The sequence below is a fragment of the Eutrema salsugineum genome, unplaced genomic scaffold (assembly GCF_000478725.1).
Source record: "Eutrema salsugineum unplaced genomic scaffold, Eutsalg1_0 scaffold_2, whole genome shotgun sequence".
Taxonomy (NCBI): Eukaryota; Viridiplantae; Streptophyta; class Magnoliopsida; order Brassicales; family Brassicaceae; genus Eutrema; species Eutrema salsugineum.
The window spans coordinates 2695752-2823476 of NW_006256829.1; the positions used below are offsets into that span (position 1 = coordinate 2695752).

A 127725-nucleotide genomic window follows, 5' to 3' on the forward strand; every position below is an offset into this window, starting at 1 on the left:
AAATAAATTGTTTTGCAAAAACCTTTTCCACACAGGGGAAAATTACCGTTTTGGATATAAAGCTTCGGGTGATGCCTCGGAGCTAGTGAGGCTGTGCGAGGAGTATGGTATCGGTGCATACATCATAAGCTCTGTGATGGACAAGAAGCAAGACTCAGGAAAGATAGACTCAGGGGACTCAAAAGACAGAGGGCAAGTCTCATCTACACGTGTACGCCAAGCTCTTGCGGCGGGAGATATGAGCTATGTAGCAGAGCTCCTTGGCAGGGCACATCGTCTTATCTTGCGAGTCAGAACTCAAGATATGCTGAATGAAAGGAGGATCTCAGTCCCGAGATCATCAATGCTTAATTTACCGCCTGGGAACGGAATTTACAAGGCATGTTTGCTTCTAGTTGGAGATGAACCTTCAATTCCTTGTAGCGTAGTTGTTGATGCATCAAATATCCATGTAGAAATCGAGGAGCTACGACTCTGTAATTCAGATTGGTCTCAAGAGTCGAAACTCTTGAGTGTTGAGTTCGGTTAATTTAATCTTGGTTCCTGCGAATATAACTCAAGACTGCTCACCTCTCTTGTTATTTACTCAGGGAAACATTGAGCTTAAGAATCTTAGAGTCTTGTAAGGACTTGTGAATATACTCAATTAGCCTTTAAGTAAGCAATGATTCTTGTGTACTCTGTTCTTCATTGGAAGTTTCTGGGCACATTGCTCTATAGTCTGTACATTTTTTTAAAGCACAAGGAAATGGTTTCTTGTGCAGAGCCCTGTAGAGTTTCCATTTGAGTTAATTGAGATTTGCAAAGATATATGATTCGCTTAACATATTGATCTGATCTTGTCTACAATGTAAAAGAAACAAAGAAGTACGTATGTACAGTATTGTCTATCTTCTAAACTCCAAAGCTACTCAGAAAGCGTGGCTTTATTGCTCTTCACTGTGTTCAAAGCTCAGAGAAAGAGCCTTCTCAAGGCAATTGAAAGCTTTCTGGTAGCTTAAGAAACCCATGAACCAGAAGTCGAAACCATCAACCGTGACTACTTCCACGTACTTCTGTGACGGTTTCTTGGTGTTCTGGCTTGGGTTCACTCTCTCGATCTTGCACAAAGGAATTGACACTTTGTAGTGAACTCTGATCATGTCTCCTTGAGGGGAAGCCACCTTTATGGATCTCTCGCTGCAGAAGGCCATTTTCTTGGAAGAAACGAAGAGAAGCCCTGCGATGGGACCCGCCGTAGTGGACAAGTAACAGTGGTAAGTTTTGAGTAGTTTCTCATCTTCACTGACTCTGAAGAGCCGCTTATAGATCTTCTCTAAACCTCCGACCTGAAGAATCCTAGCGCCTAAAGATAGCTTTCTCTTCACTGTTTCGGTTAGCTTTGGTCTTACCTTGGTCTGGTCTCTAGCTCCACTGGTGAAACCATTAGTTTTCTTCCTTTTAAAAATCGATTTTATTCCGTTGCCTATAACAAAAAAGAAACAAAAGAAAACAGTCCTTGTTAGTCTTAATTCATTTTTTGCAGGGGGAAAAAGGAAGAATCATAGGAAGAGAGTAATTATAAAGAAGGTACTAACTTTGTTCAGATTTCTTGGAAGAAGTCGAAACCAAGAACTTGTTAATCGAAGCCGGATCAGGTAAGTAACCCATCGGAGTAGTCTTTCCCGCCGGAAAACAAATGACTTGTTGCTCAAACCTGCTGCTCATGTTCATCTTCAGGGGATTGCGTAATTGATCTTGATGTTGTGTGATTTGTAAAATGAAGCTTATTGTTGAAAATGGTTTGGTGCAGGCCTAAGGTATTTAAAGGGCAATGAAGAAAAAGAAGATAAGGAATCTTTTTTGAAACCTTGTTGTAGGATGAGTCATGAATGGGTCATCAACAATTCAGCAAGAATGAAAGAAAGCTAATTTTTTTTGTTAAAAAATATATTTCCATTTGAAACTTTATTGGGGATTAGGGGTAAAGCAATGCGTTTGGCTGCTTTGAGAAATATAAAGAAGATCGAAGGAAAAAAAAAAAGTGAGACATGATCACACGCCCCTCACGTTAGACTCCGACATGCTTTTTAACCTACAAGTTGGCAAGACGGCATGACTTTTTTTTTTTTTTTCAGATTTGTATTTGTATATATTGCCTGGTTTCTTACACATGAACATGACAAATGTAAATTGTAAATACCTGTTTTTTTTTTTACGACAAAAAACGTATTTCTTGTGTGTGTTTTTTATATTCTCATTTCTTAAGCATAAAAATTCCTAATAATTTTGGTTAGATCACGGGGATAAAAACGATATTCTTTAACAGAGTTTCAATTGCTTAAATATCTTTACTAATTTCAATTACATTTTTGTTTTTTTTTTAACATAAAGATTTACGGATAATTTTTTTTTCGCCAACCGTTTTTGTAATTATTTGGAAAAATATAAACAAAAGAAATAAAAGAAATAAAGTAGACGCTGACTTACGGAGAAGGGATGTCGTGGCTTTGGAGCTTTCTGAGTTGGCATCGTGACTTTCTGATCCCATAACCTTCTTTTTCTTGCTAAGATACTAAATGTTGAATCCTCTGAATAATCCATTAATAAATAAAACATAAAGAAAAATATGGTTTTAATTGGATCCCACCTGCATAGAATATACCTGCCGTTCTATCTATTCGTCACCCATGTGAAAATGTGATCTACACAACATGAAAATGCATGTGTATTTTATACATATTAATCGACGCTGTGCTTGATATAGACATAGTACATACTATAGTGCATGCTTTACACTTTTTCTGTGTATTATTTGTATTTTAAAACGAAGAGGAGTGATGAATGTCAACTGTTGTTACTTATTTTGGCCTATAAAAGGTAATGTTACTAAACATATAGTAAAAAATGAAAAATCTTTTTTTTTGGCCAAAAATGAAAAATCTAATTTTATCTAAAAAATAAAGTTAATAAAAGAAAGATTTTTTTTTTTAAGTTTTCACATGTAGATTAATAAGATTAAAGAATGAATTGCTAATTTTACAAAAAAAAACCTATTTTCATTTCTATATAAACAATTTGATAATTTGATATTCATTATTTCACAAATGATCTAATATGATTTTTTAGTTTTTGTTTATATAGTTTTATTACGGGTTATAAAACAATGAACTATAAAATCACATATACATAAGGATTCTTATCTAGTATATAATATTTGAGATTCAGGTAAGAATCAATAATCATATAGCATATAGGTCGCTCTTATTTTGATTGAAGCAAATGGTGAAATGAAAGTTACATAGATGAGTTTACAAAATGAAGAAAGTTTTTACTTTTGAGATTGACAATATAAAATTTAGACTTGGGCCTAAGATGAGTTTACTAAATAAAGCAAAACCAAACCGAGAACCCCAAAAAAACTAACACAGCCTGCTGATCGGTTTATGAAGTTTGGACTTGGGCCTAACTTACTCCATAGTTTCTTTGTTATGAGACAACAATTAAACTAATCTTATATATAAATGAATTGCCACGAAACTTTGGAAAAAAGAAAATCCTAATTTCTCAGATCTAAAACATGAGCGACAAAAGAATTGCTTACCTTGAATTCTGCAGTTTGGAGGGTTCATGTTTATGTCTAATACGTTGGAGGGAGTTGGTTTATTCACGAGCGTATTTGGACCTAGAAAATACGAGGAAGCCACAGAAAGTTCGAGGAAAAAATGGATTTCGAAAATTCACAGTCATGCCTACCGCATGTTCCACGAAAAAATTGTGATGGGCTATAATGTCAAATCCGACGCTGCAAGATTGATGGAATATTTTTCACAATTCTCCCTCACAACTTTTGAAGAGTTATTAACTTCATCCAATGAACATCATAGTTGATCTACTACAAAAATTTATTAAGGTCATTTATTAATGAATTTTCTTAAATAACTAAACTAAAAACTGGGTAAATCAAACCAATATTCATACATTAAATTATTTTGCGTGTTGATTTGGATACAAACCCATTTAACATATGTTTGATTATCTAAGTTCATAATATTTTGAAAAACCAATATTTGACATACTTATTGTTTTATATAGTTTAGTAAAATTGGATAAATGATCAATCTCATGACCAAATCTTGGACAATAATTTTGTTTTGTTTCTAGTCTCATTACCTATGCTTAAGGTCTTTATTATTCTAGGCACGACTCTGGATATGCTAGATAACAGGTTACTATCTAGCATACGTAAGTTCTTACATTGTTATTAGAAAGAAGAATTTAGAAGACTGAATTGTGAAGCTGTTTTATCTTCATATTCAATTCAAAGTCTCACAAGTCTCTTAAATAAACTTGTTTGTTTTCAACAGATCAGTTCCTAAAGAATCTCAACTACTGAGTCAGCTTTGATTTATTCAACTAGATTAATTCAAATAACTTGACTTATTGGTTCCGAAATTTTCTGTTTGTTTGTTGCTTGTTTGCAGGAGCGAGACAAAGTGGATAAGTATGCGCATGATGATCTTTACCATTCTATGATATTGTTTCTCATGGATTTAAATTCAAAAGTAACTGCACTAAAGAGATAATAAATCAAACAACGCGTATTAGTGAATCCGTTTGATTTTCGTTTTAGCTTACATTTCTCTCTATGCAGTGAGAGAGAGGAGTCAAAGATCTGGACTGGTAAGCATAATAATCAGAAAATCACTCAAATAATTATTTAAGCTTAGTCAGATTAATTTGGTGTTTGTTTGTTTTGTAGGCCAAAGATAAAGAAGAAGAAAAACGTGGTCGGAGAGAAAGCAACCGGATTAAGCAAAAATTAAATGTGAGAGAGGAATCAAAGACCACTGTTGGACTGGTAAGCATAATAATCAGAAAATCACTCAAATAGTTTATTTAAGCTTAGTCAGATTAAAATAGCTTATCCTCTAATCGTAGAAAATAGCTTATCCTCTAATCGTAGAAAATATTCTGAATTTCTGATGTGTGATTCCACAGAAGATATTGTTCAATTTTCTTCGTAAAGTTGATTGTAATTAACGTAGCCACCTACTCTTAAACATACACGTAACAGTTCGAATTTCAGAGAATGTCTAAAACTTTATTTAACATCATCTGAGAATGGAGATGGCGAACAATAAACGATTGTCTTAAACTACAACCATAAAACTGATTATGTGAGGATGACCTTTACTTTGTATGTGTTAAGAATCTTAAGATGGTCTGTGTAATTTAAACTCTTTGATTAGTTTATATTTATTTTTCTGGGGAGTTAAAATCGTTGTAATACCGTTTTTTTTTTTCTCTTCCTCGTGTATACACTCCACTATATGGTATTTGACAATCTAATCTTAGATTTAGAGATTTGGTTTATGAGGTTTTATTTTGAAGATTACTAACGATTTACTAATACTGTTTGATGAAATTAAATAGAAAAAAAAGTTTATAACCTGCAACTCTAGAAGATTTGAAGATGTTGAATATCAAACAAAAACAGAGAAAGAACCTGTAGAAATGTCAAATAACAGATTAACTAAAAATAATATTTATATACAAAACTAGATAAACATGAGAAAAGCTCTTCTTATCTTGAACCAGAGCTAGATCTCACAACATTTATAAGAATATGTGAATATTTTGATTTAGAAAAAAAAGAAAATTAAATATTAGATTGGAGTTAAGAAGAGAAATCGTTGTTTGTGTATTTGTAGAAATTTTTTATTTATGTGTGTGCTATAAAAGAAAATAAAGAAGTGATGAAGATATATCGTTAACAGTAGATTAGTGAACATTCTAAAATGCTGTTTACCTGGTTATAAAAGAAAAAAAGAAATATGGGCCCTTAAATTTTTTAAAATTATTTGGGCCTAATGGCACCAGTTCAGAACCGCCTTCGTGACAAAAAAAACTAGGGGAGAAGGTTAATTAAAAAATGAAGTATATTTACTAAGTCTTCCTTCATATTTTGGCAAGTGTTATATCTGTCACCTTATTTAATCCATTCGTATTTAACTGAACTAATCTCTGCTGGTACTTATATGTTTTTTGAAGAAAAAATAAATAAATATCTTTTTCACTTTTCTTCCCCTTAATTTTCATATTTCTTTTTCTTTTTCCTTCGCTGAAATTTCACATTTCTTTTACTCTATATATAGTCCCCCTCCATGAGTGAGACATAACTTTTATATTGTGGTTGTGATGAACAATATATTTATGTAATAAAATAGCATAAAAAAGAGAACCCTAGCCAAATTTAGGGAAAAAAAATGAGTGAGAAAGGCAAATCTAAGTTCGAGAGCTTTCTTGAACATATTGCGCCACATGTCTCCGTTAATTTGCATACCCAGGTAATTTTATTTATGCCATATTTTTCTAATCATTTTACAAATGAATTCAAACTCATCTTCTAGTATATTTATATACGGGGGATACACAAATATTTTAAATATCGAATATATGCATAATAAAAAATTACACCACACTTTCAAATAGTTTAAGAGAGGTCTTAGATGAATTTTAAGAAAAAATCTTATATTACAAACTTAAGCATCTAATCGCCTTCTACAATATACTTTTTTTTTCTTTAAGGCTAATGTGGGCATGGAGATTCTTAGAAAAATAACAATTTCAATAAGTAGAATCAAGTTTTAAGTAGAATCAAGTTTTAGGTAGTATCATCAGATTATTTAGAAGAAACAATGCAATTAAAGTCATTTAAAAATCAGAAGTCTTCAAAAGTAATTTATATTAAAATCAAAAGTCTTCAAGATAATTTATTCAAAATAGTGATATAGATTAATGATAAACGTGTTGATTATTAATGTTAAATCTTGTTGAATTGTGTAAGAAAAAAATTAAGGAGGCAATTTATTAAAACGGACAGTAAAAATTTGATTTTGACAAAATGTAGTAGATTTAATTATTGATAGATACGTTGAATACATATAGTCAAATCCTGTGATTTAAAAGAAACAGTATAAGTAACACCATTTAAAAATCAAAAGTCTTCAAAAGTAACTTTTTTCAAAAAAGATAACAAAATAGTGTTATAGTCAGTGATAAACGTGTTGAATATTAATGTTACACTTTTTAAGTAATTGATAAAAAGACAATATATTATACACTGTTTAAGATTCAAGAATGCAATTTATTAAGAAAGACAGTATAAAGTGATTTGGACAATAAGTAATAGATTTGTTGATAAATATGTTGAATCCATATTGCTAATTCTTTTGATTTAAAAAAAAAACAATGTTATTAAAGTCATTTAAAAATCAAAAGTTTTCAAAAATAGATATTTTTTTAAAATAACAAAATAATGATATAGATTAGTGATAAACGCATTGAATATTAATTTAAGATTTTTTGAGTTATTTAGCAAATATGATATATTATAAGTTGTTTTAAAAAATTGAAGGAGACAACTTACTAAAATGGAGGGCAAAAAATTATTTTAACAAAAAATAAAAATTTAATTATTGATAAATACGTTAAATACATATCATTAATTTCTTTGATTTTTTTTTAAAAAATGTAAATAAAGCTATTTAAAAATTAGAAATCTTCAAAAATATATTTTTTTCAAAAATATAACAAAATAATGATATAAATTATTGATAAATGTGTTGAATATTGATGTTAAATATTTTTGAGTTATTTAGAAAAGAAAATTTTATTAGAAATTGTTTAAAAAATATTTAAATAAAGCATTTTATTAAAACAGACATAGAAGTGATTTTGACAGAAAAAATAATTATTGATAAATACGTTGAATACGTATCGTTAATTACTTAATTTCTTTTGAGTTTATTAAATAATATTTTTTGTTTTATAAATAATAATTTTTTAGAGATTTTATTTTTTTATCAAATTAATTGATATTCTCATTACATTGTGCAAAATTTGTTTTTTCTTTATATGTTTTTTGATTGTATTATGTTATTTATATTAGTATTGGTTTAGTTATGTTTATGTAGATAATAAGTGATGTTATAATGTATTTAAAAACCTTAAACAACAACAAAAATTATGTTATAAGTCGTTTTAGAACATAAAAAAAGTTGATGAAGACATAATTTATTGGAAATGGAGAGATAAATAACGAGTTTAATTAGTGATAAAACGTGGTAAATAGGAATAATAATTACTTTTGTTTTGAAAGATGTTTATAGAGTTTTTAAAAATCATGGAAATGTATAAAAATAAAGAAGTATGAAAAATGTAAAAATTAAATTTGGAGAGTAAATAAAAACTACTCAATTACATGTTAACATTCTGGATTAATGCGTAGAGTAGATTGTTTATCCACACGAGCTAAATGTGTTACAGTTACCCAAAAGAACTCGGATCCAGATCCACGGACCCGGATAATATAATTGGGTGGTGATTTTTGAAATGTTGTTGAAATCCGAATAAAATTCGATCCCTAATTTCAGAAAAATTTCCATGCAGAGTTGTCTCGGTTCGTCTTCTTCAAGAGACAAAGCAGAAGAAGTGAAAAAGCCTCACATTGGCCTCAAAGACATTTGGTCTGCTTACGAAGAATGGAGCAATTACGCCGTAGGAGTTCCTCTTTCGCTGAAGCACACAAGATCGAATGTCACTCAGTACTATGTTCCTACACTCTCCGCGATCCAAATCTTCACGAACAAAAGCGGATCTTCTTCAAGGTCACAGTCTTGATTTTCGGTCATTTTTATTGCCTCCTTGTGTTCTGATGATTCATTGGTAATGTCTGTGTTTCTCCCGTTTATCAAATTTAGGAGCTTTGGTACGGACTGTCATCTTTATTTCCAATACAATGAGACAATGAGGTTTGATGATAGGCCTCCTCTTATTCTAAAGGTTTGTTATGCTCTTTCTGTGTGTTTCCCTTAGATGCTTACATTTGTCTTTAGAGCATTATTGTTTCTCCTCTGTAGTGGTATGTTAAATGGAGCTGCTTTTTTTTTCTTTTTCCATTTGAAGGTTGATGAGCTAGCTAAGAAGCACCGTGGATTGAATAGTCTTACAAGCTCTGATCTTTCTCATCGCAGCTGGTTTTCTGTTGCTTGGTATGATCTTCTCAGATTTTAGCCTTTCTTTAAGCTACATTCTGTTTTTGGAGTTCGAGTTAATGACACTTACTTTACATGATTATAGGTCTCCGCTATATCAAATTCCAGAAGTGCGGACCGTCAAGGCATTATCTGTCTCTTTCCTGACATATCATTCATTGACACCTTTCTTTCCAGGTATTTTCCTTCTTTCAAACTTTAAGGAGACAAAAAAAAACAGTTTACTATAGCTCTTTTTGATGTCTTGAACTTGTTTTCATTGTGATTCTTAGAAATATTTCCTCAAGATGCAAAAGTTGTGCTCCCTGCTTTCGGAGTAGTGACTTCCAAGCACCCCGGAAAAGTTTGGATCATGCCAGGGACCTCAGATCAAGAGAACCTAAACATCCATGAAGAATCTGCTGCCTCCTGGCTCGGAGAGGTCATGTTTAGGCACAATGATTTCGAATTGTTTATGGCTGAGAAAGCTAATGACCTGCCACTTCCAAGTGGGTGGTAACTCTCTCTGCGTTTACCTATTCCGACCACTGTCAGTGATGTGATGTCGCCGGCAGATGAAATAAACCTGGTCGTGGTATCTTTTTAACTTGGAATACATAGATGAAAACTTTGCGAACATCTGGATTTTCTTTGTTTTACTTATAAAGTGACATATGAGGAAGTTGTCAAAACTCAGCTTTTTCTTATTATAATGTTATTTGGATTGAGTATTTTTGATGATACATAGATTGACTAGGAGTTGATTTGGTACAGTCTTCCAGTATTTTGCTACGGATCAGTTTCACTTGATTGAGATGTAGCTTTAGAAGAACAGCATCTTATGCTCTGCGTCTGGTAAGAGTATACATTTTGCAGGCATGGGGCTCCACTAGGGCAGATAGTTGTCTTTTAACACCCGAGTGTGTCGAATGCTGCATTCATCATAGTCATGGTTCATGATAAGGTTTCAGGTATGAATTAGGGAAGCAGAATTCTAAAGCATACTGCATGCTTGGTTTATCATAATTTACCGCCCATAAGTCACGAGCATTGACAATAGCTGATGATTCAAGGCCAATCTCTGCCCATCGAACTGTGATGTTTGCAGCTAATAATCCTCTGTTCCATAGGATAACTGCTACTCGTTTCTTGCTTAGCGGACCTGCCCATACCTGCATTGCAGCATATATGCTATGTTTCTGTGTTCATGTTGTTCTTGATTTGTATGTGCATACATATACATATATATGAGGAACATTATACCTCAAGATCACCGTCTTTCTTGATTTTCTTTCCCTGGATCCCAAGTTTGTCTGAACATAAACAGCTCAAGCTCTTACCACTTTTTGGATTTCATATAAGCAGATTCTTAAGTAGTTAGTTTTTTTTATTTGGATTATTTACCTTGATTAACAGCAACCACCTCTTTGTTGCTAAGTAACTCAAAGGTGACTTTGTCCATCGATCTAAGATCGCAGCCTATCAGCAGAGGAGCCTCCAAGAGAGAAGAAAATCCAACATTTGTTAGAGTAGGGAAACACTCATATGCTCTGTTTAGGGGTTTCAGGTAGACTTTATTCATACTTTTGCCAATGCCCAGATGCTGAAATGCGATCGGTATTCTTCTCTAGTCATACCTCCATTCCCACTTCGAAGCATGTCTGGATCTGTTTCAGGTTTTACCCGATCTTACTTTCTCGGGTCTTAATAAAATTCACTCACATCCGTTAGTTACACAAAACTATTTACCGTTCCATGATCCTGGTCTTGCGTAAGATGCCCATCGATCGTTCTGATCTGCTATCGTTGTCATGCTAATACGCAAAAAAAGTAGAAGAGATAATCATAAATCAAGTTCTTGTTTCATTAAAATTGCCCAAAAAAAGCCAGTTAAAGAACAGAAACCTCTTCCAGTTATCTTGGATATCTCCTGTTGTTCTCCAACTGTTACCAATATCTCCTGCCCAAGTTGCTGGATCCTCTTGTCCCCTGCAATTACACCTCAGATTCACCATCAGAGCAAATTTATCTGAAGAAACCATAGCTTATCTTTTTCTTCTTACCATTCACATAGAGAGAAGAATATGGATCTTCCTGAATTTATCAGAGCTTTGCTCATCTTTGGGTATCTTTCTTTTGGACTTGTCCCTGTGTTCTCGCAGTTATCATACTTCAAGTAATCAATGCCCTGTTGAATTATTCACCATAACAAAAACATCTCCAAGGTTTAGGATTTGAGCTCAGACATAACACGCACACACCACATGCATACATACCCATGAGGCAAATGTTTTAGCATCTTGTTCTTCATGCCCGAGTGAGCCCGGCATGGTTTGGCTGCAGGTAAGAGTCCTAAACAAACCCAAAAAACGACGATCAACTAAAAGGTTATTAACCAAGATTTGGGTTTTATAACAAAAGCCTCTTGTGAGTATATGTATACCCAGCATCAGAGTAGATCCCAAGCTTAAGCCCTTTGCTATGAACATAATCTGATAAAGCTTTGATCCCTGAAGGAAACGTTGATGCTTTCGCAACCAAATTTCCCTGTAAAATACATCAAAAACACATCTCAGTTTCGTTCTTGGATTGGCAAACACACTAAATAAAAACAAAAATCTCTCTTCTTTTGGTGTTTCTTTAACCTGAGAATCTCTCTTGAGTTCACCCCAACAATCATCTATAAACACAGAGAAAAACAGTAGACAATGATAAGAAAACAGAGAGATGAGAAAACAGAGTAACCAAAACCAAAAATGTCTTTCTTTGTTTTACCTATGTTGATATACTTGTAACCTATCGCAGACAGACCACTTGAAACCATTGCATCAGCTGCATAGAGACTCAAGACTATTAGTATTATGACCAATCAATCTTGCATCAAATTTATTTTACTGTATAATCGAATAAGTAATCACCGGTTTGTTTAATGAGAGTTTCATTGATGTTACACTGAAAATGATTCCAGCTGTTCCATCTGATAAGAAAGTAAATCATAAGAGGTGAAATAACTTGTGAGTCAAGGAAATGAAAACAAATGAAGAGGATCGAACCCCATTTGAGGAGACAGAGCAAGTCCATTGTTCATCAACATTCGACTCTGAAACCCATCAACGAGCTGAGTCAGAGACAGAGTGAAAGTGATGATTCTTAAGAAGAAACCAAGAAGAACCATTGCTTGATCAAGCTTTTTCCGCTTATTTCCTTCAATGGCAATAAATGAGTAGACAGAACGTGAGAAAGAGAGAGATTCAAGAAAAATCAAAAATTGGGTTCTCTAATAAATGTTGATGGTTAGTTTAAGTGGGAACACTGTGGGATCATGCCGATCTCTGTATATATATACACATACTGTGAGTGTCCTAGTTGTCTCAATAGCAAGTGGGTCATCTTTCGTTTTCCAATTTCATTTTCAATTTAATTTTAGGTTTATTATTGGTAATTCAGATATGGAATACAGATTTTCTTTATTTTATTATTTTGGGTAGTGACGCAAAAAGTGCAAAAAGATTGAGGAAAAGATGTTGCTGTCGTGTAGGACGCGTATTCATCACAATTAAAAACGGTAGTATAAGACCAAGATTGAGAAAAACATTTTCTTAAGGCTCAAGAACTTGTAGTATATGTTTGTTTCCACAGTGAACTTGCTATTTTTGCAGGCAAATGCCCAAGACGAATTAACAAGATTTTTTTGGAGTGACCCACTTTTAGTTATAGATAAACGTTTCAGTTCTGATAGTGCCGTTTAGATCCAAAATGTAAAACAGAATTCTTCACGCGTTTCAATAAATGGTTACGTTTCCATTGTCATGATCGCATTGGACTCTAGTGGATACAATCGAATATTGTATGAAATACATTTTTATGTTTATATAGTTACATATTATGCATGCGTAAATTATCAAAGTAGACCACAAGAAGGACTTTTTTTTTTCTCTCCATTTTTGTTAAAACACCACTAGAAGGACTTCTGATGTTGCTCAATGCTCTAATGAGCCCAACCTATAGTTCCACACAGATATCGGATAAAAAAAAAAACCTTTATTAAAATCTAAAAATGAGATAAAATAGTTAAATAAAGAGATATACACAAAAATTTAGTGTGGTAGTTGATAGAGAAAATCAGAAAACTATGATCTGTTTAGATTTATACAAAAAATATTAAAAATATCTGAAAATCTGTTTCTTGCTGGGTCAAAATTTATCTCTATCTTTCACCTATGAATCGATATCACTATCACATAATGTAATTTATAAAAAGAAAATCAGAATCAACAATTATTCATAACGCCGTACAGGTAGAAAGAGTATGCTTTAAGGCAAAGTCTTAAGTTATTGAAATGATGAGAGATTTGCCTCCTCACAACTGGACCAACATACAAGTAATTTGACGTGTGTCGTACGCAACAACACAAGCACAGATTTCATCATTATCTCATCTTTCGTTTCAAACTCCTTCGCTACTAATTTTCGGATTAAGAATCTTTCGCGTTTTGGGCAAATGTAGAATACTTTATTGGAGAATAACTGGAGACCCAATTTGAGACGAACCCTTATTGTTTTTACAGAATAATTGGAGAAATACTACAACGTAGCTCTTCCTCTCTCTCTACATAATATATATTTCAGGCAACAGGTTTGAGAACATACAACTTACACGCATGAGAATCCACTGTCGCCGTCAAGTTTCCTACAAACTTTTGATTCAATGTCTTGTGCTGTTCTCATATCACAACAAAACACACATTAATTCATCAGAAAGACAAAATATGTTGTTACTTTTTCGGTGGTCTTTGGTTTATGTATCAATGTATGTGTACCTCCCATAGATCTCTGGCTTCAACGATGCTATTTGCAGGTATCTCAATATCATCCCAAAGAGCAGTAATCGAAGATCTTGTTGGTTCCACGGTTCACAGAAGCAAGCTACTCTGTAACCTGACATGGTCCTGCCCAAACCTGATTCCATTTCCCATATTTATACACCAAACAATTCTTTTCGATTAGGATTGAAAGACCATACATGTTCTTATTAACCAAGATAGAAAATTCGTTGTTTCTTAAGAATAATGTAAATTCTGAACTGGATTATCACTTCATTCTAACTTTTTGGCCTGAACACCGTGTGGATCTACAAGAAACGTTTATATGTTTAAGATATATATATACTCAAGCATGGTATTTGAGGAGTCTTTATGATGGCTATTAAGTACCTTGATTAATAGCAATGACCTCCTTGTTTGCGACGATCTCCATTGTTTCTTTGGTCATGTTTCTTATGTCACAACCAAGTAGAAGAGGAGCCTGTGATATATATAATATACAGCATTGGTTTCAGGCTTGATAGATTTTGATTAAAAGATAGATGGTTTCCCTGTTTTAGGTATTTACTTACCTTTGAGATTGCCCATATGCTGAAATGGACTATGTACTCGTCTTTCGTCATCCCTCCATTTCCTACTTCAAGCATATCCGGGTCTGCAACCAACCAAAAACGTCACCCACTCGTCATAAATTTTCTCATAAAAACCTTGACAAAACCTGCAAAACACAAAAGCTGGTACCGTTCCAGCCACCAGGCCTTGCATGCTCAGCGTAGATTTCGTTCATGTCTGCAATCGAGATCATACTGTACAAGAAGAAAACATTGTGGAGATGAGGAATTTTCAGCGTTTTACAAGAACCATCTCACCATGTTTGTCTTTAATTCTTACCTAAGCCAACTATCATTGATGTCATTAGTGGTTCTCCAACTGTTACCTACTGGAGATCCCCAGAGAGCTGGATGCATATCTCCCCTGGTAAGGAAATAAAACATGATTCTTCCACATACGAATCAAATTTGGCACAATGAAAGGGAACATGATTTTATACCATTCACACAAGGAGTGAAAGATGGGGCGGCCAGATTTCATCAGAGCTCGGGTCATAACTGGATACCTGCATTAATGTATCATCATCCATTATTGGTGGTGAATGTGAATCCCATAATTTTTCTCACTTTATTGGCATCATCAAGTTATACCTGACAGTTGGTTTCGAGCCGTCGTTGTTGCAGTTGTCATACTTCAAGTAATCAATTCCCTGAGATTTGAGACAACCATTAATTGTTGTCTGAAAATCAGGTCAGGGACTACTTTATGAGAATGAAGAGAAAAATGTCAGGAAACAAGAATGTCTACCCATTCTGCAAATGTCTTGGCATCATGCTCCTCGTGGCCTAGAGAGCCCGGCATGGTTTTGCTGCAGGTTAAGTACCTGTAAACCAAACAATTGTAAAACCATTCCTCTTAACAGCTGAAATGATAATGATCTAGAAGCAAAAAAAAAAAAAAAAAAAAAGCAATGAGAGTTTTACCCGGCATCTGAGTAAATCCCGAGCTTAAGGCCCTTGCTGTGAACATAATCCGCAAGTGCTTTAATACCAGAAGGGAAAGTTGACTTCTTTGGCACCAGATTCCCCTGCAAAAAAACAGATTTGAACAAGATCAATGCAAGCAAAGTGCAGATACAAGAAATGAAAACCAGCAAAACAAAGAAGTGATAATACCTTGTCGTCACGAGCAATTTCAGCCCAGCAATCATCTGAGAAACAAAACCAAGATTTCAATCATGTTTTCACAATATCTCCAGAGAAGATTTTACCCTCAAGCAATCACACTGAATGGTATAAACTGCATTAGAGCCATTACCGATGTTAACATAGTTGTAACCGAGCTTAGAGAGGCCAGTGGTAACCAAAGCAGCAGCTGTTACAAGCATCAGAATTGAAAATCAGTTAAGAAGACAGAAGACAACAGAAGCGAGATTAATCAATGATTGTAAAAAACATTGATTCACCAGTTTCTTTGATAACTGTCTCATTTATGTTGCAGCTGAAATGATTCCAGCTATTCCACCTGCAAACCATTTACATCGAACTTCATTCAGACATCATCAAGAACACAAAAGAGAGACAACAACTCCACAACAATGTGATATAAAAAATAGCATAATTACATAATTTCAGAACATGGAAATCAAATTCAAGCTTATATCTTCTCTAATCTTTTGCGAATTTGGTCAAAATTCACAAGCCCTCACACACCAAAACCGAACCAGAAACCCATCTCTCAAATTTCAAAAACCCCAAATTTAGGAATCAATAGTATAATTCACCGACCATTAAAAGTTTAAAACATGCTCAAACCAACCAAAAATGAAACTTTCAATCAGTAGCCAGAAAAACAGAGAACAAGAGAGATATAGAGTTGTACGGACCCCATGGGAGGAGTGACGCCAAGGCCATTAGCGAGCAAATATCTTCTAAAGATCTCAGAGTCGTCGCGGTCAACGTCACCGGCTCTTTGTACTGGTCTCGAAGACTCGACCATCGTCATCACCATTGATGACATCATCATTACAAGTATTGGCAGCTTCACCATCTCACTTTTCTCTATTCTCGCCATCTCATCAAAATCTCTCTAGTCGACGAGAACAGAGTGCGAAGATCGTTGACGAACACTGCTTTATAGTAGAAGCTTGAGAGTGTTCGATAAATTCCGTTTATTCCTATTTTGCCCCTCGAACTCTTATCTACTACATTATTACATCCTTTTTTTTTTTTGGGTCGAACATTACATCCTTTTCAACTTTTTCAAATAAGGCTAACGTCCACAAATGTCAAGCAATTCTCATTTTAATTTTCTTGCAGAATTTGATGATTGGATCCTTTTTAAATGATGGAAAAAAAAAGATTAAGAATATTAAACATAAGACGTTAATATGATTTAACGTATAAGAGTTTTGTTTGATTGTTGAATTTACGGGAAATCTGAAGATCAGAAGAATCATCAGATCAAAGTTTAACGTTGCAAATTTTAAGAAAGAGTTTTAATTTCGAAAAACAAAAAACAAGAAAGAGAGAGAGAAGCTCACGTTTCTTGGAACTCAGCTCTGAGATAAAAAAAAAAACTAATACTTTTAGTGGAAGCAAAATCGAAACTAAACACTTGGGTCTGCTTTGTCTTTCTTTCCTAATTGGTTGTATTCTCAAACTAGTCAAAAATCGAAATCTGTTATAAACAAATGGACTTCTAGTAACCGGCCTATTAACCATCAGGTTAATGTCTCATAGCTCATTAGGGTTTCTAATACATTAGTTATGTAATGTATATATACACTGCTTATGGAAATAATAAGATTAGAGTTTTTCCCTTAATACGTTATCAGCACAAAGCTCAACTTCAAACGATCATATCTCTCAAAATACAAGGAGTTAGAAGGCGATCTACATATCATTTTGAAGCCCTGGAAGAGAAGAATCTAGTGGTGAAAACCGCTCCTCAATCCGACACCAGACGCGTCCTCAAGACTCAAAACAATCGGCGATGTCCCACCTTAGCGGGTGATTCTTTCCAAACGGTGGTTCCTCCATTGTAGCAGCTATTCGTCCTCCCTTCTGGCCATCATTCTCAGGAGTTTCCAGTAGATATCTGTGGTCTTTAGCTCCTAGATCATAAGCCGGTCAGAAATCCATTTGGCGAAAAAATATGCAAGACAATATGGATATCATTGTGGATAGTGGATCGAGCCACACCATTCTAAAAGACAAGAATTACTTCATAAATTTAGTAATCAAAACCGCAAACATTAGCACTATAGCGGGTAGTTCGAGCCTAATAGAGGGCCATGGCCAAGCTAATGTGCTGATATCAAATGACACATATCTAGACATCTCTGATGCCTTATACTCACCCAGTTCTAAGAGAAACCTATTGAGTTTCAAAGACATAAGATTGAATGGTTTCCATATCGAAACTCAGGATGAAGGGAACAAAGAGTTTTTAATTATCACTAAAATGATAAATAGCCATAAACAAGTTTTTGATAATTATCACTATACCCGCCGTATCTACTGGCATTTACCATGCTAAAGTCAGTATGATTGAGGCTAATGCTGCTATCAAAGCATGGTTTTTAGATTACACTATTTGGCATGATCGCCTGGGTCATCCCGGTGCGAACATGATGCGTAAATTAGTCCAGAATTCTAAAGGGCACAGCCTTAAACCAAATGGTATTTTCCTTCAGCACCTCAAGTGCACAGCTTGCTCACAAGGGAAACTGATTACCCGACCTTCACCACTCAAAGTGTCTAAAGAGACCTTGAACTTTCTGGAAAGAATCCAAGGAGACATATGTGGACCAATTCACCCACCTTGTGGGACATTCAGATATTTCATGGTCCTCATTGACGCATCGACCCGCTGGTCGCATGTCTGTCTGCTCTCTTCTAGGAACCAGACTTTTGCTAGATTATTGGCCCAAATCATCAGATTACGAGCCCATTTTCCAGACTTCCCATTAAAGACTATACGTCTTGATAATGCTGGTGAATTCACTTCCCAAGCGTTTAATGAATATTGTATGTCCATGGGGGTAAGTGTTGAACATCCCGTTCCACATGTCCATACACAAAGTGGATTAGCTGAATCCTTCATTAAATGAATTCAATGGGTTGCTAGACCATTACTCATGAGGTCACAACTCCCGGTCACAGCTTGGGGACACGCAGTCTTACATGCCGCTGAACTAATACGCATACGACCATCTAGTGAGCACAAATATTTACCATCCCAATTGCTAACGGGTCATGAGCCAGACGTCTCCCATATTAAAACATTTGGGTGTTCAGTCTATGTACCCATTGCACCACCACAGAGGACTAAAATGGGACCTCAAAGGAGGATGGGAATATATGTTGGTTTTGATTCTCCCACCATCATAAAATATCTCGAGCCAACTACAGGAGATCTGTTCAAAGCCAGATATGCAGATTGCCGATTTGATGAATCGGTATATCCTAGATTAGGTGGTGAGACAGACAAGCTGGTAAAAGAACTTTCATGGAATCAAACATCCACACAATGGCAAGATCCTCGGACTCTAGAATGTGATTCAGAGGTCCAAAGAATTATACATTTACAAAAGCTAGCTAATCAATTGCCAGATTCCTTTGCTGACCCGAACAAAGTTACCAAATCGTACATACCAGCTTGTAATGCACCAGTACGAATAGATGTCCCCTCAGGGAAAAGTCAAGTTGCTACAGAGTCTGACGCACGTAAGAAACGTGGCAGACCACCAGGTTCCAAAGATAAGAATCCCCGGAAATCAAAGAAAGGTGCAATGATTGAAACCGGGATTCAAGAGAACACGGATACAACCTCAGCTGATACTTACCCTATCGAACCATCTCAAGAGGTTTGGGACGCCAAAACTCAAGGTTCTGAAGGGATTGATAATAATGAGATCTCAATCAATTATATCATATTCGGTTCTCTATGGAACAGAAAAGATGTCGACATCAATGAAACTTTTGCATACAAGGTAGCACTTGAGATTGAGCACACGCATGACGATCTAGAACCCACGTCTATAATTGAGTGCACTCGTAGATCAGATTGGCTGAAATGGAAAGAAGCCATAAACGTGGAGTTGAATAGTTTAAAGAAACGGAATGTGTTTGGTCCGATCTTAAGGACACCATTCGATGTTAAACCAGTGGGAAACAAATGGGTCTTTGTGCGTAAAAGAAACGAACTCGGCGAAGTCGTTAGATACAAGGCACGCCTTGTAGCACAAGGATTCTCACAGAGACCCAGAATCGATTATGAGGAGACTTATTCTCCAGTGGTGGATGCAACTACATTTCGATTCCTCATAAGTCTGGCCATAAGTGAAAACTTAGATTTGCGGTTAATGGATGTTGTAACCGCATATCTTTATGGACCACTGGACAGTAAAATCTATATGAGATTACCAGATGGTATTAGCTCAAAGATAAGCATGCATCTCGTGATAAACACTGCATTAGGCTGAACAAATCCTTATATGGACTGAAACAAAGCGGACGTATGTGGTATAACCGGTTAAGCGAATATCTCATCAGAGAAGGCTACGAAAACGATCCGATCAGTCCATGCATCTTCATCAGAAAATATCAAAACAAAGGATTTGTAATCATAGCAGTATACGTGGATGACTTGAACATCCTCGGAACATCTGGTGAAATCGCCCAAACAGTTGAATGCTTAAAAGCAGAGTTTGAAATGAAAGACCTAGGCAAAACTAAATTCTGTTTGGGATTACAACTTGAGTACGTCAATGACGGAATCCTTGTGCATCAATTGGCATACACTGAAAAGGTACTCAAGAGATTCAATATGGACCAGGCCCACCCATTGACCAGCCCAATGGTTGTGAGGAGCCTTGGATTGGATTGTGATCCATTCGGTGCAAAGAAGGACGATGAAGAAATCCTCGGTCCTGAAATGCCATACCTAAGTGCCATAGAAGCATTAATGTACTTGGCTAGTCACACTAGACCAGACATCTGCTTTGCCGTGAGCCTCTTAGCTCGCTTTAGTTCGTGTCCAACTCAAAGGCACTGGAACGGTATTAAGCACATCCTTAGATACCTTCAAGGTACTAAGGACTTGGGATTATTTTATTCTAACCATAACAAGGATGGTCTAGTTGGTTTTGCTGATGCAGGATATTTGTCAGATCCGCACTGTGCCCGGTCTCAAACCGGTTATGTTTTCACGCATGGAGGAACAGCCATATCTTGGAGATCCATGAAGCAGACTATTGCCGCTACCTCATCCAACCATGCGGAAATCTTGGCCATTCACGAAGCTAGTAGAGAGTGTGTTTGGTTGCGGTCCATGACTCAGCATATCCGATCAGATTGTGGTATGGACGAAGATAAGGAGCCTACGGTGATGTATGAAGACAATGCAGCTTGTATCGCTCAACTCAAGGACGGCTACATCAAAGGTGACCGGACGAAGCATATTCTGCCCAAATTTTTCTTCACTCATGAGCTACAGAAGGATGGTTAGGTCAAGGTTCAGCAAGTCCGATCAAGCGAAAATTCAGCCGATCTATTCACTAAATCATTACCGACTTCTACACTCCGGAAGCTCATTCATCAGATAGGAATGCGTAGACTTAGAGATCTACAGTGATGCCTAAACCAGGGGGAGTAATGCGTGTTGTACTCTTTTTCCTTCACCATGGTTTTTCCCATTGGGTTTTCCTGGTAAGGTTTTAATGAGGCAACGTTCCCCAGCGCATTATAGAGATCCCGGTTTTGTGACAGGCACGGTTACCTTGTCCAAGGGGGAATGTTATAAACAAATGGACTTCTAGTAACCAGCCCATTAACCATCAGGTTAATGTCTCATAACCCATTAAGATTTAGGATTTCTAATACATTAGTTATGTAATGTATATATACACTGCTTATAGAAATAATAAGATTAGAGTTTTCTTTTAATAAAATCAAATTTTGGTCGGCATATATCATTTTCTTTTCACTAAAAAGGTTATTCAGAAGACAGAAAAAGGATTTTCAAACGTATTAATTAATCAGTCCATGTCTGATAAAAAAACAAATACAATCAGTTTGTCTTGTTCTTATATTCCCATTCTATATTATCTTCTTTGTTGTTATTGTTTTTACGTAAGCGTTGGGTATTAAAAAAAAAAATCAATTTACGGCCAATTCAAACTAAAATATCCTAAAAAACGAGTACTGTGGCTACCGTGTGATAATCCAAATTCAAACAGAAAAATGGGTGCTTGTAAGTTACAGATGAAAAAATCTTGAATAAAATAACTAAGTTAATTTGTGAAGGTTTATAATCTATGTCACGAGAAAATGGAAATATTCACTCGATCGTATCCGAACATAAAAAAAAATGAACGATAATACCGATATTCCATATCCACAAACTATATATCCATCAGTACTCAAATCGAACCTAAAACATCGAATATTGATTGTACTCTTAAATTTCAAACCAATAAAAAAAATTCAAGTGCATTATTTCAGATACTTTGTACATCAACTCTAGCTAACGTATTTTCACTTTTCACCTTGATTAGGTGCTTAAATTGGTCAGAGAACATTACAATTCCCCAAAAAAAAACCAAAACCTAATACACAAGAAACCCCAAAAAAGAAGAGAATCCACTGTGACTTCACGAATCAACTCTCCGACCCACCTTCTTCACATTCCTTACACCTCTCTCTCCCAGCTCCTTTGCTATAAAATCCCTATGTCTCTCTCTCGTTTCTCGACGATTGTATTCGTTTAAGCATAGCATTATCATCAACCAAGAATTAATCAACAGAGAGAAAGAGAGAAAAAATGTCGGATTGGGGACCGGTGCTAGTGACGGTGATACTATTCGTGATGCTCACGCCAGGACTTCTGTTTCAGTTGCCTGGACGACAAAGATACGTTGAGTTCGGTAATTTTCAGACAAGTGCTGTCTCCGTTATCGTCCATTCTCTTCTCTACTTCTCCCTTGTCTGCGTCTTCCTCCTCGCTCTCAAGATTCACATCTACATCGGCTAATTTCATATATCCCCTTAATTATTCGGTGCATGTTTTCCAAGTTTTCCTTTAAATTTATATAACCTCATCAAATCATTTAATTACAATGTACTTTCATGGTCCGATCCTTTACATCGGACCCTTTTGCTTTATGTGTCTTTACCTTTTTGCTTCTTGTAAACGCAAAGATTTGTATTTTTCCTTAACATAATTATGTCATTGGACATTTATTACCTTTATAATCAATGTATGCGCATTTAATCCCACAAGATTGGGAAGTTTGCCAATAAACTTGGGACATTCTATTATTCGATTGCATTCATTTCAGTTATTCATTTTTTAGAAAAAAATGCTATCGGTTATTTCTATTTTGAGGGATTATAGACAATCGAATAGTTATTTTTGGTTCGGATTGGGGAAAAGTTCAAGATGGATTATTGTTCAGGGTTCTAAAAAATAAAATAAATACTAATTCAATGCTGTCTAATATATAAAAGAATAACTGTTTGGCATAAGTAACCTTAACAACAATGAGCTTGTTTGAATAATTAGTAACAATGATTTTGGTTTGGCTTCCGTTCGCTTCATATGCTTATCCCCCGAAACATCACTAATGTTTTGGTTGGATTATATTGTATATGCACGATAATGCGATGCAAAGTATTGAAATGCTCCAAACCATGAACTAGAAGTAGTCTACATGTGTTAAAGTAGTACGCATCTTCTATGAGCAATTCCAACGAATCAATCTTCCAAACATGTTAACTTGGTTATTCTGAATGTAAGAAAACCTGATTCTTTGCTTGCTAAAGAGCAAAGACAAAAAAAAAACTTCACCTATCAAATGCACACAAGCCAGAAAGAGATTGGGATAGGTAATAAGACAAACAAAAATCTGAAGCCAATACTTTTCATTTGAACAGTGAATCTAAGAAAAAACTTAAGCTAAAATATTTATTAATAAAACTGAACGATCCATTAGCCAAAAACCAATTAACTAACCCAACCTTCATATCTAATTTCACCAAAATTAGAGTAGAACCTAGGAAGATCATAATGTCTCTAACAGTCATCTAAAATCTTTTCTTCTTCTTCTTCTTCCTTTTTTTTTGGTTGTGGCTAAAGGGTTTGTAAAATCTCTTCATCCTCTTCTTTACCTTTACCTTTTTAGCTATCGTTCTCTTGATTGTCTTCACTTTCTGGATCATTGTTTTTCAGTGACTTCATCAGATATTCTGCCTAGAGTTGAGCAGCCTTATCCAAATAAAGCTTCTTAGCCTCACATAAATGAAACGTAAACTCGGTTTCAAATTGTGGCGCTAAAATGTCGTGTACCTTCTTTTCGGTTTCTGAATTTAATTGCTGACGTGGGGGGGTTATACACCGTTCATTTTGAGTCCGATTGTTAGGAGATTGTACCGGAGCAAAATTGTAAATGTCCCAAATTTTAATTAAAAATCCTGAACCGATTATGAGACCAAATTAAACCGTTTTCGCTCTCTCTAAACGACAATCACCTATATTAATTGCACTAAAGCACCGACAAGAATTTCAAATCTAATTAACTAATTATATAAGTTTCTTAAAATAAAGTATCAACCGAATCAAATATGACAAACACAAATATTAAAATTTATTAAAATTCCCACACAACTATAATGCTCAGTATCAGACAAAAATATCAATTTTGAGATACAGTTACGGTGGATGCAAAAAAATACAGTAACATTTCAAAAGCAAAATTACCATATTTTAGTGATATTTTATCATACTTTATCATTGTTCCTCTTTGATAAAGGATCAAAAACTTAAAATTTATTTTGTAAAACAAAAGTTCCAGGGATGTTCAATCCTCATTTAACTTACGATAATAGTAACCTGAAGACTGATATAATTCAGATTGGTATGTCTTAATTAGATTAAATTTTAAATTTAGAATTTAATCATTGATAGTTCTAATAGTTGCCAGAAATTAAGCTTGTCTCGGCATGCCAGATTACTTTATGACACTATACTTAGAAACTTTCGCCTAATGTGATATTGCTTAGTGAATTTATTTGTAAGATTGAGAAATGGTTCGCTGTGAAAAAATTGAAAAATCTGAAAAAATGAATTTGGAAATTTGAATAGAGAAGAAGAGGTAAGTAAAATAATAAAGTAGCTTCCTTTCTCTCTGCTTCTTCATAGTGTCTGTGTGTCATTCACAGGTCACAGCTCTCTCTCTTCTTCTTCTCTTTCACTTCGCCATTAGAGAAAGAAAAACACTTTGAGATATCTATGACCCATCCAACAACTCCCCTTTTAGCCAGATTTTTTATCGTCTTCGTAAAGGAAACACCGGCGTTTATTGCAAGATACTGTTCTTAAAGCTGCATTCTTTTCCAATCAATCTCAACTCCCCAAAATTTGGTTTCGGAGTTGAGATTGGAGCTGAAGCGTAGAGTTTTCTGTATGCTTTCTTTTCTTAATAACTACAGATAGTTTCCTCAATTTGTGTTTTTTGATACTGATCTATTCGAGATTTCAGATTTCGATTACGGTGGGTCAGCCGTTGAGAAGCGGAGATCTTTAGGTGCTTTAAAGTTCCGAGATTTTTGGGATTTTGCCTGTTCGAGAGTGGAATTTTGAATGCTCGCCGATGTAAGGTTTTCGTTTCCGACATGACCACCAAGCGCGCCTACAAGCTACGTATCCTTCTTTTTGTTTATACCAATTTTCTCTCATTTCATGTTTCTTAAGGATTCTCGTTAGATTCATTGATTAACTCCAGTGCCGTGCTTGATCTGCTGCTTTTAGCTCTGGTTCACGAGATCTGTATGCACTTGTCAGCTTTGTGCTTTTGCGTTTTTTCTGTCAAGTATAATAATGACTTTTGGGTGCCTCTAAACATAAAGACTGTTGCTAGTCAATTTCTTCTTTTGAGTACGAGTCTCATCTGAGGGTATTGCTTAGCCTTGACTTGAGTGATACATTTGGAATTCAAAAGAGGAATTTGTGGCACATTCTGCTGCTGTAAATTGTCTTAAGATCGGGAGGAAGTCCTCGAGGAAACTCTTAACAGGCGGGGAAGATCACACGGTCAACCTATGGGCTATTGGTAAGCCCAATGCCATTTTGGTCAGTTCTCACTTCTCCCTCCACACTGCTTTTATCGAGGAATGCCTCTCGGTAGATTTTGTGTTAAGTTTTAGGGGAACTGCGACACACTTAAGGATAGTGTAGTAGAGCGATTTGGAAGATTTCCTAGCTGAGTGTATAGTTGTGGGTGTTTGTGGTCAGAGCTTGCATGGGCACACGAGCGGGATTGATTCAGTAACGTTTGATGCTACGGAAGGTTTAGTAGCAGCAGGAGCTGCTAGTGGGACGATCAAACTTTGGGATCTGGAGGAGGCAAAGAGTTAGTCTAAAATACTCTTCTCATTTTCTGTTAGCCAGCCACACTCCGGCTCTTATATTTACTGAATAGTGTTATTTTGGTTGCACCTATGAGTAGTTGTGAGGACTCTCACTGGTCACAGGTCGAATTGCATATCAGTGAATTTTCACCCGTTTGGTGAGTTTTTTGCTTCTGGTTCTCTCGACACAAATCTTAAGATATGGGACATAAGAAAGAAGGGCTGCATCCATACTTACAAGGGTCACACTCGAGGTGTCAATGTACTCAGATTCACCCCAGATGGTCGTTGGGTTGTATCTGGAGGAGAAGACAACGTTGTCAAGGTTTGTAACTGCCTTCCTTCCATGTATTGTCTGTCTTTTCTTAGTATGTATTGGGGAGAACATCAGCTGCGGAGTCATTCTGATAGATTTCAGAAAAGAAACACCACATATTGCTAAAATAGGCATAAACTGGTGCTGAGAGATGCTAGTCTTTTATGAAAGGAACATATATTTGTTTTAATCTGCTTTGCTTCTTGTATTATCAGAGTAGGCTCTTTATGTTTGGATGAGAACATTTGATTAATGATTATATAAGGTTGCCTCTCTGCGGCTGACCTTCTTACCGTAGGGGAAAACATTTGCTTAGTGCTAAAATATGCACATACTATCTGATCAACTTTGATACTTAGATCATCTGGCTTTCCTATCTCTCAAGATTATCGCATTGTTTCATCTCACAGTTTATACTGCTTACTGTACTTGTTATCTTGAATAGAAAGTTAACGTTGGATCTGATATGTGGGTTGCCTTCAACAGGTGTGGGATTTGACAGCTGGAAAATTGTTGCATGAGTTTAAGAGTCATGAAGGGCAAATTCAGAGTTTAGATTTTCATCCCCATGAATTTCTGCTGGCAACAGGTCTGTATCACTCTTTCTAAGGAAACTTTGTAATATTGAAGCTCTCAGATTTCTGAGTGACATAGATTTATCACAATGATATGAACGCGAATGGTTTTCTAAGCTAAGTGTGATCTTAGCACAAATTACATGGTGTGACCTACCCCGACATCATTAGATCACTGTTTGTTTGTATTTCCCCTGGCCCTTTTTCTTTTGGAGAAAGGGACTTCAGTAGTGGCTATCTCTTTTTACGGTATCATTTTTCTTAATATTCATATGAATTCTCTTTTTATATTGCATGTGGTAATAGGTTCAGCTGATAAGACAGTAAAATTCTGGGACCTTGAAACATTCGAGCTTATTGGTTCTGGTGGAACTGAGGTATCATATGTTACCTGTAACACTTCTAGTTATGCAATAATTCAACTTTCTAATATTCTCATTTCTTAGACTACTGGGGTTCGTTGCCTGACCTTCAATCCAGACGGAAAGAGTGTGCTTTGTGGATTGCATGAAAGTCTCAAAGTAAGTTCTTCTGGATGTATCAACTAGAAATATATTAGCGTAGCAAATCCCTCTTTTGAGGATTAAACAACTTATATATTATTCCTTTGGATTCTTAATATACATACACGTTTACTGTTCTTTCTTTCACTAACTTCCATGCAATTTGTAGATTTTCTCTTGGGAGCCAATAAGATGTCATGATGGATTGGATGTTGGATGGTCAAACTTGTCGGATATGAATGTTCACGAGGGAAAGCTTCTCGGTTGCTCATACAATCAAAATTGTGTAGGCGTGTGGGTTGTGGACCTCTCGGTACATCTCTCTTTCTCCCTACATGCTTTGTTATAGTTTGGCCTGTTCCGTAGTTGTTATCTCTTAGTCCTCTGTTCATTTTTCTAATGACATTCTCAGCGCACTGAGCCTAAGAGTGGAGGAGCCACTCGGTCAAAGTTTCATTCAGAAAAAAATTCGGGCTCAAACAGGGATCCAGCAGTTCTAAATGATAACAGCTCAAAGGTTATTCTCGGAAAGTTGCCTGGTTCCCAGAAGGTGGATCCTTTATTGAAGGAAACAAAGTCTCTTGGAAGATTATCAGTTTCTCAAAACTCGGATCCTCTGCCAAAGGAAACAAAGTCTACTGGAAGGTCATCAGTATCTCAAAGTTCAGATGCTTTGGTAAAGGAACCAAAGCCTCTCGGAAGGTTGTCAGTTACTCATAGCTCAGATACACCTAAAGAGTCAAGAACCTTATCATGTATGTTTTACTCTGTTCCTTCTATTTTTCTCTATCTCTTTTTCAATTTTTGCTAGAGTGTCTTATTAAATGATATCGCATTTCTTGGTTTGCCTGCTGTTTGCTGAAGCCACAGGAAGTATATCAGACTCTCCTCATAGGGTCACTTTAACCAGTGCTCCAAAAGTTGCTTCCGCTGTTACGGTTGTTCCCACTTCTACAGCCTCAAAGAGGAATCTTACAAAAGCTAACTCAAAGTCTAATCCTCAAGTAGTCAATAAAGGGGATATTTTTCCAGTAATAGTCCCCAGAACGGACCCAATAATTGAGCAGGTAGCTGAATCCAGAGCAGAACTTGACATTATTGGAAGAACTATGCCATATTCACTGCAGTCAAAAGCGGCTGATTCTCGAAGGCTGTCGAGCAGCAGAAATGAGCCAGATGTACCAACTGGTTCGATTCTTGAAAGGTCTCAGTCTCAGCCTACAGAACCAAGCAATTTACTGGATGGAGATACATTTCCTAGTGACGAAGGTGGCACATGGGATACAGCTGAGAGAAAAAATAGAGAAAGCAGATACAGGGGATTTGGAAGGTTTAATTCAAGATCTCTGGTGAGATCGCCTCCAAGAAATCACGACGAAAACTGTAAGTGTAAGCGCATTTCTAGTCTTCGTTTGTTTTATAGCAAATATGGATTGCATTTGATATTGTTTAGCTATCTTGGCATCTTAAATGTGGAGAACAGTTTTCTGAATTTCTGAAGGACTTGGGTATATATTTACGGTGAGATTCTAGGAATCAATCTTTAGGTACATATGTTGTTTTTCTAGGACAACATGTTTTGGTAACACAACTTTTTGTTTAGTTGGTCTTTCTAAATTATAGGTAGCTGGGTTGAGTTTTCTGGATGCTGTTCTCAGTTCTAATCTGACTAACTCTTTATTCCAGCTGACTTTAATAATTGTAATGCAAATAGAGATTCAAGTCCTACTGAAAGTCGAAGAGGAGGTAACTCTTTCCTGAAACCCTGTTTTTTTTTTTTCCCTTTTGATGCGCGTATGAATAGATTTTTGTTATCTGCCCTGACATATTAGGAAGACTGCATTCCCTCGTTTTAAATAGAGAAAGAAGAGGAAGATTATCCAGCTCTGAGAGTCCTGTTTCAAGTTTTTCTGGTGGAAATATGACTGCACCAAACATTCGCCCTTCCATTACGGTAATGGTCTCAAATTTTTGTTGTCAAATTGGGATCTCGGTGCAATAAAACACAGAAACTGTCAGATATCTTTTTTTTTTCTTTCTAGAAAACTCATTTTCAACTGCTCCTGCATCTTCAGCGTGCTACTAGTTTCCAACATCTCATCTAGTGATACTTGCGCTTGTGTTCCTAGAGAGATAATAATGACTTACTATTTCCTTTCATACAGCTCAAGCAGAGAGGAAGCCATGTGCCAGTTGATCAAGGAATCACCTCTGCCAGTGAAGAAGAGATAGTTGCAGACATAATGGGACAGCACGATCAATTTGCCAGTTCTATGCATTCTCGCTTGGCTAAGTTACAGGTAACACGAAGAAATCAAAAATTCTGATCATGCTTTTTGTTTTGTCCTTTAGAATACTAGCTGTAATAATACTTTACAGTTTTCCATTAACATTGTTAATGTTCTAAATGGTTTCACTGAATTCGCAGGTAGTCCGAAGATATTGGGAAAGAAACGATATTAAAAACACGATAAGTTCAATAGAGAAGATGGCTGATAATGCTGTAAGCAACTTGTGGTGGTTTCGAATCTAATTAATGCATATAAACAGTAGGTCAATTATATCGTAAAGATTTTCCACTTACGCAAACTCATTATTTCATTTGCTACAGGTCGTTGCGGATGTAGTGGTTATAGTAACCGAGAGAAGTGAGATATTAACACTGGATACTTGTAACTCTCTTCTTCCACTGTTGACAGCTCTACTAGGTAGCGACATTGATAGGTAAGCAATTCATCTTAAAACAAAATCATGACATGGTCACCTTTTTAAACTATGAGTCCGTATAGATTTGTTTTCTCTAAACGACGTTTCTTGTCTTTAGACATTTGAGTGTCTGTCTGGATCTGCTGCTTAAGCTGGTAAGAATGTATGGATCACAAATTTACTCATCACTGTCTGCTCCATCATCTGTTGGTGTAGATATTGAGGCTGAGCAAAGGTTGGTTCCGGTTTCAATCTTATCTGCATACTTAAACCCATATACGCAATATAATTTAAGATTGAAATTTGCTCTCTTTTGAAACCCAATATATGTTTATTGCTAATCAGGATGGAGCGGTACAGTCGTTGCTTTGTTGAACTTGAGAAAATCAAGGCTTGCCTTCCCTCTCTAGCACGGTGAGTTTATTTTTCTTCATGTCTCTCTTCTCTCTTTAAGTCTATCATCTTATGTCTTACATGTCTTTATGGCTATGTAGACGAGGAGGATTAGTGGCGAAGACTATTCATGAGCTCAACTTAACATTCCAAGAAGTTTCATCGTGATGACTCCGTACGTTTTGAATGTGGATTGGGTCCCAATTTGGAGTTTAACAAGACAAAAGCTAATTCTACCAAGCTAACCAAAAGAGTCTACAGAGGACTAACTAACCCTCGAGCATTGCGTCTAGCCACTGCTCGGGCCGCGAACCGTTTGCTTGCGGAAGCAAATATCTGCGGTACTGTCTCGGGTTCAAGCTAACTCGGAGTGTAAATCGCCATTTCGGCTGTTGTATTGATTTAGTTTTTTTTTGTTCTCCTTAAAACTGTTTAGCTACATGATCTTTGTGGACAAAAGAGAAGCCTATTTATAACAAAACTGTTTTCAGAAGATTCAGATCTTGAAGTACTTATAACCGAAATCAGGATTTGTCATTCCCTCTTCCCAATCACCCATTCGTTTACCACCAAATACTACTTGTTGAATCCCCAAGTACCTGAAATTTCATATTAACAAAAGTTAAAAAAATTCTGCAACATAAAAGGAATCAATCAAAGAGGACAAAAGGAAACACTAATTCTTGTGCTACTCACTCTGAACTCATAACTGTCAAACAGTTGAGAAGCACATCAATGGCGAAGATATCAGAAGTACCAAGATCAACCCTGCAAAAGTAAATTCATACTAATTACACAGTTTTAATTAGGGGATGGTTTGGACGAGAAGGGTACGTTGGAACAGATTTTTACCACACACGGCCCCAGTTGTCCTGAAATTCGACGTCGCTGATATCATGGAAAGATGAAGGCATCACTTTGAAGCCCTTCTCTGCGTCGTAGAGAGGATCATATTCCATAGATGAGTTTGCTAGCTGCAATAATAGTTTAGATTATATCATTAAGACTACAATAAAGATGACCATGGAAAGGGGGGGAAAAACATGGCTAGCGACTGAAGATGTATGGTGTGATAAGGAGAAAAAAACAGAGCGGATGATGAACAAACCTGTAAGTTAGATGTATTGAAAGCGCCCAGTCGCCCCATAACATACCATGCCTGTATCACCTGTTAACGAACCCGAGTTTTTATTATGGCCAAAAGAAAGAAATGAAAGAAGCATTGAGTCATCACAGTAAGACTCGACGTTTTGCAGTAAGCAAGAAGAAGATCGATTTTCTTACACTTCCAATAAGATCAACATCACGATCTGAAGGCGATCCATAGAGCTCAAACCATATGAAGGAGTCAACAGGATTGAAACTGCATATATCAATTATAAGTATGTTGGTCACGTATTCTGAACTAGTCTTATGTTATGTTGCGGAAAGCAGACGCTAAAGTGAAGCAATGAAGCAACGGCAAAAAAGAAGAAGAAAAAACAGGTTTCTCACTCTCTAAAGTTAACTTTGAAAGAAAGCACAGAACCAGTCTTCTGCTTCTGGAAATCTTTTCCCTTCTTCCTTACCCTTTCTTCAACCTAAATAAATAGTAAACGAACATGTCCTCACAACCGCTTGAACATAAGTATCTGAACATATGCCAAAATCAACATTAACAAAGAAACTATAACAGATATCTAACGAAGAGACTCGCCAGTTACCTTCTTTCTCATGAGCTCAGGGTTTCCTATGCTATCACCAAGAACAGCTCGAAGCTCTTCATCATCTTTACACGCACTCTCCAGTACCCTGAAAAATAAGATTTTCACCGGTTACTGTTTCAGAAAAGGATAAAAGTATCCTAGGGACATAGGCAAAAACACAAACACTTGGAGGGCAAAAGAGAGAGGGAGTACTTGGCCCAAGATGGATAATCGTGAAGACGATCGTATTCGCGTTTTCTCTTCTCTTCTCTAACCTTAAGTAATCTCCTTCCTCTCGCCGTCGTCCCCGACCCTTTCTTTCCGCCGTCGTTTTCTCCGGCGTGGTTGTCGGAATTAGCAGAAACAGCGACCAGAGAGGGAAGATGACGTTTGTGGGGAGAAAATGGTTGTCTCTGAGAGACAAGGAAGGGCGAGAAAGCAAAATTGAGATTGTAGGTGCATGAAGAGAGCGATAACTGATGATTTTTGTACATTTTCGTTTCCTTCTTTGATCTATTCGAGTTTCTGTAGTGTCACTGCCTTGAGAAAAGTTTTGCTCTTTCACTTTCTACTATATGGTCACTGAACTCATAATATATCACGACAACATTATAAAACCGGTTAGTCTTCAATCCGGTTAAAGGGAACTTATCCAATCCAAATCTAACGTAAGAACAATCCGGAAACCGAGACCGGAGAGAGAAATAAAACCCAAATTAAATTAAACTTGAAATTCCGTAGAAATTGGAAATCAAAACTGTATCGAACAACTTGTTTATGCAAATCGAAAACCGAAAAGAACCGCACTAAAGATTTGTTTTTGATTTACGATTTGTTTTTTTAACAGAATAGAGAAGTTTGTTTTTTTCTTCGCTCCAAATTCTTGGTGTAGCCTCATGATGACTTAAATCAAAACTGTTGAAAGAATTGCCTAAGTGTCATGAAGACTCTAACTCAAGCAGAAGGTCTCAGCTTATAGAAGAAACAAAAGGCACGAGGAGCTCACGTGCAGACTTATACAACTCACCAAGGGCAAGAGGAGTAATTAACCTCGTGCAAAAGGTATAGACATTTTGTCTCCTTCCTCTGTAATTTAAAACAGAGTACGGAAAAGAGGAAGAGGCGTGTGGCGGTGATTCTGAGGAGTATAAAAGGTGTCTAAAGCTGAGACATTAGGGTTAAGAGAGTTAAGAGCATTGAGAGAGGCAGCTGTGAGCTTATAGCTTGTTCTCTAAGGATTTGTGTAACCAAAGGATTGTGTAACCGAGCTTTCTAGTGGATTTCCGAGCAAGTCTCGGCCAGACGTAGCGTTTCCGATTTGGAACGTGAACTGGATAAATCTTGTGTGTCATTTACTTTATGCTCTTAAACACACGAGTGTCGATCAAACGAGAGTGATAGTGAGAGATTCCGCAAAGTAAAACAGAGAAGTTCTTATCATTTCTCAACAAATTGGTATCAGAGCCAGGTTGAAAGAGTTGCTGAAGTTTGAAGATAAAGAAAAGTTCAGATCTTTGTAAAGCTTAAAACTTTAGCAACAAAGATCCAAACTTTCTTTCGGTGGTTGAAAAGAAAGTTGGAGAAAGGTCGGAGCTTCAAAGGGTTTTTTGAAACTTGGTGCATAAAGTTTCAAACTTTCTCGCTAATCATGACTTCTGGACGCACAGAAGTGGAAAAGTTTGACGGAGAAGGGGATTATATCCTCTGGAAAGAGAAACTTTTAGCTCACCTTGAGCTTCTGGGTTTGTTGGAAGGGCTAGATAATGAGGAAGTCACTGAAAGTGATGAATCAGTTGCAGAAGGAGATACACCACCTACAGCCCCAACACCAGCGAAGCCAGAAGATAAGGGACTGAAGGAGAAGAGGGGAAAAGCCAGATCTACAGTTATACTGAGCCTAGGAGACCACGTTCTAAGGAAAGTCATAAAGGAGAAAACGGCTGCAGGTATGATCAAGATGTTAGATCAGATGTTCATGGCAAAGTCTCTACCAAACCGTATCTATTTAAAGCAAAGGCTCTATGGATACAAGATGAGTGAATCTATGACCATCGAAGATAACGTAAACGATTTCTTCAAGCTAATATCTGATCTGGAGAACGTGAAAGTTACAGTTCCAGACGAAGACCAAGCAATAGTCTTGCTCATGTCATTGCCAAGACAGTTTGATCAGCTCAAAGAGACTTTGAAATACTGCAAAACGACTCTTGCTCTAGATGAAATAACAGGTGCAATCAGGTCTAAGATACTTGAGCTTGGAGCAAATGGAAAGACGCTCAAGAACAGCTCAGAAGCTCTATTTGCACAAGACAGAGGTAGATCTGAAAAGAGAGACAAGAGCGCTGACAGAAAAAACAGTAGATCAAAGTCTAGAGATAAAAAGGTGTGCTGGATCTGTGGCAAGGAAGGACACTACAAGAAACAGTGTTATGTCTGGAAGGAAAGGAACAAGAAAGGAAATAACTCGGAAAAGGGAGAGTCTTCAAATGTCGAAGGACTCATCACAGATGCAGCAGCTCTAACGATCACTGAGGAGCTCAATGCAGTAGGTGGAGACATTGAAGATGAATGGATAATGGACACTGGGTGCTCATTTCACATGACACCAAGGAGGGACTGGTTCGTCGAGTTTGATGAAACGAAGACTGGAAGAGTGAAGATGGCAAATATGACATACTCTGAAGTAAAAGGCATTGGAAGCATAAGAATCAGAAATGATGATCTCACAACTGTTTTACTTACAAACGTGAGATATGTTCCTGAAATGTCTAAAAACCTGATCTCGATGGGAACGTTAGAAGATCAAGGCTGCTGGTTTCAATCGAAGAATGGGGTATTGAAGGTTACCAAGGGCTGTTTAACAGTGTTAAAGGGAAAGAAGACAGGTACCTTATACATCATGCAGGGAACAGTTGTAACTGGAGCTGCAAATTCAGTTACAAACTCCAAGGATGAAGCCAAGATGTGGCACAGTAGACTATGTCATATGAGTCATAAAAATACAGAGATTCTGGTCAAGAAGGGTTGTCTTCAAGCCGACAAAGTTAAAGGCTTCGATTTCTGCGAAGATTGTGTCTATGGGAAGTCTCACAGAGTTAGTTTCGGGTCAGCAAAACATGTCACAAGGGAGAAGCTAGAATACATTCATTCGGATCTTTGGGGGGCACCATCAGTGCCAAACTCCTTGGGAAATTGTCAGTACTTTATCACATTCATAGATGATTACACAAGAAAGGTGTGGATCTATTTCCTCAAGAGGAAAGATGAAGCTTTTAGAGCATTCGTTGAATGGAAGACAATGGTGGAAAATCAGTCAAGCAAGAAAGTGAAGAGACTAAGAACTGACAATGGGTTAGAGTTCTGCAACCAAGAGTTTGATAATTTCTGCAAACAAGAAGGTATTGTAAGACATAGAACATGTACTTACACACCGCAACAAAATGGGGTTGCAGAACGGATGAACAGAACGATTATGGACAAGGTAAGAAGCATGTTAAGTGAATCAGGACTGGGAAAGATGTTTTGGGCAGAAGCAGCTGCCACAGCGGTCTATGTCATAAACCGATCTCCAACCTCTGCAATAGAGTACGAGATACCCGAAAAAGCATGGACAGGAGCTTTACCAGACTTGAGTACTTTGAGGAGCTTCGGGTGCATTGCGTATGTTCACACAGACCAGGGAAAATTAAATCCAAGAGCTAAGAAGGGAGTGTTTCTAGGGTACCCATCAGGAGTAAAAGGATACAGGGTGTGGCTAATTGACGACAGGAAGGTTGTGATCAGTAAAGACATTGTTTTCAATGAGGAGATAATGTTCAAAGATTCTGGACCAAGAGACAAAGAAGAAGAGGAATCACAACAAGAGAGAGTTGTGTCCATCATAGATTCGCCTGTTGGAACAGAAGTAAATGAAGAGATCGAAACAGCTCAAGGTGGAGCTACTGATCAAAGTGACAAGGAACCAGACTTGACATCGCCATATCAAGGCTATGACCAAGAAATGGAAACAGACTCAGAAGAAGAGGACTATATGCCTCCAAGTCTTGCAGATTATCAGTTGGCAAGAGACAGGAAAAGGAGACCATCAAGGCCACCTAAAAGATATGACGAACTTGGAGATTCAGGATTCGCATATAATCTAACAGAGGATGGGGGACTGCTAGAGCCAACAAGTTACAGAGAAGCAATGCAGGATGCAGATAGCGAGTATTGGAAAGCTGCAGCAGATGAGGAAATACTCTCACTTGACAAGAACCATACATGGGATCTTGTGGAAAGACCAGAAAAACAAAGAATCATTGGCTGCAAGTGGGTATTTAAAAGAAAACTGGGCATTCCAGGTGTGGAGAAACCAAGATTCAAAGCAAGGCTTGTTGCAAAGGGTTACTCTCAAAGAGAAGGAATTGATTTTCAAGAGATTTTCTCACCGGTTGTTAAACATGTCTCGATAAGGTTAATGCTATCTGCAGTTGCTCATTTTGATCTAGAACTGGAACAGCTTGACGTAAAGACTGCATTTCTACATGGGAGTTTAGATGAAGTCATTTACATGAGCCAGCCAGAGGGTTATGAAGACAAGGGATCACCTGAGAAAGTGTGTTTGCTGAAAAAGTCATTATACGGGCTGAAACAATCTCCAAGACTGTGGAATCAAAGGTTCGACTCATTTATGAAGTCCACAGGGTATTCAAGGAGTCTAAGAGATTGCTGCGTGTACTTCAAGAAGACTAATGAGGAAGAGAGAACTTTCTTGCTGTTATATGTCGATGATATGTTAATCATATCAAAGAACAAGGAGACAATAAGAAAGTTGAAGGAAAGTCTGAGTTCAGAGTTTGAGATGAAGGATTTAGGACCAGCAAAGAGGATTCTGGGTATGGAAATTACAAGAAACAGGTCCGAAGGTGTTCTAGAGTTGTCACAAGAAAGCTATCTGCAGAAAGTTCTGAAAACGTTTAGGATGGAAGAGTGTAAGTCTGTTAAAACACCATTGGGAACACATATGAGGCTTAAAGCCGCAACAGATGATGAAGTGGATGAGCAAGCCGATCAGATGAGATCCATACCTTACGCAAATGCTGTGGGAAGCATAATGTATTCAATGATTGGATCAAGACCAGACTTGGCTTATCCGGTTGGTGTTATTAGCAGATTTATGAGTAAACCTTTGATAAGTCATTGGCAAGCCGTCAAATGGGTCCTCAGATACATAAAGGGGTCAATAGACACCAAACTGCAGTATAGAAAAGAAGGGGAATTTGTAGTAACAGGTTACTGCGATTCTGATTATGCCGCTGACCTTGATAGAAGGAGGTCCATCACAGGGTACACATTCACTGTGGGAGGAAACATCGTAAGCTGGAAATCAGGCCTACAACCAGTGGTGGCCCTCTCAACGACAGAGGCAGAGTATATGGCCTTAACTGAGGCTGCAAAAGAGGCTGTTTGGCTTAAAGAGTTGACGAATGAGTTGGGATTCTCACAAGGACCGGTTGATATCCATTGTGATTCTCAAAGTGCTATAGCTCTAGCAAAGAATGCTGTTCATCACGAAAGAACTAAGCACATTCAGACAAGGTTTCATTACATTCGTGATGCGATAAGTGATGGTGAAGTTAAGGTGTTGAAGATATCCACAATTTACAATCCAGCGGATCTTCTCACCAAAGTGCTACCAGTTAGCAAGTTCCTGAGCGCACTGAAGAAGCTCAGGATAACCAGCAACTGATCCAAGATCAGGATCCGAGATGGAAATCAAGATACACTAGAAAGAAAGCAGGAAATCATAAGGTCTGACACTACGGCAAGGTGGAGTTTTGTTGAAAGAATTGCCTAAGTGTCATGAAGACTCTAACTCAAGCAGAAGGTCTCAGCTTATAGAAGAAACAAAAGGCACGAGGAGCTCACGTGCAGACTTATACAACTCACCAAGGGCAAGAGGAGTAATTAACCTCGTGCAAAAGGCATAGACATTTTGTCTCCTTCCTCTGTAATTTAAAACAGAGTACGGAAAAGAGGAAGAGGCGTGTGGCGGTGATTCTGAGGAGTATAAAAGGTGTCTAAAGCTGAGACATTAGGGTTAAGAGAGTTAAGAGCATTGAGAGAGGCAGCTGTGAGCTTATAGCTTGTTCTCTAAGGGTTTGTGTAACCAAAGGGTTGTGTAACCGAGCTTTCTAGTGGATTTCCGAGCAAGTCTCGGCCAGACGTAGCGTTTCCGATTTGGAACGTGAACTGGATAAATCTTGTGTGTCATTTACTTTATGCTCTTAAACACACGAGTGTCGATCAAACGAGAGTGATAGTGAGAGATTTCGCAAAGTAAAACAGAGAAGTTCTTATCATTTCTCAACAAAAACCGTATTAAACAATTTGGCTACACCAAAGATTTGGACTTTGTAGCAAAATAACCATCCAACACTCACAGAGTAAGCATCACAAGGACTTAAAGGTCACCAATTTCTCTCCTACAAAAAAATTTAAACAGAGAGCAATTGACCAAGGCACCAAGAACATATGATTTCATTACTCTTAGACCTTAGTTCAGCTTTTGTAGTCCTAAACTCCAACAAAGAGATTTGCAGCATAAGAATTAAGATTCATTTGAACAAACCTTAAACGCTCACAGAGTTACAGGAACCAATTCGTTTAACACTCTCACGCCCACTACAATCCACTATCTAGTATATGCTACAATATACTTCACAATCCAAACAATAGATGATATATTTTGAGGACAAGATAATATTGATTTGAAGTGAATCCATCAGATGAGATGCAATAAATCAATTTAGTAGACTTTCAAGCTTGAATTACCCATTTGATTCATGATCAAGGCAGCTTTTAATTTCTCCAACAAAAACGAAACTATACTAGAAAAAGCAATGAAGGAGTCAAGCACCGGTGAAAATGTATGTATATAATATGCTAAATGTATACACAAGTAATACAAACCATTCACAACGCTAAACGCAGATTTTCTCAGTGAAGAGGAGAAAAAGATTGCCTTTTTTTTGTATCAAAAATCACGGATCAAGAAACTCAAACTCGTCTTCCTTGAGATGCGTGAAGAATTTGACAGGACCACGACCTTCGATCTCTTTCACGAACTGTACCTTATACGGCAGATTAGCTGAGATTCGCTTCCCTTTCCAGAGGACGACGTAGTCTTTGATAAAACCTTCCATTCCCATCAATTCAACCTCCGGCACGCGAACTACATGGTAAACCTTCAACGGCACCGTAACCCTAACCCTAGCCCCAATTTTCGCCTTCGCCTTCTCATCCTCCTCCGTCTCCGATGAAGCCGGCGTCGAAAGATCAGCGTCCACAGAAGCCGCCGATTTCACAGTAATATCGCGGCGAATCGTCGATCGTGGATTCTTTCGCGAGATGGAGATGGCGCATTTGCTTCGACCATAAGAAGTAGATAATGAGATAGTTGCGACGATTGAAGAACAAGAAGAAGCGTAGATCGCTTTGGGTCCATTAACAGAGACAGCAGAGAAACAGTCTTGTGATGCCGGAGGACGAACGGCGGCAACAATCGCCGGTGACACCGCGAATCCGCTAGTCATCTGCTCAGGTCCGAGGCCGGAGGGAAAAAAAAAAGTATCTGAAGACGGAAAGTGAGAGTAGACAAGCAACAAAAAAAAAAAATCTTAAGCTCCCCTGAATTTATACAAGATGATTAAGTTAATTAGGTGATTAGCAATTTTGTTAATTATTTGGGCTAAAATTAAAGCCAGGATATAGAAATGCGACGCGTGTCACCCGTTGAGACTTAAAAGACAGTGGAAGTCTTGAAAGGATGAGGAACTTGTGGCTTCAGATCGAGAATGCTACACAGTAAAATATCTTGAGACGAATCTCCAGATATTATTGACACGATTTATAAAACATAACAACAAAAAAATGTATATATATCCACAGTGGTTATTGGATAGATTACCAAAATGAATGAAGTCAACTAGAAGACAGGAAAAGAGAATTATAGAGAAAGGCTTTGTGTTGAGTCTCTCAGCTTTCATTCTTAGGTATTATAATAGCCAAGTGTTGCTATTTAGACAGAGATTTAGCGTAGCTTTCTTTCACCATTGTCTTAACAAAAAGTTCTCCTGCTCTGTATGAAGATCTCACCTGCAACAAAAAAATATATATCCAAATCAAACAAGCACATTTCTGGTTATTCAATGTTAAGAGGTCTCAGATATTTTGACATGAAGAGATTGAAACTAAGAGCTAGTTCGTGTGACTTTACCAATGGACCACTTGCAACATAGCGAAATCCAATGGATTCTCCATAGGTTTTCCAGAAATCAAATTTCTCAGGTGTGACATACTCTTTCACAGTCAAATGCAATGGAGTTGGCTGCATTGTGGAACAAGAGAAAAAGAGTTCTAAAATCGTCCATGCTGAATTTGGAATCTTTCTGCGTTGGAAATATGAATCTTGCAAATGATGTCTGAAACAAGTATTTCTACCTGTAAATACTGGCCAAGTGTTAGAATGTCAACATCGATAGCTCTTAAATCAGCCATTGCTTCCTTCAACTCTTCGTCTGTTTCTCCAAGACCAAGCATTATGGAAGTCTTTGTGATCATTCCAGGTTTGCTGATCTTTGCGTGTTTCAAAACCGACATGCTCTGCTCATATCTGCATTCTCCAAATTATAAGGACATTTAACTGACTGAGGACGTAACGGACAATGTAATTAGAGACAAGTTGACTTCCCTTAACAGAGGATGATTTCATGCCATAACCAATTTCACAATCCATAAATATAAAGAACAAGAAAAGAACGCTTACCCAGCCCTAGGATCCCTCACAAGTCGCTGGAGCCTTTTCACAGTCTCGATATTGTGAGCAAAAACATCCAACCCCGAGTGTACCAGAGAGTCAACAGCTTCCAAGTCACCACGGAAATCAGAAGTTAAGCACTCTATCATTATATCCGGCTTAAGTCTCTACAAAGATGAGAACAAAATTTCACTTTGTTGCACTCAATCTTTTCATATCATAAACACTCTTGAAACCAGAACTCGAGAAATGGAGAAAACAGTATTCTTAAGAGATCACAGGCACAGCGTGAATGAAAAATAATTTTCTTAAAAGGCATAAACAATAAGACTGACCTTCATAGCTTTAACAGTCTGCGCAAAGTGTCCACTTCCACCATCAGGTAGATCGTCGCGGTCAACGCTGGTAATAACTATGTAATCTACACTGCAACAAAGGAAAAGCCAAGAGACCATATCATATTAGACCGACCACAAATTCACAAAGACATAAGGTTTCAATAACCTAAGTTTCTCGTCATTAAATGTATATGTATAAATGACTATTGAAACTGCAATGACCCCATTTTCTAGATTTTCAACCCATCTTCATTAGTTGGGAATCAAATAAAAGACACTCACCCCCAACTGGTTATGGCCTTAGCAGTGTTCTCTGGTTCCATTGGATCAGGAGGAGCAGGGTTTCTACTGGTTTTAACTGCACAAAATCTACAGCCACGAGTACAAGTATCACCAAGAACCATGATGGTTGCAGTTGCTATACCATCACCACCTCCATTCCAACACTGCATATCAAAAGCTAATTTCATTATCTTAAATAAAAAGCTTTAAAAAGTATTGCTTTCATTTCTTTTGAACACCAATACCCACAAAATCTAGAGCAAAAATTATAGAATTAGCAGCTGGTTTACTCATCAATCGACTCAAAATCCATGGAGGTTGATGAATTTCACTAATATTCAAGATCAGAGGATTCATAAACGCTGAATCGAAAATGCTAACCTCGCCGATATTAGGACACTGAGCTTCTTCACAAACAGTATTGAGATTGAGACGAGATAGCGACTCCTTCACCTCCTGAAACTTGTCTCCCTGCGGTGCCTTTTGTCTCAACCAAGAAGGTTTCTTAACATTCGGATCTCTCCCTGTGAAAGGACCCATCTTGGGCATTCCTCCAGGGTAAGGCTCGCTCTTTTTCCCTTCTGACTCCATCAGATTCTTCTTCAAGAACGAATCATCCATCTCCGACGACAATGACAACGCATTGGACCGCATCGACGACGACGAGACATCACCGGATTCGCATCGGATTCTGAAACCCAAATTCAAGAAGCTAGCTGAATGATGATGCTTGTGGGTCGATATCGAAACCGAGAAAGTGGGTTTTGTGATGGAGCAATGATGAATCATTTTGTTTGAGAGATTTTGTGTGTGCAAAATGGGGAAGAAGAAGGTTTTAGGCGATTTGAACAGAGTGTAAAGACTCTAGTTCGGTTAGCAACTTCGGGATGTCCGCCAACTACCCATTACTAATTTACTAGCCAGCGCCAAAAGATCCAACCATTTCATTTTTGGTTCAGTCACTCCGGTTTATGATTTGGACCGGTTTGTTTATCTGTTTTTGTTTTTCCTTTAACTTTCATAATATTTCTTCTCCTCTTATTTTTCGTCCGACTTAAAGTGGCGGTAAACCCTAATATAAGCAAAAAGCATCGCCGCCGTCTCTAGGGTATTAACTGATGTCGTCAATGGCGGAGATGGAGGAGCTTCAGCATGATGAGCAGAAACTGGAAAACAAGGTGAGGAAAAAAGGTAAACACAACAAGCCGAAGCCATGGGACGATGACCCAAACATCGACCGTTGGACAATCGAGAAGTTCGATCCGGCATGGAATCCGACCGGTATGCTCGAAGTGAGCTCATTCTCCACACTATTTCCTCGATACAGAGAGCAGTATCTTCAGGATTCTTGGCCCAGAGTCGAATCCGCTCTCAAAGAATACGGCGTCGCCTGCAAACTCAACCTGGTGCGTTCGCCGCTTAAAATAAATTAGGATTTGTTTCGTTGATTTGGCCTTTTTTGGGGTTTTTCATTTGATCTGTTTGGACTTTGGTTATTGCATATGGTAGGTTGAAGGTTCTATGACTGTTTCGACGACGAGAAAGACAAGAGATCCGTATATCATTGTCAAAGCTAGGGATTTGATCCAGCTTCTATCGAGAAGTGTCCCTGCTCCTCAGGTATATTCTGTGCCACACATCAGAAGCTCAGCTTGAATCGTAATCCTGTCTTCTATTTAGTTTGAAGTCTTAATTTTTCTGATATATTGGGTGTATGCTGCTTAATGGATTTTCATCACTTACATTACAGGCGATTAAGATTCTGGAAGATGAAATGCAATGTGATATCATCAAGATCGGAAACTTGGTTCGGAATAAGGTACAAAGGCAATCTTAGTTTCAGTATTAGGCCTAAGCTAAGTGAATACATTTTGGTATATCAAAAGACCACCTTTTTAACTCTGGCCACAAATTCTAGTATAAACATGGAATACTTGATGACTTCCTGTTAAATTGCTTCAGCATGCATTTGGCGAATATGTTTAATTTTCATATGCATCTGGCATGCATTGTCACGGGGTCCTAATACAGACTATCTTTTCAGGAAAGATTTGTTAAAAGAAGGCAGCGGCTTGTGGGTCCTAATTCTTCTACCTTGAAGGTGTGTAAACTATCTGGTACTTTGTCCTATGATTAATGGACATATTTAGAGATAGTCTTAGTGATGCTAGTAGTGTAATGCTTAAGAGGTTGTGTGAAACTATTGTATTCTTATGCACGATCCCGAATACTTTTTGTTTGCGTTTTTCTTTGAGGCTTAATGATTTTGGCTGCTTGCAGGCGCTGGAAATATTAACCAACTGTTACATTTTAGTTCAGGTAATTGTGTTTCTTTTGCAAATGTTTTACTACTGTGGTACGTTAATTTTCTCTTTGGGTTTTTGATATTTTCTTTGTTCCTTGGGGTTTATCTGCATCTAATAGGGAAGTACGGTAGCCGCAATGGGTTCTTTTAAAGGTCTCAAACAAGTCAGAAAGATTGTGGAAGAGTGCGTACAGAATATAATGCATCCTGTATATCATATAAAGGTGTGTATCAAAAAAAATTCTGTCACTTGTACTTTCGTGGGAAGGTGTTTTGGATTTGTCTTTAGACTGTGTCAAATTGGTTCATATGTTTCCGCACTTGGTTCTGCAGAATCTCATGATGAGAAAGGAACTGGAAAAGGATCCAGCGCTTGCAACCGAAAGCTGGGATAGGTTTCTTCCTAAATTCAAGAAGTACGGGCCGTCTTTTTATTCTTGATGAGTTAATCGAGTGATCTCTCTTGATATTTCAGTAACTCACGAGCGCATCTATCTGTTTCAAAATTGATTTTTCAGGAAGAATGTTCAGCAAAAGAAGCCTAAAAGCAAGAAGGAGAAGTCATACACACCATTCCCTCCTCCTCAAATGCCTAGAAAGGCAAGAAAACTTGCTTCTTACGCAAATTATTCTTCTAGTTTCAGCTTTTGATGATAATGTTAATCGTCTTTGGGTTTCCTTTTCCTCTAAATCCTTCCATGTTAATGCATGGTTTTGACCTTGTTGTGTGATTGTTTTCCAGATTGATTATCAACTGGAGTCTGGAGAGCACTGGTTGAGTGACAAAAAGAAGTCAGAGAAAAAGTGGCAGGAGAAGCAAGAGAAACAGACAGAGAAGAGTACAGAGAAGAAAAGACAGAGAGATGCCTCATTCCTCCCACCTGAGGTCTCTCTTCTGCCTTGGTTGTCACAAATATCTAAATCGCGTCTCTCCTTTGTTCTAAAAGTTTCTAAGACTACTCCTTGGACTGGTTCTTGCAGGAACCTATGCAGAACAGCAACAACTCAAACAAATCTGAGGAGGGCAAGAAAGATATAACCGAGTTAACAAAATCCTTGAAGGTAATGATATCTGTATGTCTTCTTGCTGTTCAGTGGTTCAAATCGAGGGGAACTGGCACTGAGCTGGTTTTTGTTCTTGACGATTTGTGGTTTTGCAGAGCAAGACAAAAGAGTTGAAGAAGCAGAAGAAGACACACGCGAGTGTGAATGCAGAGGAGTATATTGCTGTTGCATCTGGTGATAAATCTTCCAAGAAGAAATCCAAAGTTATTAAAGATTAATAAATCTTAAAGGCTCTTTTTGTTTTGTGATTTTATGTGTTCAAAACTATTATAAACATGTTCATTCTTATTTTAATGGATTCAACAGTAAGCTTGGAGATGATATAAGCTTGAAAAGTATCCAAGACCTTCTTCAAGCCTCTTTTAAATTTTAAACTCCAAAATGGAGTAATCATATTTTGCAATCCTACTAAAACTGATTCTTTTAAGTGTTTTAAAAATCCATTTTTCAACATATATTAAAAACAAAATAAAAACTGAATTACCATGCAATGCAATGGTTTGAATTCCCGAAGCTGATTCCGATTCGGATTTTGTTTTCTTTTAAAATTTGGATGGGTTTGTTTTTATGTAACTTTGATAATTTTCTTCTTCTCTTATATTTTTATCCGATTAATTTTAGTTGGCTCGAAGGACTTAATTGGAGGCGATAAGCCCTAATATAGAGAAAGCTTGGGACTTAAGGAGGCGATAAGCCTACTCGGAACCCTAAGCCATGGAACGATGACTCAAAATGCATCGACTGATGGAAAATAGAGAAGTTTGATCCGGCATGGAACCTGAGTGGTATGCTCGAAGTCAGCTCATCAATATCCGAAAGTCAAACAGCTCACAAATCAATAATAATACATCACATTAATTAACATCAAATTGCTCGATTCCAGCTTATTCTGTTTCGTCGAAAATAAATGCAAAGTTTTTGTACCAACACCTTCACATTCTCATCAAGATATTCGCATGGTAACCCTCGGATTCTCTGCTTTCAGTATTTGAAACTTTACGATACAGTTTTCAATGCAAGTTCTACGTACAGCTCCCTAATGTCGGTGCGACCATATAGAACAGTTTTTATTTTGGTAAACATGTGAGGAATAGTTTTTCTAGAAACATTTGATGTTTTTTTGGGCAGAAACTAGTTCCCCAGTTCCTGAAGGCTTGCGGGAATTGATGTTCATATCTACCGACTGCAACAGTCAAATGATATTCACTGTCCATTTTGCAGCTTTCCCTGTCTGAATAATTTATCTAGTTGACAAAATGTAATCTCCTGATTCAGTTTTCCAAATATATATAAATTTAGTGTTTGTTTGCTAATGTAACTATTCTTTTTTTTTTTTAGTTAAATAATGGAACAATGCATTGAAGTTAGATTTTAACTTCATTTTGAATTAAAAAAATGGCGTAGCACATGGAGATGCTCTATATATTTTAGCTTGCTTTCTGATATATTAATATTAGTGGGGGAAAAAAGTAGAAAGGAAAAGTATCACTAGCTTTTTCATAATTTTCATTTGTTCTCCAATATTATTCGTGTTTATCGTTTAATTTCATTCTAGAATTTATTCATCTACCATTCATGTCCATATTATTTTCTAAATTGATAATTAAGTATACTGTATATGCAGAGATCTCTTTACTTAATTTAATATCATATACTAAACTATTTTTTTAATAGACCTATAAATCCAGATGTAGATATCAATCTCTATACTATTATTTAAATGACATTTTAAAAATAAATTTAAATGTGTAAGTTATTACATGAAATGCTATTATAAATAAAAAAATATAGTTGAAATAAGAAATGATATAATTATTTTTTAAAATTATGTAAGAAAATTTGGAAAGTATATATTTTTCATTAAAGAGACTATTTCTTATTTAGGTTTTTAATTATTATTTATATATATATATATATAAAATAATAGCAATTCATATATATTCAAAATTTTATTTTACTTTTCATTATAATTTTTTTATATTTTACTTGAATATATATAAAAATAAAAGTTGAAAAGTATATTTCTAATTTATAAATAGTTAGACACAAAAAAATTAACTTTTGTAAGAGATTTTGGACTGACCACAAAAATTAGAATCATTAAATAGTGCAAAGTTATGTATTCAGGATTATATATGTTTTTGGATTAGCCAAAACAAAATTTTTAAAAAATTTTAAATAGATTAAATAAACAGATTAGTTTAATTTGACATCTTTATATATATAATTAAAAGTTAAATATATTATAAAATTAAGATAAAAAAAATTCTTAAATCTCAAAACAATTTTATTTAAAAAAAAGTTTCGCGCCAACTATATAACGCGGGTTAAATTTAATTCTACAATGTTTTTACATTTTCAAATCTCCTGAATATATATAGTTTAGTAAATGAATATACACAATTTGTTGCTTATATGGTTTGTCATAAAAAAATAATTACGTAGATTTTGCTGATGTAAATTGTTTAGATATTGCTGATGTTTGTAACTTTTTTTTTTCTTTTTCTTTCTTTTTGGTAGCTCCATTTACGAATATAAAAACTTGACTTAACTAATAAACAGAAACCGGAAAAGGGGAATGATGTGGTGATTCTATATGAAAGGTCCCCGGAGAATCTGAGCTCTCTCCGATCTTTTTCTCCGCCGGGTTTTTGTGCTTTCCCTCATTTTCTTCTCAAGCGAGTAATTTAGGCGATTCGTCGGTGGGTTCCTTCCACATCGTAGATTAGTCAAAGTTGCAGTTTTTACTCTCTATCTCTTTCCATTTGGGATTTCTTACACTTGTCAAATACTCAAATGGAAATTTCTTCGACGCGACGAGTTTTGTTTGCCTTCTGGAAGTGAGAATCAGGAATAATATGTGCTTCGCCTTCCGTTGTAGGGTTTAGAGTTTTCTTGAGCTTGATTCGGCACTGGTTCTAGTCGAATAGGTTATATTGTATTTTTAGAGGCTTAAAGAGAGAACCTTTTTTTTTGGGGTTGAAGCGGGTGTAATGGGGGATATAACCTGGGTTGAGGAGGGTAATGTCTATTCGACTGGTTCGAGGAAAAGGAAAGCGAGACCCAAACGATTCCAATTTGTAGGATGGGGCTCGAGACAACTCATTGAGTTTCTCCAATCCCTTGGTAAAGATACAACACACAAGATCTCCAGATTTGAGGTTAGTGATACTATTGCAAGGTATATCTCAGAGAATGGCCTCTTAGATCCATCAAATAAGAAGAGAGTTGCATGCGACCATAAGTTGATCTCGCTTTTTGGGACTAAGACGATATTGAGAATCAAAGTCTATGACCTGCTGGAAAAGCATTATCAAGAGAACCAGGATGATTCAGAATTTGATTTCCTCTTCGAGGATGAACCGCAGATCATTTCTCCCTCTGACAAGATAGCTAACCGGACAAGAAAGGTTGTTCAGAAACCTAATGGCACTTTTGCTGCAATTGTGACTGATAATATCAAGCTTCTCTACTTGAGAAAGAGTTTAGTCCAGGAACTGGTGAAGTCTCCTGATACCTTTGAGAGTAAAATGCTGGCAAGTTTTGTGAGGATCAAGTCTGACCCCAATGATTATCTTCAGAAGAACCCTTATCAGCTTGTTCAGGTGACAGGTAATTTTCTGCAAGTCTATATTGATGTTGTGATTGTGTCGGCGTCGTCCGTGATTTCTATGGACAAGATAATCACACCTCTACGATTATGCCTGTTTGCTTAAGAACCTCTGTTCTGTTGTCGAAAGTTGAGCTCTTTTTGTACTTTTGTTGTTGTCTGTTATCTAGGCGTGAAGAAGGAACCCGGGACTGACGATTTTCTTCTTCAGGTTACAAATTATATAACAGACGTTTCTATCTCTGTGCTATCTGATGATAATTTCTCCCAGGTAATTTACTTAGAAATAATGTTCATTCCTCAAATTTTCATCCGGCTATTGGGTTTCTTTTCTCTAGTTATCTAGATGTACTATCTTTCATTATTAATTTTTTTGACCAACGTCCATTCTAGCCTTTATAGTCTATGATTTATATATCATAGCTTTTGTGTAAAACAAATTGCAGGAGGAATGTGAAGATTTGCATCAGAGAATAAAGAACGGTTCTCTTAAGAGGCCCACAATTGTAAGTTTATTTTTCTGTTAAGAAGGAGAAGATACCTATTTAGGCATTATTTGCAACGCTCTATTAAAGATTTGCACTTATCTGACATCTGTCCCAACAACTTGCTCACATTTCTGTCTATAGCGTTTTAGATTGTGTTTTTGTAGCTGTTTGATCAAGATTCATTTGAACCTTTGGCTAGGTGGAGATGGAAGAAAAGGCTCGAAGTTTACATGAAGATCTGACAAAACACGTATGCTTGCTAACTTCATCTCTTGCTTCATTTCTGTATCTCTTATTTATCTCGCTTTTGAGCATGACTACCATGGTCACATTAAGATGATCAACTTTTAACTGTGTTTTAAGCTGAAAAAGCGACTCGTGATCCTGTATCTCTTGACTGACTGTCAACTTTTGGTGACTGAACTTTTTAGTGGCTCGGAAGAGAACTTGTATTGTTAGAGAGGCTTATTCGTCGGGCCAATGAGAAGGGATGGCGAAGAGAATATCCTTTTTTATGAATATATATATATTACTTTTAAATGAATACATAGCATTCGGAGAAAGTGATAGTGAGATTTGGAACAAAAAAACGTCTTTGTTAATTGTTATTCTTGATTTCATGAGTTGTTACGCTGTCTGAGTATCTGGAAAAAAGGGAGCTTCTTGAAAATCCAGAAGAACAGTCCCGGCTATTGTACCAAGTTCCGGAAGTTATTGGAGAGGAACTTGTACCAGACCCTGAAGCGTCCCCCGAGGCTGACAGTGAACAACAATTGAGTGAATCTCCAATCTCGAGCATCCAAGAAACTCCAGAAGTCCGAAACCTCTTTGGTGGAGAAGATCAACAGTTTAGTGGTTTTCTGATATCTAACCCCAGCACAACTCCGGGAATTGCGTCTTATGATATGGACTTAAACGGGAGATTGCCAACATGGACTGCTTCTGCAGGTGCGTCATAACATACTATATATAGGGTTACTTGTTTCACTGCGTTGCATCTTACCATCATGGTTCATTGTTGCCATCTTCTACGCTACTGTTCTCTTTCCTTTATTTTTTTTTTCTTGCTTTGGCAGAATCTGAAAAAAAAAAAGCGAGCAAATTATGCTCCTTTGTGGCTATGCTGGTTTTGATAGAGAAACTGACGTAGGGATCTTTTACAGATTCGAGATTGATTTGCATCAACTGGTTGTTCTGCTAATGGTTTGCTGTATTTTATAGCATCCGTTAAAGAGAATGCGATGTTTTGGCATTGATCCCAATCTGGATTCTTCTCAATTACAGGTGATGAATATCTCCATGGAGATGTAGAGCAACCGGAAAATGGCACCATTGGAGAAGAGATGCCGACTAAAGAGTCTAATGTTCCTCAGCTTCAGACAAGTGTAACTGTAAGTAATCATAACAACGGAACTCAAGCTCGACCAAACCCATCAGAGATAATAGAACTGAGCGATGATGATGAAGAGGACAACAATGATGGAGAGACTGTAGACCCTAGAGTTGAAGATGTTCAGGTTCTGTCTTATGATAAAGAGAAGTTAAACTGGTTATACAAAGATCCTCAGGGTCATATACAGGGACCTTTCTCTCTAGCGCTACTCAAAGCTTGGAACGACGCAGAGTACTTCTCCAAAAACTTCAAGGTTTGGATGGTAGGACAGAGCCTGGAATCTGCAGTTTTACTAACCGATGTTCTTAGTCGAGTTTAGCCAATGCAGTAGTGGAAGACGAGATAAGTAGATCCAGTGAAAAAGTGGTTTCAAAATCATCTTTTATTGTCTGTATTTGTCTTTAAATTGCAGTAGGTTTTACTCCTTCATTTAAGTAAACAAGGTGTGAAGCTAATAAGCTATTAGGTTTAGCAGTAATACTATCTTAAGTTAAGACTCCTTTCTTTTGTGTGATCATAACTTAGTCAAAATTTGGTTACACAATCAGCAAATAAAACATAGACTCTAGACTGTCTTCTGTTTCTTGTGTTTGGTGGAGCCGTCGTTAGATCCTTTACCATCCTTCTTCTGGCCAATGCCGCCACCATGTCCTCTCTTATTAGATCCCTGGTTGATTGAAGAAATCAAACAGCAGAGAAAAAAGTTAGCTCGGATACACAAAAGCATAGAAAAAGAGAGAGAGAGAGAGAGAGAGAGTCAGCTTATGTTTTTACATTGACGTTGAAGGTTTTGAGTGGGTCTCCGAATTTTCTTGATCGTTTCTTGTTTGTGTTGTTGCGAGCACCGGATCTCCTACTGTTATTGCCCATCGCGGCTCTGGCTAGCTTCACCATCTTGCTTGCTTCTTGAGTCTTTGGGTCCAATAAATACTCGGGGATGTCCCTTAGATGTGGTGCAGGCGCAGTCTTACTCAGAAGCTTATCATCGTTTCAGTAGATCTAAGTCTCTTGGATTAGCTTCGAAATGAGACTTTAATCTGTAAAAGAAATAGAGAGATGTTAAGAAGAAGACGAAAAGAGAAAAAAATCAGAGACTTAAACAACACAACAGTTATCTGAAATTCTTGCTTTACTTTTCGGAGTTGATTATCTCATTTCTTAAATCCTGAGCTCGAGATTCTCGAGAGGCATATCATAGTTTATGACCTGTGCATAAAAAGAGTTGCAAGGAAATGTTAAGAAGAATCTAAAACACTGGAAAAAAAGGAAACGCTATTAAGAACCAAAAACACCAGATGATTGCAAGAAAAGAAGAGAAAATCCTTGTGGGGAAAGTCAAGTAGCCTACCGTGTGAACTTTTTTGAAATCAATTCCCCTAACTACACCAAACTCAGCGTCCAGCTTTGGCTTGCCGCGCCTTTTGTTCTTTTTATTCTCCTTGTTGTCTTCACCTTTAGCCTCTTCCTTTTCTTTGGTTTGGTTATTATCATCCGTCGCAATTAAATAATCAAAAAGACCTGCATTGAATTGCTGTACAAACATACATTGATTTAAATATGAAATGCAGCTACTTCCAGAGAAATTGTATACAAGTGTGTGACTTGTTGATGTACCTCAAGGATATGAAGCCGAGAATTCTGAGGTAATTCCCCGTTTAAAATAGCAGACTTTATTCCAAACTGGCAGAAACAAAAACCAAAATTAATTCAGTATTATTATTACTACAGGATGGTACCGTAGATTCCATCAAATCACACACAGAGATGAAGAAATGAGTACAGTATTATAAATCGGAATGCTCATACAGGTGACCAAAACTGACCTTTTCCACGAATAGTTTCAGCTTGAAACCCATGTCAATCGTATTGATGAATATCAGAATTTTCTTTTGAACCACCTCTAGCTTCAGGAGAGCAAGAATGTGGAGCAGTTTATCCTGAGCACTGCAAGAAATCTAAGACAAGAAACCACACGAATCACCATTATCAATCAGACCCACATCTGTGACCTTAAAAACCAAACATCATCCGCAAAATTGATTTACACAAATCTAAGCGACCAAACCATACCCAAAACTGCTGAACATTGCTTGGGACGGGCTCTTCCTTGTCAGCACCTTCTTGCAAGGTCAAAACGACCGGGTTGTGCAGACTCAAAAATTTCTTCAAATTTTCAACATCAGAACTGACATTTTCCAAAAAAAACGATTCAACCATTTAAGACAAGCTCAGAGGAAAATGTGAGCTTAACTTAACAAGAATTATTATTAGCCAGAAAGATGTGTTACCTCGTGGTAGCAGACATAAGAAGGCGCCGGCAACGTGTTGGGACTATTGAAGTTATCGACCTTAGATTATCTTCATATCCATATGACAACAAAAGATCTGCCTGATAAAAAAGATATATCAACATCTCTTCAATGAGAGGAATAAAAAGAACACACGATCTATCTCTTAACAAAATAATTGAACTCTCGAAACGTTGAAATAGCCTCTAACTCTCATCACCACTGTAAATAATTGAAGCTCAAAAATTCAAAGGAAAACATCTATCAAACCTCATCAAGAACCAAAATTTCAAGAGAGTCACTGATAGCTGCGGGATCTAAAACTCCTTCGGCAAAACATTTTGGAATACAAGCAGGTGTGGTGACAAGAATCTCCGGCAGTCCGGCCAATGCGTTACGCTGCAATTGGGAAAAAAATTCAAAGAAAACATTTTTTTTTAAGCAAAGATAACAAAAATCGGTTGTTACTACGATATGAAGATTTATTTGTCATGGTGAAAAATGTAACACTAACCATATCAGATGCAGGCATGCTACTAGTCAACTGCACTGCTTTCAGCTGAACACGACACAACTCGATAAGCGAAGCAACCTCTGTGTAGACCTTTATTTTCCAATCCAAACAAAATCAAAAACTTCCCAATGGATTATCGAAATCTATGCAAAATACGAAAACAATCGTCGAGAGCATACCTGCTGGCATAATTCTCGAGAGGGAACGAGAACAAATGCAGAAGGAGCAAGCTTCTTCTTGCTCCCAGAAACTGAAAATAGGTAATGGAGCAATGGCAGAAGGTATGCTAAGGTCTTACCTGAGCCCGTCTTAGCCCTAGCAACTACATCTTTTCCTTTCTATAAGAACACATACAGTAAAAATCAACTCCAATTCAATGAGCAACGACATAAAAAGAGACTCTAGAAAGCCACGACCTTTTTTAACAGGAAAGTAGAGATTTTTATCATTACCAGAATATAAGGAATGGCTGTTTGCTGAATAAGAGTGGGTTTCTCTATACCCTTTTTACTTAGGGCACGAATGAGACGAGAATCAAGCCCGAGCTCCTCGAAACTCTTATGTGGCTCTTCTTCTTCTACTACTTTTTCTTCTTCTCTGACACCTCTCTGCTCTTCGAATTCCTCTACTTTCTCAACTTCTTCCATGGAATCAGAGGTTTGAGATCGACAAAAACCTCGGAAAAACCTTGAATTTGAATAGCGGCGTAAGGTTGAAGAAGAAGAAGAAGAAGGGTGGGAAAAAACAAACACTTTTGTTGTCCAATGAATTTGGGCTTTATATTCAGTGGGCTTTTTATATAAAAGAGATTTTTTTTGTCGCTAAAAGAGATATGATTTAATTTAAGTAAACAACAAATAAAGAAAAAGGTGTAAAGCTATTCGGTTTAGCAGTAATACGATCTTAATTAAGCTAAGACTCCTTGAGATGAACAGTTTTTATTTATTTATTTTATCACTCACTGGTCACTGCTTCTGCAGAATCTTGTGTATATATTATAATAAATCTTGTTGGCAAAATCATGGAACAGAGAAGGAGATATTGTTTATGAAATTAAACCAATGCTTGTGAGATGTGTAACATATGATTTTATTGTTTTCCTTTTTGCTTGGATTTACAGAAGTATTTGTTTTCTCTATTTTACATGTAAAATGATCGTGTTTATTTTCAAATAAAAAGCAAAATCTAATATTTATATATCTGAATTTTGCCTAATAATTAATACAGCGAAGGTACCTGGTTGTTCCCCTTTTTGTTAAAAGTTAGTTGTTTCCTTTTCAAATAAGCTTGTGTGTAATATTTGTTTTTGTAACAAAGGTACACATGTATACAAAAGAAAATTAGAAAGAGATATTATTGTATTGTACTGTATATTTTTATAATATTACGAGAGAAGAATCCGAACTGTGGTTAGTTACTGTGTGATTGCAGAAATACTAATAACAAACTAAATGGTGTAGCAATCATATTAAGTTATTTAAGACAATGAGTGCTGAATATTATATCTCTAATAAACACTGTCAAAGAGAAAAAAAAAACAACTTTAATAATTAGAATTGGAACGAACAAAAAAAAAAAAAACGAGAAACCCATTTCTGAGGTCACAACTCCAGAAGAAAAACTGAGAGAGTTTGCTCGAAGAAGAAGAAGGAAAGAGCTTCTATTATCGCTGTTTATATTTTCTCGTATGATTCGAAACTCATCCTCATCATTCGTTCCCAATCATAATATCATACCATTCTTTCTTAATCTCCAAGCTCGTTTTCAATTTCTTTTCTTTTTCGAATTTGTTTCTTCTTCTCAGTACTGTTGAAATCTCGAAGGTGTCTCTTCGGGTAATACCTAAATGGTGATTGGTTACCAGAAAACCTAGATGAGATTTTGAGAGTAGGCGGAAATTAGAGCCGTTTTCTGTTCAGTTTCTCGAGGGTTCCATTTTCGGATTTCGTGAGCTTCGGGGATTGAAAAATGGACAACGGCCATGGGGAAAGACTTGCCGAGAGGTTTTCAGGACTGGAACTGAGAGAATCCCATGAAAACGATCTTAAAAACGATAGCTTGTTTCAGGTCATTAAAGCTGTTGAAGCCGCAGAAGCCACAATCAAGCAGCAGGTCTGTCTTCATATTTAGCTTCTCCCTCTCTGTATTTCTGAAATTGTTTTGAAATGAGAGAACTTTTACTACTTTCTCAGTCACTTCATTTCATCACTTTTAGTTCTCGTCTAAGGTTTTGTGTAAGTTTAGATAAGGCTGCAAAAGATGCAGGTCGAGTTCCTCTAACCAATGCTAGGGAATGGAAATGAATATATCGGGGTTTACATTTATTGCTGCACAATGGGTGGTTTGATCTAAATCAGTTTTAATTACACTGAGGAATGATTTGGACACAGTGTGATTTGCGTCCACCAGAATGGATTTTCTTGGTCATCTTGAGCGTCTCTTATTGTTTTATATATTTCTCTGACCAGGTGGAGGAGAATAACCTCTTAAAGTCTGAACTTCAGAGAAGATATCTGGAGCTTGCCAAATATGTAAGTAGCTATTGTTTTTGCATTTTCTGGTAAAAGGATAAAAAATTCATTGCTTCTGGTCCTTAGTGATTCTCAAGGATCTTCCCTACGTAAATCTGTGGTTTACATACTAGTTTGCCTTTGTTCTCTACCTTTCTTAGAAATCAGGTGAATCCTTGCCTCAAACATCTGATCTAGGAGATCACTCGAATGCTACTACTAGCGGGTCTTCCCCGATTCACCAGTCGGCCGCTGGTGTTAGTCCAGTTGATCGGAAGAAGGGCATGATCAATGCTTCGGGTGCTGATTCATCAGGTATGCTAGTTGTTCACCAGCATAGGCATCCAAATGGAGAGGCACCTACTGTGAGTAATCGTTCTGAAGACCATTCTGATGGAATCATGACTAACGGAAATGTAAGAGGAGGTGTAGGTGGTGGGGAAGCCTCTCATGTGTCTTCTTCGCCATCTACAATATCGCTCTCTCCTATGAGGTACTTGACCTCTAACTAATACTTGCCTGTTGCTGCAGTTTTATGTTAATCTCATCGTTTAGCCATAGTTGCATCACCACAGTGTATTCTCGTCATTCATTATCTGATTTTCCTTTGTTTAGACCACTATTGGAAGGAGATCGTGACTCACAAATCAACTCGTCTACTCATGAGTTGATGCCCGTAGGTGATGTAAATAATACGGGGAATGCATGGAAGCAGGTTTCAGTCACTCTTACAAAGTCTTGTTTTCCGTCTCTAGTGAAAGTGAGAAAATGTTTCCCTGATTATGTATGTATCAGGAGCTCATTCACAAGGTCCAAGAACAGGAACAAGAGATTGTGCGGTTACGAAAATATCTTGCTGATTATTCTGTCAAGGTGAATCTCTAGCTTTTTATGTATGTTTGGTTGACTTTACACTACATTGTCTGACTAACCTTTTGACCTGTTTTTAGGAAGCCCAAATACGCAATGAAAAATATGTTTTGGAGAAGCGTATCGCGCACATGCGTTTGGTGAGCTTTTTTTTTCTATTTATTTGGACATCTGTCTACCTTTCTTGTATCAACTTTTGTTTTCTTGTTCTCGTAACCATATAGAGGCTCATTTATCCTTCTTCTTGCGACAGGCATTTGATCAACAACAGCAAGACCTTGTTGATGCTGCATCAAAGGCTCTCTCATACAGACAAGAGATCATTGAGGAAAATATACGCCTAACATATGCCTTACAGGTATTATCATCTTGTATCTTTGGATATGCGACAATAATTGTCTGTTTTTTAGCATATGTATTGTTGATCATCGTTTCTACTTTTATCTGGTTGTTATTTTTGACTCTAGAACCATGGTATTCTAATCCATTAGTTATCCTCAGTTTCCATCAGTTTTTACCAATCATTTTTATGGTTTAATTGTCAAAATCGGATGTGTCTTTGGCACCTCAGTTTTATTTATACATCTAATGAAAAAGTCCTTTTCTCTCTACCAGGCTGCAGAGCAGGAGAGATCGACATTTGTATCGTACTTGTTGCCTCTTCTATCGGAATATTCGCTGCATCCACAGCTCTCTGATTCTCAGTCTATTGTTAGCAATGTGAAGGTTAGATCCAAAATCTCAAGTTGTTATCTTTTATTAATAGTTTTGTTTGTACTTTAGATCGTCTATCTTAGAAAACTATATACTGTTAGATAGTAGTTTTGGTGGTTGCTCTTTATTTTGGCTGGAAAAGTTTCAGCTTCACCGCGCTTGAAATTCATAAAGCTAAAATATAATACTAAAAAGTGATGTAAAAAAGTCTCCGGAGTAACTATTGAGCACATTCGACAGAGAACTGAAGCCACTCCTTGGTTCCTTGTTATTGGAGTGAACTTTTTATTGTATCTATTTCCCGACAAAACTTGTGATTGATGTTTACATCTATGTTTCATTCGTATTCAGGTTTTGTTTAGGCATCTGCAGGAGAAGCTCCATCTAACTGAGGTATGATATGCGGGTATGGGGTTTGCTAGCATCAAATTTCAGCGTTTATTTAATTTATAATTACTGTTGCTCCTACTATTGATGCTGGAGATATTGCCTACTAATTTGTTATAAAGTGATTCGTTCTGATCCTTTCCTTGTCTGTTACTAGACAAAGCTAAAGGAGACAGAGTACCAATTAGCACCTTGGCAGTCAGATGTAAACCACTCAAATGCGTCGCCTCTGTCACCATATCACCCTGTTGGTGTGGGTTCGAGATACTCAGTAAGTTCATAATCCTTTGTGTAATATCAATGTGCTTAAGTGACTTGAATCCATTATTCCTTCTTTTATTTCTATTAGACAGATCCAGAACACCAACATCAAGATGGGCGTGGTGCCTCAGCTGTGAGTAATTACCATCTTGATGGTCCTGAGAGGTATTAATGCACTAACTTTACTGCTAATAATGAATGGCGAAAAGAAGGAATATATATATATATATATAAGTATAATGCAGAAAACAAAGAATAGTGTGATTTTTGGGTAATGGGCTGGCCTAAGCTGTATGCAGATACCAGGCATTTTCATATTGTTAAGCTTTCCTGTCAATTATACATTTATTGACTCATAGCTACTCTCGGACATTCCTCGTGTTACTGATCTATATGGCCATTAAATAGTTCACTTTGTAGCATAGTAATATTTTCTCAGTCCTCACCTGAGCTTTATGCAATGCAGTTAATGAAGAATGAGTGCTTTTGGTTGTAGTGTTGAAATTATTAGATGTTCAAATGTGTCTTTTGTTCCAGCAGGTCACGAGCCTTTCAGACGCCAGTGCAACCAGCTCTTAATCAAGGTGAATCTCATGGACCAAATAACCGTGTTCAGTTTCGTGAGCCTCTCAGCAATACTTTTATGGATGATGCATATGCAGAAGTACAAGCAGATACAAATAAAACGTTGGAAAATGCGAATTATGTATCTGGGTTTGATGATCCAAGCCCCTCAAATTACCCCATTTTGGCCCCAGTTCTTGAAGAACCATCTTCTTCATTTTCCGAGGGTAATGGTTTCTAATATTAGTGGCATATTTCCAATTTCATCAGTCTTTCACTTTATCTTAAAAGATTTTGAATTACTCCTTGCAGCTGCAGATGATGATCCGTTGCCAGCTATAGCAGACCTACAGATATCTGGAGAACCTTTTCCTGGACGGGAGCTTCAGGCTTCTGGTCACTCCATCAATGGAACGACAAAATGTAATTTTGAGGTGCATGCTAAATTGAAGGCTGTATTATTTACTCGGTTTATGTCATATTTCACATTTTCATGTTTGATATATATCTTCCCTTCTTGAAAATTTCAGTGGGTGCGGCATCTGGAAGACGGATCAGTGAATTACATTGAGGGTACACATTTTCCCCCTACTACCGTTTTGATTTATACTCAAAGACTATCTTTCGTTTTTTTTTTTGTCCCCTTATAATTATATATGGCGATAAGAGCTCAATTGTTGACAATATCCAAACGTAGGAGCAAAGAAGCCAAATTATCTTGTCACTGCCGATGATGTTGATTTATACCTTGCTATTGAAGTTCACCCCTTGGACGACAAGAACCGCAAGGTTTAATTTCTTAAATCTTTTCTGCTGAATGAGGATTTACTTTGAGAAGCTTTCAATTCGCTTTTCTGTGGAAAACATGGATTTGGACTCAGGTGTTTTGTAGAAGTTTGATCATCCATTAGTTTAAATATTTTTGTGAATTTTATAATTCTGCTAAATGTGAGAACCATTTGGTTACCCGACTGGTTTTCAGTTTTACATGTGATTAGTATTATTCATCTTTTTCTTTTTGTGATTCTAGGGGGAGCTTGTGAGGGTCTTTGCCAATGAGAATTGCAAGATTACTTGTCGTAAGTTTATGCTTCAACTTATAAAAGAATTGGTCGCTCGTGATCTTAACAAAACTAAATCCATTTCTTGTTCGATCCATTATCCAGAAGCACTACTGAGAGACCTGTTTTTGTTTTTAGCCGGAAGAGTTAAAGAAATCGAAATTACATAACTTGTCAGTTTATGATTCAGTATTGGTTTCTTCTGGCTGTTTTTCAGTTTGTTGGATAACTCAATCCTAGCTCCTTTTGACATAAGCTTTACTGTAAAATTATAAGACAATTTCTCGTTAATCTTACGTTGCAGTTATTGTTCTTAGATACTGTCGGGATTATTGCACCATTATTCTGGAGTTATCTGGTAATTGTATTCCTCTTTTATTTACACAGACCCAGAGATGCAGAGCCATATAGAGAAGAGCCTTTATAACAGTCATGCTTTATTCAAGGTCTCCTATTCGGTATGACAATTCTCATCGTCTACAATACTTAAATGTGCACTTCGACTTTCTTAAAATGCTCCCTCACATACCTCTACGTTCTTCTCTCACTTGGGGGTGTGATTTTTTTTACTATGTGATCTCTCTTCTAAAACAGATTGGTTATATGGATATATGGGAAGCAGCTACTTTGTCTATTAAGAAAGAAGGCTACAGCATCAAACCTAGTAATGATCCTGTAATTACAGAAAAGTTCTCCTCTTCCACCGCTGTAAGAGTCTTGCCTTATTTGTTCCTTTTTCTTATAAATTCAATGCGGGCTGCATTATATAAACATACTGAAGGTAACTAGCTTTGAAAAATGGACTAATACTATTATCTTTCTATTTTTGTTTTAGGTTATGATTCCCTTTGATCAGCCTGCGGATTTCGTGATTATTGGTCCTGATGGCGTGGAGCATCTCTTTCGGGTGGATAACGATGCACCAGATCTTAGCTGGTAAGTAGGACTTATCTTTCTTTGTATGACAGTATGATGTAGAGTAGATCAAAACTCCTACGTCGTGTGAATGCAGAAATTTGTCTATGAAAACGATGAAAATGTATGAAAGTGAATCGAGACCCTTTTTCTCTAAATTCAGTAAGAATCATCAATGAGTCTAAACTGAGTCTGAAGAAATTGCATATTTTGCTTGTGTTTACTTTCTAGATGGAGTTGTTTAATGTGTTCCAAGTCTTCATTGAAGTTTTCGTTTTCTTGTATTAAGCAGCAAATCTTCTGTTTTTGTGTTGAATTTGGCAGCTCAAGAGATACAATTGTGCTCACCCTCAGATTATTTATTAAGAAGGTAACGTTTGTGGGAGTTAAATCAGTTATCTTCTTTGATTATATATTCGCTGATTCGTTTCTTTTCTAACGAAGTATATCATTAGGGCAACTAATCATACAAAGATTAGCTTTTTGAGAAGTATTGATTGATGGATTTGTTTTGCTAATTTCGTTGCAGGCTGTGCAGAGAAAGAAGGGCAAGAAAAAAGGGTTTTTGTTTAACAAATAAGTTTTTGGTAAATAATTTTGTTGGCTCTTCTTTTTTCCCCTGGCCTTTCCAGCTCCACAATTTTAGAGATAGTCTTTGAACGATTGAGAGTTATCATGTAAGTCTGCTGTAGCTGATTAAAATATATGTATTCAATCAATTTCAGTATAGGAAAAAAAGAGCAAAAAATAATAATGGCCCTCTGTTCTTTTTTTGTTATAAAACATTGTGGAAAATCCATTCATGTAGAGAAAAACCAATCTTTTTACTTATCAAAATAAAGTCTATTGAGATCCATTTTACTCTATTGCATTATAAATGTCGTTTTAAAAACAATTACATCTTTAGTACATCGTTTAACTTTCTAGGAAAGAAGTTAAATTATTTTAAACAAAACTAAAATTTGGTTTCATTAGGGGAACATATCTTATTACATCCATAGAGAATTTATGTTCCAACTCAACTATAGCGACCACAACAAAAACTCATTAGAACATTCATGTAACTACCAAAATGCCCTCCAATAAATTGATCTAACTAAGTAACACAATGATTCCACTTAGGTAACTGATTACCATTCTTCCCACTTGTTCATGAAGTCATCCCACATACTAAATGCAATGGAGTCTCGTAGAGAATCAGCAACAAGCTCCATAGGCGTAGAATCCAAGTGCAGCAACTCTATTTCTTCATCTTCTTGTCCATGCGGTTCCTCCACTGGAGCAGCATCTTCACCATCGGCAGCAAAGAGCCAGTCATGAATCCCGTTTTCCCTTTTAATGAAGTTATGCAGAGCACAAGTCACAATCACCAGATCCCTCTGGACATGAAACGTGTAAGGAGGCGCGGATTTCAAGATAGGAAACCGAGTTTTCAGAATGCTGAATGATCTTTGGATGATGTTACTTAGACACATGTGCCGATGATTGAAAAGATCATGCGCGTTCTGTGGCATTTGGCTTGCGCCACGAAACTCGTGGAGACGGTACCTAGTTCCAGGGTACGGAGCGATGAATCCTTCTGTGTTTGTGTAGTCACTGTCGACAAGATAGTATTTTCCTGGGAAAAAGGGTATGTCATTCTACTGAAATGGAACTTGTACAAAATCTCAAGGGATATTCTGTATGTAGAAGAAAGTTAAAACCTTTGGGAGGTTGTGGGAAATTCTGGCTTGGATCATCTAGAACAGCTCTTAAGATGCGTGAATCTTCAACAGAGCCTTCCCATCCCGGGTATACAAATACAAACTGCAAATCAAAAGTGCAAGCTGCAAGCACATTCTGAGTAAGTATGCCTTTCTTGTTCTGAAACCGTGACTGGTCTTTTACAGGAAGGTTAGCAAGAATTTGCAAGCCATCTATAACTCCGATACAATCCTGAGGGAGAGGGTATATAAACAAAGCAAGATGAAGAACATTATTGCATCACATACTTAAACCTAGAGTTTTTGATGATGATATATTCTTTCATTACCTTGAAATATGGATAAAGCCTTTTGCTCTTGACTATCTCTATAGGCGTTTCCACAGGTGGTGGCTCGAAAAACCCGCGTGACAACGACTTAATTGCCTTTAGCACATTGTTAAAATGGCGGCTAATGGTTTCACAAGAAAGCTGAAACCTCTCTTGTATTACTCTGATTCGCTGATTATGACCAATGATGCTTAAGAATATAGCAACCTGGTCTTCTATCAAAACAGTGGGAGTATCTCGCAGCAGGCCTTTCGACCGAAGAGTTTCAGATAGTTTATGAAACAGATGTTTATCCATCCGAAGCACTTCCCTGCAATTCTCAGCGGTTCCTTCTAGCAAGTCTTTCAAGTATGTACAGATTGTAGGAGACGAATTACTCTGAGGTTGATTTACTCGACTGTGGTAGTACAAGTAACCAGCAGCTGCAGCAACTAATTCCATCTCATCCAATTCTATGTCAAAATCGATGCTACTAGTGGACGAATCTGAAAGTATAGCCAAAGATGACAAAGTAATTCCACAATGTCACTATGATCAAAGTTTCTAACAGTGATCATACATGAGTAACTGACGCATCTCGCTAAATCAACGATACCATTTCAAAAAGATCAAATTTTTATGAACTATATAACATACAGAAGAGAAACAGAAACAGAAAAAAAACTAGCTATTCTTTAGCTCTACATTTTCCCTGTAGCCACTTCAATCGTTTCTCATATTTCAAAGAGATGAAAATTTCCCGGGAACTCGGGTTCTCAAACAAATCCAGCGCAAGAAAATAGGTAGGTTGATCAACACCTTGTAAGTCGTCCAGAGCTTTGATGCATTTGCTGATAGAGAATCTGTCACCGTTCTTAGTCAAAGCTGCTGCTCTCATTTTGGAAGCTGCTGCGATTTCTAGCATGGCTTCAACTATGGCATCACCACAAGCCTTGCGACCTCTCTTGCGGGCTGGTCCAGAAGCAGAAGGTGTTGGAGGCATGCGCTTGTTGTGTCCATCAATGACGTTTACTTCATCTCCAGAAGCAGAGGAAGGTTCATCATCACCAAGATCAGCAGACATTCTTCAATAGGAAAACACATACACACACCACACAAAAAAAACAGCTTGTTCAACCCAAACGCAACGCAAGAGAATCAGAGAATGAGCGAACCTCTAAGCTCAGTACAAGACCTAGCTCAGAATCTAATTTTGAACAAGAAAGTCTCCGTTCTGAGAAAACTGAGCGATTATTGCTCATGAGTCATGGCCTTGAAATTAGGGCTCCTACCCAAATGCAACGATTCGATTCCTAATCTAAAAAAAAGATGGGAGCAACAAGTGTTTAACTTGATTCCGATCAATTTTGTGAAAAAACACAAACTTTCGAAAAAAAATAAGAGAAAAACTTACATTCAGAAACGAAAACAAGACGAGGAAGATCGAAGAAGCTAACTTGCTTGCTTAGAAGAATTTGTGAGAGAGAGAAGAATTTAATCGTCACTCAGTCTTTCAGCATTTTTTTTTTTGTTTGCGTCAATTTAATCAGGAGTCAGAATCATACTTTTATCAGAAATTTTCTGACTCCAAATTTTTTACCTTTAATTGTTTTTTTTATGAAGACCGTAATTAAAAAGAACAATTAATTAGATAAAATGGAAACCAAGAAGAAGAAAAAGAACAAGGGGGATTATCTATATTGCTCTTATCATACTTTTTTTTTGAACGACTATATTGCTCTTATCATACTAAATCAACAATCAAACCATTTAACTTGAATACATTAAATATATTTTACAGAAGAAAAACAAGAAAAAGAAGAACACAAGACAAGACAAGCCAAAGAAACTGTATCTCTTTAGTAATAAATAAAAATAAAATAAAGAGAGACAAATTAACGTTTTCATAAGTAAGAGGGGAAAAAAAGAGTAAACGATGAATTGTTTCTAGTTGGGAGACAAGAAATGGACACGAGCAAGTGTGTACTCTTTTCCAGCAATCCAAACACCAGTCTGAGACCACTGTACATCTTCCCAATCAAGATTCTCCGCCAACACCTGTTCTCAATTCCAAAAAACCCATAAACATTCATCAATTGTTTACTAATCAAAATCCAATAGATTTTAGGTCCAAACAAGAGTAGAATCGGAAAAAAAATGGTAACCTCGATATGATCTGGTGGGAGTGGAAACCCGATAGACCGCATAAGCTTCTGCGGGAGAGGTTTCTTACAGCGCGACCAACGGAATACATCGATTAAACTGTTGTCTGAATCTGTTTTGTCACCGTTTGTTAGATGAGGAAGATGGTTCTGTGACTTGTTATTGTTGTCGATCTCCATAGCTTCTTGGGATGAGTGTTGTTGTGAGGCTTGGATTGCTTTGATAGTCTTCTCACCCGCAAAACAGAGCTCATACCTATTTGCATACAAAGATTAGACTCAGCTTCTACGATCTCGCTAATCTCGGTTAAAAAAAAAAAAGAACAGGTGTTTTTTATATGATTTTCGAATACCTGCACGAATGTGTTTCTAGGTACAAAACTTCTCCTTTCTTCAAGCGTGCAGAGGTGAAAAGAGGCTTCTTGAGACCCTTATCTGCGACAATGCTTATGCTATATTTGATCCTGCAAAAGAGTAAATCGTTGCGTGAGTAAAACCTGATTCCTTCTGGATGATAAAGATTAGGAAACTCAGTGAACATTTCTTTAAACATTTGGCGAAAATCTCCAGAGAGTTACCAAGGTTCATTGCAGAGGTTGTATTGTATTGTTACTTCTCGAACAAACCTTTGTTGCCGCAGAGCATTCTACAAAACGATAAACAAGTCATCAGTGCTTGAAAGTCAAATATGGCCACACTATGTGAGCCAATATGCCATCTGTTAATATTACTCTGATCAAATTCTAAAATCCAAGTGACATGAGATTCAGAAATTTCGAAACTGGAAGTCAAGTACCGAAGCTGCAGCTCTGGTGGTCATAGATCTCTCAACCGCCATTGGTGCAAGTGTTGGCTCAACAGTTGAGGAATGTGTAAGAGAGGGTTCGAGTTCAATAGTACCACCTCCTTTCTGGAATCATAACATCAGAAATTTCATAAGTAATTGAACACTAATTTACTTTCTAAACTGGATATTAGGCACATACTGAGCAAAGATTGTCAAGAAAACAAAATGGTCAATTAACGAACAGATGTCAAATTACCTTGAGTATATAGCACCGCTCAACTCTGTAACTGCATCCGATTCCAGCTCCCCATGCTCGAGAGCGGACATTGTTCCTCAGCTTGGAGGTATAGTCTGACAAATATATCGATTAAATAAGTTTGGATAAAAGTTCTCTCTTAATATAACACAGAGAGGAGCTCAATATAGTATGAAGTTTTGCACATAAATATGGAAAACTAAATTATAAAAGGGGAATAAAAGCAGATAGAGAAAAGCTAACTTACAATCTTGTGACGGTAAGACTCTGATGGTTGTGCGCAACTCTTGCATAGTCGGTGGAGGAGGTGAAGCTGTGGGACGACAGTAACCTGTATGCATGAGAACTAGAAGACAAATAGACGAGAATCAGTGTGATGTTAGGACCGAACCAAGGCATCAATTGCAAAGAATCTTTACGATACGTACCAGCAACAAGATCGGAATCATCTGTGTATATATCTGTTCCCCATAGCTGGCCACCTCTTACCTGCATAAACAGAAGCCAAATGTCTCAGGAGCCAACAGATAAGGGATGCTCTAAAGAGCTGCGTTACCCGAGGCATTGTATATCAATTGAGCTTAAACAGAGATACAGATTGGAACCATAGCTATATCAGAAACCACACCACACAAGGAAAAACAATAATAGAGATTATGAAAAAGCTTTTGATGTATCTTCGTCTTACTTGGCGATTAGTAGCAGTTACATGCTCAGCTGGAATCCGAACTTCAAGAGTGGGGCCATTACTTGCAAAATCGCCACTTTTGTCAGGCTGAGAAGCTTCATATTCCTTCCACAACTTTATCAGTTCTTGCATACATTCCCCAACTTTGTAAACAACAATCGACACCTCTGACTTGCCTGAATCTTCAGTAGAATAAATTCAACAGGCTGTTAACTAAATTATAAACTGCAAATTTCTTTCGCATAACAGCAGAAGTATAAAATTGTAGAAGATTAAAAGTAGCAAACACTTGATAATGTTTAGTTGACCTAAACCTTAGACCAATCCTGAAAAACACGGAGATATAAGCAATAAGCAGCCCAAATCTGATGTAGCATTGAGGATGAAACCGACTTTTTGGTCCAATCTTTTTGTATTTGACATTCTACTGTGAGAGTAACGAACTACGACCTAAAGTCAAATCTACGAAGGGTGATATAAATTGGTTATCAAGTAGATGTGTTTCGTAGATAACCATTATCAATGCACATGTAAAAACGAATGCAATTTAACCGATTTTTTTACTATTGTTTTCCAAGCAGTGCAACTCTATCCTTTCTCGAGGATATCGAAACGAGTGATTACCTTGTACCCTGCAAAATAAACACAATCAAACATGGATGATATGTTAAAAGGCAAGCAGTGATTGAATAAAGTTAAGGACTTGGCCAATAACTAACTTACATGATAAAAAGAAATACAGGAGAAGATAATCTTAATACAGAGAGAAAAGGAGGCGGTAGGGAAGAATATCCAGAGGAACTACAAATTTGGGTCTAAAGAGATAAAGTGACACTACAAAATACAATTATGGGTGCATAATTTCCTAAAAGGCTTTTTTATCTCTTGCGTGAAAAAAACAATAATGGTACTGTAATAAGATATTTCAACAATTATCGCCCGTAAAATGTCTTATCACCCGCAGATTATACTAAATGTAGGTTCAAATTTTAACCAATCCTGGCATGTCTTTCTAAATGGTAAAAAATATTAATGATTTTGCTAAGATATGAGAGGCTAATACTTAGACGGAGTCTAAGATTAATGTGTAAGACAGAGAGACTCACCCTTCGTTCTCCTGACTCCGTGAACGGACACGGTCGCGGTTTGTGGTTTGTGGACTGCCTCTAGGTCTCAGCATCCTCTTCCGTTGCTGAACTCCATAATTAAAGGCGTCTTTTTCCCTCTCCGCAGCTCCTTCACCCTCCAAACACCCATCTTCAGATTCTTTTTCACTGATTCTGCTGCGCTTTTCAGCTCTTTCTGTTTCGGAATCACCATCCCTCTCTCTCCTTTTATCCTTTGATTCTCTTTCATCTTTTTCCCAACCCTCCGGTTCATTCAGCTTCTTCTGCTCTGGTGCCACATATTCCTGTTCTGCAGGTTTGGTAGGTCCTTCTCCCAACTCTTTCTCGTTCTGCAATACCTCTTTCTCAGTACGTGGCTCTCTCTTTACATGATCTTTCTCTTTCTCCTTATTCCTCTCTCGATCTTTCTGCTCCATCCTCTCTCGTTCCCACCTATCGGTTTCTCTTTCTTCTCTTCCAATCTCTTTGGGTTCGCTCACGACACTGCCAACAAGCAGGGATCCTCTGCGGTCATTCCTATCCTTGTCTCGGTCTCCCCATTCTCGATGCTTCAAGTCTTTTCTTTTCTTGTCTTTGTCCTTAAATCTATCTTCGCTTTTCGGATCAACCTTGTTTTCTCCAACGGTCTCACGCCCATCTAAATGTGCTCCCTCCACAGGCGTCGAGAAATCTTTTACTCCGGCCTCAGTTGAGCCTTGAGAATTACCACGGGATGCAACCCACGGATCCACATTTGCGCTCGAACCTTCAGCTCTCTTCCCTCTATGGTAATCCTTCTGGTCTTTCCAAGCCGAGTGAGCATGCCCGTCCTTTTCCATCTTAATCTCAGCATTTTTTTCATTGTAAATCTGACTCTCCCTATCAAACTTTGTATCCCTAGTATAGCTTCCAGTACTACTCTTTCCACTAAAATCATCGCCTAGACGCTCAGGCTTAGCGTCCCTATCACTCTTAGGAACTTGAATCTCCCTTTTCCCCTCACCATATGTCTCTCTCCCATCATTCCTAGCATAGCTTCCGGTATTACCTTTTCCACTAAAATCATCGCCTAGTCTCTCAAACTTGGCATCCCTATCACTCTTAGGACCCTGAATCTCTCTCCCATCACTCCTGTTTTCTCTATTCTCAACCCTAGTTTCCCTGACATCCTTAGTACCATCTCTCTGGTCCAAGAGCACAGGAGTGTGTGCCAAATGGGGATCACTAGAAGAAACCGTCGCTGGCAGCGATGGAGACCGATACACGAGTTGCAGCGGAGAGCGTCTCTCTCCATCTCTAGGCTCACTTCTCGGACCCTTAACCGATCCGACCTCATACGCAGAAGCAGAAGCAGCAGCAAGTGGTGGATGAGAATGGGAATGAGGAAGCGTGAGAAGGTGAGATTGAGATTGAGACTGGAGATGCTGATGAGGTTGTTGATGGTGGTGGTGTTGCTGATGAATCTGAGCCGGTGGTGGAGTTACAGGCGCATGCGTGGATTTAGGGTAAGATCCTGAATCCTCGTGAGGGTATTTTGCTGATGAAGATGATGGATGAGTAACACCCTCTTCGTGAGATCTCTTCGGAACACCACTCATCACTCCAAAATTCACTAACCTCCTCAAAATTCACTTGCTCCGGATTGCACCTGATACTTGGGAATCTTACACAATGAACCTATAGAGAAAACCGAGAATTTGTATCACCAGAACTACAATGGAGCCCTAAAATGAACACGCAAATGGAAAGGACAGATTTTTTACCAATTGAAGCTGATTCAGAGCAAAGATTTTTTACCAATTGAAGCTGATTCAGAGCAAACCCTTGATGGAAATTTATCTGCCGGAAAGTAAATATGGCAGACTGGTCTTAGACTTTTGCACCGTTTATCTTGCGCCTCTTTGAGTAACTTTTTTATTTTTTTCCTTTCTCATTCGTTGCTTGCTTGCTGGTTTGATTTGGGACAAATGTTCAAATCTCGTTCTCCTCACAGGCCGTGCACTTACACTGCAATTTTTAGGTTTTGTGTATTGTGATTTTTACCCTCATATTAATTGAATCTCTCGTGTCGTTCACTATCTTTAAATTTCATTATTTAAGGCCATTTTCTCTAAAGCAAATAAGTAAAATTAGAACAAGCTCATATGGGCCTAACCCGCCAAACCATGCCGACTCGGTCGGTCCAGTAAGTGATAAATTAAATAATAACACGATTAACAAAAAGATTGAGGCATATGACCACAGAACCTAAAATCGGAAGAATGAAGACAATAAATTCAGATCAGATCAGCCAATCGCATGTCCGTGTCAATTTTACGTTTCCGTGTGTAAAATTATTTTTTTCTCGTGCTGAATATTTTCTACATTGACTCATGTTTCTTATCTATTACTCTAGCCTCTAGGTTGTACTATACTTTCCGGATTTCTATCAATTTTAGAAAATAAATACCTAGAATTATAAACAATTTGAAATATATGTTAGATAATAGATCTTCTGGTACGTTGTTGATCTTCAAAGAGGGAAACCCCATAAATTTGCGAATTGGTTTGGAGAAGGTATTTCTGCTTCGATCGAGAGAAGCATATCTAGAATATTTCAGTTTAATTAACCATAACCAAAGAGAATGTTATTAAGACTTAAACACTATAAATTAATGAGAAAATAAAAGCAATATAGTTTCTAGGGCGTCTCCAGGTTGAGATATGAGAGAAAGCCAATAAGGTTTTCATTATGTGACTGACGTCGAGCTCAACGTGTCGACTATATACTGCTTGTCTTGGCTGCCTTTTCTTTTTATTGTAATAAAGTCAACAGACAACAGTGCTCATTAAATTCACTGATACCACCAAATTCATTATCATATTATATATATATATATATGTATATATATATATATATATATCAAGCGAGCATGCATGCACTAGTCTCATGAGAGTGTTACATTTCCTTGAACACAAAAATTTTAGATTTGAAAAAGACTTGATGATGTCTTTCACAATACAATCATTAATACCTGTTCCATGGTTCGTTGTAGTAGTGGTACTCGCCGTCGTAGTGATAGCATCCGGAGATGATTCGCCGGAGCCGGCAATGTTTCCGGCTATGTTTGTGTTCGGAGACTCATTGGTGGACAATGGAAACAATAACCGCTTGAATTCGCTAGCTAGGTCCAACTATCTCCCTTATGGCATCGATTTTGACGGTGGTCAACCCACCGGTCGCTTCTCTAACGGCAAAACCATCGTCGATTTCATTGGTACATTCGTCTTATACATATACATATATGTATATATCTATAGATATATCTGCGTGCCTATATATATACTATTGTTATTAAGATTTGCTTGAATATAATGAAGCAGATCGATAGTTGTGTACCTTACTACCTTTAACCATTCTAGTAAAATTAATTAAGGTGATATTTTCATAAATACTAGTATAAACAAAAATACTAATGCATATGTGGTTTCTCTCTACATGCATGTGGATATTGGGAGTCAATCAATGATGTAAAATTTTAAGAAACAATAATTACCCTTTTTGTGTTAAAATGAACAATTTGGAATACCTAATCAATCATTCTTTTATATAAAATGAGAAAATATTAAATAACTAATGGGGGTGGATGAGTGCATGCAGGAGAGTTGATAGGGCTGCCGGATATACCGGCGTATATTGAAACAGTAGACGGAGGAGTTGACATTCTCCGGGGAGTGAACTATGCCTCCGCTGCCGGAGGAATCTTAGAAGAAACCGGTCGCCATCTTGTACGCACTTTTCTTATCTTCATCATATCTCAAAAAAAAAACAAATAATTTTCGTCTGATTTTTTTTTTGTTTGGTGTGTGTATTTGACGTATATTTTTATTAAATTTTATGACTAAACCCTAAACGGAAACAGTCCTCACTCAACCAATAGAATCGAATCACGAAATGTATTTAATATCGAATGACTTTGATTGGGTGCATGAAGATTAGAAATCAGTTCTCACTAATGCGACATTTGCTTGTGAGACATGCACATGAGTATTTTATATTTAATAGCCTCCGTAAAAAAAAACATTAATAAATTAAATGGAGGGTTGACTGCATGCATGAAGGGAGAGAGATTCAGCATGAGAAGACAAGTGGAGAACTTCGAGAAGACATTAATGGAGATAAGTAGAGGGATAGAGTCAGTAAAAGAGTACATGGCAAAGTCATTGGTGGTGGTTTCATTGGGGAACAATGACTACATTAACAATTACTTGAAACCTTCGCTTTTCCTCACCAGCTCCATTTACGACCCTCCTTCTTTCGCCGACCTCCTTCTCTCCAATTTCACCTCTCATCTCCTTGTAAGTTCATTAATTATTACTCAACCCTTAAATTACGTACGTGTGTTTTTTAAAACGTAAATATATATATACATATGTGTTTATATTCAATGTGGCAGAGATTATTATTACAAGAACACTGATCATGCTATAACTTCGAGTTATATGTTGGTGTAGGAATTGTATGGAAAGGGTTTTAGGAAATTCGTGTTAGCTGGAGTGGGTCCACTGGGATGCATACCGGACCAACTAGCAGCTAGGGCGGTTCCGCCGGGTGAATGTGTAGAGGAGGTTAATGAGATGGCTCAGCTTTTCAACGACCGCCTCAAGTCTCTCGTGGATCGTCTCAATTCCGACAACATAACCGCCCGCGACGCCGTCTTTGTCTATGGCAATACCTATGGTGCCGCCGTTGATATCCTCACCAACCCCTTTGCTTACGGTTAACTATCTTACTCTTCATTTAAATAACGTTTTTATGAATTGTTGTTTGGCTTTTTGCTTTGTTTTTTCATGTATATATATAAACTGTCTTTGGAATTAATGATTTAATTTGATGTTTTGTAGGATTCGAAGTGACGGATAGAGGATGTTGTGGAGTAGGGAGGAACAGGGGAGAAATTACGTGTTTGCCACTAGCGGTACCATGTGCTTTCAGAGATCGACACGTGTTCTGGGATGCTTTTCATCCAACACAAGCTTTTAATCTCATTATTGCTCTTAGAGCCTTTAATGGCTCCAAATCCGATTGTTACCCCATTAATCTTTCTCAATTGTCTCGTCTCTAAAATTCTACTCAACAAGTCTTTCGTTTTGTTATTTACTTTGGTTTGTATCTTTTAGATGTCTCATTTTTGTTTTCTTCTGATTATCTTTTTGGTGATACATTTCTCTATCCGTATGGACTTAATTTATGGTTCTAATTTATAGTTGGATTCTCTAAATGATGGATAGTGAAAATTAAAAAATTTTCATTTTGTGGATTGATTTATAGCTGGTTGTTGTTTAGTGTCCTATCTATTGTTTTGTATTTGAATTATTTTATGTGAAATTGTGAATACATATCATGCTCTCATTAGATGTATTTTTTGTTTTTGATAGAAGACCCATGGAACAAAAGATTATTTTACGCATGATTTTTCTGGATTTTGCTATTTCAGATTAGACCCTAAATGTAAAATCTCTGAATCCAACAAATAGTTCCATAAACATGATTTGAGTATGGTAGTAGCTTTAATCCAAAGAAGAAAGTAAGAACATAAGAGCATCTCCATCAAAGAACTCCTCTTTAGGGTTCATAACAATTTTATAATACTAAATTTTGGATTACTGAAAAGTTAAGAACATATCATGTTTTTATCTTCCAATAGTGAACCCCATCATAGAATTCTTAAAAAAAAAAAAAAAATTTGAAGCAATGACCCCATTATTTGCGACGATCTCCATTGTTTCTTTGGTCATATTCTTTTATGTCACAACCAAGTAAAAGAAGAGCCTGTAATATATAATATACAGCATTGGTGATAATACCTTGTCGTCACGAGCAATTTCAGCTCAGCAATCATATACGAAACAAAACAAAAATTTCAATCATGTTTTCACAATATCTCCAGAGAAGTTTTACTATCAAACAATCACACTGAATGGTAATAAACTGCATTAGAGTCATTACCGATATTAACATAGTTGTAACCGAGCTTAGAGAGGCCAGTGGTAACCAAAGCAGGAGCTGTTAAAAGCATCAGATTAAAAATAAGTTAAGAAGACAGAAGACAACAGAAGCGAGATTAATCAAGGATTGTAAATACAGATTCCCCTGCAAAAACAGATTTGAACAAGATCAAATCAAGCAAAGCGCAGATACAAGAAATGATAACCAGCAAAACATGACGACGGCGGCTTTTTAATGTCGGTTTTCTCGACATCGACGACGGCGCTTTCGACTGCGACTGTGGTGGTTTGGATTCGCGGCGATGTCTGCTCGATATCTACAGTGTGAAATCTCGACCAGCTTGCGTCGTCGTTTTTTCTGAGAACGCTTCTCAATCCAAACCCCAACGGAAATTTCCTGGCGAATTTGAATCCTTAGAACTTCGATTCCATGGATTCATCATCATAATCTTCTCTCCACTAATTCTTCTCTTCAGCAATCGCATATCCACAATTTCAATCCCAGACAAAAATCAAGAAAAATGGTCGACAAAAATCATCGGCCAAAAACAAAAAATGGTCCAGAAAAAAGATATGAGAGATGGTAAAACAAAAAAGTTATGCCCAATACCCAGGCTACACGTGGCGTATGAACCTGCCTCTTGCAGCCCTTAGTTAAGGATCGGTTCACAGATAATAAAGTTTTTTTCTTTTCTTTTTAATCTAAAACACCTATGATTTCGGGCCCAAAATTGCTAAGAAGTCTTGATGAACATGCTCTAAGTACAGCTTTTAAAAAGCCCAAATACAAATTTGAAAGGCCCAATTTTAAATTATAAAAGCCTAAACAGAGATTACGAAGCCCAAAACAAAAATAAGTGACCGGCTCGGTTTGACAAAGAAGATAAAGCTTGGGGAATACACGTCTGGCAATCGGCAAATCATTTTCTCCGGCGCGATGGAAACGGAAGCGGTGGTTCGTACTGTCGCCGGCGTCGACTGTTTCGTCTCACTACCTCATCATATACTCCAAACGCTTCAATCCACTAGCTCAGCTCCTCTCCCTCCACTTCTCCCTTTCGAGCTACGCTCCGGTGACCGCCGTTGGCCAGTTGCTTGGTCCGGCTCTAGCTCCTCCTCTTCTGCGATCGAGGTCTCTCTCTCTTTGATCCCGTTAATTCAAATTTAGATATCGTTTCTGTCTTTGGAGGCCTGATACTCTTCTTTTCCCCTGCGTTTTCAATTTTGTTTACTCCATTAAGGTCGCTAGAGTATTTGCGGAAAGCATTTCGTTGCCGGATGGTACAGTTGTTCATGTTCGAGTTCTTTCCAATGTGCCGAAGGCTACTTTAGTAACAGTGGAACCGGAGACTGAAGATGATTGGGAAATTCTCGAGCTCAATGCAGAACTTGCCGAGTCAGCTATACTTAGTCAGGTATTGGATAGTAAACTTCATCATCGTGCCTCTGTTCGTATCATCATTCCAAAATATTTGGATCTTATTGCAAGTTAGTAAGGCACTGGCATAATCAGTTCGCCAATGGTCTGCTGAGGGAACTTACGAAACACGTATTTCAGGTGAGGATTCTTCACGAGACCATGAAATTCCCTTTGTGGTTGCATGACCGAACTGTTATAAGATTCGCTGTGGTCTCAACATTTCCACCAAAAGGGGTGGGTAAGACCATCTCTGTTCCGCACTTTTGTTACCATACTTTTCTAGTTTCTTTTTCTTTAACTTAGCTTCCCTGGGATACCAAATGGATCGGTCAGACCATGATTACTAGTCTCTTATGCTTACAGTCATGACAATTTTGTTGATGAGTGAAATGTTTTGACTGGTGGCTCGTTTTCAGTACAACTTGTGACAGGAACTGAAGTGGCTGTGGCTCCTAAGAGACGTGAAAGAAATCTCAACGCGAAAAATGGTTCTGATGCTTTTGCTTCGGATAAAGAATGCAACAATGAGAAAATCCTGTTACGTGTACAAAATACCACTAGATCAGCCTTTCATGAAGCTGATGTCAAAGGATTTGATGTAAGGGTAGCCCTCACTTCCATTGCCTATATTCATCCAGAAACTGCCAAGAAATATTCGCTAGAATCTCTTCAAATGATTTCGGTATCCCCTAGAATACCTTTGAAAGGTAGTGCGAAGAAGGACGAAGCCTTAAATATGAAAAGCAGCGAAGCTTCGAAGGTGGTGGAGAATGGCACTCCTAGCGCGAAGAAAGAGCCTCGTCGAGCAATTCTTCGTCTTGTATTTTCAGATTTAGCTGCTAAAGGACATCTAATGATGGTCGAGTCTCTTCGTCTCTATCTAGGAGCAGGCCTTCACTCATGTGAGTAAATTTTGCTTAAACATACAGATGCTTTTGTTTTGATGTACGTCCAAAATTTTGATGTTGGTGTAATTAGCTTGTCTATATGTTGATTCTGTTCAGCTTGGTCTTTGTAATGTACGGAAAGACTGAGTTAACGTCATTCTTCTGGCTATCCACAGTATGGGACACTAGAATATCATACGTTATTGCTGTAACTGTCAGGAAGTAAACTTGTAAGGCTTTTGAGAGTTGACATGCATTTTTTTTAATCCAAAAGTTATAGAATGCACCATTTTGCATTTTTCCATTCTCAACTGAGCTTTTTTTACCACAAAAACATCAATGTCTGAGTAAGAGTTATGACTTCTATGTAGGGGTTTACTTAAGGGGATGCAATGTGAATGTGAACAAAGAAATTCCTGCTCTGTCACTTTCGTCGTGCGTCTTCAAGATTTCTGAAAAGGAAAAGGTGCTTGACAGAGGTACTGATATGCTTGGCAATCATAGTTTTAATAGAAAAAGCAGTCATCCACGTTCTGGCCTGACCACCAATGTGGATGTTCTGGACTGGTCTGTGCATGATAAGGTTCTTACGGCTCTTTCATCTGAGGAGTTGCATATTAAGGAAGAACAAGATAATGCCTATCAACTTAAGAATAGGAAAGGATTGGAACGCCTTACTCGCCTGTGGTCATTGGCACAACTTGATGCTATTGCTTCACTCACAGGCGTTGATGTTAGTTCGTTGATTGTAGGAAGAGAAACGTTGTTCCATTTTGAAGTGAGAGGGCTCGAATCTTATAAGCCCAGAGATGGGCAGCCTCTTGTTAATGATCGTTTGGAAAATAGGAAGAAGGATAAAAATGTTCCTTTAGAAATTTTGTACGTAATGAAAGTCTCTGACGAGCCTTCGCTTGGTGATAAATTTGCTGTGTATGAGCTTACCTTGGATAGAAGTGAGAAGAGGGACAATGTGGGGCATATTGAGCCGGTGCTTGAGAAGATGAATCTTGGTGAACCTATATTTTTCTCCTCTGCTAAAGAAAGACACTGCAATAAAGGTGTTTCCACAGATCTATCTTCCTTAGCGTGGATGGGCTCAATTGTGTTGGATGTTATCAAGAGTAGGTTTTTCTCTCTTAGCATCATATTGCTTGAATGTAATGTCATGGTGGCCCTTTATGTTATGCAGAGAGATAAATATGTGGTTGCAGATAAAAAAAAAAAACTAAATAAGTCAAATATGGATAGGCCTTGTGTCATGCTTTCTGATATCATAGATTTTGCTTGAATGTTTGTTTCAGTCTGTGTTAGTTTTTGTTATTGCATACGTTTTAGTTACATATAAAATGTCCACAAAGCAAATTTTTGACCTCAACTAAAACTGCTTGATCATCTGTCTTTTGTGCAATCTTCACATGTGGTTGATTTTAACATGCGTATTTTATCGGATCTGGAAAATGTTTATGAACAGATCTGCTCCTAAAGCCAACTACTGTGATATGTAGGGATGACCGTGTTGTTGTCTCCGGAAGCTGGAATGTGGTTTAGCAAGTTCAGTATCCCTTCACCTGGACATATTCTCATATACGGGCCTCCTGTGAGTTCCCCTTCACATTTTTGTTGTTCCATTTGGTATCCCTCCATAATGATTTTAGTGCAATTTTGCCCCTTGGATTTACTTGTTTTTAGTTCTCAATTGATTCTATCTCTCGATTAACATTATTACGTTACCCACTCCAAAGCTATCCCTTTGACAAGGCATAAGTATCAGGGTGTTTATATTAAAGCTTTAGATCTGTTCTTTTCACAACCGGGAATCATTGTTTCCCTGGCTCCAGTCTTATCATAGTTTCCTGTTATTCCTAATGTTTGAAATGACCTCTTCGTGATCTTCTGGCTGATAGGGTTCAGGAAAGACAATTTTAGCAAGAGCTGCTGCAAAGTACTTTGAAGAACAAAAAGACTTGTTGGCACATGTGTGAGTGGTTATAGTTTACGTTTGCCTGTACTGATCTACTCCAACCAACATCATCTATCTTCGAGAGAATCAGTCTTGTACAAATGTGACTAAGTGTTGATTTTCCTTGTGCAGGATTTTGGTATCCTGTTCTGCACTTGCCTTGGAGAAGGTTCAACACATCCATCAAGTCCTTTCTGGTGTTATAGCTGAAGGCTTGGAACATGCACCATCTGTCATTATTTTAGATGATCTTGATAGCATTATCTCATCATCTTCAGATACCGAAGGAACTCAAGCGTCGAATGCGATCACGATGCTTACAAAATTCCTGACAGATATTATAGATGATTATGGGGTATGAACTCCTCAAAAATATCAGGTCTAACAGTTCACTGTTTCAAGTGTTATATCCACTTAGTTAACAGTTGTATGTTCGTTCACTCAACAGCAATACAGGAATTCCTCTTGTGGAATTGGTCCACTTGCATTTGTTGCTTCCGTACAGTCTCTAGAACAAATTCCGCAGACATTGAGCTCATCAGGTACAAACTTGTTATACTAGTACCTCGACCTGTTTTCACGTAAATTGATTCATATGATACTTTCAGGGAGATTTGACTTCCATGTGCAACTGGTTGCTCCTGCTACCTCTGAACGTGGGGCCATACTGAAACATGAGATACAAAAACGCCTATTAGAGTGTTCGGAAGACATATTGCTCGAGTTAGCTGGAAAATGTGAAGGATATGATGCGTATGACCTGGTATTTAAAGTTTTCGATATGCTTTTAAGATGTGATGTTGTGCCGTGAGCAGAAAAGATATTTGAAAGAAATGTTGCAGACCGTAGAGCTATTACTATCTGTGATTGTCATGTGATATATGTTCTGGGTTCAAGCTTGCTCTTTCGTTTTGATTTGGGTTCATGCCCATGGCTGCTCGAGGCTCTTTTTTTATTTCTTTTTCTTTTGATTATCCTTCTGCCCGTTAATTTACAGTGCGCTATCGTTGGATACTCTTTTTCCAGGAAATTTTAGTTGATAGAGCTGTTCATGCTGCCATTGGCCGGCATTTACCTTGTGAATCCAATTTATCCAAATATACTTTGGTCGAAGAAGACTTTACTCGAGCTATGCATGAATTTGTGCCTGTTGCCATGCGTGACATCACAAAATCTGCTTCTGAAGGCGGCCGTTCGGGGTGGGAAGATGTTGGAGGTGTGACTGATATTAAAAATGCTATTAAAGAGGTATATAAGCATGTCGCTTGCCAGATCTGATTTTGTTGCCCCTGTGATGTCTAAATAGTGTGGGTAGGAAATTTGGCCGATATTGATTTCCTAATTGTAAACATGAAGAATCGTCAACCTGCATCTATTTGGTTTTATCTGCTAGCATATGTGTATATCGTTCGAAGTTCCCTTACTGAATTTACTTTTGCTTTAGTGGGAAACAATACTTTCTATTAATGCCTGAGTTAATATAAGTTGAGTTATCTGGGAATTAATCTGACGGAAATAATTCCACTGTGCTAGATGACGTAAAGTTGCTAGTTATGCTAACAACTACAGTTCGAATGATCAGTAGTTATTTAGAGAATTAGCTGTGGAAATCCAACTTATTTGCTCTTTGCCATGTCCAGATGATTGAGCTGCCATCCAGATTTCCGAAAATCTTTGCAAAGTCTCCTCTGCGTTTGAGATCAAATGTTCTCTTATATGGTCCACCCGGTTGTGGGAAGACACACATAGTTGGTGCAGCTGCGGCAGCGTGTTCCCTACGGTTTATTTCAGTGAAGGGGCCTGAGCTATTAAATAAATACATCGGTGCTTCTGAACAAGCTGTAAGAATGACACTTTTCTTTGTTTTGCATCTTCAAGAACCTCTTGAGATGATCATCTACTTTTTTATGTCTTCAGTAGCGCATGCTTTATCTTTACTGTTGGATTATCCTGCGTAGTGGTTACTGGTCACTTAAGTCTTACACAATAGATAGGTAAAGAAACCTGAATGAAAAATGGCTATAGAAAGAGTTTTTAGACAGCTTTCTGCCATTTTTTTCGTGTCTCAAAATTTGAAGAATGTTACCCTTGTGGTTCCACATATCCAATAACGACAAACATCCATATCTCAGGTCCGTGATATATTTTCAAAGGCAGCAGCCGCAGCACCATGCCTACTCTTTTTCGATGAATTCGATTCAATTGCTCCCAAGAGAGGACATGACAATACCGGAGTAACTGATCGAGTTGTTAATCAAGTAAGTTACTTCAAAGTCGGCATATTCAATCTTCGTAAATTTCAAACATCTCATATTCTCATTTCATTTATTTATTTTGCGCAGTTCCTGACAGAACTGGATGGAGTTGAAGTTCTAACCGGGGTCTTTGTATTTGCTGCAACGAGGTATGCACACCAGAATACGTCTATATTTTCCATATCATATATATATATAGTGTTCGATGCATTCATACAATCTACAGCAAGCGGTGAATTCTACTGATATAACAGTTGATACTAATTCCACATTATATAAGAGGCATGAAAGTTGAACCCTGTTCTTAGTCCGCGCTTTATGTCTTCATTACATACAAAAGATAGATGTATGACTTGATAATGGTTTTCCAATTAACAGTAGACCAGATCTACTTGATCCTGCACTCCTAAGGCCTGGCCGGCTTGATCGTCTTCTTATGTGTGACTTCCCATCCCCACCAGAGCGATTAGAGATTCTTACAGTTCTTTCTAGAAAGGTTAGTACTTTCATCATTTCTGCTGATAATTTTTTCTTGAAACCCTTAATGTTACATATCTGAACAATCATATAAACTAGAATCCTCTATGTAGATTTGGGGCATCGATATTTGTTACAAGTTAAATTGACAGAAAAAAAGTCTGTGCACATATCTGCAGCTTCCGATGGCTGATGATATCGACCTAGATCCTATAGCTCAGATGACCGAAGGCTTTAGTGGAGCTGATCTTCAAGCTCTTCTCTCAGATGCGCAGCTTGGAGCTGTTCATGACTTTCTGAACAGAGAAGATAAACCCGAGACCGGAACAACTCCAATTATAACTGATCCTCTTCTGAAGTCGATCGCTTCTAAAACGAAACCATCGGTTTCCGAAACCGAGAAACAAAAGCTTTATGACATATATAGCCAGTTTCTGGACTCCAGAAAATCGGTATCTCTCTCTTCTCTCCTCCCTAATGCCCTTCCTTTTATACATACCCATAAGTTGATTACTAACAAACATCAAAAACTGATTTTGCTTGTAGTCAAGAGAAGCAAAGGGCAAAAGAGCAACCTTAGCATAGTCAAAGGTATCAACAAAATGATTACATTTGTAGGAATCACAACATGAGTTATAATTCCCTTGTAATATACATATGCATAGTGATTAGTAAAAATAAAATATAGTTAGGGAGCGATAATGTTCGGTCTCTTTACAGGGTAAGATCTGAAAGATCTGAAACGGCTATAAAACAACTGTTATGTTGTGTTGTGTTGTGCAAAAGCAGTATCCGGTTCGATTTTGAGTCGACCCGTAACTAAATCGATTTTGTTAGTTGGTTGTCCCATGTGCAAGTATTTTATCTTTGTTGTTCATTATGATGATTGTAATCAAGTCAAATCCGGAATCAGTTAATAAATTTCCATAGATTTTTACTGTTAATTTTTTTTTTCATAAATTAATAAAAAACTAATATTTATTTTTATGTGTTCATATTAGTTTTTTTGGTTTGACTTCAAGATCAATTGACGGAATTATAGCGCATTCTAATACCTATATACAATTCTAAAAAAAAATCAAAGTGTCACCTAAAAATATTAAACTTTTCAGAAAGGACCTAACTCTATATTATGAATTCCTTAAAAGTCGAAAAGATAAGAAAAAACAAAATTACAACAATTTCGCAGCTTGCAAGGTAAAGATTGTTATCTCCTATATTTTGACTATGCCAGTGATTAAAGTTCTTTATGGCCATAACCTTGAAAGGAGTCAACCAAATATCCACAGAGGAAGAACAGAGTCAGTTAAGGCAGTTGAGGAACTGTTATGAGTTCAGTTAAATATCTCATCAGATTCCACAGAGACACAGCCCATAAAGCCCATAAAAAAAAAACATAACAAAAACGAAAAAACAAAAACCGTTGTTTGGTTTATATATTGGGGTGGAGAGGTTGCTGTGACGTCTCTCTCTCCCTATCTCCTTAACCGAAACGGCATGCATTTCTTCCTTCTTTAACTTCCTTTCTCCATTCCTTCACGACAACATGAAATAAACTCATCACAATTTGTCATTCTGATGTTTGACCAAACAAATTTCTAAAAGAAAAAGAAAAGAAAAAAGTGACATAAACCCAAACCCGAAAACGGTTAAGAATAAAGGGATAAAAGAGTCTTTTTTTCCTCTTTCCTCCATATTCTGCTCCTTTTTTTCCTCTTCTTCATTTTCTTCTCTTTTCTGGTACATGAACAAGTTCTGAGCTGTGACCATTAGACCAACAACAGTCTTTATATCTCCTTTTAGTTCTCTCTCTCTCTCCCTTGTTCTCTTCTTCTGTTTTAAGTTCCTAATTCTTGATTTGGCTTCAGAAACCAGCATTCACATTCACATTCGCCTTCACTTGCTTCCTCGGCTTGCTCTTCAGGTATGTGTCTGTCTTTTTTATTTTAAATATTTCCTGTGATTCCTGTAGGGAGTCATAGAACAGAAACACAAATGATATCAGGCATTAGCTTTGGTTATCAAACCGTAAATCGTATGTAGAACTTCTATAAACAGTTCTCTCATCATATGAAAAGTAACCACCTTTAGATGATGAAAGAAGTCAGATTTAGGACATGAAAAGCCCTGTTCATTTTCATTCCTACAATTAGTAATAGCACCAAACTTTGATATAGATTTTTGAGTATACAACAAGTTAAAGCAAATTCAGGAAAAGCCAATTTTTTTTTTCTCTCACAGATATTTACATATAACAATCTAGTGGTCTTTTTTAAATGGTAAGGTTTGAGTGCACGACTGCCTCTTATTTTGTATCTGTAGCTATTTATGTTCCTTGTTTTGAAAAATTATGACGATGGAATTCTCAATGAAAGATGACTGAGATTAAATTTAGAAGAAGACTTTTGTTTTTGAATATTTTTTACCTTCCATCAGTTTCATTTCTGAACTCCTTACACGAATTGACATTCATTGGTTCTCTAGACGGGACTAAATTCTGCAACGGCACCTTTTTTTAAAATTTGATATATTTTTTCAGTTTTCTGATCAACTGCACTAACGGCACCATTGTCACAGGTCAGAGGCCAAAAAAACAGGTGTAAATCAAAGCCTGTTCTGTCAGAGAAAAACTTACATATGAATAACCAAGGAAGTCAGAATGTTGCAACTTGCAAGCCCGTCACTACATTTGTCCAAACTGACACCAACACTTTCAGAGAAATCGTGCAGCGCTTGACAGGTCCATCAGAGAGCAATGCTACAGCAGTACCAGAAGCAACAGTTATAAAAACCGCCATACAAAAGCGCCCGACTTCTAAGCTCCACGAGAGAAGGCAGTGTATGAGGCCAAAGCTTGAAATTGTCAAACCTCCTCTAAGCTTTAAGCCCACTGGTACGACACCATCATCTAAATCTGGTAATACCAACCTTTTAACAAGTCCAGTGGGCACCCCTTCTTCATTGTTCTCTAACTTGTCATTGATAGAAGGGGAGAAAGGAGAACCAGATAGTTGTACAACAAACATTGAAGAAGAGGAGAAAGCCATTAAAGAAAGACGCTTTTACTTACATCCATCGCCAAGGTCTAAACCAGGGTATACAGAACCAGAATTGCTTACTTTGTTTCCTTTAACATCTCCCAATTCAAGTGGCAGACCATAAACTCAACAGATTAATCATAAGCTTGTTCTCTGCCTACTATCTCAAAGATCATGTACATGTAGCGTGTCACAACAAAATCATTGAAAGAGAAAGACTGTTCAATTGCTTTATCTCAATCAAGACTTGTTTCTGTAACATTTCTGCAGCGTTTTGCTTTTTGCAGCGTTTCACAATCTTCATCGATTAAAACGTCACTGGTTCTTTCATCTGAAGATATAGAGCATGTAGTAAGTCGGAAATACTGTTTCTTCGAGGGTGAGAACAATTTCCAGACATAAAGACATTCATTTCCCCATCCACTTCTAGCCAGCTACATCCGGCTGGCTTTATCATTTTCTTTTTCTTCATTAGGTTTCTCAACTCCTTCACGACTTCCCATTTCCCATCTGCAGCATACATGTTCGACATTAGAATGTAGTTCCCAGTGTCTTCAGATTCAGCTTGCAAAAGAAGATCTGCAACTGAGCGCCCCAGATCCATCCTACTATAGGTTGTACACGCCCTTAACAGTGTTCCCCATATATTCCCATTAGGTTCAACTGGCATCTGAGTGATGAAAGAATATGCATCATCAAGTCGACCCCCACGAGAAAGTAGATCTACAACCGAAGCATACTGTTCCATTGTAGGTTTCATACCGTAAACCGTTTTTATCGAGTCAAATATTCGCAATCCATCCTGTATTAATCCAGCATGACAGCATGCAGTCAACATAGTAGTTATGATGACATGATCGGGCTTAATGCCCAAGTCCATCATATGAGAGTAGATCATAAGTGCTTCCTCACCCATACCGTGTACAGCATATCCAGCTATCATAGCAGTGAACATAACCAGATCTCTATGAGCATCTGACTGGAAAACAGAATACGCATTCTTCAAGCTGCCACATTTTGCATATACATCTAGTAGAGTCCCCTGCAGGCGGATATCTCCAAGCCCGCCTCTAATAATGTATCCATGGCATTGTCTTACTAGATGCAGAGAGGCTATCTGCGCACAAACAGGAAGGAAATTCATGATAGTCACAGTGTTAGGCCTCATTCCTCTAGCTTGTATCTCATGGAAAACATCAATGGCTTCACTAGGACAACAACTTTCAGCATAGATACGAACCATTAAACTCCAAGTGGTGAGATCAGTAGTAGACATCTCACGGAACAGAATCTGAGCGTCATCATGACTTCCACTATTGACATATCCTGATAACATTGAGTTATAGGTAACCAAAGTTTTCCTCTTTGATAGACCTTGAAAAATCTTATGAGCATATTCTACATTACCACATTTGGCATATGCATCAAGCAATGCATTGCCAAGCATGGGTTCCTTTTCACCGTCTAAAAGACCGGCCTTAACTGAGTACCCATGAACTTCTTTTACTTTACCAACTCCCAGTACATTTGTGCAGAATTTGACTATGCTTAAAATAGTAACAGAGTCAAGAATTACTGCTTCATCAAATAAGTGGCGCAAGAGGTTCATAAACTGAGAATGTTTTGGACTGTCTGCAAAGACATCAAGTATAGCATTCCAAGATACTATATCCTTCTTGGATATCAGCGAAAAGGCCCAATACGCTGCCCTTGTGTCACCAAGTCTTGCATAGAAACTAATGAGAGCATTCCCAACTGATGTATCCTCCAAGAGGTAAGAATGGCGCAAAATATAACTGTGGATCTCTTTGCCAATGGTCAAGTTACTTAACTGCGCACAGACAGGAAGGATGCTGACAATAGTTACCGAATCAGGAGAAACATCCCCCTTATGCACCAAAATTTGAAATAACTGCAAGGCTTTAAACCACTCACAATTTGATGCATAACCGGCTATGACAACATTCCATGAAACCAGATCTTTGGAACCCATCCTCGTAAACATTGAGGCTGCTTCTCCTATCCGTCCGACTCTCAAATAGAAACTCACAAGAGAATTGCATACATTAACATGAGTTTGCAACCAAGACCTCTGCACAACATAACCATGAATCTGCCTACCACATCCATATGCAATGTTCTTGTCCATAGAAGCACAAACTGGCAAAATATTTGCAATTGTTGCATAATTCGGCTCTATAGGTTCCTTGAGCATCAGAGAAAACAATCTAAGAGCATCGGACTTCATATTGTTCTCAGAAAACCCTGCAATTAACGCGTTCCATGAGACAACATCTTTATCAGCTATACTATCAAACACAGTGTACGCATCAGGGAAGACAATCCCGCATTTGGCATACATGGAAACCAGAGCATTCCCCACAAGTGTATCTTCGTCTAACCCGATTTTAATGATATAAGAATGCAAAATCTTGCCATTGTATGAATTCCCAAGGCGAACACACACAGGAAGAACAATCGCAAAGGTAACGGAGCTGGGCTTAGGTTCATCCGCAAAGTGCATTGCTTTGAAAAACCTCATCGTCTCATGAGCACAAGAATTCGAAAGTCCAGTCAGGAGAATATTCCAAACAACAGGATCGACACTGTTCATTTGCCTGAACAGCTTCTGGCAATCATCTATTCTCCTGCATTTCGCATACATGTTAAGAACTGACTTTGAAACCTCATTGCAGGCCATATGACCAAGCTTTGCCACGGTACCGTGCAGAGCCCTCCCTGATGTAAGCTCAGACACTGAAGCGCAAGCTTTGACAACATCCGAAAAAACTCTGTGATCAATTCCAAAACCAGAAGAAAATCGAAAATTCTGAACAAATTGCCGTAGCACTTCCATATTTTCCGTAAATATCTTAGCAACGGCCGTTTAACCCGTCACGGAATTTGGATCAGACATTTCCACAAACACCGGATGGGCAAGAACGATATAAGCGTTGACCACATGTGACAGACATTGAGAGAACCAACAAAAAAAAAGACAATCTTTATCAGTTCCTTATTGCATCAAGCAATGGAGTAATGGAATTTCGTTCAGTCTCCGTCTCCGCATAAAAGCAAGCGAGATTTTTAGCTGAGTGAAGTGGACTAAATAATTAGAGGGGTTGTTCTGATTATAGTTAAAGCTATCGGGATAAGTAAGAATATAACAATTTTATTAGGTCCTAACATGCAAATACGTTATTCTTTTTGAATAATTAGAAGAAAAAAAAAAACGCCCATAAATATCTCTCTCCTCGACTCTGCTTTTTCACATCAAGTACTGTAAAGCTACATCTCTCAGCTTTGATTCGACAGTGACGATTGACGAAAGCACAAGTTTCTGCGAATATGGCTTCACCGGCAGGTGAAACAGCGGCGGTCGGCGATGGCCAGCCGCAGCAGCAGCAACGACAAGCTGGTGGATTTGGGCAGACGATTACCGGAATCATTAGAATCGCCGTCTTCTGCTACTTTGCTTCTAAGTTCTTTTCTCCGAAACAAAAACCTGCGAATCCTTCTCAACCATCTCAGCTTATGTCCAATCTCTTTCAGAAAGGAGAACCTTTGGTAATCTTCTGATTAATTGGATTTCTGCAATTCGATTGATTTCTATCGCCTTCTCGCTTGAAACAAAAATACGTTTAGTTTGGGGTCGAATCACAGAATTTGTCTTGGCACAGTTTTTTTTCTCCCACTTCTGGGCGGTTTAGGGTTTTGCTGTGGTTGCGTACGATTCTAATTCCTCAACTTCTTGGATGGGTTTCATGCTTTACTCTATGATTTATTTGAAAAGCAAAAGTTGGATTTGGTGATGATTTAAGAATGCTGTTTCAATATGATTCTAAATGGTAACCATTCTTTTTTACTTCAGGATATGTGGTTTTATCTCTCGGAGCATGATAAATTCAGTGACTTTGGCAATGATGATGCGCTTGTTTGGCACGAGACAAACATACCTTATGCTGTGTGGAAGCCAGAGAGCACTAGGACCTTGTCAATGAAGTATTATCCATCCGAGGTAATAGGTTATTTGGTTTGCTTCACATACTTCCTTCGCTATTAATATGTAGGCTCTATTTAGTTAAGATATCTGTTGTTCAGGCACTGAAGAATAATGGAAGTTTGTATGCTCATGTCTTCTTTGCTCGATCTGGTTATCCTATAGATCCTAGCGATCCTGAATACCAACCTCTTAATAGTTTTGGCAGAACACACCGTAAGCCTTCCCTTTCCTAGACGAACGACGACCCTTTTTAACAGTTGTTGGTAGTTTGGTGTATGTAGTCTCTAAATTGGACGACTCTTTTCCCTATTTCAGCTGTTGCGACTTACTTGCCAAAGCGAAAAGCAGATAAGAAGAAGAGTCTGTTGGGAAATCCCAATGACTCTGCTGAATCCAATGCAGAAGCTGAGGTCTGCATCTATGGAAAAAATCTGCATATGGTTTTTATGTATTATTTGGCCTGTTATGTAGCCTGTCTTATGCTCTTATGAACTAACACAAAGCAGACTTCGCAGGAGGATGATGGTCATGACTCGGATCTCAAGGATGAGGGCCCTGTGGAATGGATATCCTACTGGAAACCAAATGTCACAATTAACCTAGTCGATGACTTTACTCGGTAAGTTGGTTCTGATAAGTGGTAGATGAATAATGGATTTATGGCATAGATAATTTTCTTTTGGGCTCACTCAATGATATTTTTAAAAGACGTGTGCTAATTGTTTTCCATTCCCTTCCAGCTATCCACAGCATGGTGTACCACCAAACATTGCTCCTTGTATCCTTCCATTTGTCCAAGGATGGCGTGCATATTATTATTCTTTTTTTTTGACAACTATGGGCATGTTTCTCTAACATTTGAAGGCACTAGCCATGAGTTCAATGCATGTTTCATCTGCCATGCCATTTTAGTATAAGTTGGTTTAAACTCGTATAAAAATTCAAAATTCTCAGGAACTGAAACGTGAGTGTCTACTTGCCCGTTTTTCTATTTGCTTTCCTCAACTTCATTGGCAGACTTACAGGTAGAACCGACTACAGTTAACTACTACCCTACAGTTTTCTTCAATGAGTTTTGGCTGCTGAGGGACAAGTTGATTGCAATCAATGAGACAGTCTCAGAACTACCACTTAACTTAGAAGTAAGCCCCATAAGCATGACAAAGTGGCAGCTATTTCAGCAGATTGATCAGTCTTTCCAGATTCATCGTAGCTATGGAAGCATGCTTGATGGTGAATCTGACGAACTAAAGGTAATTCTGGTCCTTTGTGCTCAGTTAGCTTCATATGTCTTATTATATACTAAGATGTGAATCTAACGACTTTAACTAGAGATGTAAGTAATGTGTTTGTGTTTTAATTCGATTTGAACGTGATTTTTTTTTTATGGTTAATATATAATTTACTTGCAGAGGGTATTTTTGGAAGGAAATCCCTATCTGTTGGGCGTCACAATGTTTGTTTCGATGCTGCATTCTGTATTTGACTTCCTTGCATTCAAAAATGGTAAGCGCCAAATAGAACAAGAACAAATCTACTATCCTAAAATGCTTCTTGAAATTTAGTTTTCTAATTATCTGATGCTTTCCCTGCAGATATCCAGTTTTGGAACAAGAACAAATCTATGGAAGGACTGTCTGCAAAGTCTGTTGTACTGAACTTTATCTGTCAGTTAATCATCTTCCTCTACCTGCTTGACAACGACACTTCATGGATGATATTGGCTAGTTCTGGAGTTGGCGTCTGCATCGAGTTCTGGAAAATAGGGAAAGCCATGCGGATAGAGGTACATCTAATATCACATACAATCTGGTTAACATCAATCAAAAAGATCATCGTGTCACATTTTCATCTGATATTTTTCTTTGCATAAAACCGTGGCAAACATTTAAATTTCCCAGGTTGATCGAAGTGGAATGATTCCAAGATTGAGGTTCCACGATCGTGAATCCTATGCAAGCAACAAGACTAAGGAGTATGATGATATCGCCATTAAATTCTTATCATATGTGCTTCTCCTCCTTGTCGCGGGATTCTCCATATATTCACTCGCCTATGAACGCCACAAGAGCTGGTACTCATGGATCCTATCTTCATTAACGAGCTGCGTCTACATGTTTGGTAAAAAAAGCCTTCAAAATTCTCTTACACGACCTCAGTACTAGCTTGTGATTGATTTTGTTTGAGTTGAAACCAATGTGTGTTGTGTTTTTGCAGGTTTCATAATGATGTGTCCTCAATTGTTCATCAACTATAAGCTCAAGTCAGTAGCACATTTACCATGGAGGCAAATGACATATAAGTTCCTTAACACCATCATTGACGATCTCTTTGCTTTTGTCATCAAAATGCCAATGCTGCATCGCCTTTCTGTCTTCCGAGATGGTAATTACAAGTCAATCTATCCCTGAGATTGTTGTTGCTTCGTGTCTTATAAGACAGTTTTGGAATTGACAAAATTTGATGATGATCCAATTTTGGTGTTGTTGCAGATGTGATATTCTTGATATACTTGTACCAGAGATGGGTTTATCCTGTGGACAAAACACGTGTCAACGAGTTTGGTTTTGGAGGTGAGGATGAGTCTGCGGATACGAAGAAGATCACTGACCAAGAAGATGACAAGAAAACAAACTAATAAACGCTTTTTGGTTTTGTTCTTTCTAAACAATTTTGATTTTGATTTTTTTTTTCTGACTTAGAAGTTAGTTAATGCTGATAATATCCACAAGGAATTATGTTGTAGGTTATCTTTTCTGGACGATATTAAATTATATTATTGTTTGCGTTATCCAATTCGGCGGATAAATACAACTCGAAGATAAATCAAGTTTGGTGGTCCATTTTTAGCTAAATTTGGACATGAAGGAAACAGGATCGATTGTATTTACCCTTCCACCTTTGGATATAAGATAAATTACACTCTTTCATTTCCGATTTATTAGATGTCATTTGTTGGGGAACCAAAGCCAAAGAATTGTTGGCTACGGAAATGAATTTACTAAAACCGATAAGCTCGACGCCACTGAGATTATTATATAGAGAAACAAAACCATGCAGACGATGTTTATGATGATGCACGATCAGAATATCTAATCTTTTAGTTTTAGATAATCAAACTATTTTTATTTTTTCCATTTTGGTATGGACTATATTTGATTTGAGAAAGAAACAAAGATATTAATCTTTTGGCATTACAACTACAATGTAAACAACATTAATAAATGCAGCAACATAGGTTTTCATTATTACATTGTCCATTTGCAGTCCCCATTGAGGAGCAGAATTCAATGCATTTCACCATCCCTTGCAGACATGGTTTTGTGTCGAAACATTGATAACGTCCTTCTCCAAACCCTATAGAAAGAATAAAACAATTTTTTTCAGTAGTGAATTACAGATATAACAAAATCTTACAAGGCATCATGGGTTTAAAACTTTGACGACAATGAATAGAATAGATACCCAACAACATAATGATGAGAGCAAATACGATCAAAACTTTCTTAGTGAAATCCATAGTTTTATTATGTGATTTTTTTTTGTTAAATATTATGTGAATGTTCATAATCAAAGAACAATAGACACTATTTATAGATTTGATATTTTCGAACATGTTATAAATTATAATTCTTGTTTTTTTTTTAATATATTTTAGTATACAGAATCAGAGTATATAGAATATGCTTAGATTATTTTCTATGCTACATTATTTTCCTTCATAAATTTGACATCACATGCCAGATCTGTACTCCAAGTGACATTTTCTTCTTATGCTGCTGGTATGATATCTAAATATACCATTTAACAAGAGTAGTTTACAAAATGAACATTTGGGAGATAAAATATGGAGATATTTTTGTAAATTATGAAACACTGAAGATAGGTTCTATATTAGATGAGATCCATCCATCCGTATTCAATTTGTATCATAGAAAAAATTCTTATAATTTTTTGAAAGTACCAAAAATATGTTTCAAAATTGTTGACAGATATCTTCATTATATGGGCCGGAGACTTCAAATATTTTACGAGCCCATACATAACGTCACGATAAGACCAATAATACCCAAAAATATTCACTAATTACGACGCGTCACTAACCCGCGCGAAGGGTAGGCGCGTGGGAATGAATCATATCAAACAACTCCACGCGCGATGTCTCAAAACTGGCGTAGACGAAACCAAAGATCTCTTCAACGATTGCTTCGGATTCCTAATCTTGCTTATGCCCGAAGGCTCTTCGATCTTCACCGAAACCCTTGTATCTTCCTCTACAATAAGCTAATTCAAGCTTACTCTGTTCATGACCAGCCCCATGAATCTGTCGTCCTCTTCAGGCTCCTCTCCTTCAATGGCCTCCGACCAAATCACCACACTTTCAATTTCATTTTCGCCGCTTCTGCTTCGATTTCTTCAGTTCGAACTTTACGTATGTTTCATTCGCAGTTTTTCAGATCTGGGTTCGAGTCTGATTCCTTCTGCTGCACGGCTCTGATCACTGAATATGCGAAGCTAGGAGCATTGCGTTGTGCGCGCCGGGTGTTCGACGAAATTTCTAACCGAGATTTAGCAGTTTGGAATGCGATGATCACGGTTTACAACAGGCAAGGTGATATGAAGGCGGCGATGGAATTGTTTGATTCAATGCCTTGTAAGAACGTAATCTCGTGGACCACCGTTATTTCTGGGTTTTCTCAGAACGGGAATTACTCTAAGGCCTTATCGATGTTTTTGTGTATGGAGAGTAACAAAACCGTTAAACCGAACCATATTACTGTAGCTAGTGTTCTTCCGGCTTGTGGGAATCTCGGGGCATTGGATATTGGCCGAAGATTAGAAGGCTATGCTAGAGAGAACGGCTTCTTCGATAACATTTACGTGAGTAATGCTACACTGGAGATGTACTCAAAATGTGGGATGATTGATGTAGCTAAACGGATATTCGATGAAATCGGAAACCAGAGGAATTTGTGCTCATGGAACTCCATGGTCAGTGGCCTAGCAACTCACGGGAAACACGACGAAGCTCTTGAGCTTTATGCCCAAATGTTGGTGAGCGTTTTCTTTTCTTTCCTCAGTTCAATGCATGTTGATTCCTTTGTTTTGATAAGAGTTTTTACACTATGTTTTTCTGTTGGTACTTCAGCGAGAAGGAGAAAAACCTGATGCAGTGACATTTGTTGGGTTGCTGCTAGCTTGTGTTCATGGTGGGATGGTGGTGAAAGGCAAAGAATTGTTCAAGTCCATGGAGCAAGTTCACAAGATTTCCCCAAAGCTAGAGCACTACGGATGCATGATTGATCTCTTGGGGCGTGTTGGGAAGCTGCAAGAAGCCTATAATCTCATCAAAACAATGCCGATGAAGCCAGATGCTGTCGTTTGGGGAACCCTTTTGGGTGCTTGTAGTTTCCATGGCAATGTTGAGATAGCAGAGATAGCAAGCGAAGCACTGTTCAAGCTTGAACCTTCAAATCCAGGTAACTATGTGATCATGTCGAATATCTACGCTGCGAATAAGAAGTGGGATGGGGTTTTGAGGATGAGGAAGATGATGAAGAAGGAAACGATGACAAAGGCTGCTGGGTATAGCTATCTTGTGGAAACAGGTGTTGAAGTTCATAACTTTACTGTGGAAGATAAATCACACCCAAGATCTTCTGAGATATATCACGTTCTTGATGAAATCTTCCGGAGAATAAAACCAGAGAAGAGTTACTTTGATTCTGCAGTTCAGCATGAGCAACTATGCATATGGTAGTAGAGATTTTGTTTTGCTTCACTGTCCCGAAACAATGGCTGAATTGTATTAATGCGATTTTGGTGTCTTCACATTAATTAATTCTTATATTCTTAATTTTATATCGAATTTTATTGGTATACAACAATCTCCGGTAGAACCAAACAGAAACATTACACATTACACAACAAAGTTATTAAGAGGTTAAGCCATGTAAAGATGTAGCCTTGCCTAGCTTGTTTTTAAATGTCGGTACATATGCTTTATTGTGTTCACATATAAAAAGAAATCATGTTTGCTTCTCGTGTCTGAAACTAATCATATGATCTTTAATATCTTATTCGGACCTCATAAAAATTCCCCACAAACTAAGTAATAATAAAAAAAAAAACTCACTCCAGGAACAAGCTTGAATATTCACTAAATCCTTTACACATCTTTCTTACACCTAAAAAAAAACGAAGAGCAAGTGTTTTCGGGTTACCTATGGGCCGTAGGTGTACGCGGCATGGTGTACGGCATTTGACCCAAGTTCATTGGTGCACCAGGAACCACTGAGCCAGGGGCTGGAGCAGCATGGACTCCATAAGCCATGTGAGGTGGAGCTGGAAGGTTCACTGGTGTTCCAACTGCTGAGACCAATGGTCCACCGACCGGTTGACCTATGGTGGGTGTGCCATACATAGGAGGTCCTGGTGGTGGTTGAGAGGCGGCTTGCTTGGCTGATTTGTTTCCTCCTCCAGCAACTGCAGCAGAGCCGGTGGTGTTGTTGTTGTTGTTGTTGCTGTTGTTGTTGTTCTGACCAGTGATTGGTCCTTGTGGTGTTGAGACATCTGCGTTGCCAACACTAGTTATGTCGTGAATGCTTGATCGTCTTCTGTCTTTGTTCATTGAGTTTAGACGAATGAAATACTTTTGAGCGTGGCTCGCGACTTGGGTAGGAGTTCTTGTAACCACAAAGTTACGAGAGATACTACGCCAATCACCTTTCCCGTACTTATCCAAACCAAGAAGAAATAACCTGTAACATAGAAAATACAAAGACTATTATTAGTTCATCAGAATCATTCCATAACCAAAAAGGCAGAATCTTCCGGGCCATAGTAACAAAAATGAAAGCACACAGAAGCCTCCTAACGGAACCAGTCTAAAACGAATAGCAGATAACACATTAACGGTTTTGTCTTGTTTCTGCCATCTACGTCTAATCAGCAAATTAGTAAAAACTAAACTTTTACAGCAAACCATTTAAGCAAGGAAGATAAACTTCACTGTTGCATCAACTTCCAACTTTTTATCAAGTGAAAAAGCAATCCTGTAATCAATTTTATGCCACTGATCTTACCAATATACTCAATTCTAGTTCTACGCTTATCTTACCCAACTTATATCCCAAAATCTTTACGCCCTCAAGAGAGTAAAACGAAGACTAAGCTTTAAAGTAAGACTTTCTTGTCCCTTTTTTAAAAGAAAAGTGGGGTTCTCCAATAACGGAGGTGGACAGACTAACAATCCTTTTCTCAAGGTTTCAGCATGATAAACAGCATCTAGCTTCAACAAGTGGTGCAAAAGATGGTCAAAATGGTCCCAGGGTTTAGATAGCATCTCCCCCATCATCTCTCACATGGTGGATGTAATGATATTAGCAGCTAGGACAGGAGGGTAAAAGAGAATTAATGAAAACAACTTTCTCTGTCCCATACCAAGTTATAAATTCAATAAAACCAGAGCCTTCTGAAACTAGTACACGAAATCAAAAGAATTTAGAAACTTTTCAGTTTTCCCTCAAAGCACTCTCTAGAGTTACCTACGGTAAATCCCCCAAAATCAATCCTTCCACTTTCTCAATAGGGGAGACCAAGAACCTAAGAGTTCCTGTTAAGGCCTTGCTTATGAGAAGAACCAATATGACCTCGAAAAATCAAACTTTCCTAAAGAATCACAAAAATTGACATCCAAGGGTACCTAAGTTTGTCACCTAGAGCGATAAAGATTAATGTTCTAGAACACAAAGGAGCACAGATACAGCAATAAACCAAATTTCGAAAGAATACTAAATGAATGAGAAGAAGCACAAACTGATTAGTGAGCATAAATAAACAAAGGTCACCTGTGTTCATCCTCTGTCCACGCAATACCCTTTCGTCGTTCTTGATCTGACTTTGATTTACTTCCTTGGTTAGACTCGCCCGCGTGACTATTTCCTCCTTTCTTACTACTTCCTCCTTCATCACAAGCATGGCCATTTGATCCTTCAGGAGAACCATAGGCAGGAAGTGGCACACATCCTGATTCAATCCTACTAACATCTTCAACTAAAAGCTCGTAATGTTCTTTAATCTGTTCAACACTTTTTCCTGGAACATCTGCAGCAATCTTCTCCCACCGTTGCTCGGATTCATCGGTATAATTCGCAAGAGCTCTCTCGAACGCAATATCATCCTCTCTACTCCACGCAGAACCATCACTAGCTTCCTCCACAGTCATTTTTCCAACTTAAACCACCCAAAATTCGATAGAATTGACCCTATTCTCTCTCAAAAATCTGGGATACCAAACCAGATTTCTGCAAAATTCGTACCTTTAGAGTTCCACAAACTCGTAACTAATCACCTATCACCAGAAATACAAACTTAATAGAATCCGAAGTAACCAAAGCTGAGAGAAACACACGAAGAACTCAGATCTTCCAAGTATCACTGACCCTATGACTTCAAATTAGAACTGCCTACGGAAATCGAGAGAAAATCCCGGGGGATTATATAAGGAGACGAATCGGAAAGGGAATCTCTTTTCCCTCTATATATCTGTCTCGTACTCTATGAGGAACTAAAGACAGAGCACACAAAGAGGGGAATTTCTCTCTTATGAGATAGAAGCACGAAGAAATATGCGTGAGCTAAAGCAACAGGGAGACTGAAACGCAGAATATGAGGATATTGGCAGGAAAAAAAAGATTGCAACTTTGTAAGAAGGAGAAATTAGGGGGGTTATTGGGTTGGTAGGGATTGCAACAAGTTGAAGGAGAGAGGGATGGAAAAAACCCAGAAGACTGAAAGAGGAGAGAGGTCAAAACGCCATTGTTAAAGGAAGTTCAAACAAAAAAAAATGAAACAGTGTTAACCATAAGAGCCCACGCATAGATAGCAACAATTTTCACAGCTCAGGTCCGCTGTTATTTTCTTTTTATTATTTTCTCTTGTCTTATTTATTTTCACTAGATTAAAATAAGGGACGGCCGTCAATTTTGGACATAATGTGAATTACATACATGTTAGGGTTTTCCTCTCTTTTTATATTACTTTCATGATACCTTGGCATGTGCCAATATTTTATTTTGGTGACATTTGGGGTCTTTAGGCAATCAATCATTGATAAATAGTAATTATTTGTACTGTCATGTTTTTTTTTTATATCACAAAGCCTTAAAAAATTACAAACTATTTATAAAATTGTTCAATTAGACTTAGTTTATTATTAGTATTGTGTTGACAATATTTCGGTGAAAATTAAAAAAAAAACTGAAGCTCATATATAAAAGTCTCTTTTAAAATTTTTAACTAAAAATGACTCTTTTTTCAATATAAAATTATCTTTTCTGGATTAAACAATATGTGATTTATGAATAGTTAATTGGCTAGAATCTAAATTTGTGTGATTAATCTCCCAAAACCAGAAGTATACAAAAAGTGTACAGTGAGACTTTTACATTTTATGAAGAATGTAAGTTCGTTTGATTCTTACATTTTATAAAGCTTTTGATCTCGTAAATATTACTATTTATTACGAATTATCGATTAAGAAAGAAATTGGAAAAGAGAAATAAAGTGGAGAGGTGGACAAATAAGTTAGGGAAGATGTTGACGTCTTATCCATAAATATCCACCAAAAAATCCAATCAGACCGGTCCCCTTTGCTACTTGTCCCATCAGTTCACAAGTCTGTACATTTATCTTTTTCTTTTTCTTTTCTCCATTTTAATTCGAATATTAGAATACGAAAAAATAATTTAAAAATCCAAACTCTACAGTTATGAGAATTTTTATTTTATTTAAATTTGTTTCTAAAATAATTACTTACTTCCGTGATTTTAGTTGTATTATTTCAAATTTTTTAAGTTAATAGGATTTATTAGTCCCTTCATTTGGTTACAAATTTTGGCTTTTATGTCTAAAATTACAAAGTTTTATGCATGAGAGAGACGTATTGGTAAATTTGACAAGTACTTCCTAATAATTTGTTGCATGAGAGAAATGCGACTTTTTACAAAACAAAAATTTTTTAGTCATCATTAGTCATTACAACTAAAAATATATTTTTTTTCTAATTATGTTGTATTCACTTTCTTGAGTCCTTTTAAATGGATATTATTTGGACTTTTGAGCGTACAAATAAGTTTGATTACAACACAACAAGAATTTATCAAGATTTATAATCTAAAAGCAACATACAACTAAAAAGATTTGTAATCCAAATGCTGGCTATAAACAAAGAGATGATCATTCTCCTTTAGTTCCATAATTTTCATTAAGCTTTCCGGAGATTATGCAGTTGATCTTTTTTTGTTTTCTCAAATTACATTTGATTTTTTTTGTTGGACCATCTTCATCAATAATCAGTAGAATAAGAAGAAATAATGGTTTATTCTCTCTCACTAAAATTGAAGTAAAAGAATTTTAACCCAATAAAAAAATAGAACAAGATGAGAAGTTTATTGTTCCTAAAAGTTTTTTTGTATTGTATTTAATGGTTTATGATTTTGGTGTTTTCTAAACAAATTAAAAATTAATGAAATAAATTATAAATTATTTTGTAAATCTGATGTGTCAAAATAATAGATGCTATAGATACTGATATGTCAAGATTGTGAGATACAACCTAACTTTTATATAATAGATATCCTATTTCCTACAATTTTTTATATATTTATAGATTAATCCGGAAACACCGTCAAATTCTAGGTGGTTACTCTTTTTGTACACTTCTGGTTTTGGGAGATTAGTCACACAGATTTAGATTCTAGCCAATTAACTATTCATAAAGATTTATTTCTTTATTTCTTTATTTATAGATTAAGATGACAGCAATTGCGACTAATTACAATTTAATTATACATTACTTACAAAAAAACATTTTGGACTTTTTAACTTGATACTAAAGATATTTTCCACAAAATGCCAAAAAAAGAACCATTCATTATAATTTATTTGGAATGTTAACTATTTAAAATAAAAAAAAGGAGCATCCTTTATTTTAAACACGAAAAGGTTTTGTTTGGTTTGTTCCCAAAATGTGCTCTCATAAGTCATACAAAAACAAGCAAACATTGAAGAAAGTAGAGTAAGCAAAAGAGCACATAGAGCTCTTTCTCATACAACTTGAATAAAGTTTTGACATTAACCATTTAAACAAATACATTACCTTCCTTCTCCTTCTGAAGCAGCTACACATCCCAAAAACCCTATAAATGTGCTTTCAGATTTTATTTCCATAGAGAGCAATAGCAAATGCCCTGCAAAAAGTACAAGAACATGAATGACCAACCAAACTAAAGGGCTTAAAAGCGTCGAATGCTGACATACAAAACTCTACCTTTTTACGGAAACAATCAACTAAAGCTGGGCAACAAGAAATTAGAAGAGATGAGGATGAAACAGCAAGGACTGGAGATGCAAACCTGTGGTTAACACGCATTTTACGCAGCAACCTGTAGCAATTCCCTTTCAGCGCGTTCCCTGATCCTTCTCTCGAGCTCCGGCCTAAAGTGTCTTATCAGACCTTGCACGGGCCATGCAGCTGCATCACCCAGTGCACAGATTGTGTGTCCTTCGATCTGTTTGGTTACCTCCTGAAGCATATCAATCTCTTCCAGCTTTGCGTTGCCAACTTTCATTCTCTCCATGATCATCCAAAGCCAACCTGTTCCCTCTCTGCAAGGAGTGCACTGCCCACAGCTCTCATGCTTGTAGAAGTACGAGAGCCTCGCAATTGCATCCACCACATCGGTTGATTTATCCATCACAATGACTGCTGCAGTTCCTAACCCTGATTGGACAGCCTTGAGCGCATCAAAATCCATCAGCACATCCTCGCATATGTTCTTAGGAATCAAAGGGACAGAGGAACCTCCAGGAATGATAGCAAGTAGGTTGTCCCATCCACCCCTAACACCTCCACAATGCCTCTCAATCAGTTCCTTGAGAGGTATACTCATCTCCTCTTCGACTGTGCACGGCTTGTTCACATGGCCTGATATACAGAACAGCTTTGTCCCAGAGTTGTTCTTCCTACCAAAACTCGAAAACCACTCAGGTCCACGCCTTAAAATGGTAGGAGAAACAGCCACTGTTTCCACATTGGTAACAGTTGTGGGACAACCATATAAACCAGCATTAGCAGGGAACGGAGGCTTCAACCTAGGTTTTCCTTGCTTCCCTTCAAGGCTTTCAAGAAGCGCAGTCTCTTCACCACAAATGTAAGCACCCGCGCCGTAGTGGATATAAACATCGAAATCATAACCAGAACCACATGCATTCTTTCCCAAGAGACCAGCTGCATACGCTTCTCTTCTAGCCTTCTCAAGATTCAAACGTTCATTCACATATTCACCCCTGATGTAAATGTACGCCGCACTAGCTCTCATTCCGACACCAGCAATCAAACACCCTTCCAACAATTTGTGAGGGTCATGACGCATGATCTCCCTATCTTTACAGGTTCCAGGCTCACTCTCATCAGCGTTGACAACCAAATAGGACGGACGTCCATCAGATACTTTAGGCATAAAGGACCACTTAAGACCAGAAGGGAAACCAGCACCACCACGTCCACGAAGACCAGATTTTTTCATTTCATTGACAATCCAATCAGTACCCTTGAGTACCAAATCTTTGGTCCTATGCCAATCACCTCTCTTCATCGCCCCTTTGAGGAATGGGTCATGCAGACCATAGAGGTTGGTAAAAATCCGATCTTCATCCTTGAGACCACCGAAATGAGTCTTTTCCGGAGGAGGAGGTGGTGGAGGTGGCTGTGGAGTGGTAGAAGTGGAAGCAGCTTGGGTGCTGAATGATCTCAATGCTGGAGCCAATCTGTTACTTTCCTTCCAAATTGATACTGCTCTCTGCAAGCCAAGAATCCCCCTCACGGGTGCCTGTCATCAAATCATTAAAACATAGAGGTTATATAGGAAAAATAGTTCATGGTAACATTACATCAGAACAAATGATCTTGTTAAATCACTGGACTTGGTAATACAGGACTTGAAGTGTCGGATTATGTGATATAAAAATAAAATCTCATCCGGAAACCAAAACAAAAGGAGGTGAATCAACCCAAAAACCGAGAATCTCGAAGAAAAATGAGCAGATCAAATCATATTCCAATCAATCACAACCCGCTAGATCTAACTGAAAGAAGATGTCGCAATTTGCAATTGTTCAGCTAAAATTGAAAACAAATGCAACAAAAATAAAAAAAAAAAAGAAATCGTCTCAAATTCCGAAAACCCTAACAAAAGCGATCAAGAAAGAACCAAAAAATGCATAACCTAGAAATGAAAACGAAGATCATCAAAGTGAGTACTGCGAAGCTGATTGCATACCATGGAGACGAATATTCCGCGGAAAACTCGGACAGAGAGACCGACGAGCTCGAGATAAACTGATTGATTGGAATGGAAGTAGAGGAGGAAGGCGAATCGGAAGTTATAATCCCTGCGCACCTGAGACCGACGAGCTCGAGATAAACTGTTTGGTTCAGATTAGTCCGCGTCTTCTTGACGTGTAAAATTTTCTTTGTTTTATGGGCCTTTATTGGGTCTCATTCAAATATAGCGGCCCGGTATGTTCTATGTAAAAAATATATATACACTTTTGGGAACAACTTGCATTTAAAAACTATTTTCTCAATTTTCCCGGATCGGCGTTTAACCACCTCAGGCCGGCGACAAGCAGAGGCGGTGGTTTGACGGAGAGCGAATCGTACTCTTGTAATTCGAAATCAACATAAGGTATCGTGAGTTTGGCCGTAATTTATAGCCCTAATATTTAAGCGATTACAATCCATGACAAAGATTTTCTGATGGTTGATTCGTTGTATTTAGGTTTCGATTTGCTATGGGAGACTCCTGGGATTCAACAAGTTCATTGGCTCCAATTGATTCTGGTAATATTGGTTTTCAGGTAGAAATCATCTCTGGATGCGTCTTGTTTTCTTTTGTCTAGTGATGATTGTGTTTCATGGTTGTTTTCTTTTGTCTTGTTCCCTAGTGGTTTGGTTGCGCCTTAAGTTAATGGTGCAATTGGGTTGTTTCAGCTCTTAAAGAAGCAAGGTTGGAGGGAAGGTACTGGTCTGGGAATCAGCAAACAGGTGTGCTCTTTGATTCTGGAAACTAAAGATTACTTTTTCACTTGTCAGGCATGTTACTGTTTCTTGTATATGCTCTAGAAGTGTTGTTTCAGTAGATTACCAACAAGTGTTTGTGTACTTTCGAGCTGTTTAGAAGAAGCCGGTTTTCGGGTGTGTATATTTGCTGCTTTGCTGGTCACTTTCTACTTGATTTCTTGTTTTTAGCCATCATATTCATCATGTCATTCTCTGAAACCTGCCCTACTTGCAAGCAGGGGATACTGGTGCCTGTAGAAACGCAGGAGAAACATAACAAACTTGGGCTAGGAGCAGAGAAACCAAAGATACAAAGGAGAAAGAAACCAGAAATGTCTCAGGGTACAATTTATCAAAACAGTGAGAAAGTAAGTGATATGCATTTGAATTCACTCTTCTTCCGTCTATTTTATTCTGTTTTTGCTCCTCTGATTGCTGGCTTTTTTTTTTTAATTTCTTAGTGATATGAAATTGATCTGCTTTTCTTCTTCATTTCAGCTATTTGTAGTTTTTAACCATTGAGTGGTAGGGGTTTAGATATTATTTGGCTTCAAATAATTTTAATTGTGACGAATAGTCTAAAAGAAGTAACCGTAACGTTGATCAATTTTTTTTTTTATGACAATGATGTTGCTGAATTCAGGTGTCGAATGCTGTGGGTGAGTCCTCTGGATCAAGCTGCTCATGGGCAGCTATCAGTTCTTCCAACATTGGGTTTCAGGTATTTATGCCTAGCTAGTTCTATCTATCATGTTTGTTTATTATCTTTCTCAATTAATTTGAGTAGTCTAGGACCAATTGTGTAAAATTGGATTATGCAGCTCTTAAAGAAGCAAGGCTGGAAGGAAGGCACTGGTCTTGGAATCTCTGAACAGGTATATTCGCATGTCCTTGTATCATTTCTGGTTCTGTCTAGTTGCGGAGTCGCATTTATTAATGCAGTGTCCTTCGCCATAACACTTTGAAAATCTTGCTATGTTGTGTCTCATCTTGCTGTGCTTTACTTGAAAGTCTTCAAGTGAACCTCGTTTACATTTTGAAAAATCTTTCTCCGCAACCACCAACAAAGCCACACTTAGGTTGTGATAGAAAGTGATGTTTTGATTTATTTTAGTATCACCGTGTACATGCTTATATAAACTTGGGTACTGAATATTAGGTTTCTTGGTCGATTTCATAATTTGTTGTTGTTTCTAGGAATCATGTTCACTTTGTACTAGTTTCTGTAATTTGTGTATTTTCGTCTTTCTGAACGATTTATTCTATTTCCAAGCAGGGTATATTGGTGCCTGTACAAACAGAACCGAAAAATAACAAACGAGGACTGGGAGCTGAAAAAACAACCAAGAGAAAAGCGGTAAAGCCTCAGGCTATAGAGTCTAGACACAGCGAACAGGTCTGTTTTAAAGATATGCATCTTCACTGACTAGACGCTGATAGTTTCTAGTGCACACACACACACATGACTCTCATCTTTGTCTCTAAGGCAGAGAACTTATATTGTACTTACTCTGACTTTCAGGATGAAGAAGTCCCCAAGAAAACCAAGAAACTTTCCAAGAAAATGCGGAAGATGATAGAGCACGAGAAACATTTACAGGAAAAGGAATTTGAACGAGCCTTCTTTAGGGAGTTCTGGCCTGATAATGTATAAGGTAGAAACTTCCGTTTGTTCTTTTTGACCTTGAATGTTCCAAAAGGTTTATATGTACTTAGAAATTAGAATAACTCTGATTCTTATGCCGCAAAATTGAATATAAAGATTCGATTGTTTGTTCGCGTATAGTGTATATTATTCCCAATTGAGCACACAACTTTTGTCATTTTAGACAAAATGAAATTGTTAATTCTAAACGTAAACGTAAAATATACACGGAACAACTTCAACTTCGACAGAAGGAACGTATGCTATTTGCAAATTTTTTTTATTTGCAAATTGCTTTCTACTTTCCAAAAATACTGTATTATGGTGTTTTATAAGTTTCAAACAATATGATTTTTTTTCTTATTATTGTTTCTATAAAAATTTAAACGTTATTTTGTGTTTGAAATAGATAAGATTTGTGTTTGCAGTAGTCAAAGTCTTTCCTGATCCATAGAAAAGAAGGGTTATCATAAGCTCAACTTGTATATGCTAGTCTCAGAACTCAGCATTTGAAACATTATTCCGTAGATTAGTCTACTTTTAAGTTTGAATGCCAGCAAAAAAAAAGGAAAAAAAAATCTACTTTTGACATTTATAAAATGGAAAAAGAAAAAGAAATTATGCAGACAAGGCAAGCAAAGCTTTTCCTTGTAAGATTCTAATTGTATATTCATGTGCCTTGCATTGCTTTTGCTCATGCATCTAGCATGACGTTTCCATCTGAATAGTGAAAGTTTATCTGAATTTGCATGAAAATAATTGAAAATCTCTGCTTTTATGGTAAATAAAAGACGAGATCTCAGGCATCAATAGAGAACTCCATTTTTTTTCTTGGTAGTAAAAGTCCTTTTCTTCTCTTTTTTGTAATTTAAAACTCGAATTAATCTTGTAAAACAGTATGGGCCGACTTCAAATAAGCCCATTACGAAGCCTCATTAAACAGAATTATATATATCATCATTTTCCACCTTCGGCGTCGTTGAACCCGATAAGCGGCTTCTGTAGAGCTCCGCCGCATCCGAAGCCGTAACTTCAACCGAAAAGCTTCAACAATGGCGTCTCTCCTTCTACCTTCATCTCGACTTCTTCTCCAGAGTCGAAGTCAATACAATGGCCAACCCTTTCTTCTTCCTCGCTCCGCTCCCAGAACACCATTTTTCGTCTCCTTACCCTCACTCTGTCCTTCGAGACTGAATCACCTCTCTACTTCCGCCTCGGCGTCGAAAAAGCCATCGGAGATTTTCTCGGCGGCGGCGACGGAGAACAAAAAACAGCCGGCGAAGAAGAATTCGAGCGAGGAGGAGGAAGTAGAAGAGGAAGTGGAGGAGGATATGTTGTGGATTCAGGAAAAGGCATTAGACCTAGTCGAGTTCACTGGATCGGTGACTCAGGCGATTCCAGGACCCCGAGTTGGAAGTAGCAAATTGCCGTGGATGCTCGCCGTTCCTCTGGCTTACGCCGGCGTTACTTTCGTCACTGCATTCGTCAAAACCGTTAAGAAGTTCTCTTCTCCTAAAGCCCAACGCAAGAAACTGGTCTCGATTCTTCCATTTTCACCCTCTCTCTCTCTCTTTGTGATACTTTTATTAGAACAAAGTACTGATTCAGTGTGTTGTTTTTGAATCTCTTCAGGTGAATCAGAATGCAATGCTTTGCCGATCTATAGATGAGCTGTTACAGAAAGAAGACACTATACATAGCTCTGAGCTTAAGGCACTTGAAGAAAAGGTGTGAACATGTATCACTGATTCTTGCTTCATCTTTTTTATTCATTCAAACCGAGATTGCTGATTGTTTTTTCTGCATCCAGACAGAGTTTAACATGGAGGAGATATTGCGGAAATACATTCGCTATGCCTTGAATGAGAAACCGTTTAACCCCGACCTTGTTGCTCATCTCATTCATCTCAGACGAGCTTCTGGTTTAAATGACTCTCAGATTCCTGAGATTTTAAATGAAATCTCTCGTCGTATTGTCAAAGAAAAAGGTAGATAAACCCTATAATATGGGATAGGGTAAGCTTCTCTAATTGTTATAATCTATCTTCCTTATAGCTCTTGGCATATTTGTATTTGCAGGTCCTGTTGTGATGAATATGCAAGGTTTTACAGAAAAGGGATTTAAGAGAAAACTCGCCGTCCAGGCTCTTTTTGGAAAAATTTACTATCTTTCTGAGGTGATAATGAATGTGGAAACATTACTTCTATTTGAGAGAAATCTGCTTACATCTATCATGATCTGGTCATGAAATCAAATATGCACACAATGTTTTGTCTTTCTGATAGATTTTCTAACTCTCTTTCTCTTTTCTAACAGCTTCCTGACTTCTGCTCGAAAGACAACTCCTTGATTGTCAAAGAAATATTCGGAGTTACAGAGTAAGTTGACTCTCAAATTGAAGCTTCCTAAAAATAGAATAAGAGAATTCTTATGTTTTTGCAGTGTTCCTTACTTTCCCACCTCTACAAAATTTTCAGCGAAGACGCAGAGAAGCTGCGGATACACGCGCTTGCTGAAGCTGGAGACATAGAGTCACTTGAAAAGATGGTGGAATTTGAGAAAGCGGCTGATTCTTCTTCGGACAAAGATGATTCAAATGAAGAAGATGACTCTATTACTACTACTTAAAGATATTTGTTCAAAGACCAACTTCAATACTAAGATTTCTCCAAAGGGTTTTTTTCCTGCTGTTCTTTGACATGTTCACAAGTTGTTCATAGCAGAAAGACTTTTTGATTCCAACAACAAAAGAAATGAAATTTACTGCATCTAAAATACTGCACAACGATACAAGCTGTGGCGTATATTATTAGAAAAATGGACTCTGCTAAAATCTAAACTCATACAGATATTTAACTTCTATTCTTAATATAAGTTTGTATAAGCTCAGGGGATACTAAAATTAAGCCACCGTAGTAAAATTTTCCAGTTTCCCACCAATAAGAGTTTTCATCACACAGCCTCCTTGAGATTGAAAGTTCTAACAATATCCCTGGCGTGGTCGTGTTCGTGGAGCTCGACTAGTATTCTCTTTAAGCGGCGGGCAAGACCTGTGGTTTCCGCATCGTCCAGTCCTGAGGCAAGCCTTTTCTCGAGAATTCTTTTAAGTGTCAGAATACAATCCACAAGAGGTTGCAACGGCCGACTGCACAGTCAAATAAAACGTTTCAGTATATATATGAGGCATGTGCTTTTTTCATGCAGACGGATTATAACTGAAATGGGAAACGATATGCAACATCACAAGATGTGACTACGATGTTTCACAGAGATGAAACATGAGATCTACAGTGTGTGAGAATCATATGTTACCTGTGGGTTCTTGTGACGCTTTGTCCTGTCCATACTCCAGACAAGGAAGCAACAATCTTTTCAGTTCTTGTGACAGCATCATGGATATTTGACGCAATGCTTCTGACATGAGGTAGGACTTTTCCAAACAAAAGGTCACTCAGAGCCAAGTTTTCCAACACTGGAAGCGCCAGGATGTCTTTCCACATGCATATATTTCTCATAAGACGGACTGATGTCCCAAACCTATATGCTGCAACTTGTGGAGCATTAGGTACAGTCTTCAATACCAGAGGATCCCATGTCGGAACCTGGGGAAACAAAGAAAGAATCAGAAGATATTATCGGTCCAGTATAAACTACTTATAACAGCGTCAACGAGATTTATCAGGAAACGAGCAAGAGATGTAACAAATTCAAATTCAAATTCATACCGTAATAGCTTTTATGGCTTCAACAAGACGAGAACGAATAGCAGCAAATAGTTCTGCTAAGGCCTCGCTTGAAGACAACACATAATTTGTCACCAAGCTTGTAGCAGCAACAGCATTCCTTGTCTCCCGGGTACTAAGTATATCCCAACAACGAACTATCTGATGGTGCAAAATAGGAATCGCAACCTTTTCCACTAGCTCAGGGACAAGGTTGGCATCAGTATCATCTGGTGCAAAATCATCCCCATCTTCTGGCTTCCCATAGTCAAATAACAACTGATGCCTGGAGACATAAATCAAGAGTCAGATTACTTCCACAAATCCCAGATAACCAATGGGTTTAGTTTACACGCTAAAAGACAAATGCCTACTAGTTCGGATAAGTGAAGTGTGTTTTGGGAATGAAATTTTGGACAATATGGAAAGATGGAAATCGTGCATAGCTTACCAATTCATGTTAAAGAAATCCACATCTTGATGAAGAGGATCCCATTTTAACAGCTCCAATCTTACATAAGGCGAAAAGATGGAAGGAACTGTCAAAGACATGTAAGCATCCCGATAAGTAGATGAATAATCTCGCTTCCACCTCTCAAATCTCTCCTTCACCCTTGATAGCTGGGAATATTCCTCAGATGCATCACTGAAGACCTGATCACCATACTGAAGTAATTTATCTTTGAGTTCCTTGTATGCTGAAGACTCACTGTCACTCTCATCAGTGCTTGATTCTCCTTCTATTTTAAGAGAAGATCCATCAATCTCCATGGCCGATGCGCGCTTATTTTCAAATCGAGCTCGCCTTTTCTGCCTTGCTGCAGCCCTCTGTTCCGCTTGCCTCCGCTTCTGAAGGTTTTCGTCTCTGCCCAATTCATCAAGCTTAACTGGTTGAATCTGCTGTCTTATAGAAGCAGAGGCAGCCAACGCAGCACTTGTGGCAGCAGCAATCACTGACGTACTGCTTCCTTGTGTGTTTAGAACTGCCATTGCTGCTTTCACGGCGGCCCCTAGTTCTACCATTTCATCATCGTTATCTGCAATTCTCCTTTCTAAAATAGCTGCAGCATGATTTTCATTAAGTTCCTTCATCCGATCTTCAATTTCCTCTATGAAGGAACCCTTTTCCTGCGAAAGAAAATTCAAAACAGAAATTAGGTGCAATCCAGCAGCAGCATTTACCATAGTTGATATATTTCTATAGATGGAAATGAAAGAAACAGATACAAATATGTAAGGGGTATACATCATCCATAAAGTGAAAGACATTGTGTAATATGCAATGTAATAAATCGTAAAACCAGTGCTATATTTAATATAACAGAAATCGTTTGTCTTAATTATGATGGAATCAAACTACAAGTCCAAAGAACATATACGCCAAGAGTACCTATGTAATTAATATTAATTACTTTCATTTTTCCTTTTTGTCTCATGATCTTATGGAGCCAAATGAGATGAAAGCAAGATACATCAAGATGCACTAAGAAAGCAGTAGCCTATGGTTTTTCTTCAAAAGTAAAAAGAGACAACCCTGCAACATAGACACAACATTATATTTAAGCGTACCTGCATGAAGTCGCATATAACAGAGATGAAGTCTCTGAGTTTTTGCATGAAGACATACTTGTCTCCAGCTGCGGATAGAGAACTTTCAAGAGCTGTGATACTCATCAACGAAGCAGTTAAATTCTCATCTGTCTTGGTAAGCGATAATAAGGTTTTAGCATGAGATTCCTGGCAAATATTTAAAAATAAATGCACTTCATCAGAAACCAAATTCAATATAAGCCATAACCAAATCAGTCTCATAACTAGTCAATAGCAAAGAGACACTAGGAAAGCCTCTACGGTGAGCTATGTTTAAAAGTTCACGTCAGCCAATAATCAACTAGAATAACATTAACATCATACAAATACGGTAATATTAACCAAACCCTAAGAGAAGGCAGCAGATTACTAAATAAGAGGAAGCCTAGTTCATAGAAAAATACCTTAAGCCTCTTTACATTGTCCAGCAATGCTTTCTTGGCAAGCTCGGCTTGTTGTGACATTGGTAATGTATCAACACTACTAGCTGGACCAATGGTAACATTGGGCACTGAAGCAAGTGGTGTCCCGGGATGATAAGCATACATCTGCGGTTTCTGCTGTGGATGCAAAGGCACGCCGATTCCACTGCTATTTGCAGTCCTATTAGACCCTTCATCCATTCTTTTACCAATACCTTTCTTAAATTGCTCCTCCTCCCACAACTTATCTTCCTCGTCCTCATCCTCATAATAACTACTTGTCGTGGATTCTTTAACTGTAGGCTTTTCATCACCGAAATCAAGCACACTTTTCCCATTACCTTTGTGCTGTCTCGCACCGATGAGACTTCCATGAAAATCCGCCTCCTCATCGCTAATCCCTTCAACAGCAGAATGATTAGCTGTACTACCATCTAGTGATATGAAATCAGGTGCTGGTGCTGTACGTGACTGCCTCTTCGTGGCTAGAATAGCTTCAATCGTCGCCTGATCGTAAAACATACCTTCAGGCCGCTCGTCTTCCTTTTCCTCATCGAAGTCCAAATCCGAGACCTGTTTAACCACATCCTTAAGGCTCTGCTGCTCCTGCTCCTGTGGAGGTTTGATTAAACCCTTAAGCACTACCTTGGGCTCGGTATTTGCACTAGGACGAGAATACGGAAGCGTCCGTGTGTTCTTTTGGAGCTCGAGGAGCGCCTCTTTCGTATAAGAGCCGGCCTGGGGAAGCACGTTAGAAAGCGGAGTCGCGGTGGAGGAATAAGAGGAGGGACGGGATTCCATGGTGGAAGAGTTCAATCTGTGAGAAGATCCTGAAATGCCAAGACGCGAAGAAGATTTGCTTCGGTCTCTACCGCTCTTGTTCTTGGGTTTTACCGCCACACTGAGAGGTCCATCCTCTTCCTCCTCGTCATCGGCAAAACTGAGGAGTTTCTTCTTCGGGTCCGAGGCTGCGAGTTTTTTAGGTTTGGAAGAGGAAGGAGCTGAAGAGGATTTCGCCGCGGCGGAAACATCCTTGCCGTCGATTTCCGCGCCGTCGTCGTCCCCGCGCCGCCGGAAATTCCTAGGACGGTTACTTCCCATTCTCTCTTCAATTAGGGATTTTACAGTTAGCTGATGAAACTTTGAATAGAAGACTTGAGAATAAACATGTTTTTTTTTTGGATCCGCTGACGTCAGCAATTTATAAGGAAACGAAAAAATAAGTAACTGAACGGCTGAGATTGGTGTATCTTTTAATCTGAAGGTCGTGTTTCTTCCGACTAATCAAACGATGCTTCCAGTTGCCGATCTTCTTCCCATCTCACCACAATTCAACAGGCTTTAGAATCACTACGTTTCCCTTTAGATACTGTAGCTAATTGGAATTAGAAACCTGTTGATTTATTCCATTTTCCTTCTAGAGGAAATCTCCATCGATTTCTTCTATTTTCTCCGACTTCGCTGCCGCCGGAACTCCTTCCTCCAGGCATCCACCTTCGCTGATTCGCAGGTGAACTTGCCTTCTTTCTCTTTCGATCTCTCTCTCTCTCTGTTTATGGGTTTTCTGGTTTTAGGTTTATTGATAGGATACTTTTTATCTGCACCTGAATCTCATTTCTCACTTCCTTAAGTTACGTAGAGAGTGAGAATTTCTCTTTTTCCTATCAGATAACCAAGGCAAGGGTTTGAATACTTTGTGGATTTTCCGCACCAATAACTTTTGGAGGCGTCAATAGTATGCGTATCCCAACATCAGCAATGTCTTTCTCCTCGAATAACATTAACATTCCGGGTTCATTGGTTCTTGATGGGTCTGCTTCTATGCAACACTTGTCTCAGCAGCAGCAAGCAGGACAAGGTTCAATTCCAGACAACAATTATTCCCATGTTGATAAGAAACCCAGACTAGAAGTGAAGCAAGAAGACTTGTTGCAGCAGCAGATCTTACAGCAATTGATCCAGCGACAGGACCCCACGGGAAGGAATCCCCAGTTGCAAGCTTTACTTCAGCAGCAGAGACTGAGGCAACACCAGCAGATTCTTCAGTCCATGTCACCTTCTCAGAGACTCCAATTCCAGCAACAGCAGCAGTTGAGACAGCAATTACAGCAGCAAGGCACTCAACACATCCCTCCTAATGTACGTCCTTATGAAGTTGGCGTCTGTGCGCGCAAACTGATGATGTACTTGTATCATCTTCAACAACGACCTGCTGTAAGCTATTACCTATCTATGGACAATTTCATCAAGTTTATCTCTTTCCATCACTGATAGTCTGATACTTCTTCCGCAGGAAAATTGCATTACCTATTGGAGGAAATTTGTGGCAGAATACTTCTCACCTCGTGCAAAGCAAAGGCTGTGCTTGTCACAGTACGAAAGTTCTGGGCACCAAGCGCTTGGCATGTTTCAACAGGCAGCTCCGGTCAGTCTTTTCTTAGCTGCGTGTGTTCTGATCTTTGTATGATATTGGTTTTTTATTTTCCCCATATGTCTGCATCTGCATATTACACTGACTTTCAATTAATAAGCCCACTATGTTCCCATTTTATTTGCAGGATATGTGGCAGTGTGATCTTTGCGGCACCAAGTCTGGAAAAGGATTTGGTAAGAGTGTTGCAAGTTTCATTCTTTGTGTTTACTTGTATTTCTGTGACTTCGCTTTAAGCACTAATGAAGCAACTTACATCTTCTGAATGCTCTCTTTTTACTATTTAAAGCTCTGATAATTCTTTTAGAAAACATTTTAGTCAAAACAGTTGCTAAACTGTCATCTTATCATGTTAAATCCACAGAGGCAACTTTCGATGTGCTTGCCAGACTTATTGAAATCAAATTTGCTAGTGGAATCATTGATGAGCTTTTATATCTGGATCACCCACGAGAAAACAGATTTCCCAATGGACTGATGATGTTAGAATATAGAAAAGCAGTTCAGGAATCTGTACATGAGCAGTTTCGTGTTGTCCGTGAGGGCCATCTTCGCATCATATTCTCTCAAGATTTGAAGGTAGCTAGGACAATTCTCTATTTTTCGAATTGTGACTCTCTTCCAAGTTTCTGTTGCCCTGCCTATGCACAGAACATGAAAAAGAAAGAAACAAGCGATAACCAGTGTAGTGATGCTTAGCTAACCTTGACTTTGCTTCTTTCTAGATACTGTCTTGGGAGTTTTGTGCTCGGCGGCACGAAGAGCTTCTTCTTCGCAGACTTATTGCTCCGCAGGTCCTACTCTAATGACAAGGCATTTGCATTAATTATTTATAACTGTTTCCTTAAACCCTTGTTTATGAACTTGAGGATAGCTAATACTCTGTTTACATAATCATTCTCTACGTGCTGATCTTCTGGTTTCCTATGAACATGAGCACAGACTCTGTTATATCATTTCTGAACAGATGTTTTGACATGCTCCAATGGTGTTGGAAAGTTTATTGATACCTATTATCGGTCATGCAGGTGAACCAGTTGCTTCAGGTTGCACAGAAATGCCAGAGCACGATCTCAGAGAGTGGGTCAGAGGGAGTTTCTCAGCAGGATTTACAATCAAACAGTAACATGTAAGTTGATCCGTAACACTTGGTTGCCTATAAGACTCCAATATTTTCTTATTGTCCGTTGTGGATGCAGACCATTCAGTTTTTGTCCATGTTCTGGCTTTTTCTTTTACTGCTATATCATTATTGCCGGGTGCTAATTTGCGTGTCAGGGTCTTGGGAGCGGGACGGCAGCTGGCAAAGTTCATGGAATTACAGTCGCTGAATGATCTTGGCTATCCTAAAAGATATATCAGAACTCTACAGGTACTCATTAGCTGCTTTCCGAGCTGTTACTTTTTGTATCGGAAGTCTTAGGAAGTCCTAACAGTGAGCCATTTTGAAGGACAGATATCTGAAGTTGTCAAGAGCATGAAAGATCTGATGAATTTCACTAGCGAGCACAAAATCGGCCCTGTTGGTAAATCTACAATTCCCATCCACAACATTTTTGAATGATACTGATTTATATAACTCTACTATTGAAATGTTATAATTGATCTGGTGATTGAGTTTCTAAGTGAAGGCAAACGTTTTGATGCCTTATCATGTCCCTTATGCAGAGGGATTGAAACGGCTTTTGGAACAGACGGAGACAATGAAGCTCCAGAGGCAAAAAATGCAAGAGATGGAGCAGTTGGGGAATAGTGGGTCTATGAATGGGTCAGCTCAAGCTCAGATGGCGTTGACTCCAGGAACGATGAATGGCCTAACTGGCAACAACAACTCCAACAATCACCATCAAGTTGCTGGTCGTGGGGCTATGAATGGGTCGGCTCAAGCTGCAGCAGCTCTGACCAGCTACCAAAACATGCTTATGAGGCAAAATGCTATGAATAACCAAAACTCAAATACAGGCAAACAAGAGGGGTTCCCGAGTCAGAACCCAACCCCCAACTCAAACCAGAACCCGTCTTCTTCGTCCCGTCAGAGACTGAACGTAGCAACTGGTGGATTTCCCAGCTCTCCCCAAATGCAACAGCAGCACCGCACCATGAACGGCGCTCCCAACATGCTTCAGCAGAATCTTCCTCTTCATTTGCAACCACAGCATTCACATGGTAACAATCAGGAGCAGCAGATGCTTAACCAGCTGTTGCAGGGGATGTCTGAAAACGGAGGAACCTTGCAACCGCAACAAGCCTTTTCAGGTCAAAGTGGTGGCAACAGTAACGCAGAGAGAAACCCAGCTGCCTCCACTTCCAGCATCTCAGGAGGAGGAGGCCGAGTTCCAAGCCGCAACAACAGCTTCAAAGCAGCCTCAAACAACAACCTTCATTTGGCAGAAGATATATCGGTTACAGAGCTGTCTCACGATTTTTCAGAAGACAGCTTCTTCAACAACAGCGATATTTATGGCGCCTTATAATATTCCAACAGAAAAGAGGCATTGTTACTTTGACTTAACACAGTGAAAGAGAGTTTAGGCTTTATGTTTCTCATTTAGGTTGGTTTGGTCTTTGTATAGAAACCAAAAAGATATGAGACCACTGAAGTAAATTGTGATTTGTTGTAACCTACATAGATTAGGCACTTTATCATCTTCTTCGTTTCCCATTTTAATGATAGTACTAGATTTTAACCTAGTGCGTCCGCACAGGAATGTTTTATTTTTTATTTCTAATATAAGTTTGCATTTATTTTTTTTGTTTAGATATGATTTATTTTTGTTATTTATTTTCTTAAATCAAGAAATTGTTATCATATTTTAATTTTGAACAGTAAATTTTGTATATTAGTACAATAAGAGTATACATTAATTAAGTATACATTGATTTATTGTTAATTATAAACTTTGTTATTATGTGAATTTAGATTTACACATAAACAATCTATATATCTATGAATTTGCTAATCCATCCGTTTAGTTGTCTTAAATCATTTTTAATATCTTATATGTTTTGACAAACTAACCCGTATAAGATTATAATTATAATTGTATAACCCTATAAATATTTACTAATATGGAATATTTGGACCAATTGATTATGAAAAATTATAATAAAATATTTATTTACTATTTGTGCTATTAAAAAAACAGGCTAACTTGTTAGTTTAATTGTCTCAAATCATCTTAATATCTTATATGTTTTAATAAATTAACTCATGGACCTTATATATATATATATATATATATATACCTCTAATCAGCTCGATCATATTATTGTATAATATAAATATTTATTAATCTCAAATATTTGATATTTTAGACCGAGTGTTGATGATAAAATACGATAAAATATTTATTTACTATGCATTTTTATAAAAATATTATTTAAATTAAATTTTTAAATTAAATCTTTTCTGTATTTAAGAAATTCTAAAGTATTAAAATTATTATCTAAATTTTCGTAATAAAATTTAATTATAATTTTTTTGAATTTTTTGAATTTAAATTAAATTGAATGCAAATTTTTGTAACTAAATTTAATTAAATTTCTAATAATTTGAAATTTAAATTAAAGATGATCTAGATTTTAGGAAATCTAAGAATATCTAAATTAATAACTAAGTTTCAGAAATTAAATATAAAAATAAAATAAAATATTATAAAAAAACTTTGGGAATGTTTGGATGCAAGCACTAAATGTGTTTCTGTTTTAATAGAATAGATGATGAAATCTTAGATTATAATTTCCGCAAACATTTTCAAGGTATTCTTTATTCTGTTTCACAATGGGATGAAACATCTTCCCATTCATCTTTCTCTGCAAAGCAGTTTTTGGTTTTTCAGTCGTTCATAAATAATGACAGTCGAACCTAAAACTTGAATTTGATTAAGAATTATCCCTCATACCTCTATTTGCAAAACAAATTTGTAGTATTAGACAGTTGTATATTTTGCATTTTTTGAACATACAATTGCAGGTTTTGACGCAAATATAGAACATACATAGAGGTGCTAATAATATAAAATAATTTTCTGATTTTGTAGTCAAATCCTCCAACGAAATGAAAAAAGGAAATATTCCAAAGAAAAGAAAAGTAAAACCAAATAACATATTTTAAGAAATATTACAATAAATAAAATAATAAAATTAGAATTTGTCAATTAAAAACAGTTTTATTTGATGTCTATCGTTTCAAACGCACCTTTGATACAATACTTTATCTATAGGAGAAAGATACACAGCTTTGTTGTGAAAACTTAGAAACTTTATTAATCACTGGAATGTATATATAGAGTACATAGGGAATCTAGGTTAAGTACAATGCCCTGATGGGCCTAATGGGCCGGTATAAGAGTCCATATATGATATGTGTTATAACACTCCCCCTTGGACGAGTGAACCGGGTCAGCTACTCAATCGGGATCTCGATAATGCGTTGGGGAATGTTGCCTCATTAAAACCTTACCAGGAAAAACCCAGTGGGACAAAACCATGGTGAAGGAAAAAGAGTACAACACGCATTACTCCCCCTGATTGTAGCATCACTGCAGATCTCTAAGTCTATACATTCCTATCTGTTTGACGAGCTTCCGGTGTGTTGAAGTAGGCAATGATTTGGTGAAGAGGTCAGCTGAATTCTCACTGGATCGGACCTGCTGAACGCTGAGAGTGCCGTCCTTCTGCCAGTCTGAGGTTGAGAAGAACTTCGGTAGAATGTGCTTCGTCCGATCTCCTTTGATATATCCTTCCTTGAGCTGAGCTATGCATGCCGCGTTGTCTTCATACATCACCGTGGGCTGTGTGTCTTCGTCCATACCACAATCTCTGCGGATGTGCTGAGTCATGGAGCGCAGCCAGACGCATTCCCTACTAGCCTCATGAATGGCTAGGATTTCAGCATGGTTTGATGAAGTGGCAGTGAGTGTCTGCTTCATTGATCTCCAAGAGATGGCTGTTCCTCCATGCGTAAAAACGTAGCCAGTTTGAGACTTGGCAGTGTGCGGATCTGATAGATATCCTGCATCGGCGAAGCCGACTAACCCATCTTTATTTTGGTTAGTATAGAAGAGTCCTAAGTCTTGAGTACCTCGAAGGTATCTTAGGAGATGTTTTATACCGTTCCAGTGCCTCTGAGTTGGAGATGAACTATATCGAGCGAGGAGGTTCACGGCGAAACATATGTCTGGTCTAGTGTGACTAGCCAGGTACATTAACGCTCCTACAGCACTGAGGTATGGCTTTTCAGGACCAAGGATTTCTTCATCATCCTTTTTGGGACCAAGAGGGTCATCACTTAAGCTTCTAACTACCATTGGGCTGGTCAATGGGTGAGCTTGGTCCATATTAAATCGCTTGAGTACCTTTTCGATATAAGCCGATTGATGCACAAGGATTCCTCCTTTGATGTACTCAAGTTGTAATCCCAAACAGTACTTTGTTTTGCCTAGGTCTTTCATTTCGAATTCTGCTTTTAAGCAGTCGACTGTTTGGGAGATCTCACCAGATGTTCCGAGGATGTTTAGATCATCCACGTATACTGTTATGATTACAAATCCTTTGTTTGAGTACTTCTTGATGAAGATGCATGGACTGATGGGGTCATCTTTGTAGCCTTCTTTGATGAGGTAATCGCTGAGGCGGTTGTACCACATACGTCCACTTTGTTTCAGTCCATACAAGGATTTGTTCAGCCTGATGCAGTATTGATCTCGAGATGCATTTTTGTCTTTTAGTTCAATGCCATCTGGAAGTCTCATATATATTTCGTTGTCCAGGGGCCCATAGAGATATGCGGTTACAACATCCATTAACCGCAGATCAAGATTTTCTCTTATGGCCAGACTTATGAGGAATCGGAATGTTGTTGCATCCACCACTGGAGAATAAGTCTCCTCATAATCGATTCCGGGTCTCTGTGAGAATCCTTGTGCTACAAGCCGTGCTTTGTATCGAACGACTTCACCGAGTTCGTTCCTTTTGCGCACAAAGACCCATTTGTGGCCCACTGGCTTGATGTGTGATGGGGTCCGGATGATCGGACCGAACACGTTTCTGAGTTTGAGACTCTTTAACTCCACGTTTATGGCTTCTTTCCATTTTAGCCAATCTGTTCGATGTGTACACTGTGTTATTGACGTGGGTTCTAGATCCTCTTGCGTGAGCGCAACATCAAGTGCTACTTTGTATGCAAAGAGTGCATTTAAGTCGACTTCTTTTCGATTCCATTGTATTCCGGACATATTGTAATTGATGGAGATCTCATTGTTATCTTCTGAACCTGGAGATTCGGCGTCCCGAACTTCCATTGAGGGTTCATTAGATTGAGTCTCAGCCGCGGCTATGTCTGATATTGCAGGAATCCCGGTTTCGGTATTGCACCTTTCTTGATTTCCGGGGATTCTTATCTTTGGAACCGAGAGGTCTGCCCCGTTTGAGACGTGGTGCAGACTCTGTAGCAACTTGGGTCTGTCCCGTTGGGACAGCTATTCGTACTGGTGCATTACAAGCTGGGATGTACGATTTGGTTACTTTGGTCGGGTCAGCAAAGGAATCTGGCAATTGATTAGCTAGCTTTTGATAATGAATAATCTTTTGGATCTCTGAATCACATTCTAGAGTCCGAGGATCTTGCCAATTTAATGATGTTTGATTCCATGAAAGATTTTTGACCAGCTTGTTTGTCTCACCACCTAAAGAGGGATATACCGATTCATCGAATTGGCAATCCGCATATCTGGCCTTGAAGAGATCTCCAGTGGTTGGCTCGAGATATCTTATGATGGTGGGAGAGTCAAAACCAACATATATTCCCATCCTTCTTTGAGGTCCCATTTTGGTTCGATGTGGTGGAGCAATGGGTACATATACTGAACACCCAAATGTTTTGAGATGGGAGATGTCTGGCTCATGACCCGAGAGTAGTTGGGATGGGGAATATTTGTGTTCACTAGATGGCCGGATGCGTATGAGTTCAGCAGCATGTAATACTGCATGTCCCCATGCTGAGGCCGGGAGCTTTGATCTCATGAGTAATGGTCGGGCTATCCATTGAATGCGTTTAATGAATGATTCAGCCAATCCATTTTGAGTATGGACATGTGCTACAGGATGTTCCACGGTTACCCCCATGGCCATACAGTAGTCATTAAACGCTTGTGAGGTAAATTCACCAGCATTGTCAAGGCGGATAGTCTTTAGTGGGAAGTCAGGGAAATGGGCCCGCAATTTTATGATTTGGGCCAAGAACCTAGCGAAGGCTTGGTTCCGAGAGGACAAGAGACAAACATATGACCAACGGGTCGATGCGTCTATAAGGACCATGAAGTACCGGAATGGTCCAGAAGATGGATGTATAGGTCCACAGATATCGCCCTGGATTCTTTCTAGGAAATGAAGTGTTTGTTTAGAGATTTTAACTGGTGAAGGCCGAGTGATCAATTTGCCTTGAGAACAAGCTGTGCACATGAGGTGTTGAGGATAAGCTCGGTTTTCTTTGAGGGTATGCCCTTGAGAGTTTTGAATTAGTTTACGCACCGGGATGACCGAGCCGGTCGTGCCAAATAGTATAATCAGTAAACCGGGCTTTGAGAGTGGTATTAGCTTCAATCATACTGACTTTAGCATGGTAAAGTCCAGTAGAGAGCGCGGGTATGGTTTCCAGGATTTGTTTATGGCCGTCTACGGTTTTAGTGACTAGGAGGGATTCTTTGTTCCCTTGACCTTGGGTTTCTATGTGGAAACCATTCTGTCTTATATCCTTGAAGCTCAGAAGATTTCTCTTCGAACTAGGAGAATATAGAGCATCTGGTATTTCAAGTTGTGTGCCATTTGATAGCAACATATAGGCATGGCCATATCCTTCGATAAGGTTTGAGGGACCCGCGATGGTGCTAATATTTGCGGTTTGATAGGTTAGGTTTATGAAGTAACTTTTGTTTCTTAAGATAGTGTGGCTGGATCCACTATCTACGACTATGGTTTCCATTTGCTGGTGTGCTTCATTATGAATAAAAGATAGAATTCAGTATTGAGGAATTCAGAAAATGTGATAAATCATAAAGTAAAGCAGTGTCTGAGAATAAAGGCAAATAGATTGAATTAATCGAGGAGATCAGCTGTTTCATAGTCCATGGGGTCGTTCTGCTCGTTTGTGGTGTTCTCATCATCAAGGAGGTCGTCACCTTCCAGGTTAGCAGCATCGACTGGCTGAGTCATGTTGGCTTCAGCAGGAGCTTTTCCGTACTTCTGGTATAGATCGCAGTGGATCTTGGGGGTGCGACATTGCTTTGTTGGGTGGTTGAACATCCCACATCTGGTACAAGCAGAGTGATCGGGGTTGGTGTGGCGGGTCGGCTTGGTGATGCCTCGACCACGACCAGGACCATAACTGAGGTTAGGTCGGTTGCCGCGACCATGTCCGCGTCCACGTCTTCCACGTCCATGTCCTCGGCCATTACCACGTCCATTACCACGTCCACGGCGGTGATCTGAGGATCTATCGGGTTGAACATGGTAGGACTCTTGACGAGAAGCTGGGACAGGAGCCGATCCCGGGGGCCTCATAGCGCTGTTCCTCATAAGCAGCTGGTTATTCTTCTCAGCGAGGAGAAGACAGGACAACAAGTCTTCGTACAATGTGTGTTTCATTGCACGGTATTGTTGTTGGAGCACAACATTCTCTGTGCTGAATGTGGATAATGTTTTCTCGAGGAGATCATTATCTGTCACATCCTCGCCACAGAGTTTCCGGATGGCAACAATACGAAAGAGTTCGTTGTTGTAATCATCTACGGATTTGTAGTCCTGGAACCGAAGGTTCTTCCAGTCGAAATCTGCCTGAGGCAATTGGACCATTTTCTGATGGTCATATCGCTTTTTCAGCGCTTGCCACAATTCAAGTGGATTCTCAAGAGTGAGATATTGCTGCTTAAGGCTCGGGGCCAGATGATGGCGTATGTGACATATCGCCTGAGACTGTCCCTTACGGGATGCGGTGTTACCGTCGGTAATACACGCATCGAGTTCTTTCGATGCAAGGAACAAGCGCATGTCTAGGGCCCACTCGAGGTAGTTATCCCCGGAGACGTGAAGGGCCTCGAATTCACATTTCTGAATGTTTGACATCTGAAACATGAGATTGATTTTGTTAGGGATTGTTTTGAGAAAATTTTGAATGCTGATGATGAAACTTTCTATTTTGAGAATCTTTCTATTTTAGGAAAGTTTCTAAATTTGGAAAGTTTCTAATTTGGGTAATTTTCTAAATGAGGAAAGTTTCTATGTCGGGAAAATTTCTATATGAGGAAAGTTTTTATATGAGGAAACTTTCTATTAGAGGGAACTTTCTCGGAAATAGTAAATTTTAAAGGGTATGGTTTTAGTTACCCCGAACATGATGTCGGTTTAATAGCTGTGATTTAATCGGTTAAAGCCGAATATAATTTCGGTTAATGAGATCAGGTTTAGCCGGTTTTAGGCGGTTTAGGAGGAACCCTAGGGGAGCCGAATATGATTAGGGTTTTATCTAGGGTTTTAACGGTTTGGAAAACATATTTTGGATGTGATTTCGAGATCTATAGGATCTGTGGTCGATGGTTTTAATAATTTCACAAGGACAACAAAGAAATCACGTGAAAAGGACTAGGGTTTAAGCATTATGACTTACGATTTTGAAGATTACAAAATCGTGAATCAAGCTTAGGATTTAGGGTTGATTTTCTTAGTTTATTCAATCAAGTGTTTCAAGCAAGAGAATCAACAATCAAATAAGCTGCAACAAGCTTATTAAACATGAAGAAAATCGAATAGGTTTATGCCATAAACATGGCCAAAAACGGTTGTTAGGTTTTTGTAGATTAGGGTTTTATAAAACGAGTTTAAAACCTTTGAACATGCATAAACTTGTAATTTAAACAAGCAATCAACAAGTTATCAATCAATCATCAGAGTATCAAACACTTTCAATCAATTAGAGATCGATTTTTTTTTTTTTTATAGGGTTTTGAAGTGTTTAAACAACAGGTTCTATGGCTCTCAGTTTTAGAAGATACCTTTTCCACCTTTGGATTTCTGACAGGCTAATGAAACTGGGAGCTAATAGACCTCAGTTAGCCGCTACAAATTCCAAGGATTGATCACCAAAACTGGAGAAGCTGCTGGTTGAAAAAGGAAAAACTCGGATCTGGTTTTTTTTTTTCGGTTGATCGTCGTGTACTGTAAGTGTGCGTGAGGGCGCGTCCGACGTTGGATCGACAAACGGTTTTCACCAGTAGATTCGTCTCGTCGAGGGCTTCGATTTGATATGTAGATCGTCTTATGGTTCCTCACGGTTTGGAAGATATACGTCTTTTAAGTTTCGACTTGCTTTTAGGGTTTTGGTGGTGGCCGGATTTATTAGAGTTTTTCGCTCAGAGAGTCTTATCATGCTGATAACGTGTTGTGAAAACTTAGAAACTTTATTAATCACTGGAATGTATATATAGAGTATATAGGAAATCTAGGTTAAGTACAATGCCCTGATGGGCCTAATGGGCCGGTATAAGAGTCCATATATGATATATGTGTTATAACAAGCTTTTCTTTTTTTAATCCAATGTGAAAGAAAATAGAATTGCAATTGTACCATTCAAACTATGTACAATGAATCATCATGAGAAGCATATAGAAAAAAAAAAAAAAATGTTGCAAATTGCATTTTCTTTTTCTGTTTTTTCTTTCATCCACCTATGGGTTCAGAATTAAAAACAGCTTTTGCCTTCTTTTTTCTTGCCTCCATGCCAAAGGGAGCAAACAAAAAAGAGGATGATGAAGAAGAAACAACATAACTGTTAAGTAGTTTTAGGAAAAAGTATCATAATCAATTCCCATTGCATCGGTGAATCACACCATTACTACTACTTCCTTGCACTTGCTTCCTCTGGTTCTGCGGGTTAATCCGGTCAAGTCCCCATATCCTTATGGTTCCATCATCGCTTGCTGAAGCCAACATGTGAAGGTTCGTTGGGCTCCAGCTCACGCAGTTAACCGCTCCTGCATGGCCTGGAAGCTCAAGGATTAACTTCCCTGTAGATCTGTGCCATATGTATACCTGCAAATCACAGAAATGTGTGAAACCAATGATTCTGAGGACAGATACTGGAATCATCATTTGCTTATGTTCTGTCTAAATTAATCAAATGATGAAAGAAACAACCACTCCTTAATCCTGAGGAATAATTCAGAGAACAGACCGGGTTATCATCATTTGATTAGGCTATGCATTTTTTATGTGCTTATGTGATGATACTATGCGAAGAAAAGAGCTGATTTTGACCTGAGAATCCTCGCTTCCGCTAGCAATGAAAGCTTGTTTATACCCACCAAAGCATGATCTGATGATAAATCGTGAACGCTTGTGGCCTTTGTATCTCGCCACAATCTTGGGGTCACCTTCGATATTCCAGAGACGTATTTCCTGGTTGAGGAGATTAACCAGAAGATATTTGTTGTCATTCGAAAGCGAGAACGAGGTAATCATGTCTTCCTCTTCGATCAATTTCTCAACTGTCGCTTCCCTATCAAACAGGGATATCACGGAATCCTTGCATACACTTACGAGCCACTTTCCGTCATCTGTCATTGCTATATCTGATACCTTTTGTGTCCTCTGACCTTTCCAGCATTCCATCTCTCTACCATCTAAATCCCACATGCAGATGCTTCGGTCTGTCATCCCGGCGATTATTCCCTGCCCATCCGGATACCATCCGCAAGAAATGGGACCGATACCACCTTTTTCATACATGTGGACACAGTCTCCTGAATCAACATCCCAGCGTCTAATAACCTCTTCTGATCCACATGTAAGAACTTGACGATCATCAGGACTCCATAATATCGCAATCACGGGTTTCTGATGGCCCACAAGCGTATGCTTCACTGAAATGTGCCCATCTGCGTTGATCTGAAAATTTAAGTTCTAAGAGAATCAGCAAACAGGTTGCCTCAATTAGGAAAGGTGACAAATCTAAACTTTTAATTGGTTAGCCAGAACTCAGTTCAGGTGAGCATTGGATGGTAAGTCAGCGTTACCTCCCATATAATTGCGGTCTGATCCTTGGAAGATGAAGCTAAATATTTGCCATTATGTGAGAATTGCAAGAACCAAACTTCATCAGTATGCGACTCCAAGATCTGAACCATTCACGTAGAGAGAACTTAACGAATGTGATTTATGTCATTAACGCACACATGCACTGCTAGTCTGACTAAACTACAAACATAAAAAAAAAAAAGAGGCCACAGAAGTAATTAGTTAATTAGAGGAGCGTGAGTACATGTGACAGCAATGAAATGTTAGCCAATGATGGAAAAGAAATAACCGAAAAGGAAAAGAGGCAGCAGATTGAGACAATTATCATCTTCTATTTCTTTCTCGATGACCTGTCAAGGAAGTGGAAACGTTTGCACCTATCGGCTAAAGATATGCCACTCTCCTATAGTCTCGACAAACTCATGATCACTAAGAAACGAAACAACAACATGAAGGAAACGTAAGCAACAATCAAGCAGTCTAACCTGAACAGTCTGAGAAGGAATTTGGTGCTTTCCGCATTGATGGTCGGAATACAAAGACAAATCCCTATCCAAAGTATTATGGAAAACACAAGAATCCCGCTGAATATGAAGGGAATTTTCAACTAAACACTCCAGCCTCTTGTCTGGGATTATAACCGAAGCAGGAAGCAAGTTTTGCAGTTCCTCCAGAAGCTTGGACCTTGAATTCACACTTTCTTTACCTGGACCCGAAGTGGTATGTGATATAAAGTTTGAAGGTGATATAAGGGAGGAAGCTAGCTCATGAACACGCTTTGTATTAATGTGAAGAGGCACAATCTCGTTCCTCAAGGTGCCTAGCGCATCAACTATATTATCAATTTTGAGAAGCTCTAAGAACTTTTGCTCTAGAAGCAAGAATGACGCAGATTTGACAGCGTTTTCATCAAGCAGACCGATTCTGTGCAATGTTACAACACTTTCATCCCATTTCCCGTCCTTTACCTGCTGCAGAAACACCTTAACGAGGGAATGATGCAGAGGAATTCCGGATTCTTCCTCCAACATAGCCCCGGCTTTATCATATCCAAGTGAATAAAGAGCCCTAGTGATTATCCTAATGAATTCAGTTTTTTTAATGACCCCTTTGGAGCCGATAGTTTCATCATCCCCTTGGGAGGTCAGAGGCCTTGCCATCAGGTCTCCCAAAGAGTTGTTCACAGTACTACCTCTAACAGATGAGTTCCCGGAGAAGCTGTTGGGTTCGTCAGCAAGCCGTTTAGCGCGTTTCAAAGGAGGTTCAGTATCCTCCACAACTCCCATGAAATACCTAGTTCAGCCCATAAAACTATTCTGCAGAGAAATAAAAGCTTTTGAGTGACTGCACATTAGATCCATAACCAAAGAAATGCCCTTTTGCCAGAATGCAAGTTAACAGCACCAGAACAGTACAAGGTTACTAATTGATCACACAATCAGAGATATGGTATAAAAGACGAGAAGCCATAAACAGCAAAAATTGATGTAGATCTACTAGCAAGACATAGCAAGGAGAGATTAACATTCAACCATCAAGAAGAGCATCAAACCCAACTGATCAAAACTATAAATTTGTTGCACTTCACTTTGTTCGATCGGAACAACCACCTCTTTTGATCGTTTCACCGATGAAACAGAAAATAAATCAGTGAATCGAGATACACCCAGTCGATCTAATCACAATAGCCAATTGCGAAAACTAGTCAATCAAACCACAAAATCGACACAGTACACACATAGGGCCCCCTAAAAGATGAGCAATCACACAAAAAAAAAACCCCAATTCGTAGAATCAACATCGAACTGAATAGAAAACGGGACAGTGCGTGCTGAAGAAGATGAATCAACGATCTAACAAGCAAAGAACTAGAAAGGGGGTAGGAGAAAAATCCAATCTTACCAAATAAGAAGCAAAACCCAGGAAGCAAAAAAAAGATAAGGTTAAGAGACAGCCCAGAAACAAAGGGGGGTAAACCGCTAGAGATGCAAAAGCGGTGAGAAAAAGATAGAGAACGGAAATTCTGAGAAAAGAAGAGAGAGAGAGAGAGAGAAGATATGCGTTAAAGAAGAAGAAGAAAAGAAGAGAGAGGAAGCGACACAACAACAAGGGGAAAACAAAATTAAAAAAACACAAGAAGGAAGATGAAGAAATGAGGCGTGGCTGATCAGCGGCTGCTCTCCTCCCAACAAAACACAATGCATTTTCCAACTTTTTATATATTTCCTTCGTCTCTTTTTATATTTTTCACATTTATACCATAATTTTGCTTGAAAGAATGGTAAAATTGGAATTAGCGTAACAAATGTATTAGGTGTAATTTGGTGCATATTCATTTCATTGGAAGATAAACAGATAATTAAGCAGAATCATTTCAAAGATATTGCTCTGTTTTTTGTATTATTATTATTGTCCTCAAATGTTGATAAAAAATCTCAACATCTTAAGGAAAATACGAAATATATTTTCACTTCACCAATTTCTCAAGAATCTCATAGTAAAAGTATTCACATCTTTCAACCTATATATCAAAAAGTAGATATCATCATATCTCTCCTTAGAGATTAGTGTATCTTCTCTTTGGATTATTTGTTTGAAATATCCCTTTGTTCCAGCCACTTAATTAATCACAATGGAAAAAAAGAAATAGTGATAGGAAGTGCCTGATTCATTCTAAATCTTATTTTTAGGAATCTATTAGCTTGCTTCTGACAGAGCAATATGGATCAAAATAGGGGCATACACGAACACAATATTCAAATGAGCTTCTACTGATTCATGGTAATATATATATATATAGATATATATATATATATATATATTTATGTTGGAAAGGTGTAGAAGTTGATGAGGTGAAAGTGAGAAATGGAGCCTTTGTGGTAGGTAGGTTACGTTCAACCGGTCACGGTCACATGCAGCCGGAGATGCTCAAAGTTGTAACGTTCGTCAACTTCATGTCAATTCTAACTTGAAATTAAAATCACTACTCTCTGTCTCTCTATCTACGTACGTGCAGGAATAGATTAAGCAGACAAATTAAGAGACGCTAAGGACAAGTCATAGGCATCCGGGTTTAAAATATATCTCCATGCATTTTTGAAGATATAAACTCCATATGGGTGGGTATTAAGTATTAACATTTGTATGTCAGTGTAAAGATAACTACACCAAGGAGTTGCTCAGCCATGATGCATCATTTATTCTCATTGTTTCCTCTAGCTCGTTTTATTTGTCTGCTTCTTGGTTCCTTTTTTGTTCTATGAAATCAAAGGTTAACAATAGTTACATTTTTAGAGTGATACTCTAACTTTCTTAGATATATATCGTATTAAATTAAAGAGTACAACTCTTCTTCTTTGAAAGTACAATAGACTGCTTAATTTTTTGGGCTTTAACATATTTTTAAGAGAAATACCTAAATATGGTAATCAATAATTCTATTTTTAATGGGTAATAAATATTTCTTTTAACAATCTCTTTTAACAAGTAAAAGGTAACGGGATAAATCAATGTTGTAAAAAAAATAATAATTAAACTTTATATTTGACCCGTACATACAAATATGAAGTAATTACATCATTGACCGAAAATAACAACTTTCCTATGATCCAAAAAAAAGATTTACTACTTCACCTCCTAACACTGCTGTGTGCAGATGATATTTATGTTTATTTGGGCTTGTATTGATAGGGAAGGCCAATTAATAAAAAAAAAATATGTCAAGTGAAGAAAAAAAGCCCAACTAAATTACTACCGTTACAATTCAAGATGGTGGAAAATTGTTTGTCTGCCAAAACGTCGACGTTTAGAAACCAGAGCCTCATCATATCTTACTTATGTGATAAGCGAGATCACTTATCATATCCTGATACTACTATAAACGGAATAACTTATCAGATAGTGCTTATAGGTTTGTTTCCATTGATGCTCACATTGTCAGTTTCGAGCGTCTCTCTTGTTCGATTCAAAATCCCTAATCTTTCTCTTTCTTTTCAACTTTATCATTAAATTACTTTTGATCTCTCTATAAATATTAAATTGTCACCTACAAGTGCTCAAAAGCAAATTCAAGCGAAAAGAAAGAAAAAAAAACCTATCTCGCTCTCGTTCCCAGATTCTTCAATCTCCGAAACCTCTTCTGAACATAGAATCTCTCGCTCTCGTTCCCAGATTCTTCAACCTCCGAAACCTCTTCTGAACATAGAATCTCTCGCTCTCGTTCCCAGATTCTTCAATCTCCGAAACCTCTTCTGAACATAGAATCTCTCGCTCTCGTTCCCAGATTATCTACTATCTACAGGTACTTCTTTGACTATGTTCTTTCTTCTCTTCTCCTTTCAT

The 127725-nt window shown here is 37.9% G+C and overlaps 29 protein-coding genes, 2 long non-coding RNA genes and 1 pseudogene across 50 annotated transcripts in view; 16 read left to right on the forward strand and 16 right to left on the reverse strand.

Annotated features, from left to right (window-relative positions):
- Positions 1-673, forward strand: part of LOC18017732 (FAD synthetase 2, chloroplastic) — a 1999-nt gene extending 1326 nt beyond the window's left edge. For both annotated transcript variants that reach the window (XM_006399262.2, XM_024156211.1), the window contains exon 5: positions 36-673. In XM_006399262.2, the coding sequence (XP_006399325.1) occupies positions 36-529 (494 nt within the window). In that variant the 3' untranslated portion in view covers positions 530-673. The remainder of the gene's footprint in view (positions 1-35) is intronic.
- A 137-nt stretch (positions 674-810) lies between these two features.
- On the reverse strand, positions 811-1768 carry LOC18017733 (GEM-like protein 4). Its single transcript, XM_024156417.1, has 2 exons — positions 1578-1768; positions 811-1465 (listed from the first exon to the last, which is right to left on the reverse strand). The coding sequence occupies exons 1-2, from the start codon at positions 1711-1713 to the stop codon at positions 927-929; spliced, it is 675 nt and encodes a 224-aa protein (XP_024012185.1). The 5' UTR covers positions 1714-1768; the 3' UTR covers positions 811-926.
- A 6645-nt stretch (positions 1769-8413) lies between these two features.
- On the forward strand, positions 8414-9664 carry LOC18017734. The gene is made up of 5 exons (XM_006399264.2): positions 8414-8651; positions 8745-8826; positions 8950-9035; positions 9124-9215; positions 9311-9664. Exons 1-5 carry the CDS (start codon positions 8428-8430, stop codon positions 9535-9537), a joined length of 711 nt encoding a protein of 236 aa, XP_006399327.1. The 5' UTR covers positions 8414-8427; the 3' UTR covers positions 9538-9664.
- Positions 9665-9704: 40 nt separating this feature from the next.
- LOC18017735 (alpha-galactosidase 2) lies at positions 9705-12309 on the reverse strand. The gene is made up of 14 exons (XM_006399265.2): positions 12071-12309; positions 11936-11994; positions 11793-11849; positions 11663-11697; positions 11461-11564; positions 11294-11369; positions 11081-11205; positions 10923-11006; positions 10767-10831; positions 10602-10684; positions 10422-10512; positions 10281-10330; positions 10049-10189; positions 9705-9949 (listed from the first exon to the last, which is right to left on the reverse strand). The coding sequence occupies exons 1-14, from the start codon at positions 12190-12192 to the stop codon at positions 9857-9859; spliced, it is 1185 nt and encodes a 394-aa protein (XP_006399328.1). The 5' UTR covers positions 12193-12309; the 3' UTR covers positions 9705-9856.
- A 1199-nt stretch (positions 12310-13508) lies between these two features.
- Positions 13509-13984, reverse strand: LOC112086695. The gene is made up of 2 exons (XR_002899567.1): positions 13838-13984; positions 13509-13735 (listed from the first exon to the last, which is right to left on the reverse strand). It is a non-coding gene; the product is annotated as an uncharacterized LOC112086695 (long non-coding RNA).
- A 114-nt stretch (positions 13985-14098) lies between these two features.
- On the reverse strand, positions 14099-16580 carry LOC18017736 (alpha-galactosidase 1). Of its 2 annotated transcripts, none has more exons than XM_024155873.1 (13): positions 16278-16580; positions 15858-15916; positions 15710-15766; positions 15568-15602; positions 15376-15479; positions 15200-15275; positions 15043-15101; positions 14892-14957; positions 14732-14815; positions 14582-14646; positions 14413-14495; positions 14231-14321; positions 14099-14148 (listed from the first exon to the last, which is right to left on the reverse strand). In XM_024155873.1, the coding sequence occupies exons 1-13, from the start codon at positions 16463-16465 to the stop codon at positions 14114-14116; spliced, it is 1002 nt and encodes a 333-aa protein (XP_024011641.1). In that variant the 5' UTR covers positions 16466-16580; the 3' UTR covers positions 14099-14113. The 2 variants fall into 2 exon arrangements, with proteins under 2 accessions (XP_024011641.1, XP_024011640.1); XM_024155872.1 differs by having other exon boundaries at positions 15043-15131.
- A 5610-nt stretch (positions 16581-22190) lies between these two features.
- LOC18017737 lies at positions 22191-22487 on the forward strand. Its single transcript, XM_006399267.2, has one exon. The coding sequence runs from the start codon at positions 22220-22222 to the stop codon at positions 22427-22429; it is 210 nt and encodes a 69-aa protein (XP_006399330.1). The 5' UTR covers positions 22191-22219; the 3' UTR covers positions 22430-22487.
- Positions 22488-24608: 2121 nt separating this feature from the next.
- LOC18017738 (katanin p80 WD40 repeat-containing subunit B1 homolog) lies at positions 24609-30786 on the forward strand. Of its 2 annotated transcripts, none has more exons than XM_024155866.1 (19): positions 24609-24857; positions 24936-25096; positions 25395-25525; positions 25688-25805; positions 25902-26128; positions 26606-26708; positions 27001-27071; positions 27141-27215; positions 27367-27510; positions 27610-27952; positions 28062-28586; positions 28884-28943; positions 29030-29151; positions 29363-29497; positions 29626-29700; positions 29809-29921; positions 30022-30138; positions 30249-30317; positions 30398-30786. In XM_024155866.1, exons 2-19 carry the CDS (start codon positions 25069-25071, stop codon positions 30462-30464), a joined length of 2523 nt encoding a protein of 840 aa, XP_024011634.1. In that variant the 5' UTR covers positions 24609-24857; positions 24936-25068; the 3' UTR covers positions 30465-30786. The 2 variants fall into 2 exon arrangements, with proteins under 2 accessions (XP_024011634.1, XP_006399331.1); XM_006399268.2 differs by having other exon boundaries at positions 28062-28580.
- Positions 30670-32544, reverse strand: LOC18017739. The gene is made up of 8 exons (XM_006399269.2): positions 32195-32544; positions 32000-32087; positions 31791-31876; positions 31581-31659; positions 31405-31464; positions 31149-31270; positions 30993-31064; positions 30670-30895 (listed from the first exon to the last, which is right to left on the reverse strand). Exons 1-8 carry the CDS (start codon positions 32473-32475, stop codon positions 30793-30795), a joined length of 891 nt encoding a protein of 296 aa, XP_006399332.1. The 5' UTR covers positions 32476-32544; the 3' UTR covers positions 30670-30792.
- A 6325-nt stretch (positions 32545-38869) lies between these two features.
- Positions 38870-42228, reverse strand: LOC18017595 (lipoyl synthase, chloroplastic). 2 transcript variants are annotated; one of them, XM_024155871.1, is made up of 7 exons: positions 41780-42225; positions 41399-41562; positions 41114-41204; positions 40788-40945; positions 40463-40634; positions 40239-40349; positions 38870-39555 (listed from the first exon to the last, which is right to left on the reverse strand). In XM_024155871.1, the coding sequence occupies exons 1-7, from the start codon at positions 42185-42187 to the stop codon at positions 39004-39006; spliced, it is 1656 nt and encodes a 551-aa protein (XP_024011639.1). In that variant the 5' UTR covers positions 42188-42225; the 3' UTR covers positions 38870-39003. The 2 variants fall into 2 exon arrangements, with proteins under 2 accessions (XP_024011639.1, XP_006399334.1); XM_006399271.2 differs by lacking the exon at positions 38870-39555 and adding an exon at positions 39807-40117 and having other exon boundaries at positions 41780-42228.
- Positions 42229-42451: 223 nt separating this feature from the next.
- Positions 42452-45117, forward strand: LOC18017596 (KRR1 small subunit processome component). Its single transcript, XM_006399272.2, has 11 exons — positions 42452-42804; positions 42908-43018; positions 43149-43217; positions 43443-43499; positions 43679-43717; positions 43823-43927; positions 44037-44119; positions 44222-44303; positions 44446-44589; positions 44685-44765; positions 44864-45117. Exons 1-11 carry the CDS (start codon positions 42517-42519, stop codon positions 44984-44986), a joined length of 1182 nt encoding a protein of 393 aa, XP_006399335.1. The 5' UTR covers positions 42452-42516; the 3' UTR covers positions 44987-45117.
- Positions 45118-47344: 2227 nt separating this feature from the next.
- On the forward strand, positions 47345-50790 carry LOC18017597 (uncharacterized protein At5g08430). Its single transcript, XM_024155869.1, has 7 exons — positions 47345-48380; positions 48549-48649; positions 48825-48884; positions 49066-49116; positions 49298-49368; positions 49498-49814; positions 50151-50790. Exons 1-7 carry the CDS (start codon positions 47762-47764, stop codon positions 50576-50578), a joined length of 1647 nt encoding a protein of 548 aa, XP_024011637.1. The 5' UTR covers positions 47345-47761; the 3' UTR covers positions 50579-50790.
- A 10-nt stretch (positions 50791-50800) lies between these two features.
- Positions 50801-53720, reverse strand: LOC18017599 (annotated as a pseudogene).
- A 915-nt stretch (positions 53721-54635) lies between these two features.
- LOC18017598 lies at positions 54636-61192 on the forward strand. Of its 4 annotated transcripts, none has more exons than XM_024155868.1 (22): positions 54636-55173; positions 55530-55592; positions 55733-56064; positions 56187-56286; positions 56367-56444; positions 56522-56581; positions 56695-56799; positions 57057-57167; positions 57507-57548; positions 57700-57813; positions 57892-57968; positions 58341-58387; positions 58466-58594; positions 58680-58801; positions 58898-58940; positions 59065-59156; positions 59398-59446; positions 59816-59886; positions 60023-60136; positions 60264-60364; positions 60668-60713; positions 60873-61191. In XM_024155868.1, exons 1-22 carry the CDS (start codon positions 55030-55032, stop codon positions 60921-60923), a joined length of 2091 nt encoding a protein of 696 aa, XP_024011636.1. In that variant the 5' UTR covers positions 54636-55029; the 3' UTR covers positions 60924-61191. The 4 variants fall into 4 exon arrangements, with proteins under 4 accessions (XP_024011636.1, XP_006399338.1, XP_024011635.1 ...); XM_006399275.2 differs by having other exon boundaries at positions 58344-58387; XM_024155867.1 differs by having other exon boundaries at positions 58341-58594; positions 60873-61192.
- Positions 61193-61314: 122 nt separating this feature from the next.
- On the reverse strand, positions 61315-63893 carry LOC18017600. 2 transcript variants are annotated; one of them, XM_024155870.1, is made up of 5 exons: positions 63769-63893; positions 63174-63672; positions 62376-62860; positions 62047-62278; positions 61315-61961 (listed from the first exon to the last, which is right to left on the reverse strand). In XM_024155870.1, exons 2-5 carry the CDS (start codon positions 63436-63438, stop codon positions 61474-61476), a joined length of 1470 nt encoding a protein of 489 aa, XP_024011638.1. In that variant the 5' UTR covers positions 63439-63672; positions 63769-63893; the 3' UTR covers positions 61315-61473. The 2 variants fall into 2 exon arrangements, with proteins under 2 accessions (XP_024011638.1, XP_006399340.2); XM_006399277.2 differs by having other exon boundaries at positions 63174-63439; positions 63769-63892.
- A 211-nt stretch (positions 63894-64104) lies between these two features.
- Positions 64105-69318, reverse strand: LOC18017601 (zinc finger CCCH domain-containing protein 13). Of its 3 annotated transcripts, none has more exons than XM_024155865.1 (12): positions 69117-69318; positions 67354-69030; positions 66872-66879; positions 66248-66423; positions 65988-66048; positions 65807-65905; positions 65560-65654; positions 65313-65426; positions 65095-65162; positions 64870-64980; positions 64520-64772; positions 64105-64412 (listed from the first exon to the last, which is right to left on the reverse strand). In XM_024155865.1, the coding sequence occupies exons 2-12, from the start codon at positions 68949-68951 to the stop codon at positions 64302-64304; spliced, it is 2694 nt and encodes an 897-aa protein (XP_024011633.1). In that variant the 5' UTR covers positions 68952-69030; positions 69117-69318; the 3' UTR covers positions 64105-64301. The 3 variants fall into 3 exon arrangements, with proteins under 3 accessions (XP_024011633.1, XP_006399343.1, XP_006399342.1); XM_006399280.2 differs by having other exon boundaries at positions 66248-66429; XM_006399279.2 differs by having other exon boundaries at positions 66248-66429; positions 69151-69278.
- Positions 69319-70269: 951 nt separating this feature from the next.
- Positions 70270-72599, forward strand: LOC18017602 (GDSL esterase/lipase At5g08460). Its single transcript, XM_006399281.2, has 5 exons — positions 70270-70610; positions 70994-71121; positions 71455-71691; positions 71848-72112; positions 72238-72599. Exons 1-5 carry the CDS (start codon positions 70283-70285, stop codon positions 72456-72458), a joined length of 1179 nt encoding a protein of 392 aa, XP_006399344.2. The 5' UTR covers positions 70270-70282; the 3' UTR covers positions 72459-72599.
- A 1610-nt stretch (positions 72600-74209) lies between these two features.
- LOC18017603 (peroxisome biogenesis protein 1) lies at positions 74210-81277 on the forward strand. Its single transcript, XM_006399282.2, has 17 exons — positions 74210-74473; positions 74583-74756; positions 74900-74999; positions 75178-75663; positions 76020-76769; positions 77154-77245; positions 77553-77626; positions 77741-77963; positions 78057-78150; positions 78217-78371; positions 78635-78856; positions 79249-79449; positions 79741-79866; positions 79951-80012; positions 80242-80359; positions 80520-80792; positions 80887-81277. Exons 1-17 carry the CDS (start codon positions 74279-74281, stop codon positions 80923-80925), a joined length of 3384 nt encoding a protein of 1127 aa, XP_006399345.1. The 5' UTR covers positions 74210-74278; the 3' UTR covers positions 80926-81277.
- Positions 81278-81599: 322 nt separating this feature from the next.
- LOC112086748 lies at positions 81600-83325 on the reverse strand. The gene is made up of 3 exons (XR_002899611.1): positions 82976-83325; positions 81980-82306; positions 81600-81874 (listed from the first exon to the last, which is right to left on the reverse strand). It is a non-coding gene; the product is annotated as an uncharacterized LOC112086748 (long non-coding RNA).
- On the forward strand, positions 82162-83672 carry LOC18017604 (VQ motif-containing protein 31). Of its 3 annotated transcripts, XM_024156391.1 has the most exons (3): positions 82162-82264; positions 82918-83233; positions 83327-83672. In XM_024156391.1, the coding sequence occupies exons 2-3, from the start codon at positions 82978-82980 to the stop codon at positions 83500-83502; spliced, it is 432 nt and encodes a 143-aa protein (XP_024012159.1). In that variant the 5' UTR covers positions 82162-82264; positions 82918-82977; the 3' UTR covers positions 83503-83672. The 3 variants fall into 3 exon arrangements, with proteins under 3 accessions (XP_024012159.1, XP_024012158.1, XP_006399346.1); XM_024156390.1 differs by having other exon boundaries at positions 82918-83672; XM_006399283.2 differs by having other exon boundaries at positions 82192-82264; positions 82923-83672.
- Positions 83570-86280, reverse strand: LOC18017605 (putative pentatricopeptide repeat-containing protein At5g08490). Of its 2 annotated transcripts, XM_024156389.1 has the most exons (2): positions 84299-86280; positions 83570-84193 (listed from the first exon to the last, which is right to left on the reverse strand). In XM_024156389.1, exons 1-2 carry the CDS (start codon positions 86233-86235, stop codon positions 83686-83688), a joined length of 2445 nt encoding a protein of 814 aa, XP_024012157.1. In that variant the 5' UTR covers positions 86236-86280; the 3' UTR covers positions 83570-83685. The 2 variants fall into 2 exon arrangements, with proteins under 2 accessions (XP_024012157.1, XP_006399347.1); XM_006399284.2 differs by having other exon boundaries at positions 83570-86280.
- A 391-nt stretch (positions 86281-86671) lies between these two features.
- Positions 86672-90169, forward strand: LOC18017606 (cleft lip and palate transmembrane protein 1 homolog). 2 transcript variants are annotated; one of them, XM_006399285.2, is made up of 12 exons: positions 86672-86945; positions 87250-87396; positions 87480-87594; positions 87697-87791; positions 87888-88000; positions 88122-88159; positions 88399-88634; positions 88794-88887; positions 88977-89167; positions 89283-89502; positions 89599-89766; positions 89874-90169. In XM_006399285.2, exons 1-12 carry the CDS (start codon positions 86727-86729, stop codon positions 90017-90019), a joined length of 1782 nt encoding a protein of 593 aa, XP_006399348.1. In that variant the 5' UTR covers positions 86672-86726; the 3' UTR covers positions 90020-90169. The 2 variants fall into 2 exon arrangements, with proteins under 2 accessions (XP_006399348.1, XP_024011833.1); XM_024156065.1 differs by having other exon boundaries at positions 87897-88000; positions 89874-90106.
- A 429-nt stretch (positions 90170-90598) lies between these two features.
- LOC18019606 (defensin-like protein 109) lies at positions 90599-90931 on the reverse strand. The gene is made up of 2 exons (XM_006399286.2): positions 90799-90931; positions 90599-90738 (listed from the first exon to the last, which is right to left on the reverse strand). Exons 1-2 carry the CDS (start codon positions 90899-90901, stop codon positions 90599-90601), a joined length of 243 nt encoding a protein of 80 aa, XP_006399349.1. The 5' UTR covers positions 90902-90931.
- Positions 90932-91500: 569 nt separating this feature from the next.
- LOC18019607 (pentatricopeptide repeat-containing protein At5g08510) lies at positions 91501-93212 on the forward strand. The gene is given in 3 exon segments (XM_006399287.2): positions 91501-91571; positions 91574-92436; positions 92531-93212. Coding segments are annotated over 3 exon segments (1536 nt in total). The 5' UTR covers positions 91501-91510; the 3' UTR covers positions 93143-93212.
- A 218-nt stretch (positions 93213-93430) lies between these two features.
- LOC18019608 (transcription factor SRM1) lies at positions 93431-96222 on the reverse strand. Its single transcript, XM_006399288.2, has 2 exons — positions 95232-96222; positions 93431-94142 (listed from the first exon to the last, which is right to left on the reverse strand). Exons 1-2 carry the CDS (start codon positions 95606-95608, stop codon positions 93602-93604), a joined length of 918 nt encoding a protein of 305 aa, XP_006399351.1. The 5' UTR covers positions 95609-96222; the 3' UTR covers positions 93431-93601.
- Positions 96223-98341: 2119 nt separating this feature from the next.
- On the reverse strand, positions 98342-100878 carry LOC18019609 (NADH dehydrogenase [ubiquinone] flavoprotein 1, mitochondrial). Its single transcript, XM_006399290.2, has 3 exons — positions 100725-100878; positions 98799-100274; positions 98342-98633 (listed from the first exon to the last, which is right to left on the reverse strand). Exons 1-2 carry the CDS (start codon positions 100725-100727, stop codon positions 98817-98819), a joined length of 1461 nt encoding a protein of 486 aa, XP_006399353.1. The 5' UTR covers positions 100728-100878; the 3' UTR covers positions 98342-98633; positions 98799-98816.
- Positions 100879-101014: 136 nt separating this feature from the next.
- LOC18019610 (G patch domain and ankyrin repeat-containing protein 1 homolog) lies at positions 101015-103283 on the forward strand. Of its 5 annotated transcripts, none has more exons than XM_024156239.1 (9): positions 101015-101132; positions 101226-101304; positions 101438-101491; positions 101570-101641; positions 101746-101874; positions 102150-102227; positions 102328-102381; positions 102783-102902; positions 103029-103283. In XM_024156239.1, the coding sequence occupies exons 2-9, from the start codon at positions 101239-101241 to the stop codon at positions 103158-103160; spliced, it is 705 nt and encodes a 234-aa protein (XP_024012007.1). In that variant the 5' UTR covers positions 101015-101132; positions 101226-101238; the 3' UTR covers positions 103161-103283. The 5 variants fall into 5 exon arrangements, with proteins under 5 accessions (XP_024012007.1, XP_024012008.1, XP_006399354.2 ...); XM_024156242.1 differs by having other exon boundaries at positions 101024-101132; positions 101392-101491; XM_024156240.1 differs by lacking the exon at positions 101570-101641.
- Positions 103284-104135: 852 nt separating this feature from the next.
- LOC18019611 lies at positions 104136-105835 on the forward strand. Its single transcript, XM_006399292.2, has 6 exons — positions 104136-104686; positions 104784-104879; positions 104962-105139; positions 105231-105328; positions 105469-105530; positions 105630-105835. The coding sequence occupies exons 1-6, from the start codon at positions 104204-104206 to the stop codon at positions 105778-105780; spliced, it is 1068 nt and encodes a 355-aa protein (XP_006399355.1). The 5' UTR covers positions 104136-104203; the 3' UTR covers positions 105781-105835.
- Positions 105836-105892: 57 nt separating this feature from the next.
- On the reverse strand, positions 105893-110066 carry LOC18019612 (transcriptional repressor ILP1). Its single transcript, XM_006399293.2, has 6 exons — positions 108869-110066; positions 108444-108611; positions 107326-108002; positions 106878-107160; positions 106465-106754; positions 105893-106297 (listed from the first exon to the last, which is right to left on the reverse strand). The coding sequence occupies exons 1-6, from the start codon at positions 109985-109987 to the stop codon at positions 106105-106107; spliced, it is 2730 nt and encodes a 909-aa protein (XP_006399356.1). The 5' UTR covers positions 109988-110066; the 3' UTR covers positions 105893-106104.
- Positions 110067-110200: 134 nt separating this feature from the next.
- LOC18019613 (probable transcriptional regulator SLK1) lies at positions 110201-114015 on the forward strand. Its single transcript, XM_006399294.2, has 10 exons — positions 110201-110396; positions 110555-111100; positions 111180-111311; positions 111445-111493; positions 111682-111896; positions 112043-112111; positions 112346-112446; positions 112596-112689; positions 112774-112843; positions 112986-114015. The coding sequence occupies exons 2-10, from the start codon at positions 110624-110626 to the stop codon at positions 113789-113791; spliced, it is 2013 nt and encodes a 670-aa protein (XP_006399357.1). The 5' UTR covers positions 110201-110396; positions 110555-110623; the 3' UTR covers positions 113792-114015.
- Positions 114016-121984: 7969 nt separating this feature from the next.
- Positions 121985-125574, reverse strand: LOC18019614 (WD repeat-containing protein 26 homolog). 2 transcript variants are annotated; one of them, XM_006399296.2, is made up of 5 exons: positions 125287-125574; positions 123870-124695; positions 123384-123485; positions 122626-123255; positions 121985-122400 (listed from the first exon to the last, which is right to left on the reverse strand). In XM_006399296.2, the coding sequence occupies exons 2-5, from the start codon at positions 124668-124670 to the stop codon at positions 122170-122172; spliced, it is 1764 nt and encodes a 587-aa protein (XP_006399359.1). In that variant the 5' UTR covers positions 124671-124695; positions 125287-125574; the 3' UTR covers positions 121985-122169. The 2 variants fall into 2 exon arrangements, with proteins under 2 accessions (XP_006399359.1, XP_006399358.1); XM_006399295.2 differs by having other exon boundaries at positions 123870-124700; positions 125287-125573.
- A 2022-nt stretch (positions 125575-127596) lies between these two features.
- LOC18019615 (topless-related protein 4) overlaps positions 127597-127725 on the forward strand; it is a 6822-nt gene continuing 6693 nt past the window's right edge. The window contains exon 1 of the mRNA XM_006399298.2: positions 127597-127684. The gene's annotated coding sequence lies outside the window, so the exon portion shown is untranslated. The remainder of the gene's footprint in view (positions 127685-127725) is intronic.

What these genes read in the sequence shown, in the direction of transcription:
- LOC18017733 (XM_024156417.1), bottom strand. Translation starts at nt 1,713, where the DNA reads ATGAACATGAGCAGCAGGTTTGAGCAACAAGTCATTTGTTTTCCGGCG. An exon ending in TTCCAAGAAATCTGAACAAA is followed by an intron (nt 1,466 to 1,577) that starts GTTAGTACCTTC and finishes TTTTTGTTATAG; the next exon opens with GCAACGGAATAAAATCGATT.
- LOC18017734 (XM_006399264.2), top strand. Translation starts at nt 8,428, where the DNA reads ATGCAGAGTTGTCTCGGTTCGTCTTCTTCAAGAGACAAAGCAGAAGAA. An exon ending in AAAAGCGGATCTTCTTCAAG is followed by an intron (nt 8,652 to 8,744) that starts GTCACAGTCTTG and finishes TATCAAATTTAG; the next exon opens with GAGCTTTGGTACGGACTGTC. An exon ending in ATTGACACCTTTCTTTCCAG is followed by an intron (nt 9,216 to 9,310) that starts GTATTTTCCTTC and finishes TGTGATTCTTAG; the next exon opens with AAATATTTCCTCAAGATGCA.
- LOC18017735 (XM_006399265.2), bottom strand. Translation starts at nt 12,192, where the DNA reads ATGGTTCTTCTTGGTTTCTTCTTAAGAATCATCACTTTCACTCTGTCT. An exon ending in CTAAAACATTTGCCTCATGG is followed by an intron (nt 11,206 to 11,293) that starts GTATGTATGCAT and finishes ATAATTCAACAG; the next exon opens with GGCATTGATTACTTGAAGTA. An exon ending in ATCCAAGATAACTGGAAGAG is followed by an intron (nt 10,832 to 10,922) that starts GTTTCTGTTCTT and finishes TTTGCGTATTAG; the next exon opens with CATGACAACGATAGCAGATC.
- LOC18017736 (XM_024155872.1), bottom strand. Translation starts at nt 16,465, where the DNA reads ATGGCGAGAATAGAGAAAAGTGAGATGGTGAAGCTGCCAATACTTGTA. An exon ending in AAATTGCTCGTGACGACAAG is followed by an intron (nt 15,480 to 15,567) that starts GTATTATCACTT and finishes GTTTTTTTGCAG; the next exon opens with GGGAATCTGGTGCCAAAGAA. An exon ending in GCATATGGGCAATCTCAAAG is followed by an intron (nt 14,322 to 14,412) that starts GTAAGTAAATAC and finishes TATATATCACAG; the next exon opens with GCTCCTCTTCTACTTGGTTG.
- LOC18017737 (XM_006399267.2), top strand. Translation starts at nt 22,220, where the DNA reads ATGTCGGATTGGGGACCGGTGCTAGTGACGGTGATACTATTCGTGATG.
- LOC18017738 (XM_024155866.1), top strand. Translation starts at nt 25,069, where the DNA reads ATGACCACCAAGCGCGCCTACAAGCTAC. An exon ending in GTAAGCCCAATGCCATTTTG is followed by an intron (nt 25,526 to 25,687) that starts GTCAGTTCTCAC and finishes GTTTGTGGTCAG; the next exon opens with AGCTTGCATGGGCACACGAG. An exon ending in CTCGCTTGGCTAAGTTACAG is followed by an intron (nt 29,498 to 29,625) that starts GTAACACGAAGA and finishes CTGAATTCGCAG; the next exon opens with GTAGTCCGAAGATATTGGGA.
- LOC18017739 (XM_006399269.2), bottom strand. Translation starts at nt 32,475, where the DNA reads ATGTACAAAAATCATCAGTTATCGCTCTCTTCATGCACCTACAATCTC. An exon ending in GATTATCCATCTTGGGCCAA is followed by an intron (nt 32,088 to 32,194) that starts GTACTCCCTCTC and finishes CTTATTTTTCAG; the next exon opens with GGTACTGGAGAGTGCGTGTA. An exon ending in GACAACTGGGGCCGTGTGTG is followed by an intron (nt 31,065 to 31,148) that starts GTAAAAATCTGT and finishes TTACTTTTGCAG; the next exon opens with GGTTGATCTTGGTACTTCTG.
- LOC18017595 (XM_024155871.1), bottom strand. Translation starts at nt 42,187, where the DNA reads ATGATTCATCATTGCTCCATCACAAAACCCACTTTCTCGGTTTCGATA. An exon ending in AGTGTCCTAATATCGGCGAG is followed by an intron (nt 41,563 to 41,779) that starts GTTAGCATTTTC and finishes TTTGATATGCAG; the next exon opens with TGTTGGAATGGAGGTGGTGA. An exon ending in ATGTTGCAAGTGGTCCATTG is followed by an intron (nt 39,556 to 40,238) that starts GTAAAGTCACAC and finishes GGACCTGAGCAG; the next exon opens with ATGACTAGCGGATTCGCGGT.
- LOC18017596 (XM_006399272.2), top strand. Translation starts at nt 42,517, where the DNA reads ATGTCGTCAATGGCGGAGATGGAGGAGCTTCAGCATGATGAGCAGAAA. An exon ending in TCGCCTGCAAACTCAACCTG is followed by an intron (nt 42,805 to 42,907) that starts GTGCGTTCGCCG and finishes TGCATATGGTAG; the next exon opens with GTTGAAGGTTCTATGACTGT. An exon ending in ATCCTGTATATCATATAAAG is followed by an intron (nt 43,928 to 44,036) that starts GTGTGTATCAAA and finishes TTGGTTCTGCAG; the next exon opens with AATCTCATGATGAGAAAGGA.
- LOC18017597 (XM_024155869.1), top strand. Translation starts at nt 47,762, where the DNA reads ATGGGGGATATAACCTGGGTTGAGGAGGGTAATGTCTATTCGACTGGT. An exon ending in CTGATGATAATTTCTCCCAG is followed by an intron (nt 48,650 to 48,824) that starts GTAATTTACTTA and finishes AACAAATTGCAG; the next exon opens with GAGGAATGTGAAGATTTGCA. An exon ending in GAGAAGGGATGGCGAAGAGA is followed by an intron (nt 49,369 to 49,497) that starts ATATCCTTTTTT and finishes ATGAGTTGTTAC; the next exon opens with GCTGTCTGAGTATCTGGAAA.
- LOC18017598 (XM_024155867.1), top strand. Translation starts at nt 55,030, where the DNA reads ATGGACAACGGCCATGGGGAAAGACTTGCCGAGAGGTTTTCAGGACTG. An exon ending in AAGCCACAATCAAGCAGCAG is followed by an intron (nt 55,174 to 55,529) that starts GTCTGTCTTCAT and finishes TTCTCTGACCAG; the next exon opens with GTGGAGGAGAATAACCTCTT. An exon ending in GAATTGCAAGATTACTTGTC is followed by an intron (nt 59,447 to 59,815) that starts GTAAGTTTATGC and finishes TTATTTACACAG; the next exon opens with ACCCAGAGATGCAGAGCCAT.
- LOC18017600 (XM_024155870.1), bottom strand. Translation starts at nt 63,438, where the DNA reads ATGTCTGCTGATCTTGGTGATGATGAACCTTCCTCTGCTTCTGGAGAT. An exon ending in AGCTCTGGACGACTTACAAG is followed by an intron (nt 62,861 to 63,173) that starts GTGTTGATCAAC and finishes CTATACTTTCAG; the next exon opens with ATTCGTCCACTAGTAGCATC. An exon ending in TTTCCCACAACCTCCCAAAG is followed by an intron (nt 61,962 to 62,046) that starts GTTTTAACTTTC and finishes CCTTTTTCCCAG; the next exon opens with GAAAATACTATCTTGTCGAC.
- LOC18017601 (XM_006399280.2), bottom strand. Translation starts at nt 68,951, where the DNA reads ATGAGTGGTGTTCCGAAGAGATCTCACGAAGAGGGTGTTACTCATCCA. An exon ending in TGATTCCGATCTTGTTGCTG is followed by an intron (nt 65,906 to 65,987) that starts GTACGTATCGTA and finishes TTTGTCTTCTAG; the next exon opens with TTCTCATGCATACAGGTTAC. An exon ending in AACCTCTGCAATGAACCTTG is followed by an intron (nt 64,981 to 65,094) that starts GTAACTCTCTGG and finishes ACTCTTTTGCAG; the next exon opens with GATCAAATATAGCATAAGCA.
- LOC18017602 (XM_006399281.2), top strand. Translation starts at nt 70,283, where the DNA reads ATGAGAGTGTTACATTTCCTTGAACACAAAAATTTTAGATTTGAAAAA. An exon ending in ATTTCACCTCTCATCTCCTT is followed by an intron (nt 71,692 to 71,847) that starts GTAAGTTCATTA and finishes ATGTTGGTGTAG; the next exon opens with GAATTGTATGGAAAGGGTTT. An exon ending in CACCAACCCCTTTGCTTACG is followed by an intron (nt 72,113 to 72,237) that starts GTTAACTATCTT and finishes GATGTTTTGTAG; the next exon opens with GATTCGAAGTGACGGATAGA.
- LOC18017603 (XM_006399282.2), top strand. Translation starts at nt 74,279, where the DNA reads ATGGAAACGGAAGCGGTGGTTCGTACTGTCGCCGGCGTCGACTGTTTC. An exon ending in TTCTCATATACGGGCCTCCT is followed by an intron (nt 77,246 to 77,552) that starts GTGAGTTCCCCT and finishes TCTGGCTGATAG; the next exon opens with GGTTCAGGAAAGACAATTTT. An exon ending in TTTGTATTTGCTGCAACGAG is followed by an intron (nt 80,013 to 80,241) that starts GTATGCACACCA and finishes TCCAATTAACAG; the next exon opens with TAGACCAGATCTACTTGATC.
- LOC18017604 (XM_024156390.1), top strand. Translation starts at nt 82,978, where the DNA reads ATGAATAACCAAGGAAGTCAGAATGTTGCAACTTGCAAGCCCGTCACT.
- LOC18017605 (XM_006399284.2), bottom strand. Translation starts at nt 86,235, where the DNA reads ATGGAAGTGCTACGGCAATTTGTTCAGAATTTTCGATTTTCTTCTGGT.
- LOC18017606 (XM_006399285.2), top strand. Translation starts at nt 86,727, where the DNA reads ATGGCTTCACCGGCAGGTGAAACAGCGGCGGTCGGCGATGGCCAGCCG. An exon ending in TTCAGAAAGGAGAACCTTTG is followed by an intron (nt 86,946 to 87,249) that starts GTAATCTTCTGA and finishes TTTTTACTTCAG; the next exon opens with GATATGTGGTTTTATCTCTC. An exon ending in CTAGTCGATGACTTTACTCG is followed by an intron (nt 88,001 to 88,121) that starts GTAAGTTGGTTC and finishes ATTCCCTTCCAG; the next exon opens with CTATCCACAGCATGGTGTAC.
- LOC18019606 (XM_006399286.2), bottom strand. Translation starts at nt 90,901, where the DNA reads ATGGATTTCACTAAGAAAGTTTTGATCGTATTTGCTCTCATCATTATG. An exon ending in TTTTAAACCCATGATGCCTT is followed by an intron (nt 90,739 to 90,798) that starts GTAAGATTTTGT and finishes TTCTTTCTATAG; the next exon opens with GGTTTGGAGAAGGACGTTAT.
- LOC18019608 (XM_006399288.2), bottom strand. Translation starts at nt 95,608, where the DNA reads ATGACTGTGGAGGAAGCTAGTGATGGTTCTGCGTGGAGTAGAGAGGAT. An exon ending in TGGACAGAGGATGAACACAG is followed by an intron (nt 94,143 to 95,231) that starts GTGACCTTTGTT and finishes TCTATGTTACAG; the next exon opens with GTTATTTCTTCTTGGTTTGG.
- LOC18019610 (XM_024156239.1), top strand. Translation starts at nt 101,239, where the DNA reads ATGGGAGACTCCTGGGATTCAACAAGTTCATTGGCTCCAATTGATTCT. An exon ending in TTTATCAAAACAGTGAGAAA is followed by an intron (nt 101,875 to 102,149) that starts GTAAGTGATATG and finishes TGCTGAATTCAG; the next exon opens with GTGTCGAATGCTGTGGGTGA. An exon ending in CTTCCAACATTGGGTTTCAG is followed by an intron (nt 102,228 to 102,327) that starts GTATTTATGCCT and finishes TGGATTATGCAG; the next exon opens with CTCTTAAAGAAGCAAGGCTG.
- LOC18019611 (XM_006399292.2), top strand. Translation starts at nt 104,204, where the DNA reads ATGGCGTCTCTCCTTCTACCTTCATCTCGACTTCTTCTCCAGAGTCGA. An exon ending in AAGCCCAACGCAAGAAACTG is followed by an intron (nt 104,687 to 104,783) that starts GTCTCGATTCTT and finishes GAATCTCTTCAG; the next exon opens with GTGAATCAGAATGCAATGCT. An exon ending in TTAAGGCACTTGAAGAAAAG is followed by an intron (nt 104,880 to 104,961) that starts GTGTGAACATGT and finishes TTCTGCATCCAG; the next exon opens with ACAGAGTTTAACATGGAGGA.
- LOC18019612 (XM_006399293.2), bottom strand. Translation starts at nt 109,987, where the DNA reads ATGGGAAGTAACCGTCCTAGGAATTTCCGGCGGCGCGGGGACGACGAC. An exon ending in ACAATGTAAAGAGGCTTAAG is followed by an intron (nt 108,612 to 108,868) that starts GTATTTTTCTAT and finishes AATATTTGCCAG; the next exon opens with GAATCTCATGCTAAAACCTT. An exon ending in TTATATGCGACTTCATGCAG is followed by an intron (nt 108,003 to 108,443) that starts GTACGCTTAAAT and finishes TTTCTTTCGCAG; the next exon opens with GAAAAGGGTTCCTTCATAGA.
- LOC18019613 (XM_006399294.2), top strand. Translation starts at nt 110,624, where the DNA reads ATGCGTATCCCAACATCAGCAATGTCTTTCTCCTCGAATAACATTAAC. An exon ending in GATATATCAGAACTCTACAG is followed by an intron (nt 112,690 to 112,773) that starts GTACTCATTAGC and finishes TTTGAAGGACAG; the next exon opens with ATATCTGAAGTTGTCAAGAG. An exon ending in GCACAAAATCGGCCCTGTTG is followed by an intron (nt 112,844 to 112,985) that starts GTAAATCTACAA and finishes TCCCTTATGCAG; the next exon opens with AGGGATTGAAACGGCTTTTG.
- LOC18019614 (XM_006399296.2), bottom strand. Translation starts at nt 124,670, where the DNA reads ATGGGAGTTGTGGAGGATACTGAACCTCCTTTGAAACGCGCTAAACGG. An exon ending in TTCCTTCTCAGACTGTTCAG is followed by an intron (nt 123,486 to 123,869) that starts GTTAGACTGCTT and finishes TGAATGGTTCAG; the next exon opens with ATCTTGGAGTCGCATACTGA. An exon ending in AGACCGCAATTATATGGGAG is followed by an intron (nt 123,256 to 123,383) that starts GTAACGCTGACT and finishes TTAAATTTTCAG; the next exon opens with ATCAACGCAGATGGGCACAT.